The sequence below is a fragment of the Corvus kubaryi genome, unplaced genomic scaffold (assembly GCF_017639235.1).
Source record: "Corvus kubaryi isolate FWS band 111438036 unplaced genomic scaffold, C.kubaryi_AGA036_p1.0 37353, whole genome shotgun sequence".
Classification (NCBI taxonomy): domain Eukaryota; kingdom Metazoa; phylum Chordata; class Aves; order Passeriformes; family Corvidae; genus Corvus; species Corvus kubaryi.
In genome coordinates, this window is record NW_024581115.1 from 2616551 (window position 1) to 2758213 (window position 141663).

A 141663-nucleotide genomic window follows, 5' to 3' on the forward strand; every position below is an offset into this window, starting at 1 on the left:
GATGATTTGGCTGTGCTATTTTAGACCCTTGCCCTGGGAGGAGATGAATCTGCCTCTGTGCTGCATGTTTCCCCCCATGGACGTGAAGTGAGTCTTGGGTGACACAGGCCCAGACTTGGTAACATGGAGGTTTGAATTCAACTTAATTCACCTACAGACTCCCACAGGGAGCTTCCATGGGGTCAGCACAAAAACTGGTATAGCATAAACTGCTTCTCCCATGTGACTTTGACTTCCTCCTTTGAAATTGTCTCCTCTGCCTTCAAACTCTCATTGAAAGGCCCAAAGTGAGCAGCACAGATAAATTTAAATCTAAGTGAATATTGGGCTTGACTTTTAATTCCATCTTTATTCTCCACCAGCCCTTCCATTTCCCTGAGCCTTAATCCCATCACAGCTTTAAATTTGTGTGTGTGCATTAAGTATCATATTTAAGATTTGTGACTATCCCTAAATCTTATTTCTAACAAGTCCACAACTGCAGTATTGGTTTAAATTGCCAGAAACATTATTTTGGTGGGTTGGGTGGGGACTGAGTGTTTCAAATATGATTGTACAGCTGTCAGTATCACTGTGTAACTGGGAATTAAGCCTTTAAAAAGATGTTTAATCATAACTTTCAGTGACTGAGAAGTTGGTTTAATGGAGTTACTTGGGGAATGAAACCTGAAATGCAGAGGGAATAAAAAACTTCATAAGCCTTAAAAAAAACCAGGAGCAAATAGCAAACAGACAGACCATGGTTTCTCCAAAAAAGGAGAAAAGAACCAATCCAGAGGATCAGGCACAGTCAGAAGCTTGCATAAAGACATATTAACACTTAACCAACAAAATCTGGAAAACTTGCTGTGGGGACAAAGACTGGCCCAAGCCTCCCCTGTGGTTGCTCCAAAGCTGTGACAGCGAGGTGCTGGCTCTGCCAGCGATGCCATGGGCTCAGGGCTGTGCCCAGGGCTGGTGAACAGAGAGCACTGAGCACCTGTAAATCAAACAAAGAAAACAAAACATCACCAACCTGTGCTCCACACACACAGGCTCAGAACTCAGCGTGTTCCCACTGAAGGTCAAGGGCATTTAACATTTGGGAAGCAAAGTGGCTGCTCTAGCCATGAGCACCGTGTGCGATTCCCAGCAGCTTCCAAAGGCGACGGCCAGCGCTCAGCCGGCATCCAGATCCTGCAGGCCCTGCTGCTCTTGGCAGGGAGGCGTGTGCATGTGTGCCCTGCACAGGTACAGGCACAAACCCAGCTGCTGTGTGGGAAAGGAGCAGGGAAAGGACAAGTTCTTGGCTCTGCTGGGAGCTGGTGAGTGTGACACCAGTGCCAATAAAGGGGCAGGGGACACACGCGTGCGAGGGGGTCTGAGGCTCCACGCGGGGGCACGAGCAGGAGCGTCATGGCGGCGGTGTGGAGGTTTGAGCCAAGGGAAATTGCTGCTAATCCTCTTCCACACAGCCTTCCTTGCAGGAGGAGATCTCATGACTCCAGGGAGAAGTACATTGTGTAACTAAGCAATGGTGAACCCAAGCTCCATTTAACAGAGCTTGGCACAGGCGCAACAGAGTAGGATACTCATCCCAAGAGAGCGTGAGAGAGAGCATCTCAGTGCATCACCCGCCGGCTTCGAGTCCTTAAAAGCCCTGTGTGGCTTTGGGAGAGGAGCTCAAACAGAGGGGGGGGGAAATAAAAAAAAGCCCATTACCCCCCAGGCCGCAGCTTCCTGCACCAGCCTTCCCTGCGCTTGTGTGGAAATGTTGCATAATGTCCCTTTGCACCACACGAAGCTTGGAAATCTGCAGGATCAAAGCTGTATGGAGACACTACGGATGCGCCGAGACAAATTTCAAGGCATTTCACAATTATAACAAGAAGCACAAAGCCGCACTCCGGGCTCCTCTTGCTGTTCCACTGTGACATCTAGTGGCAGTGGCACTGGAGAACGAGGAATTGGTGTTCCTGGTTTTAGGCCTGTCCCTGCACTCACCTCCTGAGTAGCTTTTCCCCATCCCTCTGAGAGTTGTCTTGTATGATATTGGAAAAAGCTCTTTTGCCACTAATCCTATTGGATTTTTATAGATGTAAAAAATCGGGATTTAAAGATTTCACAGTGTGCAAGAGAGCATCCTGCTTCCTGGAATGTAGCACTAGGTCTCCACTTGTGTGTGCCTTGTCTTGTTTTACAGCTTTATGGCACAGACACTGAAAATAGCCAAAGGGATCGTGGGTTAAAGAGTGATCATTTAGGATGCTTTTACTGAAAAAGCAAACGAGTTAAAATGAAAATATTCAGGTCACAGCAGTGTGCAGTTGAAGGCTGGTCTTCCAGGTCTCTGAGGTTTGAATTTGCAGTTGTCACCAGGTAAATCTTATTTGCAAACCATTTTCCAAATCCAGTTGTTTCTCATACAGTTTGTTGAGTCTTTTGGTAGCAGCTGGGCAAAATTTTTGTTCAATCTGTTGCATGGGATCAAAAGCATGTGATTTGGTGTGAAAAACTTGCCACTGAGTCACCGTGTAACCTTTGCCATAGTAGTTAAAAATGTCACTTCTTGCTTGTCCCTCCTGCCTTCATGCATGTGGTTTGCAGGGCTGCTTCTCTCTTAGAGAAACATCTGGCCTGTGGGCCTCTGCCTCTCCTGACCCGATTAAAAGGAAGATGAGCGTTTGTGCTTTGAAGCTTCATTGGTATGGAGAGATATTTAGGAACTGTTTGGATGGTAATGCTGCAGGCATCGTCTTTACCTAATTGCCACAACCGCCAGAGAAGGAACAGCAGAGCACAGCAACAGCAACCCAAGTCCTAAATTAAATGGTAGGTTAAAAATAATGTCACTAATAAGAAAACTAAGCCATAAAAGAGAGGCAATGAAATAAAAATATAGCTTAGTGAAAATTTCTCCTTGGTGGCAGACACTGATGTCAAAACAGAAAGCCTGGAGTTAAATGAGCTCCCCAACACACGCCACAGTGATTTAATGAAGAGTGTGAGCAACACACTGGAGAGGGAAGGGCTGGGAACAGGGGGTGCCAGGGCTGGAAGTGTCTGGGGAAACCCGTGGTGGGTTTCACTCCCAACCCATGGATTTTACCCATCCTTGCAGTCCTTTCCCAGCCCATGGCAGCCTCACAGCTCGAGGGCAGGAAACAGGCTGCTGGTTAAAAACACCCCGAAAAGGGCAAGGCCACTGTGATGGATGAAGGGTTGGACTCAAAGACCTTGGAGGTCTTTTCCAACCTAAATAATTCTATGATGTGCCTTTGCCAGGCAGGCAGTTTTTACCTGCAGCTTTTCCCCTCTTCCCAGGAGCTGTGTCCCCTGAAACCCCCACAGAGGGCTCAGGATGTCAGGTGAGGGTGGGATGAACCCGTCAGAGGAAACACTCCAGTCTTGGATTTTCACCCTGCCCCCATCTCAGTGCCTGGGGTCGGGGGTGGCACAGAATCACAGAATCACTGGGGTTGGAAGGGACCTCTGGAGATCACCCAGTCCAACCCCCTGCAAGGCAGAGTCACCGGGAGCAGGTGACACAGGAACACATCCAGGTGGGTTTGGAACACCTCCAGAGACGGAGACTCCACAGCCTCCCTGGGCAGCTGTTCCAGAGCTCTATCGCCCTTAATGTAAAGGAGTTCTTCCTAGTGTTGAGGTGGAACTATTTGTGTTTTAGTTTATGGTCATTGCCCCTCGTCCTGTCGCTGGGCACCAATGAAAAGAGTGTGACACCATCCTCTGACACTCCTTGGATATATTTAAATGCACTGATGAGATCCCCTCTCAGTCTTCTCCAGACCAAACAGGCCCAGCTCTCGCAGTGTCTCTGCATCAGAGAGATGCTCCAGACCTCTCATCATCTTTGTGGCCTTGGCTGGACGCTCTCCAGCAGCTCCCTGTTTTTCCTGTGCTGAGGAGCCCAGAACCGGACAGAGAACTCCAGGTAAGGGCCGTACCCCGCCCGGGGCAGCGCCAGCGCCGTCCGCCCGCCCCAGGCTCAAGATGGCGGCGGACGTGAGGGCCGGAACGGGGCCCCCGGGCGGGCAGGGCCCGGCTCCGCCGCGCTGAGGCCGCCCGGCTCCTCCCGACGGGCTCCGGAGCGGCGGGGAGGGGCCGCAGCCGGGCCGAGGGGGGGTCCTGCCCGGCGACCGCGGCCCCGGCCATGAGCGGCGCGGCGGAGGCGCGGGAGCTGGAGGAGCGGCTGCGGGAGGCGGCGGCCCTGGGGGACGTGGCGGAGGTGCGGCGGCTGCTGGGCGCGGGGGCGGACATCGACTCCCGCAACGAGATCAACGGCTGGTGAGGGGCGGCGGCGCCGCGCGGGGTCCCGGCGCTGCGGGGGACGCGGGGCGGGCCGGGGTCGCTGCGGGGCCCGGCTCTTTCCGCCGCTGCCCTTCTCTGAGGCGGTGTTCGGGGTGGTTGGGCCCGGGGCTCCCCCCGACCCACCATCAGGCGCGGGGTTGAGGGAGCTGGTTCGGGGACGGAGCTCTTGTCTTTCTTAGTTTTCCCATTTACAAAAACGGAAAAGCTAATCTCGGGAGGCGCGGAGATTTACTGCTAAAGAGGATCACGATGAAAACAGGTCGCCCTCCTTCCACCTGTCACAGCGTGTTTGCTCAAGGTCCTCGTCCAGTCGCTCGTGTGGGACAGCAGTGAGAGCCACTCTGCAAAGCAAAGGAGGGCCCTGCCCTGCACAACTTACACATTCAGAACTTTTAAAAAGTGCCTCAGTGAAGGAAACTTTATTCCCAGTTATCACTTTATGCATAACTCGGGTGAAGCAGGACGGGGCTGGTGAGGAGGAGCCAGAACGAGGAATCCCAACCCTTCTGCTTCCTTCCCGCAGGACCTGCCTGCACTGGGCCTGTAAGCGGAACCATGCCCAAGTGGTGTCCTGCCTGCTGGAGGCTGGCGCAGACAAGCAAATCCTCACTGCTAAGGGAGAGCTGGCGGCACAGCTAACATCGAAACCAGACATCCGCAAGATTTTGGGAGGTACCCTTCTCATCTTCAAAGTTATCTAGAATTCTTGGTCTAAACACTAAAGTGGTTTTAGTGCTTTTATCTGAGGCAGTAATTGGCAAAACCTTGGCTAGGACCATTGTATCTCACTAGATAGCTCTGATTTATAACTGGAATTCATATTTGGGCAAATAGACGTGCAGATTTGGGGTAGAAAACCCTTGTGTTCTGAGCTGTGTCACCAAGAAGTGGAAGAGCTGTGTGGTTTGGGAAGTGTGCTGCTGCACTCTTGTTTGCTGTCATTAAGCTAAAGCTGGCATGCAGGCTGCAAATGAGGGCTTTCACAATTGTACAGTTTGCTGTGGTCTGACCATGATCAATATTACAAATCCCCTCAAAACAACTCTTATCACTCAGGAAGTTATGCCTTCTGAGCACCTTGTTATAGTGTGACTTGCCAGTATGATTAATTTTTGCCCTGTAATTCTGCCATCTTACACTTTTCATATGCACAGCAAACCCAGTTAGATGTTTGTGACACTCCTGAACACAGCAAGCGCCATCAGTATCTAGGTACTGTGCTCCAGATTAAAATTCTTAAGTGCTTTACCTTTGGAAATGTGCTGTCTTCTGCTAATTTGGGCAAGGTGCTCATCTCTTGGGCTTAGTTTCTGGCAAACGACTCACCTGTTTTTAACATGTAAACTGTCAAGCACGTGTGGATGAACTCTGCTCACAGCTCTCTTATTTTTCTGTCTGTTAAGCTTTCATGTGTTTCCTGGGGAATAAACACATCACTTACCTTCTTTCCTAGTTTTTATTCTGGGAGTGTGGTATCATTGAGCAAATCTTTCTGAACTGCTTTGACATCACTATTTATGTTCTGTAATATTCAGTCAGGCAGGAATGTCACTTACTGCAGTGCTTTTATGCAAGAGAAGAGCTTGTTTGGGTATTACAGCAAGTAGTCACTTGCCTGAAGAAGTATTGGGTTGAATTTGCTGGCCTGGGTCATAATAAACTCTTTACAGCAGTGCTATTAAAAGCATTTAAATATGAGATTGAGTAAAAGACTCCTGGTCATCCAATTTATTTGAAAGGGCTGGAATAAAACTGCTAGAAATGATGTGTCTTTCAAAGGTTATTTTTTTCCCCCCACTTTTGTTTTTAAAAAACAGAATATACTGAAGATGTTGATAGGTTTTTCTTTCACTTTACACCTACTGGCCTCCAAGTGTTACGTGCTTGTTGTGCTTAGCATCATTCTTTGATGACCTTGGAATGTGATGTAGTGTCAAGACACAATAGGAAAACGAACTATATTCAAAATGAGAAAGATCTATCCAATAACATGATGGTTTGTTTTCTCTCTCCATCCCCTACCCCTCATTTTTGAACATCATCAATAGAGGAAGAAACTGAATGTCAAGGAGTGAAGGATTTAAATTTGCCCATTGTTGCGAACTACTTGGCCAACCCACCATTCCCTTACGTTTACACCGAAGAAAGCATTCCAGGCAGCTTGGCAGAATCCCAGAATGAAAGTGCTTCCATCTCTTCTGCTTCCCAGAGTGAAACCAGCCCTTGTCCCTCAGCAACTCAGGCCGAAAGCATCTGCACGCCCACGTCGTGCAGCAGTGACGAGGCTTTCCCAGCACCGGATGCTGCGGCCGGGCCACCCCCCGTGCCCACTGTCACTGCAGCCTCAGCGTGTGCCACCCCAGGGGTGCCCAACGGCCCCGTGTGCCCCCCGGCCATGCCCCCCAGTCTGGGGCTCTGCTCCCCGGGACAGTCCAGCCAGGCCATGCCTTTGCAGCCCGACACCTCCCCCAGTGGCTCCGCACCTGCCTTCCAGCCCTTCTTCTTCACTGGAACATTCCCGTATAACATGCAAGGTAAAGAGGTGCCGTGTCTCATCCTTCTGTTACAGTTACTGGGTGAACAATGAAGTTAAGTAATAATTCCACTTCAGACTCTAGTAGGAGAGAGGCAGAGATGTTGAATTCTGTTGCCAAAAGTGCCCTGAACTTTCTCCTGCTCAGTTAAGTAAAATGTCTGTTATACTGTATTTTAACCATGGTAATACTTTGCAAAACAATGGGAAAGATCAGTCCATGTAACATGAAAAATTAGATTTTGCACTGGATTCACATCAAATGCAGATCTGGTAGTTTGGTAACAACTCGACTTTGTGACTGGATGGATCAGTTTCAACAGTGTTAACATGGTTCTCCTGTGTATTTTTGCTGGAAGCTTCTGTTAACTGCACAGTGTTTCTCAGTGAGATCACAGGGATTGTATTAGAAAACCTGAATTCAGAAGATAATGGTAAATACTGTAATGCTAGGTTTTGGTTGGTTGTCTTTTTTGTTGTTAACCTTTTGTTTCTCTGTCAGAACTTGTGCTCAAGGTCAGAGTCCAGAACCTGAGAGACAGTGACTTCATTGAGATTGAACTGGACAGACAAGAACTGACCTATCAAGATCTGCTCAGAGTGAGCTGCTGTGAACTGGGCGTTAATCCAGAGCAAGTAGAGAAGATCAGAAAGCTACCCAATACACTTGTAAGAAAGGTAAGAATAGAAACCAGAGATTAACTTGACTTTGCACTTTGCAGACATCAGAGAAGGTATTTTTGTAAAGATTGGCAAAATGCCACCTTTGTTAAATAAAATCTAACTTAAGATGACAGATTCAAAGGGATGTTGGACTTCTCTTAAAACTCATCGTAACTTTAAAAAAAATATTCTTGTCAAAATAAGCAGAGTATTTCTGCTCCTAAAACATATGGAATTATTACAGCTTGACTTTTTAAAACTGTATCAGAAACAGTGCATTAGGATGCTTTTAACATAATTGCCAAGTACTGCTTCACTGTTTGCCTAAAAAGAACGAACAGTAAGAGGAAAAGATCTCCACAAATTGGCATATGAATAATTTAAAGATATGCTGTTAACAGATGAACCTGCTCTTCTGTTCCAAAAATATACATTCTGGAGGTCTGTAAATGAAAGTGGTCACAACTCTTGGTTAAGTGACATGCACAAATACAGCCAAATGATAATGAGATTCAAGAAGAAGAAAAAGTTTGAGGGAAAAAACCAAACAAGCAAACCTGCTACACCTTTAATGAGTATATGCTGATAGAATTTCTTTTTTCATTATTTTTTGCTATTATTGGGTGTGATGTCCCTGGAATTTTAGTTTTTACTTCCTATAGTTATTTTATAAATAGTAACAACCAGCTATGTCAGGAGTAATGTGTTGTTCTGTCTGTTTCTTACAAGGACAAGGATGTTGCCAGACTCCAGGACTTCCAAGAGCTGGAGCTGGTCCTTGTGAGAAGTGACAGCTCTCCTTTCCGGAATGCTGGGGCCGCACTGACGGAGCGGCCGTGCTACAACAGCCGAGCATCCAAGCTGACCTACTGACCCTGGGAGCTGCCTCTGCAGTGGGAACACCCGGCAGCGACACGTGCTGCCTTTGGAAGGCAGAGAGTTAAGTGTGTGTAAAACCTTAAGTTATTGTTAGGGTTACTATTTTAACTAATAGTTTATATTTTATATTTAATACCTCGTTTGCTTTTATTTTTTTACTTGATACTGTATTCAGCCAAGGGATACCTCATTTGTCTAGTAAAATCACATACTTCCAATGTATTTCAAGGAAGTTTATTGGTTGTATTTGGCAGCAGGGGGCATTGAAAGACATAACTATGGATATGAAAATTATGTTAAGTACACCCACTCTGACCAAGTAAGACTCACGGGAAGGTTCAGGAAATTGTGTGTCTCTGTGTGTATATATGTATTTTAAACTTCCTCATTAAATTAAATGAAAGAGACACACAATGAATAGTTGCTCTCTAAAAATATAAATGTGCAAGTCCTTAAGCTCTTGCCCCTCACAAACACCAAGATGTGTTGTATAGAGATACTTAATGCTCACAAGCAGCAGGAAAAACCCTTTTACTGGGCTGAAAATAAGTGGAATAAGCATGTCCATATTTAAATATTTATTTCCCCTGTGAGAATACTGTACTTCCACCAAAAAATGCAAGTCTCTCTTAAATGTTCCTTAATTAAGTCCCAATCGAGTTAAAGTGCCCTTTCAAGAGAAAGCCCTTGTTTCAGGAGATGGGGGGGGGAATCCCCAGTCTGTGTCCGTGGTTTTATTTACTTTCTGACCGGTGAGAGCGTGTGCATTACTCACACCAGGTGTCAGTATTGTGAAGACAGGAAAGCTCTTTGTGGTACTCCCTCGTACACCAGTTCCAGGGGGGGTGGTGGTTGATGCTGTGTGAGGAGCAGCACAGCAGTGTCCTCACGGGAGATCACAGGGAAGGAACACAGCATGCGTTCATGAGCCACCAGATGGGAAACGCACCATGAGCGAGTAACGAACTCGGAACTTTTCATCGTGCACAGTCTACTGTCACTGTAGCATTGTTTTAGTCAGGTGAGTACTGAAAAGGGCTGAATGCCTCTTGGTGCTTTCAACTTTTTTTTTCCCCCTCTTCTTTGTGGGGAGTGAAAAAAACCCCAACTCTAGTTAAGCTACAGACTGTTTAACTTTCATTTAAGCAAGTCAGTAATGAAAAAAATGCACCTGTGGGTTGAAGTATTTAAGTCACAGCATTGCTGGAGTATAAACAGCCTGAAGCTCTTCCTGATAACATGGCAGCCTGCAAAGCTACACTTCTGGAGGCTGTTTTCTTTTTTACCAAAAAATATGATGCTGACCTTTGCACCAAAAACCTTAATTGGGTCTTGAGGCAGGTGGAGGAGTGAGGGACTTGCTTTTTCTGCATGAGCTGCTTTTTCTCCCCTCCCTTCCCCCCGCCCCAAATTGTATTGATTTTCCTTCCATCTCTGCTTTATGAAGCTGCTCTAGAGCAGTTTCTGCACAGCTGGTGCTGTGTTTGTTGATGATCTGGACTGTTGACAGTCGAACTATAAATAGTACAGCACCACCATGGCTGCCACCGTCCCTCTATCCTGCTTTACCTTGGAAGACTCCCTCAAGCTGCTGCATGCCAGAAGAACTCAGAAACACCTTTTCTGCCAGCAGAGGAGATGCTTGACTCTGGGCTCAGGATTTCACCAAGTTAATGTTAGGCTTAAAATTCTTGCCTACTGCAGTCAAAATAATTATCATCCTTTTGCCCCTGTTCCATACACATCACCTCAACCCAGCTAACTTCCCATTCTCAGTCCTGGTTTTTCTCCAGCCAGGAGCTGAGCTACTTTAATGCCAGATTCAACTCCTGGGAAGCTCAAGACTGTGACACAGTATGAAGTAAAACTTCTTAACTAAGGTTCCTGCTTTGTTTTTCTTGTAGGACAGGAAAGAAGGTTTTATTTTAACAATTGTGTATTTATCTTTACAGCACAGCTTGGAGGCTAGCTCAGATTATGTGCAATAACTGTCTGAAAAACAGTAGTGGTTAAATGGCTCAAAATTAATAAGTGTATCTAATTCTTTCCAGCTCCTTTATTATTTAGGAAATAAATTTAGGAAGTCAGTGTAAGGACCATCTCCACTAATACAGAACATTCTGCTATAGGGCAGCTGGTTTAAAAAGCTTTATTTGCTCTAGTTTCCACCAGTAATAACTGTTAATGTATTAATACAAACTCTACTTATAATCTGACTGTAATAACAGTAAATCTATGCATTCAGAGAAATATTTTTGTATGTTTTATGCAGTTTGATAAACTCTAAGGCACACTAGTTACATTAACTGGTTTTTGTTGGGCTTTTTCTTTGAACAATAAACTGATGGAATGACAACTGAGATTAAGTTTACAAAACTTACTGTTCTTCCAAGGACGACTTTTGTTTGCACTACAAACTTGTACTGAACTGACATTGCTACTCTTCACTTATATTAAAGTATCAGTTGTTTCAAGTACCTCTATCTCTTCCTTTTTCAGGGTGGGGAGTAGGAGGATGTGAGGGGCATCACTCTAGAGTGGACAAGACACTTAAAATTTTAATGCAACTTTGAAAAATCATAATAGGCCAGTACATTTTTAATACCTAATAAAAGACTGTCAGCTGCCAAAACCAGTATGGAGAAAGCATGTAAGAGATGCTTACTGACATCGACTACTTGCCTTTTGCCTAGCATTCCTAGAAAAATGTGGGATGGTGTTTATCCTGGGCTTGAGCTCTGAAGATAGTTCTCTCACACAGATGAATCTCTGTGGAGATGTTCGTACAGTCACAGCTGGAGGTAGTTGCTAGAAAGGCACCACGTTTCCTATGCTCTGCAAAACAGAATTTTCCTTCATCTTCAAAGCATTAAAGACTCCCCTATGAGACATGTCAGAATCTGAATCCCAGGCTAATCTACAAGGTACGTCATTTTATAATTTTTACTTTTGCAAAGTAACGGGAAATGCAATTCCTGTACCAAATACATGCAGTGGAAGGTGCAAGACAAACATTTTCACTGCTGAAAGAAGTGACATATCCAGGCAGAGGCTGAGTCCAATCTCACAAGTTTCAAAAGGAAGAGGTGTTCATCCAATGTCTGCAATTGGAACTTAGCTATAATTTCACTTGCTCCCACTTTATTTTTCCCTAAAAACACCACCACACGCACTCTCCATCCCCTGTGCCCCTGCACGTGTGTCTGCTTTAGAACAATAAAAGCCAGAAAAGGAACATGGCTGTAGTATCACCAGCCAGCACTACCGACCAGCGGGACCAAGGTGCAGATTCCTCCTGCGTGCACTTCCACACGCAGGCCACACAGATCAGCACAACAGTGTTCTGGCCATGTCTGACTTTGGCTGCATGTACAGTCAAAGCCTGAATCCTAATGGAAAAGATAATGTTCTTTTTAAAGAATGTAAATTCATTGCCTTACAGCCACAGCACTGACTAGTACACACTGCAGTTCTTTTCCAACAAGAACCACTCCTGCGTGCACTACAGCTTCACATGTGCATGAAGCACATCTCCCTGCCCACTTGTCTGTTCTGACCAACTGCACAGGGTCGTTAATCAATATCCCAAACCAATACTGCAATGCAAATATGAGGCAGTCTGAATGCCAGTCTCAGTACTGGCACCTCTCTGAACATGCTGTCCAAGTTGAACTGTTTTGTAAAGACTTAATACCTACATTTTTATTGGAAGATTTCTGTAATTTCTTAACCAAATGCAGCAAAGGCACTTTTTGGGGAGATGCTGAACCCAAGAGCATCTAACAGCTAGAAAAGTAAGCTTGAAATTAGATCCTGATGGCACCAAAAACAACCACAAATCCACAAACAGCACGGAATAACTAAGCATCCAAATTAATGAACTAAGCTTGAAGACATGAGTAATTTATTAGGAAAGAAACTTATTTAATATTAAATGTTCAATGACAGAGACAATCAAATTTGTAACAGAAATTCAAAGATACTTTATTTCCATTTCTTGTATATCAAGAAGCTAGGAATAGCTTAGTTGTAAAAATGGGATTCATTTTAGCTTGATTCACACAAATACTAAACATTTATTCTTGTGTTTTAAAGTCCAAGAATGAAAACTTGCAATTAAACACTGAGCAAGCCATGTGTTCAGGTTATGTTGGTTTCTTATCTTAAAAAGTCTTAAAGAAAAAAAAAAAAAGGATACAGGACTTATATTCTCAGTAGCATATGTGCTATTATCAACACATCTTTCTGAACTCTGGAAGGAAACACCAGTCCTGAATTAAATTTTATAAAAAAAATTCTAACTCAACTTTATATTTTTCTACGCCACTACAGCTTTCTTTCACCTCATTTTAAAGCAGATCTTCAGTTTAAGCTGTCTTCCAATGTCTTCGCAGACTCTTCATGTAGTAGTCCTATAATGCAAAATTTTGGGAGAACAGACGATTAGACAGCATTAGGAGCATTCTGTTTACCATTCCTATACACTGGCCCAGTTGTTAGCTGTCATCTTAACTCTACAAAAACATCACCATTGAACGTGACTGGCTTTAGAAGCAATGATGTAGCATTAATGGTTTAATATCAACATTAAGTGTTTAAGAGTTCCTAGCATACATAATGCCACTACAGTAACAAATTATGTTGCAAGAAGCTCATTTATCAGCTGTCCTCTCGACTGTTAGTTCCTTATTTCAGGAATACAACTAAAGACCTTCTGTAAGAAAGCTATGTCAAGAGTGGGGAAAAAACTTCAAGTTTTCCTTTCAATACAGTATTGTATTGCCTATTGTTTAGCTGCTTCATTTCCCACAAACAGTTTCCAGCATACATTCCTGCCATCAACACTGTCATCATTTGGTGGCATCTGTCTCTGCACATCTGCCTTACAAGCCTGTTAGCAGCCATTCCACTGTTCTGTGCTATGGCTGACTGCAAAGTCTCCTACACAGTAGGAAATATTAAGCACATACCTCTTAAAGACTTGAATTGCATTGAAAGTAACAAGGCGAATATTATGTAGTGTTTATTGCATTTTAAACTCTTTAAAGATATCTAATTCTGGGCAGCACTGCATCCCTACACACAGTTGAAAGAAAATTCCATTCTGTTAACATCAGATTTACAGTATTCACACAATACACAAAAAGTCCTTTTCACTAGCTTCAAAATCAAAAACACAACAGTAAGCTTAAAGATTACAGGCAACAGCATTCAAACATGGATGTGGGTAGAGAAAGGAGTACCTGGCATGAGTACCTGCTTAGTTTGACTGAATCCTTGATTTTTAATTTGGCTTTTCATGGGCCGCTCACAACACCAACGCTGTGTGAGGTATGGTAGTCAGCTGCAATAATTCATAAACCCTACACTTCCATCAATCCAATGCTACTGGCTCTCGAGTTACAGAACAAACTGCATTAGAATGCAAGGCAATAAAGCAAAAAAACTAGAAACATCCTTGACAAAGAAATACTAGCAGTTTATATGAAAACAAAGTAGTCCAACATGTGCCTCAAATATTAAGTATTTAAGCAAAAGTTTCTGCTGATGTACCAACACAATATGGACTTAAATACAAAAACAGTTCAACTTTTTTAAAAAAACGATAACAAAATTCCTAAAAATAAAAAAAGGATAATTAATTTTTCTATGGTGACTATATTACAAATATGTCCCAAAGAGGCACACTAATGGGGGCACGAGTCTGCTACAAAATAGCTGAGACAAAACGATGTACCTCAAAATGTTTTGCAGGACTACACTGTCATTTCCTTCAGAAGGTGCTTTAGTTTGTCTTCTTACTTGACTTAGTTCCATCTTCATCTGTGCATACTTACGCTGCACTGTTAAACAGTAACAAAAAGCCCTAATCAAAGTTTGAAATAATGCACTTACCTCTGTCTGATCTGAGGTCATATCAGATCAGTTTTAATTGGACTGAGTGTCACCTTCAGATTTAATGTCTTCATTGGTCCCATTGACCTCATTCTTAGTCTCACTCTCCTTCGAGTCTGTATTTGTGTCTTCACTCTGTTTTTCTCGACTACTGGACTTCATACTACTTTTTTTATCATCAGATCCCCTCTTTTCTGCCATGAAAGAAGACATTGACCATGGATTTCAAAGTAAAAACAAACATTGCACATGTGAGATACATATTGCATACAACATGGGACAATTACTTTCCATAGCAATAACAGTAATACTCAAAAAGTTACAGAAAAAGGCTTCAGACTACCATGCTGGAATGGAGAGGGGACAAAATAAAGGTAAAAGGGGACAGTACAGGGTGGGGGAAGAGGAGAAAGGTCAGACCTCCCAACAGAGGCAGTTACTCAGCTCTCTGTCAAAATACACAAATTGGGGGTAAAGAGGTTAGGCAAATGTGTAATTATGGTGCATGGCTTCCTTACTTATCATGGGACTCTTTTGGTCCCCAAGTTTTGATTTCTGATTGTTTATGGCCTGCTTTGGTTTACAGTTCTCATTAATTATGGTTCTTGGAAGAGAATCAGAAAAGAGTGGTGGGATAATGCTTGACTGCATGATCAAAGAAATTGATACTTGCCAATTAAAAACTAGCAATCCCAAACTATCAAATACTTGGGGAAACAATATTAAGTACTGACAGCTTTGAAGGTGGGGATCCCAGTGACAACCAAGATTAAATTTGAAGCCGCACATTTGTCAGCATTGTTAATTCTCAATTTTATAAAAACAGCAGTCATTTATAAACAACTCATTAAAAGGGCTTGGGGAGACAGCTTGGAGAATATATAAAAAGCACTTTTTTTCAAAGGCAAAGAAACAGCAAGATGTGGGGGAAGGAGCCCACAATTTCATCATGAATTGGGAAGCTCACTGAAGCATTTGCTACAGTAAGAACTCAATAATCTTCAAAGAAGGAAGGAAGCCAGAAGTAAAAACATTTCCATGGGAAGAAAAACATTCAGTATTAGAGCTGCGTGCCTCATCTGTAAATTCAGTATTTGCAAATTTAATAAAAATACCAATTCCTGCTGTATTATTTCACACCATAATATTCAACTCTTGATCAGTAAAGACACTTTGGAGAGAAAAAAAAAATCCAAAAAAACCAACCTCTCAGATGTCATCATACAGAACAACATTCACGCTCTTTTTTCTGATTATTCCCTGCTATCCGGGCAATCAAAATAAGTAATATAAATAGATAGATATATCCCCAACACAGGAGCACACAGATCGAACACTCTGAAAAAGCTATTTTAAATAATGTTATCACCTAGACTGGCATAACACACTTTTATATTCCAGGAAACAAAGCAAGAAATTAAGCTTTAAAAGAACAGCAACATCCCAACTTCTTTGTTTTATAACACACTACCAAAGCATAGGGTAAAGCCCTCACAGAGCAATGAGGGCAACTGCCTAATGACCACCAGTAGTGAGGATTCACCTGCAGCAGCACATCCAGTGCAGATGCAGAAAGCACACGGCAACGTCACCCAGCTCACTGAAGGACTAAGTCAGTTTGGCTCTGTCTGCCCTCGGTTTGGCAACTCCGCAGGTAGATTGCACTCTAACTAACCTTGTTAAAAAGTCTTCTTTTTGTGTCTTAAAGGTATCTCCGGTGCACACGTGGATCCACTGAGGAATAGTAGTCTTGTTTCCCCGCAGAGGACTAGTAGTCAGTCCAATAATCTTATCTTCTGTCCTATGTAGATATGGTAGATCTTAATAGCCCTATGGATGTGCAGTGTGCAGGGTTTTTTGTTCTGTCTTGTTTGTGTCTTGAATGTGGTCAGGAAGGATAATTGTGTTTAAGGTTAAAAAAACTATTAAACTGTGGTATGAAAGATCAAACTCTTCTAAAAATTTAAGTATTAAAACAGGTTTACCATAGCAAACCTCTGGTTTGCCAAGCAGAACTGAAAAAGTGTATTCAACAAATAGTCCAATTAACTGAACTTTTCAACCCCTAGAGCATCTGCAAGAAGGTAAGTTCCTCCAGTGTATTTTTAATCAGTAAGAGTTCTCTCTTTAAAAGCACATAAAATTAGTTTGCTGTTGAAACTGGGTGTATTATTTCAGCTGTGATCCATTAGGTATAATCACATAATATTGACTTTGCTTCATGATTAAACACATGAACATTTTTCTGATTGAGTTTGTGCAGGCAACTGAGAATGTGTTTTGTGAGAATTCTGATCACAACAAAGTGAATTGCTTTATTGTTCAGAAAATGCAAAATCAGTCAAACATAATATCCAGTATTACTGAGGTGTTCTAGCAGTATTTGCTGAGGTTTAATCACTAACATTAAAACATGATCGTAATTATTTTTATATAAGTATCAGAATCCAGATTAGGGAAGATAGAGAGCCAAGCCAAAGTGGTCTAGAGGCCCATTCCAGTATTAGCCCTTCATAAAATGAAGGTACTTGGAGAATAACTTTCCTTTTATTACAACCCCCAATTTATTCCATCTGCTCTGAAGTTTGTTTACTTGAACAGTAGCTGCATTCTACTGGCCCATATTAAGCTAATGCTCAGCTGGTGTTTATGGCTGGTGGCTCCTTCCTTTTAGCAAAGATATCCCTGACTCAAAATCTGAGTCACAAATCAAGTGCCCCCATTTTTACACATGCTTTTTTCTTGCAACCTTGGTTGCTTGTCTTCTACAGTATCTTAGTGAACAAGAAGCCAGGACTTCTGAATTTTCAAAGTGTGGCACTAATTTAATATGCAATTGTAGGCAAGTCTTGGGCAACTATGCCTTGGGGTTTTTTTGTGTTAATATTCATGTTTATAAAGCAGTCTGAGATTTCCAGATGAAAGGGCGCTACCCATGAGCAGTTACAGCCTTTGCTGCTTACTTTTACAACTGCAGATCAGTGGTGGCTATAAAGAGAAGTAGATTCTGAAGCTATTAGTATTAAGATTTAACTTTTAAGTTACTGTTGTGCAAAAGCCACACACGTCAAATATATGAATCTCTAAAGCTTTCTTCTTAACTACCTATCTACAGTGCCACACTGCAAATATGAGGATGCAATTGTGCTTACAGCTTCAGCACAGAAATTCAGTGTTTCCTTATTAAATACTATTGGGTTTGGTTTTTTCCTTCTTCCCCTCCTCTTTTTTATTTTTTCTGTGAAAAGATTTTCCCAACAAAGGGAAAACCACAAACTTCTTCAGCATTACAGTCCTGCTCTAAGGCCTATTTGTGTTTTTACAAATGTCAGGATGGCACAATCAAAAAAAGTAATTGATTTTCCCAGGTGGGATTTTCATCGCAGCTCATAGCATCACCTCACTGTTCTCATTTCTGGTGGAAGAAAGTAGCAAGCAGCAAATAAAACAGCCAGCAAGGAAATCAGTCAAGTCAAAACTAAAAATACTTGAGATGCTGAAGAAAGTTCACTAGCTCCTCTATTTATGGGAAGATTAAGAAAAGAACTGAAAAGCTCAAAACCAGACCAAATTTGAATAAATAAGAAAACAGTTATTTATATGCATAGATACACACATTCAGAAGAACAGGACATTCTTGACCAAGTACCAGAAATCTGTTCATAAAGCAGGCAAAAAAGGCACAGTATCAGGTAGGAATAGTAACAAATGGACAGATATAGGCTACAACACTGAATCTGAGTTTAAAGCCTACACATCATTTCCACTGCCAACAAGCAAGCAGCAAAACCCACTCTCTTACAGGGCAAAGGAAAATGAGAGAAGAATCAATACTTAAGGTGTCCCACAGTATAAACCAGAATAATTGAAACAGTCCAAGGAAGTCAGGGAAGAGAAATACATGAAGCATTACCAACATTTTGGCAACCAATCCACTGGATAAATATGGAGAAGGGTCAAGCAGACAGGCCTATGCAACCCAGAAACATGCACAGAGCACCTTTCATTCCAGAGAACCTCAAAAGTACCTTAGAAACACAATTGTTTCATCCATTACTGATGATCAGCCCATGAAGTGGGGTGGCTGTTTCGGACTGGCCATTAGTCAGCTCCCCACCAGAGCCAGAAGTATTACGTTCCTACAGAAGTTCCAAAAGACTTTTAAAGGGGGAAATTTAGCAATAACAGTGAATTAGTATCTTCTCACAAAATGTGAATCTGCAGTGTTCTCACTGTAGCTCTTTGTAATCCTACTTAAAGCTTCTGAGTTCCAGCCTCTGGTGAAGCAGTGAGCCACCATCAATGCTGTGGTACACGGCATGTACAGCTATAAAACCATTCCAAGGACTAACACAGCTTTCTGTTGAGACTCACCTGAATACTGACAAAGCAAAACTCACTTCGTTTAAACAACAAACAAAAAAAAAACCAAACCAAAAAACAAGGGAGAAAGGTCGGGGGAAGAGCAGAAGACGGGGGAGAAGGCATAAATTGTCATTTAGAGCATCAGAGATTCTGCAATATTTATCTTGGACTACATTTACAGATTGGGAAAAAAAACTTAAAAGCACTGTTAAAAGGGTAATAAAGGTAACATGATAGTGTTGAGAAGTAATAGATGGTACAGGTGAGAAGCCAGGTACCAATCTCCCACTAAACATGTACCTGCAAAGGGAAATTGCAAATATCCACTAAGAGTAGGAATATAAGACATTCACTCTTAGGAAATGATGATTACAGGCTTATGGTTTTATAAAGGTAAGCAGGTCTTAAAATATATAAAAATGCTTGCACACTTCATCTGCAGACAAAGTGCAACAGGTAGGAGAAGGACACTGGGGTGTAGGTATGCACACGTGCAGTAACCGTAACTGTAAAGAACAAAATACTTCGAATTGTTTACAGCAACACACAGAGCTTTCAGAACCACGTCTGATTTGGTACTAAGAACTTTCAGTCACTCACTGAGAGGCTAACAGCTTTTGAGACTCTAAGAAAATATTAGTTTCAGAACTTGCTAAGAACTCAGTCTTTATACAAACATACCTTTTTCTTTTGACTTCCTGTCTTGTTCTCTCTCTCTGCTTTTGCTTCTGTGCTTGTAGGATTTCCGATCCCGGCTTTTTGACCGTCTCCTGTCCCTGCTGCGAGACCTGTGTTTCCTTTCTGATCTATCATGGCTTCTGCTTCTTCTCCGGTCACGACTCCTTAACATTCAGAGAAAATTTTAAAAACGTAAATCTCAGCTGCTGTTTTCTAACTCGGAATATGAAACAAGAAAACAGTAGCATTTTCTAATACAGTGATTATCTGCAGAAACCAAATCTTAACATATTGTACGTAAATATTTCCCAGTACCTAAGAGCTGGCATCATTGCCCTCTTCATTTACTGAAACACTTAACTACACCGCTTAAAAGTATCTACCACCATGAAATAAAGACCAACTGAAGGAAGAAACAAGACCCTATTCTTTGGGAGCATTCTTTGTCTGCTGAAAGCTCCCTCATACAGCCACTTCCACCACAAAGGTGTCATCTTCCAAAAATGGAGAGGAGAGAGTGACACTCAGCAAAAACTTGCTTATCCTTAGAACCAATAAAGTGTGTCTTCACTTAAGAAGCAAGACCTAAGTGAAGCTAACACATCAGTGATGTGACCCAGGCTGACAGATCAAGTCCCCGTAAGACTTTTACCTTTTAGAAAGTTATGTGAAAATACTCAAGAGACACACAGACACACATGCACACACCTGCTTCGCCTTCTTTCTCTGCTTCTTGACCGTTTGTGGTCTCGTGAGCGGCTGCACCTCCTGTCAGATGTCCTGCTTGAATGCCTGCTTCGTGAGCGGCTCCTTTTACGTCTCTCTCTGTCACGAGCCCTCTCTTTTTCCTTTTCTTCCTCTTCACGTCGTCTCTTCCTTTCCCGCTCTTCTCTTTCTCGCTCCCTCTCTTTCTCTCTCTCTTCCCGTTCTAGCTTCTCCTTTTTCAACCTTTCATCACGGTCAGGCTCTTCTGTTCTTTTTCGTAACTTTTCCTTAAAAAACAAGTTCACAAGAAGAAATGAAGATTACTCAAGATACTTAAGCTTGTAAGTTCTGAGGATGTAAAAGCCTAAGCTTCTAAAAAATTTCAGTGTTATTTTCCAAACAAAGAACAGTGCTTCCTAAAATCCTTTGTCTTGCAGAACTTTTTTTTGTTTGTCACTCTCACAAGAATAGAGGCCACACTACATTTCTTTAAAAAGGCCATAAAAATTTCCACCTTAATCGACATCTTTGCTTATATCTAATGTCACAACAAATTACATCAGTGAAAGCTTAGTGCAGGATTCCATTCCTTGGGGTGTTTCACTCTCCTGAGAAAATCCACTGGGCAGCCTTTTATGTACGTTAAGAAGCCTCCAAGCATTTTTCATTTCAATAACTGGAGGAAATACTTACTTTTAAATCTTCTACAGTAGCTTTTATTTTGGCATAACCCATATGCTGCTTTCCCATCAAGTGGTCATCTACCCTGGACTGCGCATCTCCTACAATTAAAAAGGCTCCACAAACTTCGCAAACTTCCATTTGTTTTTCTTGGGCTGCAAAGCTCTCAATCGTCTGAAAAAAGAAAAATATTTGATTAGGCAAAAGAAAAGTTTTAGCCAGAAGTCAGTGAAGAGGTTTAGAACTCTGTTACCGCTGTCAAATCCCAGGCACTACTGAAAGCTGAAATCACATCTGCCAGCTTTATCTTTGGAGCACTGCACCCCAACACAGCAAACAGGGAGAAAAGAGGCCACCTATGCCCATTCTCACAAGGAAGGAACCCACAAGAAATCACAGAACCATTCCTCAGTGCATTAATATGGACACAGTCACACCTGCAGCCTCCTTGCAGTATCATAAAAATTAAAAGTTTTAACATTTTCTTTTAAAGCTTTCTTTTTCAGTTTTAAGAGTCCTTTGGCATCAACTGAAATGTCAGGAGCTGCAGAACTACCACAGAATATACCTCAAGGAATCAAAAGGCTAGAATACTCCATGAAGAAAAACAAAAAGAAATGCTGGCTTCTATTTAAAAGTAAGGTGGTTAAATTAAACCACTGTTTCAACAGACATATGAGAAATACACTGAAATTTCAACATAAACCCAGGTGATTATTGCTGTGCAGTGTTCATGAATCATACAGTATGGACATAAACACACTGCCTGCAACATTTAAGAGCTCTTAAAAAAATAAAACAAGAATCTCAATTTGAGCATTTCATTAAACACCAAAATAAAATCTTTTAGCTTAAGCTCCTTTTTATTGACAGGAACTTGCTACTTAACACATTCCCTCTGGCTTCTGCAGCTCTCAGAGTCAGACAGATGCCTCTCTCTAGTCACAGCCCTGCCACAAGGACTTTCTGTAACAGTCACATTGGTAGTTCAGTAAAATTATATTGCAGAGGCTACAGGGCAAAGTTTAACTGAGACCTGAACTAGAGTAAGGTGCAAGCTCTCCTCCAGGACTGCTGGGTGAATAATTCCATAATTTGTGCGCAGGAAGCCCACTCTCAAGGTAGAATGCTTAATCAACACAATGGATTAACACAGCCAAATGTCCCGTTACTAAGTAATAAATTCTGCACAGACCTTGCATGCCTTCAGTGGAAGGACAAGGTTATTCACAATGTACTGTGCATGAAATTTTGATATGTCTCACAGAACTATGAACACATTACTTACTGAAGTCGTAGACCTCAGCAGTTCTCTCTCTTCCTTCAACTGTTCAACGAGTTTCATCATTCCTTGTGCTTCTTCCACTTTTCCTTCTGACCCTAGTTCTTCAATCTAAAAGGCAATAAAAAAATTAGAAGTTTAATTTTTGATCGAGTAACAGAAGTAAGAGATCTCTCTTACGTGGGTTAAAAAACTCTCACCTGTTGAAGAAGTACATCAATTTTGTCAGTTAACACCTGAATCTTCTCTTCATTTTTACCAGTAGGTCCCGCTCCCTGCAAACAGTACAAGAGTGAGTTGGGGTTATTTTTCTTTCCTTGTTGGGTTTTTTTTTCTTTTGTTAAAACAGCTAAACACACAAATGTATGCCTTCTCATATTCCAGAGACACTTTGGGAATAACCTCCCCTGCCTCTTCTCCTACGAGAAGCTACTAATAATAGTCTAGTCTAACATAAAACACTCCTCAACACCATTTACTCCACCCTTGCTAAGTCTAGTCACACTAATTCCTCCCAAATCAACAAAAATGTTCAAGGTCCTGGCCCATAGAAGGTAAAAAAAGTGAATTCAAAGTCCTAATTTTAAGCTCTGACACTCCCATGCACCTATTACATATCTTTGCAGACATTCAAGTATGACTTAGAAGTTCTGTGGGCTTTGAAATTCAATTTCTGAGCGTAAAATGCAAAAAGAACCTTACTTCAAAGATGTATTTGTTAGCAGTGTCCTTTCTGCAGCCTGTCAGAATACTTACTGCCTCCCTCCCACCTTTGCTCTGCTCCCTAAGTGATATCTCTCAAGTGGATGCTGTCCACAGCTCCTTCTGAAGCAACTGGACTTTGCACAGAACAGTGAGGTGGGGCAGCAGAAAGGAGCAAGGCTGTCCTGGCAGTCACAAAATTCACAGAGCACAGGCCACAATCATTGCTCCAAATCCATCAGGGGACAAGATACAGCTTGCTAGTGCAGGGAGGGAGGAGTGTGCAACTAGTGGAGAGAAGGTAGACTGAGGTTGTCAGGATAAAGACAACACCTGACAGGTAGAGAACAGATACTTGTTCTGAGAAAACAAGAGATGGTGAGAACAGAGAGGGCTCTTCCTGACTGTGGAGCTGTTGGCTCATCCATTAGGGCCAGATGTGTGACCTGCTGGCTAACAGATGAAAAATCCTACTGATCAGGAATCTTCTGGATAACAGTAAGTTTTACGTGAATAGATAAGGTCAAGACACCCTGAAGATGCTATGTGCAGGAAAAGCTGCCTCAATGACTCTTGCAGACTCACCCCAGAAGACTGTTGGTTCTGTGACAGTGCCAAACGAGCATGGCCCCTCCGGATCCTGCGCTCCACCTCTGCAAGCAAGCTCTGCAAATAACGCAGGAAGTCTCTCTCATAGCCCACCTTCATAAACCGAGAGCTCTTCTCGTACCTGAGAGAAGATTTTTAAAATGAAAGCTCACATCAATCTGTAAAAGATGAGAACTAAGTAACAAGATACACAGTATTATAAATTCTTGCTCATAGTAGGAGAATATTATATATTTAAGGAAATAAATTTTTATTTAAACAGGAATTTAAATAAATTTACATAATAAAATAGCAATTAATTTGTAATGTTTGGGTTGCTATTAACAAATGCCAAAGATACCAGAAACTCTTATCTGCTTTAACATATCCAACAATAAACTTACTGTTTGCGTAGATTTTCATCATGAATTTTTTCACAAGGACCTAAGAAGACAACACAAAAAGCTTAAGTTTGCATTCCTAAATGTTGTATTCATATTCCACCAGCATTTGTTTGCGCACCACAACAGAACAGGACTATAAACATTTCACAAGGACTTTTATGCTTCTGCCTTTCTGCTTCCTTTGCTTGCAGCTTGAAAGATGTATCAAAGAATGGCAATATCATTTAGTAACTAGAAAACCAAAAGAGACTCTATATATGAAGTCTTCATAAAAATAGAATTTCCAGATCAAGTTTTACATCAGTCAATACAAACAAACAATGTAATATCCTAAACACCTGGGGCTTTAAAAAATAAAAAAGAACAACAAAAAAAATTGCATATGAAGGGTAATTTCATCAGGCACTTTCTAATTTCCAGTGTTCTTTGCAACACACTGGCTACCTAAAACATTGATCTTCAGAGTAAAATTAGGAGGTACGTGCCCTGAGTCCATGAAGGTGGCTGTGTTAAAACTCCCCACCTTCCCCAGACTCTCAAACTCTTCAACAGACTTAGAAATTAACACTAAGACAAAAAGTCTGGTTTTGTTAAGTTACCATCTCCAAACTACATGCTGTCCATGTACCATCACTTGAAAGCTGCCAGTAATTTAGAGCCAGTCTTCAGAAATAACTATTACAGAAAGTGAGTCTCTAAAGTAAAGCAGCTCAAAAAAGTATACTCACACAAAACCAGGTTAAAACCCTGCCCAGGTAGAATAACCTTAACTAGAAACTGAAACTTGAGCAGGAGAAAAGCACCCCATACCCAGTAATTTAGCTTACACAGTAAGAAAAAAATTTTAAGATGTTTTTTCACTTAGGCAAAGTAGGATGTGGAATAAATATTACTCTTAGCATACTGTATCACTGGCAACCCTTGAACTGAAAAAGTAAAAAAAATTGAAAGTGTTTGACAGAGCAATTAACAATAAAAACATAGTTCGCAAACAAAAGCTTAGCTGTAATTACTTTTAAGTGAATAAAAATCTCATGACTTATAAACTTACCTAAATCAGAACGGGTATTTGTAAATAATTCAGCTGGGCAAAAGCCACAAAGGTAGTATTTGCAAACCTGACAGAAAAGAAAGAAACAGGCATCATTTTTTGCCTCTTGAATAGGAAATTTTATGTAATCACTTCTATTTCTAAAATACAGTGATAAAGTTTCTTTTGGAGATAGTAGAATTTCTAAAAATTTTACACACCCTCTATATTTCTTGGCAGCAGTAAGTGCTACAAGGTGCATCTTGATGACAAAACACCAAAAATCTTACTTTTCCTTGCAATAGTAATATATCTTAACTTTACCACTAAATATTTAAGATTAGAGGAAAGGGTCATCAATTTATAGGTATCAATATTTAATATTTCCAAAGGAAAGGAATGAAATCAGATTGGACTATTTAATAAGTTTCAGAGAAATTCTCAACTGTGAAAAGCCACAAGGGGTGAGAACAGCTGCCATGGAAGCATGGAACAAGTTCCTCTGCTTGCCTGGGACAACTTCGCGTTGAGCCTTCACTTCCTCAGAGCTACTGGCATGGAAAACCAGAGCCATTTGCATTCAAACATCAGGTACTGCCCCAAGGACTTCGATGGCAATTAAAAGACTGAGAATCATTCAAAAGCTTTCCCACTCCAATGCTTTTACAATTCCCTACCTTAAGAAAGACAGGCAACAAGACATTATATAGCTCTTCAGGCAGAGAAGACACTCATTTAACCTGGTTTCCTGCCAACTAAAAAGGGTTCAGTTTGTTTCTGCACAGCCTGGTTTTACATTATCAAGTCAGGTTCTTTTTCTGATAACAGAAAAGTTTTGAACAGAAAGTTCAAAAAACCACAAACCTGTTACTCTAGTCAGAAAATACTTAGCATATGATGGGATAAAAACAGCTTTTGTTAAAAAGATTATTCAACCTCACCCATGAGCATGGGCTTAGCTAGTCAAGTTGGTCAGTTCCTGAAGTTCGTAACACAGAATTACCACCTGTCTATCCATCAGAACAGCCAAAAGGGCAGATTCAGAAATACTTGCACCCCTAACTTCATAAACAATCCTAAATAATTAACTTTTCACTAGACCCTTCCCACAGATTTGACTGCCATTAATTAAGGTGTAAATCCGAAACTAGCCTGGACATTCTTCCAGCACCTTCTTTATGTTACACAGTTTCTAATTTTTGGCAATCTAATAACTGTGACTGCATTACAGCCTAGTTCTAATCCTCTCACATATCCTGTGGACAAAGACATGCAGTATCTTATCTCCCAAAATACAGTCTGAAGTATTTTAAGAAATGGGGGTGAGGAGAGAGCCCCAACCACCACCACCTCACTGAAAAGCCTGTGATACCCATTGATCAAATTAGATTAGCCTGATTTATTTTTCCAAGCTAACTGCCAGACTGCAAATCAGGCTACGGAAGTTAAAACTCTACTGACTGCTTTACAGATTATTCAGAAAAACAATCAGGCTTTCTATTAACAAGCCATGGACAAGAAACACAAACAAACAAATCTCTTATTATGTAATTTGAATACGTCTCCCATGATCCAGGTTTGGATACTGGCACCTATCTGAAGCAATTTACCAAGAATAGTTAAGAAAACACGTGAAATGACTTTTTCTTTTTTTTTCTTCTCAGAAGCAAGGAGAAAGTTACTGGACAAAAATCTGGTTTCAGAACCTGCTCTTCTCTGAAAGCTGCAATATCCCTTGTTTTACTACAAAATTGCTTCAAATGAGCAGTTTCTGAGATGGACTCCTGTACTACTCCATAGAAACGTAATTTCTCTATACATTCTCTTCCATTTTCTCATATTCCCATTCAGGTATAAGGATCAGTGAAAAGGCACTTCCCAAAAAATTTCAGAGATGGACTAGACAATTTCCAAAGACACAGAGAGCACAATAATAACAGTCTGACCATACCATACTGTTAAAAGGGTCGTAGAATATCTTCCATCAACCAAAAAATTAAGCAAACTGGCCTGTAACAGTTTAGAAACTAGCAGCAACAAAACAAGCAAAGGAAAAGTAATTAGAAGTATGATGAACAAAACAAAATGAAACAAAACAAACTCACCCTCAATGAAAACCAGAAAGAATTACAATTATTATAAAACAGCACTACTAGGAAAATCCTCTTTTTATGAACTGATGGTTACAGCCAAAAGTTGCAGTAACCAATACCAAAATAAGATATTTAAACAGGCCACACACTGTATTAATTATTTATACATTAAAACCTCCAAACAAACACAAGCCATATCAAACAAACAAAAAAACTCAAACCCAAAATAACGACAAAACCCCCACACACCAATAAGCTGCCATAATTTTCTCCTACCAGCTCTAGATGCTGCCACTCTAGCACTAGGATGGCATCAAGTGAATTACCCGACATTTTCTCCTAGGAAGCAGCCTGCAGAGAAATACTCACTTCAGAGTGGTTCAGACCACTGTGGCTGAAGCAATTTTCTTCCCTTCTCATACCTATTTCATGATGCTCTTCAACTGAGTTTGCTTCAACAGGAAAACACAACTTGCTGGAATCCTGCAGAATCTTGCAGGTATCATTCCAGCTCAGCTTCACTGAGCGCAACATTTGTCTTTCCAGGCTGAACACCAACTGTACTTCCAAACAATTCTAAATAATCAATAGTGAGTGGGCCAAGGAATGGCTGAAGCATCACGGAGCCATTAAAGGACTGAAACAGAACTGAGGCTTATCAGTCACCTCATCCATGGTTTATCAGGCCGCTGCACTAATCGCAAGTAACATGGAAACACATTCCACACATGCAGCAACAGACCAACAGGCAGTTTGGTAGGGATAACTCCCTATGCAGGTAACGAGCATTTATTCCTTTTTGCAGAATTATTCTGACAACTCTGCTAGTGAGAAGGTGCAATAGAGAAGTGTCACTCTCAAACTGTTGCTGCAGGATAAGACACAGCTTGGGTCTCAAAGCCCTTGAGTTCTCACTTTTTGATAGGACACTACAACGAACAGAGGTGCTTGGAACTTTCCACTTCTTCACCACAAATTTGTTAATCCTTGAAATCTCTTGGAGATAGGAAAGTAGAATCTTTTACATCCAAGTCCACTAAGTTAACAGCAAGAATTGCAAATTCAGTTGGAGTCGGGGAAGAGTTCAAAGCTTTCCCACATAAAGAAGCTATTGACATGTCTATATTGTTAATACTTCTACATTACCATGCTTCTCTTCTGCAAGAACTGTATTTACTGATGGAGAAGTATCTCTCTAACAGTAACGAACAATTATGTAAGCAAATTCCTTTAGGCAGACAATTCCTAGTAAGATGGCTGAGAATAAAATCCGGCAGATTGTGGCTCACACAACAAAAACTAGTAAATTCTTCCTCACAGTCGAGTTCTTTGAATCCATTAAAGCTCACACGCAGCAGACATTTTAAGAGCAATGCCCGCCCACCCAAACCAACATCAGCCCTTCTCCCAAACCTACTCTTAAAGATAAATGTTATTTGAAGAGTATTAGTAATGGAAGGTTAAGTCCTCTCCCTCCATCCCCTGGAGGATTAAGTCCTTAAATTCTACCTAGATACAAAGCAATTTAGGTCGCTGGCACTATAAAAGTAAAAGCATAACACATTAAATAGCTAAAACTATCACATTATACTCTGAATACAAACCTACATTTTGAGAAACTGCATTATCAGAGACGATCGCTTACAGCCATTTGTCTCTACCAGGTCTTCACCCCTCTCCACTTTCCGAAAACCCTGAGTTTGCCTTGAAGAAGCAGCACAATTTCAAACCTTACAGCAGCACAGGCAGCCTATGCCGGGCTGTCTTGTGCTACAGAACAGCCTCAGAACTCTTATGCAATCGCTGTTTCCATAAGAACTTGCTTTGTGCAGGTGGCGTATTAAAGCAGGAAGGTGTGAATCAATAAAGAAATATACTTTGTCTACACTGTCTACATGACAGTAAGCAGAAAGACTAAAATACGTGATAGTAATAATTTCCTCCTGCACACAAAACAAAGACTTGTTGCCCAAACTAGGATTGATCACCTAAGGACATGCCATCATGCTGAAATATACCACAAGTGGGATTCCAATTTTTAAAGATTAAAGGCTTTAATCATGTCAAAGTTTTAAAGTAAGAACTTAAGCTCTACAAAAGCTCTTAAAATATAAGATCAACGTTTCATTGGCACTGCAAATACATCACACTGAGCTATCACACCCTCTGCTTCCACACCTTCCACTCCCATCTTGTATTTCACTGCACCTTCCAGTTTCTGATAGCCACATGGATGCAATCTCCAAATGATAAGCAAAATACAGATGAGCTTCTTGTGATAATCTTCCACGTTCAAAACTGATGAAATGTGACACAAAATTCTACACTTTGGGATCAATACAACATGCTGGCATTGAGCAGGTTGCATGATGATCTATGTCTAATCTCAGAAGAAATTACATTAGCACATGTATTTCACCTGAAAAGTAGCACAGCAGTCAGGCAGAGGAATGAAATGTTACTATTTGAAATTTACTATTTGAAATGCAGATGCATTTCCTGTCTTTTAAAACCTGTCAGCACTGCAAATTTAATCGTTAGGTGACAAAGAAAGTCAAACTGAAACACGTGTTTAACAGCAGTAATCGTTGGGTTTTATGAACTCATCAGTTGACTATAGGAACCTAGGAAAACACTCCTTGCAGAAAGGTTGTATTTAGTTAGTCTCAAATAAAAGCAGAAGCAGAGCAAACAGCAGTTCCTGCAGGACTGAAGGCTCAACCCTAAGCCTTTAACTTTCCCAGTGCTCTCACTTTCTGAACTGTCAGAAGACCGAGAAGGAGAGACAAGGCCCTGTTTCTAAAACAACAGCTTAGAGACAGAGTCCTTTGGTTATAGTCGAACTCTTCAGCCTGAAGTTGTAAGTGAAAAAAAAATTGAAAATATTCTGTGATTTGCTCATTTGAAGATGAAGACAGTAATCTGAATTTATTAAAAACGAATGATGGGGGAAAAAAAAAAAACAAACAGTGAAGAAAAAAAGTCTTTCTCACCTTAATGAATAAACCAAACCAATAATCCCCTTATCTGTTGTTCTACCTGGACCAACATGGCTCAAGCCATTCACCTCATATTTAATATATTTCATGTAACTCCTCCTTATTTCAAATTCACATTCAAAGGAAAATATCTAACTGAACACCTGTACTATTTTCTTAATAAAGTAAGTCTAGAAACACATAAGGTCATGAAAACTTCCTGAACGTGCACTGCTTACCTATAGAGCAGAATTTTTCAAGGGAGGGAATTGTTCCTCACACTTGAAAAATCTACTGTAAGATAGGCATTGGTCCTTATATCATGCAAATTCAACCAATTCAAACAAATTCAAACAAGTGTTATCCTCCTTTATAATGACCTAGATCCTATATAAAAACATGAAATCATGTATTTGATTAAGATGCAATTTCGAACAGCCAAACCCAAGCATTTCTCCCTCCTCCCAATTAAACATCATCCCAAGCAAATGCTAAGGGCGGGAGGAGCTAAATGCTCTGTGCAGCTTAAACCACAGAAATTCCTATCACTTACGTGATAAATTATTGTAACTGTGACACTTTCTTTTAACATATGCCATAACTAAATGTATCACGAACGGGGAGAAAATAAAATTTAAAAACTAATCAGTGTTCATCTCTCCCAAAGTAGCAGCTACGGGAACTTTGTAGCTACCACTGAGTTTTCCTGAAGTAACTTACAATTCAACTACGATGGCCAAAACTAAGTCATCATTCATTAAAGCTCAACCAGTGGAGAAACCTCAAATAATAATAACAACAACAATAACAACAACAACGTTCTCTTGTTTGGGCTACTTACTGCAGAAAATGAATGAACACCACGTTAGCAAAAGTACGTAAATACTGCTAAACAACAGTCTTGTCTAGGTTAGTGTCCTTCCCCCCCCCCCCCCCAAGGAGACTCCTCTGAGTGAGGAAATATGGAAAGAATCAAGCTTTTCTTAACCACATCCTCACTTTCCAAAGTCTTACGGTTTTTCCTTGTAGTAAAAACCGTAAAACATTTAAGTCCGTACGTGCGTGCCCTTCTGTTTCCTCACCACCCTCAGGAAAAGATCCAGACATTTATCTCCCAAACCAGAACATCTGTCTCATCCCCCTTCGCGCAAACCAACAGCTTCTACTCAGAAGTCCTGAATTCCTTTAACCGCCCCGCCTCCCCGCCTTATTTTTGTGTTTCCCTGCGGGAGATCTCCGCCGCCACCACCGGACCTCTGAAAATTCCCGTTCCCGTTAACGGCGGCCCCGGCGGGCACAGCCTTCCCCCGCCAACACCCGCACACCGGGGCTGTCCCTCCTGCAGCCCGGGATCTTCCCCCTCGCTGAAGGCTCGGCGCGGTTCCCGCGCACGGCCGGGCCCGGCCCGCCCCAGGCCGCCATGCAGGGCCCAGCGCGGAGAGCCCGACCCGCGCCTCCACAAACCACGCGGAACCCCCGCTCTGGCCAGCACCTCCCCCCTTCCCTTCTCCCCCCTCCACGCGGCTGTCCCCGGCCAAGAGAAGCCGCCCATGCCGCTCCGACAAACCCCCGGCCCCGCGCAGCGTGCGAGAGCAGGGAAGGAGGGAGGAGAGAAGCGGCCCCGCTGCACTCACGCTCTCGTGGTCCCACCGCACGTTACTGCGCTTTTCATCCGGGGCCAGGTTCCTGTCCCGGCCCATGAGCTCATCGAGGAGCTGGGCGGCCGATATCATCGTGAGCTGCAGGCCGAATCCCCCTCGCCAGACACCGGCTCGGCCACCTCGCCCCGACCGCCCGCGCCGCGCCTGACAGAGACAAAATGGCGGCGGCGACGGCTGGCCCTGCCCACAATGCACCGCGCGGGCCGAGCGCGCCGCGCTCCGTTCCCTCACGGCCCCTCCGTGCAGCCCGGCCCGGACAGCCGCGGGGCCCGCGGGCAGGAACGGCCGCAGCCGGCAAATACCGGCACGGGAAACGGCCGGAGCCGGCAAATACCCGCACGGGAAACGGCCAGTCCCGGCAAATACCCGCATAGGGAACGGCCACTGCCGCCTGTGGCTCCGCGTGAGGGGCAGCGGGTGCCATACAGACGGTGTCCAGCCCAGAGAGATGTCATGACAGATAATGCCCAGCTCCCTGTGGTGTCACTGCAGACGGTAAGCTGTCACGACAGACAGTGTCCAGCCCAGTGCGGGATCAGGGCGCAGGGACACAGCCCAGACCCACACAGTGCTGCTGGTCTTGCTGGTCATGGCTGGAGGCTGAGGACACGGGCCTGGGCACAGCTGAAGCAGTATCATGGTCCCCTCTGCACCCTGGCAGGAGAAAGTCACCCAAACCACTCCTGATGCACTGCTACTGAGTCCCGGTCCTGAGTGCCTCCAGCTGTGCATATTCCCTTAGGAATTCATGGAATTGTAGGATCGTTATGGTTGGAAAAGGCCTCTAAGATCATCCAGTCCAACCATCACCACAGACACCAATAAACCATGTCCTCAAGTGCCATATCCACACGTTTTTTGAACACTTCCAGGGTTGATGACTCCACCACTTCCCTGGGAAGCCTGTCTCCATGCTTGACAGATTGAGGGAGAATATAAGTCCTTCATATGTAGCATAACTCTTACTCTTTGACCTTGGAACCAGCCCATTTTGTTTTCCTTTTTAGATGTGACCTTGTACTCGATATATACTGAATTTCAAATAGCAATTGTCAACTATTTTCCAATTACTCAACATCATTTTGAATGTTCTAAGTACATATAAATAATTAAAATTTTAATTACATCATCTTTTTTGAAAAGCTTCAAGCCAATATTCATGCTGTAAAACCCACTTAGACTCATAGCAACTTTGTTCAGCATCACTGAGGGCTTCATGCAAGCACCAGTTGTTACCTGAGGAGTTTCTTTCTGGAAATCTCTCCCCAAAGCAGCACTGTGAGGCACCACGATCTTCTTTCAAGCTTTGCAATTTTGTAATGATTTAAGACCCCACTGGAACTGTTGGAAGAGTGTGATTGAAATCAACGTAACACAAGTTGTGGTGTGAATTTTCAGGCAATATCCTGCAGTCTGGGTTTGGGGATGGGAGGAAAGGCGGGGTGTTAATGCTGGGAACTGGGGCAGAACTGGGCTGTTTCAGCTTCTTTGTAATGCTCTGATTGCATTGTGGAAGCAAACAGGTATACTGGTGCCTGACTACTGCAGAATTCCTTGGCACACAGCCGTGGCTACACAGAGCAAGCTGGAATACAAAAGTGACTGGAGTTTGAAATTATTATTTTGACTTTTTGTAGTGGTAAAGTTTTTACTGATTGCTCTGTAACTTGGTTTAGGACAAATCCACAACGACATAAAACAGCTTTTCAAACCAAACCTATAATCTTTCCAATTGCTTTGCAGACAGATAGTGATCTTTATTTTTTTTAGGGATTAGTTGATTCTGCTGAGAACGCACAAAGATGATGAGAGTTTCCTAGGCAGAGTAAGAGGATGTCCCATCCCTGGAAGTGTTCAAGGCCAGGTTGGACAGGGCTTGGAGCAACCTGGTTTAGTGAAAGGTGTCCTTGCCCATGGCAGGGGGTTGGAACTGGATGATCTTTAAGTTCCTTCCCAATCATAATCTTAAAAATCTCTTCAGTACCTCCTCATGCAGCAGGCAAACCCAGTTTTTTTCTGAATCCCTCTATTTAGCCTCTTAAGCAGCAGGTTTTTGCAGAACAGTGGTTATCATAAAGTTCTTCTTTCCTTGAGTAAAACCACTGGATTAAATTAATTAAATTACCACAGACACTCAGTGAGCTAGAAATATGACCTGGAAGTGTCCAATGCCAGGTTGGGTGGGGCCTCTAAATAACCTGGTCTAGTGAAAAGTGTCCCTGCCCATGGCAGCGGAGTGGAACGAGATGATCTTTAAGGTCCCTCCCAATCATTACCACTCGATGATCCCATCATTCACTCTATGATAAATCGAGAGCCCGCAAAAAACAATCAGCAGAGCAAGAGACAGCGCGTACTATGCATTTCTATGCCCATTAAACAACGTCTACCCGGGCCTGCCCCGTCCCGCCCGTCCCCGGGCAGCGGCCGCGCCCCGGAACCGGCTGTCAGGGCCGGGTTGTCACCGGCAATAGCGTCCCCCGTGCCGGAGCCCCGCGGGGGTGGCGGCGGAGGCGCGGAGCGGCCGCGGGGGTGCGGGAGGCGATGCGGGAGGCGGTGCGGGAGGCGGGCGGCGGCTGCGGGGAGATGGCGGAGCGGGAGCGGCAGGAGCGGCTACGGGAGGCGGCGGCGCTCGGCGACGCGGAGGAGGTGCGGCGGCTCGTGGAGCTGGGGGTCGGCCTCAACTCCCAGAACGAAGTCAACGGATGGTAAGGGCCCCCCCTCCTAGCCCAGGGCTTCTCGGCGAGCTCGGCCCCGGCGGTCCCCGTGCGGAGGCTGCCGCCGATTCGCTTCGCACGTGAAAGGCGAGGTGGGGTGAGTTGAGGAGGAAGGAAAAGGTCGATCCGCCGCCGAATACTCCACTGTGGAGCTGTCGGTATTCCAGAGAGGATAACCGGGGTCACAAACACGCGTCCCCATCCCACCTCGTGCCCTGTTTGCCCCTTCTCCAGGTCACTGTGGACTTACTTTGTAGTGTTGGTTTTGATTTTTTTTTTCCCCCCCCCAGCCTGAGACGGTGCGGTCTGTCAGAACACAAACCTCAGCTTTACGTGCTCTTGCCTAGGCAGAAATATTTATTATTAACTCAAGTTTTAAAATTACTTTCTCTTTCAAGCAGGGAACTTGTTCCAGCGATGTATACAAACGTGGGATTTGGCATCTCGTTCAGATCCACCTGAGGACACTAAAGCCAAGGCTATTCTGTAGTAGACACTTGTACAAGTAACACTGAAGACATGAACATACACACATATTTTTAGTTGAAGGAGGATTTTACAGGGGATGCTCAGGCATTTTTGGAGACTGTTTTCCACAAGTTCAATTCAGCCTGTATTTACTGTGCTGGTTTGTGCTTGAAGTTATAAACTTATGAAAGAGAGGGAGAACAACTTTTTACCACAGGCACATAGTGATGAGACAAGGGGAACAGTTTTAAAATAAAAGAGGAGAGACTTAGATTAGATGTAAGGAAGAAATTCTTCCCTGTGAGGGAGGTGAGGCCCTGGCACAGGTTGCCCAGAGAAGCTGTGGGTGCCCCATCCAAGGCTGGGTTGGACAGGGTTTGGAGCAGCCTGGGATAGTGGAAAGTGTCCCTGCCCCTGGCAGGGGGTGGAGCGAGATGAACTTTAAGGTCCCTTACAACTCAAACCATTCTAGGATCTATGACATTATAATTAAAAATAGGAAAAATAAAATTAGGAAAGGAGCAAGACTTTTAAAGATGAAAGTTCAATTAGCAGTTTTGAGAAGCATGGAACACTTAACGACTTGAGCTTTAAATTGTGATTAAAATTAAAGCTTGTAAAAATTTAAAATGATGGATTCACAGGGTGCTGAATTATCTTAGTGAGTGAGCTAAAACGCAACCAGTCATCAGAATGAGTTTGTGTATAAACTAGAATTGATGAACTAAGTCTTGTCATAAAATATAATTATTTTAAAAAATAACGATCTGGTAATTTTTAACCATGGCAATAAATGGATCTTCACTGTTGTTTAAGTTTCTTTGTACAATTAAAATTTCTCCAGTGAGCTTCTTAGCATGTGTGATGCTTAGAGGTACTGCGTACTTACATTTTGGTGCGTATCAGGTCCATGGGTAGATGGTTCCTCTCTGCACAGGCCATGTGGAATGGCCAGGATGAATCCCAAAATGAGGCTGTGCTGTTGAGCCTTACTTATCTTCTCTATAAACTGAACCCAGCAAATTTTGTGCTCAAAGCAAATACCACCCTGTCTGTCTGACTTTGCAGTCTCTTTAAAAAAAGCCCCACCAAACCAAACCAAACCAAAAAACCCAAAGTGGAAAAAGCTTTTTGGAGCTGGACTTGAAACTGAAAGTTTATTCCCTTCTAAGTTTATTTATCTCTGCTTTATTTTATATAATTCTTAAATAGAAATAAACAAAGTTGGAGAAGGGTTAAGCATGTACATTTTTCTGAAGAGTTTCCTTAAGCTGGAGCTAGAGAATTAAAATATAACAGGTAGAGAAAGGTCAAACAGCACTAGAACCTAGGATAGGGAAGAATGGTACAACTCTATAGCAAGTTACATGTGTGAGTCTAAGTCCTTAATACACACACTGAATAAGATCTAAGCACTAAGCAGCTTTTAGGATGTTTCCTTAATATGTCTCACTAGTCAGCAACTGCAAATAATTTGAAAACACAGAAAAGTGATTAGTTCTGTGCATCACTTACAGACAGCAGAAAATTAGTTGTCTGCAGATCTGAGTAGTTACTGATGCAGCAAATGGCAACTGGGCAAAGAACTGTTCTTAGAAACTGTGTTTTACAATATTTCAAACATAATTTACTTGCCAAAAAGTGCAAGTACTTGTGCTGGCAGCATTAATTAAAGAGTACATATAGCATCCCAGGGAGATATTGGTAATAGATCACATATACACACAAACGCAAGTATTTTAAGTACAGCTGATTATTTCAAAGGTTAAAGTATCATACACAAACGTTATTTTCATATTTATTTTTCCAGAAACGACTGTAGCCTAAGAAATGATAAATTGAAAGGATCCTGAACTTGAAAAATACTACTGTAGTCAAGAGCATTGGAGCAAAGAGAAAATGACATCAGCAGGTACCACTGCAGGCTCCAAATTCAGAGTGAATTTCCAAGGAAGTTTGCAACTCAGACCTATTTTACATGTGCATAGAGTGTTCTCACAGGCAGCAAGAATGAGTGGAGATGACTCTGGCATACTTCAGGATTTGACACAGGGTTCATGTTTTCCATGTGCAGGACCTGTTTGCACTGGGCCTGCAAGCGGAACCACGTGGCGGTCGTGGCTTATCTGCTGCACGCTGGGGCTGACAAGGACATCCTGACCAAGAAAGGGGAGAGGCCAGCCCAGTTAACATCCAAGAGAGAGATCAGGAAGATGTTGGGAGGTAACCTATAGTGACTGTTCCATATGATCATCAAAGATTGGTAAAAGGATGTTCAAACATATGTGCTCCGGTCTTTGTTTTGCATGTGAAGATACGGTGTTTCGGTTTTGGTATTAGGACTTGATTTCTGGAGTGTTTACATGGTAAGAAAACAAAGTTCAAGTAAAGGGGATTACCAGTAAATTCCATACCACCCTAGCCAAACTGTTTTCTGAACACTGAAGATTTAGAAAAACTGTATTTTGAGGACAGCTATGTGCCAGGCAGATGCAGTTTCCAGTTTTCAGAAGGACAGGAGGATAGAAATCTCTCAAATTTATAGGAAGCTGTTGTATGAGCAACACCTAATTTTCCTCATGTTCTGCGTTGGATAAATAAAAATTAGCAGCCTAGATAAACAGCTAGTTAAAGGACATTGGTAGAGCATCTCTATCGTGTTTTGTAACTGCTGGAACAGAGCAGGCTTTGCTGCTGGAGGTGGTAAGTAATTTGAAATGCGGTCGATTAACAACCTCTTGCCTGTCCTTTGGACTCCGCTGTCTGGTTTTGTTTTCATTGTTGTCTCTCCCAGCTGTTGAATGGGTAATGCAGCAGCTCTCCCAGTACTGCATGTTCTCTTCCCTTTCTCCTCTGCCTTAGTATCAAACAACATACAACCCTTTGTTTTTCATTGCCTGATACATTATGAAGATGACAGCATTATTCCACCAGAGACCGTGTTACAATGTGCTGCTACAGATTAAAACAAGCCAAAATAGAAGTACTGCAGTGTTTAGAAGGAATTAGCACCCCCAGAATTAGCAGAATCAGACTCAGCTTTTGTGTTTGTATGGCAACACCTAAGCATTCTATTTATTGTAGGAAAAAAGACTGTGCTTCCTGATGCATCTTCTAACCCACAATGCTTTTAACACTCCATCCCCTCTGTGTAAAAATAGAAAAAAAAAAAAAAAAAAAGAAACCCAAAATCAGTCTTGGAGAATGTTGTTTTGTTTGTTTTACAGTGGAAGATGATCAACTCCCAGACTTAAAGCAAGATTCAGATCTGCCAATCATCCCCAATTACCTGGCTAACCCACCTTTCCCATATGTTTACAACACCTCGAGTACCAGTATTCCAGATCCCACCCTGAATGGGAATCTCTCACACTTGGAACCACAACACACCAACTCTCCATCTGTACCTGACTCTGTCGCCTACAGACAAGCACCGCTACAGCCCGGGAATGCTGCTCCTGAGGCGCCTCCCAACGGGGACATCCCACCCCTGCCCCGAGGGTCTGCTGGGCCCCTACACCCAAATCCTGTCCTCCAGAGAGCTCCTGTTTACCAGGGGTCAGTGTCTTGGGGCAGAAGCCCCTCTTTGCCAGCAGGATCCAACCAGTCCTTACCCCAGCAAGGGAATGGCTCCTGCGTGGGGCCCGTGCCAGCCTTTCAGCCTGTTTTCTTCACAGGAGCTTTTCCACTAAACGTGCAAGGTAACACCAGAAATCTCTTCTGCCTTTGTTTTGATCTTCTGTCACCTTGGGCAGTGCAGACTAATGATGTGTTTCCAGAGACTTTCAGGTTCCCATGCTTAGGCATTCAGGAAACATTTGAAGGGAATGAAGTAGGCAGATAGCCTGTTTCTGCTGGAACTGTTATTAAAACATTGATGTAAACATTTGCTGTCTCAATTGCTATAAAAGCATACAGACACCAGGGTAATCTATTTCTCCAAATAGCGTAGCCCAAGCTGCAAATACAGATCACGAGCAAGCAGTCAGTGAGCTCAAGAGAATCTCACATGGCTCAGTCTGCACTGAGCTGTTCTAGGATCTGCCAGTTCCACAGGGAAGCTTTGCCTACCCAGAGAGGAAAACCTGGAATTCTAGTTTCCATTCAGAATTTTGTTTTTCAAGTAAGAGGCATTCTAATACCATGGGGTAGCAATAAGAAGGGAACTGACAGTAAGAAATACCAATAAAAGCAATCTTGGATTGCTCAGGAAATTGATAACCAATATAAGCTGCTGTTAAATCAGCTTAAATCAATTAAAGTGAGTGGTTCAGACATGCACACATATACTGCATTAGATTTGCTATGATTTTTTCATATAGGTTGATGAAAATCAATCTTACAAAAACTGTGCTCATACGATTCCAGGTTTTGCTTTCTGAGGACTCAAGTATTGTTACCAGTGACACAAACGAGGTTAATTGAACATAGAAATACTTGGAAGTTGTTAGAGACATTGTTTCCAATTCCTTTATACCTCTGCCTATTACTGTGACTTTTTATTTCTAACAGAACTGGTGCTGAAAGTGAGAATACAAAACCCTAATCTTAGAGAAAATGACTTCATTGAAATTGAACTGGACAGACAAGAACTGACCTACAAAGAGCTGCTCCGAGTGAGTTGCCGTGAGCTGGGTGTGAACCCTGAGCACATCCAGAAGATCAGAAAATTACCAAATACAATGTTAAGAAAGGTAAGAGCTCTACATTTTGAAGTGCAGCAACTTATAAAAGGGATTTTTAGGTTACTGTTACAAAGGAATAAATGTTGGTCACCTGCATAGGCCCACATTGGAAAAAAAAAACAAACCAAAAATGCAAAACCTCTGCTCAACTTGCAACACTGAGCAGTTGTTTGGGATTTCTTAAGTAAAAAGGTCTCAAATTTCTTGATCACTGCCTTTCATAACCATTTGGTGCTGGACCCAGTTAATACCTGATTTTATGACTCCATTGTAAAATTCAGTGCAACACCACCACCACTGTGAGCTGCCAGCAGCATTTAAAAGGCCTGCAGAGCTCAACCAAGCTCTGTTGAGTTCTGCAAGGCCTGGCTGCAGTCCTTGCACAAACAGAGGTGTTTCAGGGTTACTACTCTGAGTGCAGGACTCTGAACATAACTGTCCTTCCTTCAGTGACATTTACCCTGCAGCCAACAGAGAAGGGACCTGCCGACCTGTTTTACCAGCTCACCACTGACCTTTCTTTCACTCTCAAATCCTTGTAGAGCATTGTTGGCATCACTTGTGGGGCAAATCTGATGAGGAATAAATTAACAGACTTCACTCTGCTGCATCTTCACTGACTGTGTGTGGCAGTTTGATGGTCTAAACCACCACACCGTGTTAGTCAAAAGTGGAGGAAAAAAGACACAACCAATTCTGTCACTTTCAAACTTTGGTTATTGTTGAAAGAACTTTTTATTTTCATTTCTAATCACTTCAGACTCTCTGGTAGGACTGCAGGACCCCTACTGTTCCTGCAGTGACACAAACCTGACTGTGTACTGCTGTTGGCAGCAGAGCACTGCTGCAGGGGCTCAGAGCTGGCCTTGCTGGGCTGCTCTGAAGGAAGCCAGCCACATGCAGGACAGGACCTCCTTGGGTAGATGATCAAGAATTAGCAAGGGGGAAAAACCAGAGGATTTGGGTGGCATGCAGTAGATCTTGACAAGTGTAATCCCACTAATCACTTGCACTCACCATCAGTGTTGCATTCCTTCTAAGAACAGACTTAAGGCAGTAGCTGAATAAGACCCCAGAGTAAATACAAGATGCAACAGGATATCTGTTTTCCAGTTCACTGTAAACAACTGCCATAGTTATGAATAAATACATACCTTGTGTTAGTATGAGCTTATTATTTTAACTTAGCTCTGCAAAATTAACAGACACTATCACCTAACTCCTTATTGTATTTGTTTAAAGGACAAGGATGTTGCAAGGCTACAGGATTTCCAAGAACTGGAGCTTGTTCTAACAGTAAGCGACAAAAACTTACTTTTCAGAGTCCCAACACTTTCTGAACAGAGTGGGTATAACAAGAAGGCATCAGAACTTACATACTAATTAAGGAACAAAACAAAAGATTTGTATCATTTGTTACACAATTGCATTTGAAATATGGTATCTCTAAGGGCTAATGACGTGAAAAAAATCTATTTTGTTAACCAGGAAATAAACTGAAGTGGTTATGCACATTTACAGCTTCTAGTTAATCTAAGAACAGTGAGTCTGGTATGAAAGTAGCTCAATGCACAGGAAATATTGGTAGAACTATCTGTTAATGCAACACTTCCTTACAAAAAGATAATCTTGAAATACTGCAGAGTTAGCAGCTCTCAGGGAAAGGCTTACCTTAAGCTGTTCTAATAATTTGTTTGCTATAAAATAGCAGAGGTACTCGAGCTAAAGAACCTGCCATGAAGCCCATTTAATATTTGTACTGAGTCCATTACTGTTAATGTTCTCTTTTTAGATCACATTTATTAAGTCCTATCTTACTTAGAAGGAAAAAAACAAGAAGGGTTTAAATCTGTGGAAGCACAAAATTATGTCAAGTTTCAATGCTATCAAGTGACTTATTACTTGTGATTTCTTAATCCCTGTTTACACTTTTCCCTATTTCTCAGGTTGAAAATAAAAGTGATAGTAATTATCCAAATAATAAATATGCTCTCAACCAAAATCCCTTTTAGTGTTGTCTGTCAATATATACATGTGCAATTGACATGTAATGACATGTGCAATTTAATATACTATTTTTGTTACTGTGTTGACATTTCTTCAATGCTGCTTTAATTTCCCCCTTTAAAAGCACAAAAAGTGTAATTTTATTTTCCTTTGACCTCTACATTCCCAAGAAAAATTGCATCTTGAACCTATAAAGTTACCTGTGTAAAAAGAAACTAGTGAAGTGTCCAGGGTTTTCTGGGCTGATATCCAATCTTGATGTTCCTATGCAATGTATTCTCTTTTTTGTGCTGTGACTTGTGTTAACCCATGTAGTTTACTGAAAACAAAATCACTTACTTAAAATTCAGGATTTGACTACTTTGCTGTGAAATTCTGGAATAAAGAAATTGAAAAGTATTTAAGAGCTGGATTTTATCTGATTTTTTTAGGATTTTAGTATTTAGTCACTTGCATTTGAGGAAGAATTCTGCTCTGGTAGCCCACATGAAAAGCAGGTGCTGTGGATACGATGAATAAAACTAAAGCCTGAGATGTAACAGGCAAACAGAATGTACCAAACTGGACTGAATTTTCCTGGTTTTTTGCCTTCCTTCTTCCCCCCAATTTCTTTGGAAACCGCAGCTGCCAAAAGAATTTATCTTTTGTCTTGTCTTAGAGTTCAGAGCCCGAGCAGGCTGTGCAGTGTCTGTGGGCTGCTGGGGCAGTCCTGGCCTGAGTCCCTGTGCCTCCACCTGTCCTGGGGCTGCGGCAGGTAAGGGACAGCAGCTGCCTGTGTCAGCGCCCGTGTCACCGCCAATCCAGCGGGAGCTGTCCCCAAAGCGCCCCGGGCTCGCTGATCTCAGCTTGGAAGCGCTTGGAGTGCAGGGACTGAGCACACCAGAGGGAGCTCCCAGCCTGCCGCCAGGCGCCAGCACAGATCCCTGCAAACACCCCAGTTCCCTCTGTGCCCAGCCACCACGCTGAAGCTCAGTCTCCCCAGGGGAATACAGAAGGTTTTGTCACACCAAAAGAGCCTCTTCTGCAAAGTGCCAGAGGTCAAACATAGTCCCAGTCATTGGCAATATCTGTTTTTATACCAGATTGCTGGTGGAGTATTAAGTTCTCTGTAATGGAATAATAAAATCATCATTCCTCATGTCACCCAGGCTGCTGCCTTCTCCCTGTCACAGGATGGTTCAGGCACTGGCTGAATCCAGGAGGATTCAGGGTTAACCAGCCAGACCCCCTAGAGAAAAGCTCAGCTGTTGGGCAGCAACCTTGCACAGACACTGATCCCTATCTATGCATTCCCAGGAAATTTTTATACCTTGTGTCATTTATACCAGGAAGATACTATTAACACTCCCCAGTCCCAGCAGTGTATAACCACTACATTCTGTCTGTGATAAATAATTCGTTACTTTGTGCTCTGCTACATTAAATGTTAATGTCTAATAAATGCTTGGCTGCAGATTCGTGTTTCTATTCAAGAAGTATAATGTGTAAGAATTAATAAATTATTATTTTTGTCTTCTCAAAGTTTTTCTGTGCTTTCCTTCTGGTAAAACATAGCAACTTTTTCTTGCTGGGTGGTTTTCTAGAGTGCTTAGTGTAAGATGCAAACAACTAAAGCAAAAGAGGTCCTATCAGATTCTAGCAGCAAGTGCTGTTTGAACACAGGCCTCCTTTTATCTGAGGAGGCCTGGTTATCAATAATAAAATAGATAATTATTTTTGCAAAACAAATCACCCATTATTTCAGGTGATTAAGTGTTGAACAAGATAAACTAAATACACACCTGCTTGGCATGCACATTCAGCTTAAGTGGAGACTTACTCATAGTGACTTCTGACCCAAAGACATACAGCAGAATTCTGATACTTCTGGTCCAATCGTGTCCCTGTTGGCTTCTGTGGGGTCTACTGAGTTGGAAAAACCTGTGTAGTTTATGTTTTGTATGAAGCCATTTGCAGGTTTAACTTTAAATACATGTTACTTCTTAGGCTGAAGAAGAATTTTATAATGCCGAAGTTGCCCTGGGTAGGGATCCCAAAGGTTCCTGGACTCCTTTGTCCTGGGGGAAATACTGAAAGGAACAGGCTGGAACCACTCAGAGATCACACAGCATTTCACTGTTATTCAGCTGAGTCACAGCTTAATTGGGCCTGTCTTTCCACTTCAAATCCTACGAATCCTTATGCAGAAAACACACAAATCAGGTGTATTTTGTACCATTGATATAATTTACTAATTACAAACCTGAATGCAGTACATAATTTCCCTGTGGTACATACGTTTTCTTGGCAGAATGCTTGTCATTCTTTGGGAAAAAAGCATGTAATAAAATACTTTATGTATATAGAAAATATTTAAAAATATAAAATTCACTTTCTGGTCCTTGTAATTGTAAAATACTTCGTTCACATATCACAAGCTGAGTCTACTACAAAAACTGTTTTGTAAATTACAGTACATTCACAAGACACTTTTGTGGCAAGTCAGTAATATTAAAAAAAATACCAAACCAAAACCCCAAGGGGTCTTCTCTTCATGCCAGTCCAGCATCTTTGGCCATACTGTAGAAAATACCCTTTGCTGCTATAAGGTTTGCAGGTGTGTCAAATTCAGCTATGGTCCCGTTGTCTAGAACAAGAACCCTGTACAAAACAAAAGATGATGTGGGGGGAAAGATGTGTCAGAAAATTCCTCACAAGGAATATGGTACCTGTTTGTGTCACAAAGCAAACTGCTCTAATCTTTGCCTTGCTTTTGTTTTCCTCAATTATTTTCACATGTTAAAACACACCAGATGATAAACATTCTCCCAGAGCTGCTGCCTGACTAAAAACCGTACAGGTAAAGTCACTGTCTCCCAGGGGCAAGAAGAAGGAAAAAAAAAAAGCATCTGGAATTGAAACAATAGTTCCAGAAAGCCAAGGAGATAAAAGCTCATGAAGAATACTAATGTATTTTCAAGTAATTAAAATGACATGCTGTTAGTGAAGAAGTTACAGCAGCTGCTGGTTTAACAAGGCTCCATAAGCTTCCTGACAGTGCCAGGAGTGCCCCTGGGCAGCTCTGGGTTCTGAATATAGAACCTGTTTCCTACGCTGGCAGAGGCAAAGTCAGGGCTGGAGCTTCTGGGATTATACAGCACATCATTGCTTCCATACTGCCCAACAAGAGAACCAGTGTTCATGTCCAGAGACAAGCCAGACCCATCCGAGTGCTGCTTCCGATCCCCAGCAAACCCACCAGCTCGCCACACACCACTCAGATTTTACCTGGTGTAATCCATGATTGTGTTCAGCCTGTGTGCAATGGTCAGCACCGTGCAGTCCTCAAACTGTGTCCGAATGGTCATCTGGATGAGGTCATCTGTCTCCAGGTCGATGGCGGCCGTGGCTTCATCCAGGATCAGGATCCTGGTCTTGCGCAGGAGAGCTCTGGCCAGGCACACGAGCTGCCTCTGGCCAACGCTGCAAGCACAGCCAGCCTTTCACTGCCCCCAGCTCCCCACTGCTCACAGCCACTCGTGCTCAGCAGGTCACTCATCGGGTCACCCAAAAATCCCCGGAATATTTTGCAAGCTGCCTGTTCTGTCAGCCCCGGAGCTCACGCGTGCAGGCTGCAGCATGCCAGCACTAACAGGGACAGGATCACTTACTGCCTGGCCCTGTGCTGGCAGAGCCACCAAATGTGCCTTTTATCGCTGTGACAAAAGCCATGGCAGCTTTCAGCAACACTCACAGTTCTGACAACAGTGAGCAGACACAAGTTTGGGGAAAAAAAAAAAAAAGAATAAAAAGGAAAATAAAATGTTATGAGGCTGCAAGCCCCTTCTACCATAAAAAAGTAAAATATATACATATATCTGAGCAACCTAGACTTCCTCCCCTGCCACAAACACAGCCCAGACTCAGTCTCTGAGTGTCTGCAGGATGAGGAAGGAGCCAAACATTCATCACGGACAATCTGGTGACACCACAGCCTCAGAAGCCAATGAAGCATATCAAAACATTTTATCATCCCCAGTCATGTCTTCATGGGCCTTCCAAATAATAATGGAAAATGAACACTGCTAAAGTGTCAGGCAAGAAACTCTTACTCAGCACAGCACTTAGGTTACCAGGGCATTTCCCTTCCTACCAAAACATGTTTAAGGGACTGCCTGTCCCTAATATCCTGTCATCCTGAAACTTCTTTCTGACAAGACAGGATTTGGGTTTGGGAAAAGAATCAAATCATTTGTGGCAGAGGCAGAAGAGGAGGCAAATGTATGGACCTTGGTGGCTTTCTTGGAACAGAAATAGGTGGCCAATACATTTCAGATATGACAGACCAGTGTTTGCCTGTGCTCAAGTGTCACCCACTGTCACAGCTGAATGACAGCTCAGTGAATGTTCTAGTGCAAGCATTCCTTACCTGAGGTTCTCTCCACCCTCTGAGCACTCATAGTCCAACATGGATGGCTGACTGCTGACAAGCCTCTTCAAATGAGACAGTTCAAGTGCTTTCCATATTTCTTCATCCGAATACTTATTAAATGGATCCAGGTTCATCCTCAGTGTTCCAGAAAAGAGAACAGGATCCTGGATATAAAACCAATTTTCATTAGACAAGTGCTTTAGCTGTTTTAAGTAGAGATACTATGAGCTGCTGCTTCGAGGTGTCCATTACATTGCAGGTAGGCCACCTCCCAATCCCATCCTCTCTGAAAATACATTACATTATACAGTTCAAACTCAACTTCCAGCTCTAAAGATGGTTCATCCTAAATCCTGTTTTATCACCTAGCTTGTAAGGTGGCAGGATGGGACCAACTAAAGTATAAATAGTCTGTTTTTTCTGAAACAATTTTCAGAGTGTAACAAAACATTTTCCTCTTTGGATAAACCATTATTTATGGTTTGTTAAGCTGCTAGAAAACGGTCCTTCATTGTGACACACAGAAACAGTACCTGAGGAATAATTGTTAGCCTTGATCGAAGGTCATGGAGACCAATTTCTGAAATTTTCACGCCATCAATTTTAATTTCCCCTTTTACAGCTTCCAGGATCCTAAAGAGACAGAGCGTCATGGAGGACTTCCCTGCTCCGGTTCTGCCAACAATTCCAATCTACAACAAATTGCAGGTTGAACAACAAAGCACACAGTTAAGAAGAAAACAACGCCCAACAAAAAACTCCCAAACAACCCTCCAAGATTCATCTAAGAGGTTTGACTGAAGATCTGGATCTAAGAAAGAATGTCCCATCCTTCCCTAGAAACCCTGGGTCATACAATGTAATGTACTTATGGCCATTCCTATAACTGGAATGATACTCCATATAAATCACACATGTCATAAATATAATAAATAACACAGGCCTAGAGCCATCCTACATAACTTTGGGTGATTTGGAACACTCATGGTAGGTCCAGTCACTCAAGGACAAGAAATAAAGGCTCTCTAAGGGCAATTCCTACTTCATGGTAAGCATGTGTATCTCCGTGCCAGAAGGATGCTGTCATCCTGTCTGCTTAGAATAAGGGTAATTCTCTTTTTTAGCAATAGCCTGTTCAGGGAAGGACTTTCCCATGCCAATTGTTCTGTCTCCAGCAGGCAAACCCCAGAACTTTCCATCAAAGCATGACGAAACAAATCTCCCAGAATAAAGACAATTTCCTGATTAGGGAAGCAAAGAATGTCATTTCCTTCCATGCCAAAAATTTCACAGGGAAAGTCAGAGAGCAGAAAAAGCTGGAATTCCTTCTCCTATCTGCACTGCTTCATAAAAGCATTCTTGTCACTGAATTTTTGTCACTTGTGCTGGTGCCTCCTACGTGGCGTACAGGAGCCTGTTGCCAAGTGAACTGGGAAAGTCCAGAAAGTCCCATGTAATTCATCCTACTGCTTCCAGCCAGGAGGATGCTGGCACATGGACAACACAGGTGTCACTGCTGGCTCCTGCACTGGGGTCAGTGTCCCTGTAGACCCTCTCCTCTACTCCACAGTTGTCACTAGAGGCCCAATGCAAAGTTCTAGCAGACATTCAGCTGGTAACTCACCTTTTCCCCACCATGCACTTGGAGGTTTAGACCCTTCAGCACCAGATCCAGGCCCTTCCTGTACCTCACCGAATAATTCACAAACTCCAGCTCTCCCTTGGATGGCCAGTCTTCCGGGGGACTCTTGCCCTCAATGATCCAGGGAGCCTGAGGAAAACAGAAGCCAGAAATGCCTCATATAGGTTTCAGAAAAAATAATTCAAACCCAGATAAAAGCATTTTATCTGATAAACCAAATCTCAGTGATCAAACAAATTTGTAACAATGGGGAAAAAACATGGGGTCCTAAGTATCCACCCATTTGTCTTTGTTGTGAAGTTCACAGGGAAAAAACTCTGAGCACAGAGGGATGAATCCTCAGTGGATATAAATATTTTCCCATCAACTTTAGCAGAACACTGCCAGATTTCTGCCAGCTCAAGCTCTGGTTTATAACATGTATCACACATCTTGTCTAGCTACCTTTTTCCTTCCAGGTTAAATATTTGATCTCCAGAACCGTTTACTGCAGCTCTCCTCCACTTCCTAATTCTTAGTATGTACACAGGGCTAACAAACCAGTGTGTCCAGAGAGCAGCTTTCCTGGCACAGCTCCATCTGCCACCTTCAAAAGTCTTTGGCAGCAAAGGTAGGTGATTGGATGATTTCCAGGATTAGCAGTACAGCGTTCCTAGAGATGTTCTCTCATGGGAGGTGAGGAGTGATTAAGGTGATTAAATAGAAATACTACTGAAAACATGTGCAAGGCCTGATAATTGTACTGCAGCTCTGCTCGTGAGCAAGACCATGGCATCAGCCACACAGGTAAGACTGTGCACCAAACACTCCAAACCCAGAGGGACCAATATTCTGATGTGAAACTCATCTCCTGTGCTACAGCCACTCACAGCAGCAGAAAATCAGATGCTAAGAACAGGCTGCATGATAGCAATAATAATTTGGAGCTGTGATAGCATAAATTACAGTTCAGAGCATGACATTTGTTCAGGTTAAATGATAGAGCAGCAACCATCTCTCAACAGCCTGAAAAAAGACCATGTAAATGTGTGTATTAAAATTTTCAGCTTGTTGCTGAGCATGCTGGACTAATGGCAGCTAACCTCTGTTTCAGTTTCTGAATACTCTTTTATTCTTTCCACAGCCACAATATTGGTTTCAAGTTCAGAAGTCATTCGGACCATCCAATTCAGAGACAAGGTCACCTTGGGGAAGACAAGGAACAAAATATCACCCCCAGAGGAACAACATATATAATAAAAAAAACACACAACCAAAACAAACAAAGCAAAACCTCAAAACAACCCTGCCCCCCCCCAAAAACCAAAACAACCAAAACAACCCCCCCAAAACAAACAAAAACCCAACAAGAAGAAAACACCAAAAACCCCACAAAAAAGTCACAAAAAAAAAACTAACCCCAAAAAAACCCCAACAATAGCAGACACTGCTATTAAGACATGGATTCACATTAATGTTACAAATGAGATAATTACCTTTGCATTAAAGTTAATACAGTTACTGGGACAAGAAGTCTACAGATTATTGGGTGCTTACATGAAGAAGTGTATGATGATGCCTCTTGCTGATTTAACACTCGGCCCTCTCAAAGAAAGTTGGATTGAAGTCATTCCCCAAATCATGCACTTCACTGGGAAACTGCTAACAGCAACTCTGCACATGCATGATCTAAAATGCTTCTGGCAAGAGTGAGGCCATTAAATCTGCTAAATTCTCCACACTGGGTCAGTACAGTTTGCCTTGTCTAATTATAAATCCTACTGATCTGCCTGTGATTACCTGGACACACCAGTGTGCTGCACAGCAGGATTGATGCACGACACATTAAGCCCATGCTGCTCAAATGGTCTGTTCTTGATGTTCTGATCTGACACTTCCCGAGTCTCCCATGTGCCACCCCTGAGGATACTGGGGTGCAGCACAGCCTTGATGCTCCCAAAGTGCCCTGAGATCCTCCTTCATGCAAGCTTGCTGATGATTTCAGCACTCAGTGTAAATCTCTATTGTCCAAACATCCCACGACTCATTTTAATTATTTCCTTATTAACTCCAGCTTTAGCAAGTACTTAAATTATTGCTAATAGATCCACATCATCTACAAAAATGCAAAGCCCCCAATAAAGCTGTAACACGTACCTGTAAGGCGTAGGACACTGACAGTCCCACCAGGCCAGCATTCAGGCTGGTCCTACCAACCACAGCGAAAAGGGCAGCAAAAAGGACAATGCAATTCCCCACAAACTCAACTCGGATGCCCAGCCACCTGGGAAGAAGGCAGGTGTAAGCAGAGTGGGAAAAGGTTGCCTGGGATCAGTTTTGCAAACTAAGTGGAAACAAGAAATGACGTTTTACCTGTTTGACACTATGCCAGGATAATAACTCTTCTGATTTTCATCGACCTTCATATCACTGATGTCCACAAAGGCCTTCACTCTCCTGTAGGCTCTGATGACACTGGCCCCTGACACAGTCTCTGAGAAGTGGGAGTAGATGGGGGATCTGCTCACAGACTCCAGGCGCTTCAGCTGGCGCGAGGTTGCGACGTAGAATCGCTGCCATTTTTCACAGGAAATTGAAAGGTTAATGAAATACTTTCGCTTTTAATTAACAGTGAAGAATTTCTTAGGTTAAGGATTTAAAGGAGATTGCTACTAATGCACTTCAACCCTCTGAAATATTGTCTATAATTAAGAAGAATATCAAGAAAGTTACCTTTACATCATTCCACAAAAGAGCACTGGGTAACTGCAATTTCTTTAGACTAAAGTTGAATTTATCTATGTCCCTTTAGATTTAGTTAATATAATCTAGCAGAATGAATCCATTTGTAGGAGCCTCATTTTCCAAGAAAACAAAATGTGCATTTGCACCTCCATTATCAGGTCTCTATTTAAAGTCTGTGAAATAAGCTTGATTGTTGCTCAGAAATCAATAAAATTCATGCTTTCTATTTTCATCATTTTAATTCCTCACTACCTTGAAAACTTACCAGTATGTCAAATATATCCACACTTTAATATATTGACATGCACTGTGGCTCCAGCAGTAGGCTTACTTTTTATTACTTAAAAGCTAAAACAGGTTATGTCTATCTATTTCACAGCCACATCTTGCAGGACATTTCTTTTCCTGAGAAAAGTAAATAATGTTTTGTTTATATAAACACATAGCTACTTCAGGTACTTCCATTTTCCCCCCAAGTCAATGTTTTTCCTAAAAAGAAAAGGAATGGAATAACTGCAATAGCAGTCACACCTGAACAAAGAAGTAGAGAATTGCCAGTGGGACTATAACCACGGTGAAGAGTGGGGTGCTGGCTATGATGACGATCATGGTGGACAAGGAGGTGAAGAATGTCCCCAGGAACATGAGGATGGTGGGCGGGATGACCTCGTCGATGACGTAGATGTCCTTGGAGAAGCGGTTGATGATGCGCCCGGTCGGGGTGGTGTCGTAGAAGGACTGTGGGGTGTGGAATTTGTTCTCCAGCAGCGCAGCGTGGAGGGTCCGGGCGGCGTTGATGCCCCCCATGGCCAGGGTGAAGGAGCAGATCAGCACTATGAGCCCTGGCAGGTGAGGAGCAGATGTGTTATCCCGTGATGTCCACGATTCACAGCTCCCTGACCCCTGGCAGTTCCTGCTGTACTCCAAGTTTGTTTTGCTTCACTTTATTCCCTGCCCACCCTTCTCGTCCTGTGCACATCAGCATCGCATCCACTGCTGCTTAAGGCACAGGAACATCTGTGGGATTCACCATCCTTTCTATGGAAAACAGACACACAACCATCTTCCTGCTGTTTTCCACAAGCCTCCATGAAGTCCTAATGCTACAGCTTCACCCCAACCCTTCATCCCCTTCTGCACTGAAGTTTTCATGTTGTCTTTCCAACTTGCCTCTCTCAAGATTCCACAGCACCCATTCAAGTCCCCCTGCCAGGGGCTTCACAACACAATTAAAAGCGTTGGGCTGAGATCAGACTTTGTAGCTCCAGGTTACAGGAGCTCCTTAGGATAGGAGTTGGAGGGCAATTTTTATAGAATCATAGAATCACAGAATGCCTTGGGTTGGAAGGGACCTTTAAGACTACCCAGTTCCCACCCCCCTGCCACTATCCCAGGTTGCTCAGAGCTCCATCCAACCTGGCCTTGGACACTTCCAGGGATGGGGCAACCACAGCTTCTCTGGGTACCCTGTGGCAGGGCCTCACCACCAGCACAGCAAATAATTTCTTCTTGACATGTAATCTAAACCTACCATCCTGCCACCACAGCTTTCTGATCTCTTACCTTCTTACCTCTTTCCTAAACATTGGGGCATGATGATTTTACCTGCCCTCACCTTGCAAGAGGCCCAGGGCAGCGTAGACCCCGATTCTCATGGCTGTGTTGTGCTGAGTCCCATTTACCACGGGCTCGTTGGTCCAGTCACTGAGCCACACATTGGCCCCGATGGCAGCAGCATTTTGACAGCAATACAGGAAACAGATCACCAAAGAAATGACAGGGCTGACAGCCTTCATGTACTGCCAGAACACCGTTAGCTTTACCTGCAAAATCACACACCAAAGCTGGTTTGTACAACCCACACAAGCTGGAGTTTAAAAGAGAATTAAGAGATAGAAAAATTCTTGGTGAGAGGAACTGCTGACAAAACTTTAACACCCTCTGACACCAATCTAACTCAAAACTGCCCAAACTCTTAAACACCACAGAGAAAGGTTCATCTGCCTGAGCTCCCTGTCAGGGTGATGGCTTTCAAAACAACTCAGAAACCTCTCTAAAATACTCTTCCCCTCCATGTTGAGGATCTGTCCTTCATTCATTTCATGGGGTTTTAGTTTTTAAGACTATGTCAGGGGGAGGGGGGGGTGGGAAGAAAGAAAGAAGGCTGATCAAATAGCAGCAACAAGAATGGGAGCCAATATTTTCAGGCAGAAGAAGCAACTTGGCAGAGTATCGTACTCAAGACTACTTTAAATAGCCTATTTAAGGAAAAGTGTTGAAAATGCCTCCATTCTGTGTCTTCACAGCAACTTAAATGAGGTACCAAATGCTAATGCACCCCAACAGGAACATAAACAGATGATGTTTATGGCAATAAGTAAAAGTGCTGTCCCTAAGGTAGTGCAAAAAGGCAGAAAAGCAAAAGGAGACAGAGACTCAGGACAAAACTCAGTCCTCAGAAAAAAGCATAAGAAGGGATAATTAAAAGAACAAGTGTTGTTGATTAGGAACTTTGAAGGCTAAAATAATCCACAGAAAAAGCTGATTGCATGTCTGTGCCATGGACCCCATACATCAGACTAAACAGAGCACACTGAGCCTTCTGAACTGAGGGAAGGGGCTTTTTTCGAATCAAACCTCCCTGCTCCTCTTCCATCTGCTGCTCCTTTCTGTCCCTTTCTTTTACTTTTGTGTTCCCACCTTCTCTTTTTTCTTGTTCCCATTTCTCTCCCTGGCCCTACTGAGGAGGAATACAGCCCCTTTGTACCTACAACCACAAAATACTCTGGAGTTGGGCTGGCAGGTATTTAGGCAGAACAGCCCCGCTGGCACGCAGAGGCAGCTGGCTCGTGTAACCCAGTGCTGCAGCTGGACTCAGCAGCAGCCAAACAGTTTAAAAACCAGCAGTGCTGAAAGCTCTGAGAGGCAAAGGCAGGGCTGATGGAGTGCAGAGCTCTGCAGTATCAGGTGACTGTGGAGGGAGCTGGAAGAGATTTTTTTTTTTCCCTTTTTTTTTTTCCCTTAAGTATATAGGGCTAGCTAGGTGTCAAAACCTCTGCCAAAATCCCTAATCTGAATGATCAGTGGCCACTAGATTAGTGCCTAAAGCATGCAGTTGTGATTTATACAACACATTTAACAGAACTGGATCAAATGTTAAAGTAAAAAGGATTTTTTTTTTTCAAACAGGGAAAAAAGGTAGAAAAGGGGAGGGGGGAATCAAACCATACCCTGCCTGTTTCAGTGGTTTCAGCCTGAATAAGTTTCTCGTTAGCATTTTTTCTTGGCAGAGGAGGCTCTGCTGGCTTCTTCTCACAGACTCTTCGTTTCGTTGACATTTTGTTGGGACATTCTCCTCCCTCAGAAGACACTACACTAAGTTGCCTAGTTAAAACAAAAGAGTCATTAGGAGAAAAAGGGCATATTGTGGCAGTGCTAAAGCAAGGCTGGGATGTGAATTGGATTTATTCCCAGCTCTTCTACGAAGTTCCCATGCCAGCCTCACTCACAGCTGTGGGTGCTTGCACCACCCCTCTGCATTTTCAGGGATGCCAGAAATACAGGATCTATGAAAGGCTGCAGCAGAGCCTGAGCTCCTTGGAAAAGGCCTTTAGAGGCTTCATGGCAAGGCAGACATTTCAAACTAAACCCTGAGCTTCTCTGTTTTCATACCAGCAGTAGAGCTGGACAGCACCTGTGGGTATGAGCAGAAAACCTTTAAAGATTTCCAAGGCTCCCAATGGAAAGGTGCAATTCAAGGGGTTTATTTATCACACATCTGGCAGCAGTTCAGTGTTGTGTGGGTAAATACACACAGTGGTGTTACCTGAGAACCAGAGAGTTGCTTTTAGAAATTGGTTCAGTCCAGGCTGAAAGAAGACTGAAGGAAGAGATGTCGGATCTTCACGTTTACTTTTAAAAGCGTTCACGTTTACTTTTAAAAGGATACTAAACCAATTTATTTACGAGAGGAAATTGAGGAAACTAAAGCCCAGGTGGAGGAGCAGCAAGTGACTGACATCTGAAAGATGTTTTTTTCCCCCAGACAGACTAGAAATGCAAGGATCTCGTGTTTACCTAAGAAACTGCTTGCGGACCTCATTTGTCACAGGCTCGTTATCAGCCAGGTCTGTGTGGATGCTGAGGGTGTCTTCAGCCAGCAGCACTTCCTCCTCCTCCAGCACTGCAAGACAAGATCACACCTCAGATTTTCTGCCACAGAAAAGCACAGGGAACCCAGAGAAAGGTGGCTATACAAAGGGAGAGTAATGAAAACCAAAACCCCACCACGAAAATCACAGTGCATAAGCTCCCCCCTAGCTCTGCTCATATCCCTTCTGTGCATCACTTCTCCTAACGAAACTGCAAAATCTTGTGAGGCAGGTTGGCTGCCAAATGCATTTATATCACATCCCTTTAAGCCATCAGAATGCCAGGCAATAGTGTTAGAGTTGCTTCTAGCTAAATTCACTCATAGGGCACGTTCTAGGCATGACCCTGGGCTGGGGGAGTCACATCAGGAGTCCTGCAAGCCTCTGCTGTGGCTGGAAGGTGCCGTGCACGTTCCTCTGCGTGGCTGGAGAGCAGCAGTGCTGCAATCACAGAGCGTGGGAACACTGTCACACAGGGGAAACATCCACCAGAATGCTTTCATCTTGCATCATTTTGTGAGAATCAAACCAAGCTGAAAAGCAACCCAAGATTAAATTGTCATTTGAACTTTGCTACACGAAAAAAAACCCCAACCACGTATAAACAGAAAACACAGCAGACTCTGGGTAGCCCGTTTGATAGCAAGCCCAGTTTGTTCTTGGCTATTCCGTCTTCCTGCTGAGCTTGACCTTGCTAGTTGTAAAATAAATTCCCAAGTTTAAAATAATTTCTAAGACAAGAATTTCTTTTTTCTAGGACAAACCACATGAAATTTTGAAAGAAATTTGTGAAAAGATTTCTCAGTCATACAGACCTGGCCACGGACAATAATTTTCACGGTAGTACAGAAAGGCAAAGGCCAGGTTGCCATGAAGAACCAGGGACACTTTACAGAGAAAATATCTGTAATCTTGTTGACAAAAAAAGACATGTTTTAAGAAAAAACAATACTGTACTTGTTGGTTCATCCTCTTCAATGTCTTCATCCAGTGCATAATTCCGCAGGAATTCTGCAAAGGCCTTGTTTTGTTTCAGAAGGTCTTGGTAAGATCCCATTTCAGAGATTTTGCCATCTACCAGGACAATTATATGGTCTACCTGAGGTAGGAAGCTAATGCCATGGGTCACCAGGATTCGGGTCTGGATAGGGAAAAGGAAAAAAAACCCACAAATCTCTCAGTTGCACTGAGGGGACTGACAGTACACAGCAAGCTAAATACTGCATTTTTGGGACAGGGAGTGAATTATTGTGTCAAGGTGAAATTCCCAGTGAAATAACACTGTCCATGTCAGGCAAATCAGCTTGGAAATACGTACATGAACTCACTATGCTCCTACTGCTGACAAAAACAGAGGAAAGTAAACACACTGAATTATCATTCCCTCCTTCCCTTATGCTGATTTTCTTTGCCCTTTTCTTTTGAGCTCCGAGATGACCTGAGAAGATGATAGCAGGAGTGGAAGGTGCAGCAAAGCCACTGGAGTTTGGGTTGTTATTGCCAAAGTCCTCTGTAACATCTGTATTTGGTGCAGCTTCCTGGCTGCCTCAGAGTAACAACAATTAACACCACCAGCCTGTGCAAGTTCCAGCACATACCTTGTTTTTTGGAGATCTCACACAGGAGGGATTTTAAAAGACAGGGCAGGTTTCTGCCTCTACACATTCTGACCAGACCACAGCGTTGCTGGGCCTGTGTGAGCAGCGTTTCACTGCAGCCTGGGCTGTGAGGAAAGGTGCCCACATTGCCAGCTACACACAGAAATTCAGGAATGAGCTGGCACTCAGGCCTGGGTGGTGAAACAGCTCCGGTGTTCCTGAGTTTGTGTGTGTTTCTAAGAGGATCTAAACCCCAGCTTACTTTTCCCTTCAGGACCCCATCCGGGCCAATGACTTTGTCGAAGATGTGCTTGGCCACGTGGGAGTCCACGGCGGACAGGGGATCGTCCAGCAGGAAAATGTCCGAGCTGCTGTACACGGCACGGGCCAGGCTCACCCGCTGCCGCTGCCCCCCCGACAGGTTGATGCCCTGGAGGGAGACAGGAGAGAACAAAACGTGTCACACAAAAGCTCTCACTTCTCATGGTTCTCACCCAGCCCAGCACTCGGGTGCTACACTGAAACATGAGACATTGGAGAGAACAACCCACCCAGAGACAGGCACAGAACGCCTCTAGATCTGCCTGTTCACTGCCAAGCTTTCCACTCACCCAGCAAGCTGGAGATGGAGTAAGTCTCTTTTTAATAAGCTCCTAAAGGGAGCTGTTAAAACACAAAGCTATAAAAAGCAAAACTGTCAATCAGGATGTAAAATGCAAATTTCAAAGCAAGGCTGTGGCACCTGGAACATCTTCCACATCTTGCATTTTACACACAAATCTACATCTCCACGCCACTTCATGAAATCTAGCTCAAACTTAGTGGCCTATGAAAAAAGAATATATTTGTTGGTAATCACAGGTGTAAAGGTTTCTCATTAAAATGTGTTAAGGGATAATCATATAATTTTTTTTTTTTCACTTGAAGCACAACCACATGTTCCCTCCCTCTCTATCCCTAAAGGAAAAGGAAGGCCTCCAGTGATTCTGGACAGATGCACCTTTACAATTCATGACAAATAGAGGGTACACTGATCTTCCAGGGCTGGATGTGCAATTCTGCATCACAATACACACACAAGCCTAAAGTTACAGAAAAATTTAAGTCCAAGTGCTTTCCAGAGAACTGCCCTGCATGTTTTGGTGTTGATTGTAGCACGGATGCCACTGTGAAGATCAAATCAAATCAAGTGCTGACTTTACAGTATTCTCTCTTTAGCTAGAGCGGATTCACCAGGCAGGTCTGACTTGAAAAAAAAACCCAAAAAACTACCTAAAAAAATTACCTTCTCTCCTATCTCAGTTTGATCTCCTCCTGGCAGCACTTCCAGGTCAGTTTTTAAAGCACAGGCCTCCAGGGCATTTTGGTATTTTTCCTCATTAGGAGCTTGGCCAAACAAAATGTTATCTTTCAGCGTGGCATTCTGGATCCAGGCTTGTTGAGGCACATAAGCAACAGAACCCTAGAAAAAGGGGAGAGAGAGAAAACCTCTGCCTTGTAACAAGCAAGAACTCATGCTTAGAGCTCTGGGTAAGATCTTCAGCACATATACAGCTCCTGGTTCCTATACATTCACATCATATGTATATGTGTGCTAACTGCTCATGTATCGTTGATCAAATCAGGAAAGTAATTTCATATAAAAGTGGGCAAAACTCAAACATGCAGACAAGCTGCCAGAGGAGCAACTAGAATTCCCTCTGCAGCCTCAGATGCATTCTAAGCAAGGGCAGGCAAAAGCAGCACATTTCCCTACCATCATTAAATGGTTTCATAAACAACACCAACCTTCACAGCCACTTCTCCTTTCAGCTTTTCCATCTCACCCAGGAGAGCAGACACCAGAGAAGACTTTCCACAGCCAACATGGCCAACAATGGCAACCAAAGAACCACTGGGGACCAACATATTTATACTGTGGAGGAAACAGGCTGGAAATTAATTAAACATTAGTTTACTATGGAAATCAGGGGTCTTTAAACCAGGGCTGAAATACACAGTCACAGCCTGACTGGATATAATAAGCAAAGCTTGGTCACTGGTTTTCTCCTCCCTTTCTTGCATACAATCAACTGCAACCAGAACTTGAGAAGCAAATGAAAACTCAGCATAATTTATCTTGCTGGTTGCTAAAGCAGTAGGATTGTTAATAAGCCTTCTAAGACTCTTTCCTGTGTTGTATCAATTCATCTGCAAGTCAAATTGGGTTAATAACCATTTTGAAAGCAGACAATCTTCCAGAAGTATTTTGGGGTTTGATTTTAAAACCAAAAGCAATTGTTCGAAAGTAGTGAGTGAATACATCCCATCTAAAAAATGTTCAAACCACTTTAGAACTGTATTTCCAGTGCTGGTAAATAGGGCTCACAGTGACACAAGAAAAACAGGACTTCCCCAATTAAAATCCTTTACTGTTTTCCCCACTATGTTCTTAAAGGTACTGCTTTAGGTCCTGAAGGTGAACCGATACAAAAATGACTGATGGACACAGTCTCTTTGCCATCAAAGTGCTTTTCACTAACAAAATCAAGCCAGACTTCTGTTTACACAGATCCTGATGCATAACAGAAGGAATATATGCTTCCAGGCAAATTTTGTGTTCATTCAAATAGGCAAATGCACAGAACATTCACCCCCACAGTCTGGAGATGGCCCTTCCACTGCCACAGGGATGAGTCTGCCACAAGACTCTTCAAGGAACAGACCACTGCTGGCACACCTAGGTCTAAACACAGACATTTCAACTGTCCTCAAAATCCATCAGATCAATTTGATTTGTCCAATGCTTCAGTTAAAAAAATGTCTGTTTAAGGAATTTATGTAGCCTGTCTTTCAATAGGTAACCATTTCATGCTGGTTGCTGTGGAGGTAAAGCCTTACAGCCTTGTTCTATAAAGCCCAAAGACCACGAGGCACGAGGGTTGGCTCCATGTTTTAAAGGCAGAAGAGATGCTGACATATGATGCATGGTTTTTACCAGAACCTTTCCAACAGACCTCCCAGGACCCAGGAACCAAGTAGATGCTGTATTGCAACTGCACAAAGAAATCTTACTCTTTCAGCGTTGGCTTAAGCTCCTTTCCCCAGCTGAACGTCGCATTTCTTACACTGATGGCATTGCCTGTGTGGCAAAAACGCAACAACAGAGGAGCAGGAAATGTGTTACACACAACAGCACAACTGAGAACAGGCTGACAGAGGGATCTTTATTTACACACATTGCATTTCCCTTTTCTGCTGGCACGGGAAGCACAGGCTCACGCCTGTGGGTCACAAGACAGGCTTGTTCAGAGTGAAAATAACTGACTGCAGCTTAAGCTATAGACTGTGACCCAACAGATCGAGGGAGCTGAAAAGATGCCCTGCTTCACCCTGCCCTGGTGGGGCTGCTCCCAACACATGCTGCTCAGCATCAGCACAACTTCAGAAACCCCTTTCAAGTCAGTAGGAGATCACTGCATGCTGTTGACTTTGACGTATCAGATTAACTTTGACATTCTGCAGCTTTTTGCTTGCCACACTTAACAAGTTATAGATCCACAGGTTTTCTTTGCTTCCTGGTGGGGTGGGGTAGAACAGTAACTGCATGGCAGCCACGTGGCCATCCCTCTTCCTCACACACAAGTTTCAAGCCACTGTTACTTGATAAAACACATTTTTTTGAGACCACCTGGCTTGCTCAATTGTTTTGGGATATTGTTTTGAACAGAAGTAACCAAACTGCTCACAAAGTTCCTGAGCATTTGTGCAGTGTGAAAGGTTTGAACAGGTCTTGCTGTCCATAGTCAGTGGATGCACTCCACGTTCAGCACAGGTAGCGTCCAGCACATTACAGATGCAAACTCAGGCCCAAAATCAGCTCAAAAATATGGCCAGAAACTTTTCTGATTTCCACATAGCCTGAACACTAAACACATACTTTTCAGAGTAGCAGTTTCTTCCCTTTTTTTTTAACCCAAGATTACCATTGTTATTTTCTTTTTGTCTTTCTTTATAGCTCAACCAGTCCAAAAGAGATATGCCTGCTGCACGAGCATAGCTTAGAAAAATATCAGCATCTTTACCTGGTGCAATCACTTCTGTTTCCACACAATTTGGATCAAGTTCATCATGACTCAGGAACTGCTGAATTCTCTTTAGGGAAACGCTTGTCTAAGAAAAGAATGTGGCGTTATTTCATCATCCTTTTAATGAGAACGTAGTGCTCTTACTACTGAAAAAGAAAGCATGCACAATGCCTTGAGCTTCCCCCCATGGGCTTTCTGAACAGTGAGTCATTCTTTCCCTGCAATGAATTTATGCTGAAATTCAAGCTTTTAACTGTGAAATTTCTCACACCAAGCTGAGTTTATCTGAGCAAAGCAAAATTCACACAGCCAGACTCACTGAGAAGATGTCAGGCTTTCCAATGCAAGGCAACAGGAAAGAAAGGGTATTAAAAGGAAAACCAGCTAACAGGCAGATCCAAGGGATCTCTGCATTCCAGAAATTAAGGATATGTTCTTTCTGTTCAAATTTTTCAGAACAACCCGTGCTCCAGGCCCTCCTTACCTGTGCAATGTTGCTAATGACTTGTGGAAGCATATTGAGGGGAAACTTCAAGATATTGAACAAGGACAGGGAGACAAAAGCCTTTTCTGCATCCAGGATATTCTTCTCATCCACAGAGACATACACAGCAAATGTTGTCAGTGCTACCTGAAAGCCAGAAAGGGAGTTTACTGCGAGATGTGTGGTATATTCTGACATTTTAAAAGCACTCAAGCCTGACAGGCATCTTGGAAATAAAAGTATCAACCACAAAACCAGGAAAATTCCTCATTTCTGACCTTTTCAATATGCTTTAAGAATGACAAGTCCTATGGACAAGGTGGTACAAAAAAAGGGCACGCAGAATAAAAGAACTTTCAGGTTTCTAATGGCTACATTCAGTTGAACTAAGAGTTTCAAGAGGTGAACCATGTCTTGGGCAAATAAAAAGGAAAAGCTGTTATCAGGTCGTGGCTTCTTCCAGCTCCACCCAAGCAAATTTTCCCATTGTAAACTGCAGGCTAAACAAACAAGATTCACTGCTCAGTAGAAAAGGGAGTGGAATCCAAGTTATTTGCTGGCTTGCTGTATGACAGGGGCCATCCACTGCGGAAGGACCATCCTGTGCAGCAGACTCACAGTGAGCAGGAACAGGAATGTGCACTGAAGGGAGTGCAGTGACTTTAAGGAACCATGAAAAAGGCAGGACCTCCAGGCTGTTCAGATCATTCCTGCAGGGCTGGGCCTTTGATCTCGAGAAAAGTTGGCTGGGAATAGTTTTGACCAAGGACTTACTTGAATGGTTTAATTCACCAAAACCCTTTCTGCAAAAGGGATCACAGTCCAGTGAAGTGGAAAATAGAGGAAAAGACAAAATTGAGGAAAAAGCATTTCAGAGTTGGCAATGTTATCATTTGGGCTTCAGTTTCCACATTAAATCAATCTCTTTCTTGGGTTGTAGAATAATTTAACAACTCCCTCTCTCACTAAAACAAGCAGAGCACTGTAACACGAAGGTAGAAATGAGAGCTAAAGACAGACGTTGTCCTGACTGACTCAATTAAAATTTCTTTTGCTATTCACAGATCTCTCTGAGGTTTCAAATTCTAGTTTCAATTTTTTATGGAAAGTACTTTGAAGTGGTTGGAAATTCTCCTGTGACAGCTATTCCCAGCTTCCACTGGCAGGCTTTATCACAAAATACTTTAATACCGATTAACAAAGGGGCTCTTGAGAACAGGGAACTCTGATTCAAAGCATGTGAGTAATTTCTTCAAAAAGTATTTACATTTTATTCCTATGTACATTAGCAAGCAGAAAGCCTCAGACTTATCCTTCAAGGGTGCACTTGTACAGCTCAGAGGGCCATGCAAATTCAATTTACCAGGAAGGGTGCACTGATCCAGGCAAAGGTGGACAGAGAGTTGAGGTAGGCAGATTTTTTCAAAACTCTCAGCTCATTCTTCCGGATCTCCAGGACCTTTTCTGAAAAGGATGGTTCCCAAGCATAGAGCTTCAGCACCTTGATGCCACCCAGGATCTCGTTCATTAATTTAATGCGGGAGTCTTTGTATCGCATTTGTTCCACCTGGGTTATAAACAGAGCAGACAGAGAGTCACAGCCAGGACTACAGAAGAGCTTTCAACACATGTCTCACAGCTGTGGTGGCCCTCGGGCTATTTCTGAAGAGGATGCAAAAGGTAATTACAATAATCGAGACTGTTGTCAGCTTATTGTGCAAGTCAGTATCTCCAAATACACCACAAATCAAAGGAAATGCCTGGAAAGCAGAGTACAAAAGCTTTCCACCCATCTTCACTCTTAAGGGCTACATTTTTAAACCATCTTAAAGAAAGATTCAGGCACTTCACAAAAATACTACCCTATCACTTCCTTTGATTTCTTCAGATTTTTTTTCTTCCTTGTTTGCTCAGTTGTATTTCTTATCCCTTGAAAATTGTGGCTACTCCGAGGGGTTTTTTTCCCTATGTATGAAAATACAGTGCTTCATTCAGTTATTGAAATAAAAACATCCCTGTTCAAATTTATAGACAAAATTCACACACACATGCACAGCAAGTTATGCAGCTCTGAGCATCTCCTAATGGGAAAGGGAGAAAAGGAATGTTACTATTGACATGTCAGCACCCAAGAGATTTTAAAAGCCTGTATGTGTCTTTAAGGCATATAATAATATCACTCTGTTACTAAGGCTGTGCTTAAATGTCATAATTGATATTCATTTTCCAACTCTTACCTTTTTTTACACCAACAGATTGACTTTTAATTTTTTTTTTAATCTTCCAAACAGTCTGATAGGCTGCATAGCACAAGCCAGTTACTAGATTTTTTCTAGCACAAAGCCAGAGGGCACTGTTATATTGGTGTTTTTTCAGCTTTCCCTCACTAGAGACAACTAAGAAAGGAATAAAGGATCATTTTACCTTAAGATAATAAATGAAATTTGGCCCAACTTAGTAGCAGTGAACATCACACCAGCTTTTAGCATAAAACTCAAACTGTCAGGATTTAGCTGCCACCTCTGAAAACATTAATTTGCAGCTTAAAGAACAGCATTTATTTACTCTTTCTCTAGATACTCCTAGAGGAAGATACCAGGTGAATGGATATGGAGACAAGAAACCTCTTGCTAATCCCAAAAGCTGCTCCAGGGGTATGAAGAAGCCACTGGCTCAGTGACACACCTTTCCCTTAAATTGCATTCAATTCACTATGGAAAAAGCATCTAAGAGGATACAGTTATTAAATATATCAGTACATTCTTACTCATAAGTAAATTGTTGCAAATGGCATCTTATTAACAACCTCTGATGTCTTCATTTCTCATAGCACAGCTGCCAATTTATATAACATTACCTCCTCTGCTGCTACCTTACCTGGAATGCTCTGGTTTTTATTGCTATTGCAGAGTTAAACGGGATAAGTAAGACCATCACAGCAACTCCAGCCAGCACAGAAGGCCCTAAAGTCTGGATTTAAAAAGAAAGAGTAAGTTGTTGTACCTGAGTGTTCCCTATGGTCAGCACTAAAACAAGAACAAGTGATAGGAACAGAAATCAATGTTGACAAGTTGAACTTATCCCAGTGAAGTGCTGTGATTCCACAGCACAACTGTGAAAAGGAGACAGAAAAATAGGACAGAAAAATAACCACTTTGAATTATTATTATTACTATTATTACTATGCTGGTATCGGTGATAGGAATTTTTCTCTTGATTTTTCTCTGATCAGGGGAACTGCCAGTACCCTCAGTGTGAGTACAAACATACAAACTGCTGACTACCAGAGCTCAGCTTCCAGCAGAGCAGTAACTCAAAGCTGCTGCAATTTAATGGCTTTTGAGTTGAAATCAATATGGTTAACTTGGTGCTACTGTTTTATGCAGTAAAAGACATTAACTGCACAGAAACATTTTAAACACTGAAAGCCAGTGCTCAAACTGAACCTGGAATAAACCTGGAACGAAACAAAGTCACTATGGCAAAGAAAAAATTATGGTTATTCCAGGTGAGACTTGTTTCACACTGACTCACACAAAACTTCTTTATGTAGCAGGATATAATCTCTCCATGTGACATTTCTTATGTCCAGGTTTTTGTTTGGTTTGGTTTCTAAACCATTTCCCTCAAGCTCTCATTTGTATCAACTGCTGGGAACAAGAGTCCAAGAGTCCAAGACTGAGCCCATCAACGTATAGTGAGGCCAGGGGAAAGATAAAGGCAACATTCTGCTTCAAATGCCCATCTGCCCTATCAGCTGAACAAAATAATTAAGACACTAAGTGAGGGTGTACAGCAGTAAAAGCTATTTTACTACAGGACAGAACACTTAAAGTTTGTAAAAAATGTAGTGAAGGGTCAAATTGACAAATAAAAAAAAAAGGAAAAAGAAAAAGCTTGCACATCATTTAGATGAATTGTGAATAAAATTGTGACAATGTCTGTACCTGCCAGAGGAAATACAAAGCTAGAAATATCTGGAGTGGTGCAGACCACACCATGTTCAGGAAAGTCATCAGGTCCATGAAACGTTGGGCATCCACTGACATCAGGTTGACAATTTCTCCAACAGTAGATGAGCGCTTTGCTGAGTTTGTGATGGCTAAGGACTGACAAGGGAGAGAGCTTCAGTGCATTCACAATCTCCACACACATGGAGAACAAATCCTCAACTATTAGCAAAATGACACTGAGAATGTGCTTCTCCAAAAAGAATAAAATAATTCACCTTACGCCTCCAAGGAACAAGAGCTCATGAAATGGTTTTGCTTATGAGCATCTCCAGCTCAAGCAGTATGTAGCACTCTGAAGAAAACCTCGTTTGGTCTAATGTGCTCATAGCATAAACATGCTCTTCTCCTGGATTCCTATTCCAAACCATGGAATGGCTTGGGTGGGAAGGGACCTTACAGAACATCCAGTTCCACCCCCCTGCCATGGGACACCTTCCACCATCCCAGGTTGCTCCAAGCCCCATCCAGCCTTGGCCTTGGACACTTCCAGGGATGGGGCAGCCACAGCTTCTCTGGGCAACCTGTGCCAGGGCCTCACCTCCCTCACAGGGAAGAATTTCTTCCTTACACCTAATCTAAGTCTCTCCTCTTTCAGCATTTAAAGTGAACCAGTATTGGTATGTCTAATAACCTACCAGAACACCCATATTACAGTACTGATCACTGGAAAATGCTGTAAAGTATGAAAGAGGTACTCCTAAAAACTCACCAAACCCCCAATCTTTTATATTCCAGGAGGCTCTCCAACATGGCTAATCTTCCCTAAATATGTGAGCACTGAGACCACTTGCCTGGCTGTACACTGGTGTTCCAGCCCACAAAATGCTTCCAGCCTTACCTTTCGGTATATGACCCCAGTGATCCCAGTCCTCAGCCTCATCCCAGTAACAAAGCAGTACTGGAAGTGCTGGTGAAGGATGAGTGTCTGCAGCACAGCACAGATAAACATCAGAGCTGCAATCAAAAATCCCCACCAGGCTGGGGCGTCTTTGTTCTTAATGAAGCCGATTAATACGCTGTTTGTCAGTAGATTAGGGAAGGAAAAGGAAAAAGAAACAAAAATTTAAAATCACACAGCAAATTTAACGGGACGTAACACAACTTCTCCCAACTACAGCATCCTGCCACATCCTCTGCCTAACCACAAAAAGCAAACAGCCCTCCAGGACATAGGCTGAGCTATGATTTCAGTCGAAGAACACTGCAAACATCCAACAGCAAAACCTTCAGCTCTGTAAGTGAGAAAGTCCATTTGTAAATGAGCCTGAAAATGAAATATGAAGAGAAACTCTTGGTTTCCCTTGGGATTCAGGGTTTAAACACACAGCTGACCGTCTGAGCTCTGTTAGGCAGCCCCCCAGGGCAGGAGGCGAATGACAGGACAGAGTAGGGCAGTGCAGCAGAGCAGGCAAAACCAGCTTCTTACCCAAATCCTCTTCAAGCAGCCTGAGTGCTTCTGCCTGGGGTGTTTTCCCACAAAAAAAGCGCTAAATTAAGACATCCTCCTGGATGGATGCATAAAGAGTTCTTCACTCCTATTTTTTTTTTGTAAAATGGTACCATTTAGCAGGCTACAGCATCTTTTGTTGATAAGCCCTTTCTTACTCCTCACAGCTGCTCTCGCTGCCAGAGCTGCACACTGACACACAGCAAACAAGCAGAGTGACACATGGCAGTGTCCAGTGCTCTCAAAGATCACATTTGTGATTTCAGCCTACTGACCAGAATACTGAACTGTCAAAATATAGGAGAAACAGATATTTGGCTTCATGGTTCAAACAACCAGCAGGAGAAAAATGCACCCGGAAACCACAAATCAGGCAACCAAAGCTTTGTGGTAGAAGCATGAGGTTGCTACATCTTTCTTCTTCCAGTCCAGAGAGATCTTATTTCTGCACTGCTCTAATCATTCATGCTGCAAAAGTGAACAGCTTCAGGAAAACCTCTTCCTGGTAGTCCCAGGGATTCACCAATCTTATTAGAAACACACGGCTATCTTACATGCAGCCTGCCAGACAGCCATGGCTTTTTCATCTTCCCTTACCATTAGAAGGGCATTTTCCCAGACTGCAGGAATTTAGACTTGAGAAGAAATTCCCCATAATACGCCTTGAGATATCACTGAAACATATTCAGGAATTTATGCAAATTTGAGAAATTCCCAGAATAGGTTATACTTAATGTGTTCTCAGGAGGCAGCCAGCAGCCTCCTCTTCACCAGGGGCTCTAGGAGAAGACAGACTGTCAGCTATTAAATGTCACCATGCTTGGTCAAACTCTCATTTTAGCAAGTTTCTGGGCATGTCACAAACCACCCACAGAACAACATGCTCTCAGAACACAGGTTATTTTAAGATACTCAAATAGGAGCAGAGCCTTCTCTTCTCCCTTTCCCTACATCCACCCGTGACCTCCATCCAAGCTCCATTCCTCTCTCATGCATTAACAGGACTATGTGCTTTTCCATTAATAATTGTTTGATAGAAATGCCGGTAATTCCACCATTGCTTTCCTCCTAGTTAATGATTATCTGGTGAATTCCTCACCTTAAGAATAATACTCATGGAGAAAAAAATGTGGGGGTTGTGCAAATTCCTTTATGGGTCAGGCTGAGCAACTGTCCCCCCTGGAGATGGGAGGTAGAGGTGTTCCTCATACAAAGAGAATTTGAGGACAGACCACTTCTCTCATGACCTCTTTCTCTGCTGGGGTTTGTTTTTTTTTTTTTTAATAGAACCATAATTTTCTTTCACATGGAAATTCACTGCAACTGTGCCTCTCACATTCTCATTGCTGAGCACAACTAAGAGCACATGAACTCATCTGAATGGTCCAAAACCTTTCCCAGATGACAGCAGCATGGGCAGAGCACCACATACTGGAGCATCACACATCATCTGCACATCAAGTTATGCCAGAGCTGCGACCACCATCCACACATGAGGGTATCAGATGTCCAGAGACCACTGGATCCAGCCAGCAGTGCTTCACTTTGATTTCACAGCTAATCCTTTAGAAATGGGGAGAAATTGCTTTGGACTGCAGCACAGAGCAACAGGTAATTTGTAATTCAAAGCTGCCCACCAGTGATGGGCGATTTGCAAATGGTGCATGTCAGTGAAGCTTGTCCAATTTACAGCTGAGTCCACAACAAAGAACTCCTGTCTCATGGCATTGCAGGGGGAAGGTGAGGGAGCACACACACGTGGCACTGTGAGGGAAACTAACTCTGCATTTCAAAAACAAACACCCTGTGCCAAAGCCAAGCCTCCACAGGGATTGCACATAGAAACTACCCACAGAGTAAACCAACCTTAACAGCTGAGGGTTGACGAAAGAGAGCAGGTCTTGTATCAGTTTGAAGAAGGAGCCAATTAAGAAGTATGGCCCAAAGGTCCTCAACAAAGCCTTAAGAAAGGAAGGTTTCCTATTGTGCTTTTTGTCTCTGATCAGGACTTCTGCTTCCTCTGGGCCATCACCAACATGATTGAGCACATGGTTCGATTTCTTCACATATGACACATCCTCTTTTCTAGGGAAACAAAACAGGAGACAATTAACAATGAGAATGGCACCGCCCTGTATGAACAGCACTGCAGGAACACCCCAAAGTCTGCACACTGCTCTGCTCCTGACCAACAGCAGGACTTCCAACACCATCAAGGTGTGCTCAGGATCAGCCACTCTTGTGCAATTGAGTCTTGTTTTCTTTTCTCTTTTCCTGCAGTACCTACGGGGTGCAATCCACAGGCCAGAAAATCAATCACCATGGGATGAGAATGTGGCCAAAAGGAGGAGCAGAGGAAGGCTGGACTTCCTTAGAGGACAGATTTCACCTTGGATCTCCAATTCTTTGTACAGGAATCCTCAAAGAGGAGCTGTGGACATCCCACACAAGGCACCTTCACCTATTCCTTCTGAGCCTGTGTTCGTTGTTCAGTCAGTAGCTGTGCTAAACCTTTAACCTTATCGATCACACAGCTGCTTCCACTGAAGCAGAATGAATCCCCTTGGGGAGACAGGCACTGCAGCAGGCACAGAGCTCTCAAAATACAAAGTTTTGCATTCGTGGAAACTTGAAATTGAGTACAAACCACAGCACCTCCAAAGCTGGGCCATCCCCAAGATCTGGACCACAGCTGTCCAGATTCTTCCAGGACAGAAACCTTGGGTTTAGGTGCCTAAATTTTACTCAGTTGACAATTTAAGCATTTAAACCCTGTTTGTCTGCATCCATTTTGTTAACCATTCAATAATCATAGGGGTTTTTTCCAACCTTAATGAGTCCAGGATTCTAGGATTCCTTCTGTACTTTTTGCCTCGCTCCCTCTGCCAAATAGCTAACAAAAGTGACTCTTCACATACTCTTCTAGACTGACTGATGAAAAATGGGCCCAACATGCCCAAACTGCTCTCCAGAGCTCCACGTGGGTTTCGTAGAAACCCCTTTGGGGTTTAGGTGCCTGACTTGTGTTGCCCATCAACAAAGGGTGTGCTCTGGGAAATTATTTCCTCTGTGAATTACTCTCAAACATCAGCCTGGCAACTTTTCTACCCGCAAATATCAAACTGCTGTTGTTTCCTGGGGGCTATGGGACTTGAGAACAATTTCCTGAATGTCAGACAGGAAAGCTAAGTCCAGGTGGAGCAGGGAGAAGGAAATTAGTCTGGGGCACATAAGCTTTACAAGAAAAAAACAGATGGAAAAGACACCCTAGAAACAGTGAAGACTTACCAGAAGGTATTTGAAAAATAACTTGTAAGTACTACCAAGTGAAGTTGAATTTATGATTTTTCATAAAGACTGTGCAGATTTTTTGGAGCTGGCTAGCTGCAGAATCAAATAATTCCAACAGCCTGCGAGCATTCATTGTGATCACTGTGGCTAACAGCCCACATGTATAAACTTGTCCACATCCTTTCAGAAAAAGCCATTTGCAAATCCCAATGTCTTTGCAATAAAGCTTGAGGGCACGGGGAGAAGCTAAACCAGACAATTTATTTTTCCCCCCCAGAGAACAAAAAACAGTGCTGTCTTTGTCTTTCAGATCAAACCTGGAGAGTTTATGAGCAAAGCCTTGTTTTTCTGGCAACCAGACTGTTAAACTCATTGAAGGATTTGAGGAAACAAGACTACTTGCCCCTGACTTTGTGCTGTTAAAAATGTTTATTACACTGAGCTAACAGCAAAGCAATGGTTCTCTTGCAGCTCAGAGTCCCAGAGGGAGAAAATGCACTTTTAGTGTTTACTACACGTAGTTAGGTGAGGTCAGGTTTTCAGCAGTGTGTGGGACTGCTCACACCCAGCTTTTTACCAAAGCAAAGACCGTGTGTCTGGTTGCCATTATTAATAGCAGGGCAGGTAATAGGTACTGATTTATCTCATGGGAAAACACAGAGCTTCTCAATGGTGCTGACAAGGCCCTGCATCTTCAGTATGTCTTCATAAGGACAGTCTCTAAAATCACAAGCTAACTAAAAATGAGGGGAAATGCATTCCAGCTCTCTCTTCTCCATCCAGCACAGCCCTAACTTTCTCAGAAGAAACTGCACTTATCAGTAAACTGAGTAGAAACTTCAGCAATACAAGTAAAAGAAAGGAAAAATACTTCTTGTGTGCTTTATTATCTACAGTCACATTTTAAATCCATGCTGGTCTCTCCTGTAACTCATTAGAAACAAATTTTAGCAATTATTTAACAGTAACTCACAAGACAGCTGTGAAGCAAAAAAGGTTTGGGAACAACAGAAATGTGATAATCATTACCACAAAACAAGTTGAAAGCTTTAGCTATGTCAGAGCTGCAACTGATTAAGTTTTTAAAAATAAATTACTACTATGTACACTGCAAATACTTTTCATCACACTTTCAACATGTGTACAAATTCACACAGCATTTTGAATGTCATAAAAGCTTGCTCAGAGCAGATTTAATAAGCGTTAAAAGGAAAAAAAAGTATTTACAATGGCTCACAAGCAACTACCACTAATGTTATTTGACATGAAGTAATAGAGAATACCTACTTATAACTGAAGAATAAGTAGAGCTTTTAGAGTTCTATGAAACCCAGAAATCTGGAGTACAGTGATTTGCTTTGTTTTTGCTCTTTCCCCCACCTTAGAATCATTAATACAGCTGCCACAAAATTTTACCTGAGCTAAATATGACTCATAATTTATGGCTAAATTCATTGCCAACTGGCCCCAGTTTGTACGAATAGTTTCCAAAATGCAATGAATCCCCTGACAAAACTCCAGGCACGGTTTCTGGTTTCCCAGCAAAAGTTTTCCTGGACCCCAGGCACTCCTGCATGAGGGCTGTGCTCTTACTGTGAAATAGCCTGGAGGAGTAATACTTATGTCTGTGCAAAAAGACCAGAGCCCAGACAATGCACATTATTCAACACCATAAAAATAGAGACATTAAGAAAATGAAAAAAACCCCCAAAAATAAACCTTGAAGTAGAACTAAAACACATCCACACAGAGCACTAGTGGACAGGTGCTGGTGTTAGTGCTGGAAATGTTTCAAATTTTAGCTGCAAAGTGGAACTCTCCACATCATATTTAGCCTTGCCAAGAAAATTACAACTCTCTCCTAATATTATCAAATAATAGGGTCTTTCCAATTTGGCAAGGACATGCACAGAAGAGAACAGAGGAAAGCCTCCACATGGAGAAGAAATCTCCACAATGAAAGGAAATGGAAGCACAGGCCTCCTCCTTATTGACATTTTTCATTTGAAACACACTACTATCGCATCTATTTGCTTGGAAACATTTTGGACACAAACCAGTGGGAGAAGGAAGTAGAGCTGCACAATAGATAATTTCTTAAGATTAGATCAGGACAGAACATGCAATAAGAAGGAAATCCTCTCGAGCAGGGGTATAACTGTATGCAAGTTCTGACCCTCATCCCATTTCCATCAGACACTAGGATAATTTTGCTGCTAATTTTCCAGGCAACAGCAGTAGGGTCTCAGCAATAAAGCAGGATCTCTCTTCCCCTCCTGCCTTTCACATGTTTTGAGTTTCCTATCTTTACTACTGGGAAGTGAAGACTTGCCCATTGCTGAGAGCCTTAAGGCTAAAAATACTGCCAGGCCAAAAAACTCACGATGGAGATGATGAGGAATCCCTTTTGGTTTATGTGCCCAGAAGCTGTGCTCCAACATGCCTGGGAGGGATGCAATTATGCAGTTAGACAACTACCAGCTCAGTGGTGAAAAGTTGTTCATTTTCTACAACCCAACCAACTCAACAGCTTCTCCTCACACATCTCCAGCCCTTCTCCACATGGGAAGTGGCACCACCTGCCCACGGGGATTTTAAGCACCTAAAAAGTGTGTTGGTGGCACACAAGCCCCACAGGGCTCCTGCTTGCCTCTGCCTAGACATATTAAAATAAGAAAGTTTGACTATTGATGAGTGAAGAGCAGAAAGGTCGAAGTGGTGGGTGCATTTTTAGTTGGCTCATTTTCATGGATGAGCAACTTACGAGTGTTGAAAGGACTCAGATCAAGCTCTCGAGTTTGCAGACTTGTTCGTGTACTCACTGTTTGCACTCTGCTTTTTCTCTGTCCCACTCTTTACTCAGTTGTTGCACGATAGTTTTTGAAGTGTCATCTTCGTTCAGCGACCACAGATCTTTGTCTTCGAGAGGCCTTTTGTACCCTTGAATTGCCATGCTGCACATACGGAGAAAAACAGCCCAATTCAGTTTGGAAAACAGTACTTAAAGCATTGCCAGTAACTCTAGGACTATTAAGCTAACAAAAGCAAGAAGATACTCCACAGAAAGGGAGATGAGAGAATAATTATCACCCTTTGTTCCTTTTATTGATGTTTGCAATTAAGGAAAGGACATGACGTATTTCTGATTACATGTATTTTATTGAAAATACCACTTCAGGAAAAAAAAGGACAATAAAAACCAGCTACGAGAAGCATTTGGATGAAATTGTGGCGTTAAATGGAAACAGTGAAGCTTTAGAAGTGAAAATAATAAAGTCTATCTGGAATAACTGTCAGAGGTGAACAAAATGCAAAAATGAAGCTTACTGGAGTTAAAGGAAAATCAGATTTTTCTGAAAACTACAGTTCCTCAACGGTAAGGGGAATTTTGTCAAAGGGATACAAACATCATAGCTGCCAAGAATCTCGCTGGGGAAGCTGAACACTCTGTAAGTTTAGAAAGATCTCATCCTCTCACTAAAAAGAAGTTTACAGGGCTGTTACCAGGACAATAAAAGTTACACGGATGGAAGAATGAAGATCTCAACCACTGTGGAAAAACTGGGTCTTAACACAACCTTTGACAGCTGTTCCACTTCTTTATCATGGAGTAGCAAGCCCAACCTCAAATTTGCATCTTTAACACACATACCTTTTGTCAGCAGCCTCGGTGGCAATCATTTGTATACATAACCCAGTTTACTTCCCCTTTTGCACAGAAAACATCCTTATAAAAAAGCATTCACCCACAAACCTCAAAGGAAACAAAATGCACCCTCAGCTGGGTGAAAGGCTGCCACAATTAATCTTGTGCAGCACAGAGCTACATCTTGGTTCGGGTTATATTCCAGCATGTGTTGAGCACAGCCAGGGCTGCACTATTTGTCCTGACACAGTCGCTGCCATACTTCACAGAGAAAAAGTTTGGGCTCTGTGTTTCTAAAAAGGCAAATGCTCCAAGTGCTGACACCACTGTGGATGAAAGAGCATCCAACATCAACGACTCACAGAGGGAGAATCTCTGTACTGCTCACTCTGTGCAACACAGATCACAAGTGGGTTTTGGGTTTGTCAGCTGTCCAACAGCTTGAAGAGAGAACTCACCTTGTAAACCACCAAAACGTCAATCTTGACAGGAAGCCTGAATTTAACTCCGGACATGGATTCTATAATGAATTTATCAGAGAAAAAAAACCCAAAATAAATAAAGCAAGACATTTACCATTACTTTAATACAACAGTCTATTTTGATCAGTTTTGGCGTATTATATATTACATGTACATACCTATGTCCTAATGAGACATAAATTGATTTCTTTCATTTCCCATGTCGCACTGAACTCCTTTCATATCTAAAAACTGCTTCATATACTGCCTTTAAATCACAGCTATAAAGTGAAATGTCATTCTACAGTTTCTGAGATGTTCATTTTAAGACATGAACTCAACTTCTCTCTCAGCTTGGTTCAAACAAAAATCCAATTATAGAGACTATTTTATGACTGGAGAAGAAATTTAACCTGTGACACCATTAATATCTTCTGTTATTAATGTTTTTCTATATCTATTCTCAACATGTATAGAACTCATTTATTAGGACAAACCTCATGGACTTTCACTAACTCAAGATGAATGTTAAGCAAGCAGACCACTATATCCTAAAAAAACCCTCTTGAAATAATTAATATTACACTTCAATGCTCATAAATGTAATTTACACTGCTGTGAAGCAGCAAGCAGGAGAGCTGCTTTCACCACACAGCTTCAAGCCATTTCTGATGGCACAGATAATGGAAAAAGACTCCAAACCCCAGTATTCCTCTCCATACCCAGTGTTTTGTAAGAGGGTTACTAAGTACTGCCATGTCCATGACAATCCAAAGCTGCTTTCAATAACAAGTACTCTCAGTGGAACTCTCAAAACACCATATAGTTTGTAAAATCCAAATAAAGCAAAGAGAAAAATACTTACAGCATCTTTATTAACAGGGGAAAAAAATGGAGGCTTCTCTTTAAAAAACGACAGTATCAACTCGATGATTATCAAAGCAAAGTAGATGTAAAATGTGGTAAACCTGAACCTTTCATTTACATGGCCCTAGAAGGAAAAGAAACACTGTAAATGATTGTTTTTACTGCACTTCCAAGCTCCCCAGTACTCTCTCTCTCCTTTTTCACAGTTTCTTTTGGCAATTCTTTTCTTCCTCTACAGTTGAATACTACAAAGAAGATCCTAGCAGGAATTATCTCACAAAAGTATGCTCGGACTCTGACAAGTGCCTAAGAACATGCTTATCTCCAAGCTTTTCATTAAATTATGTCAAGTTCAAAGTGCTTATACATCTTCACTGCATGCAGACACCCTCTGGAATCAGGACTACATAACATCCTTTTAAATTACCTCTGGGGATTCTTGCAAGATCACATCTTAAGCATAGGAATTGTCAACCCAGATCAGAGAACATCCTTTTACTTTAACATCTTATCACTGACAAGCAGTGAGTGTTAAATACCTTCAGAAGAAGCTGCAGGAAAACCACTGCATTGCATAATAAGAGTTCCATCTGCTCTGGAGATATTTCCTTTCCTAATCATGAGTCTGCAGTTTACCTAAAACTTCTTGCTGTGAGGGTATGTCCTTTATACAGCTCTTTCATGCCCTAATGTCATTCTGAACATTCTCATTGTTCACTTAAAATGTAAAAACCTTAAGTGCAAGAGAAGGAATATTTGGTTCTGGGCAGTCACAGGAGGAGAAGTGTTACCCAGACTTGTTCTAAGGCTCTGCACCCATAATTTCAAGATGATTATGTACTGAAACATTGATAGCCCAATATTTTTACTTATTAAAACTGCCTCTAAGTGGTGTTTGAAATGGTCTCACCAGATTGCAGCTATTATCTGACAAAGTTCTGCCCAGGCTCTCATTTAAGGTTTAATTCAATTGCCACTGGAATATTTATAACAGCCTGCTACAGGAAAATCCTTGCTAACAGGATAATGCTGCTAATATTACAAAGAAGCAAGAATAAAAACAAGGAATCACCAAACAGAATCAACACTGATTTCACTGAGGAGAAGCAATCACCTTAATGTTTTCCAAGCACTCTTTTTCTCTCCCAGCCTTTGATGATCTAATCACTGGAGCAATCTGCCTTGCCCTACTTAGTGAATTTGTTTCTGGGAAAAACTTAACAAGTTTCTTACTGTGGGAGAACCTGCTATGTTTTCAAACAGCAATCATAACAGCCCAGGTTTCTTTCCCTCCAACTTTCTGTTCTCTATTCCCAGCCCCAGTGGAGTCAGAACGCTGTCCTCAGCCCATCAGGCACTGACACCAGGAAGCCCATGGAGCTGCCTAATGTGGCCAAGCTGCCTAAGCAAAAAGGAACCATATATATTAAAATGTATCCTCTCTGATTACTACCCATCCACATTTAAGCAGGGGGGATGAGATTTAAAAAAAGACAGGAGTCTGTTCCCATATACACAGTGTTGGTATTGCTCTCTCATGTCTATCAGATTTCCAGTATAGCTCTGGGCTAAGCAAAATCTGCTTTTTGACACTGCCTGAGAAATCCAGTTCCCTTCTAGTTACGAAAGTCTGAGTCAAGGCAACAGAACCAAACTCCTTTTTCTCTCTGGCAAAACCTGGCTTCAGATCTGACTCCAGACTCGGGTGATTCATTCTTTTCACAGAGATGTGGATGGCTATATTTCCTGTTCTCCAAGTGCTAACAAAGATGGCTTGTTACCTGTGCTGTTGTAGTCATGATCTTTGACCGGAAAGGCCCCACTGCACAGAGCACAGACAAAAACCAGAAGATAATGAGCACTCCAGAGGACTGAATTCCTCTCAGCCTTTCGTACTGGATAAGCAGTGTAGCTAAGAGCTGTAAAAGTAAATACAGGAACACATGAACACAACCCCACCCCAGTACTCCCCCTCTTTGCACCCTCAGATGGCAGCTCCTAGAGCCACCATCGACTGGAAGGATACCAGAGCAGCAGGACCTCTCTGAAATGAGCCCCATCATGACTTCACAGAGGTCAATGGCAAAACCTCCATCATCTGAGAGCAGCAAATAACTGTGAAATAATTTGTTTTGCTGTTTTCAGAGCCTCATCTCCAGAATTCAATTTTTAAGCCTTTGCACGTAGGGCTAGGAACAATTAAATATTAGCTACATTTTAAACAAATGTAGGGACTGTCATTTCTCCAATCCAGATGGACCATCATGACTTGTCTAGAAAAAAAGACTAAAAAAAAAAAAAACTAACCAAGGGAATTAAAAAACTGAATGGGCAAATTTTACTGCTTTATTTTTCATACAACAGCCACAAGCCTGTTTGTCATCCTAGGCAAAGCCAACTTGTTTTGTTTAATGGAGGAACAGCCACCAGGTAATAGACACAGCTTTCCAAAGTCCGATACAGCACTGAACAATGCACAAGCCATGCTCCATCGTATCACTCTTTTGGCAAAGTCCTATTCAAATTCTCTCCAGAACTGGATCACAAGCCTGGAGAGATAGGTGAAAGCAGGCTGGAAGGCAGCATTATAAATACTTTAATTTACACAGCTGAAAATCTACTTGAGAGAGAGATTTGTGACTCTGGCCTTTTTGGTAGCAAAATTTGCTTCAGTAATACAAATACTAATAATACAGTTAAAAGAAGTCCAGATAAGGCAATGAATGCAAAGGGGCTCTTCATCCTTCATCTGTCTAAAAGAAAGTTATTCATACTGGTCATAGTGAACAGAAACAGCTACAAACCACGGTGATGCCAACGACCAGTGGAGTTACAAAATAGACTGGTGGAGGGGTTCTGTTTTGCAGGAGCTCATGGAAGGAGTAGAAGAGATCTGCCCAGCTCACACACCACAGCAGGACACCAAACAGCTGAGAGGAGGCAAACAGAAACAGCATTTGGTAAACTCCTCTCCAGGGGCGGTCAGAGAGCTAAAAAAAGCCCATTCTGATTCACAGATTCCCAGCAAAACAAAGCTGTGTAAACACAATCACAGCACTGATCAGCTGCAGTCTGATGAACTGTCCCACTGCACTCAAACCAAGCATCTCATCTCAACTGCTTTCTGAGGGATTCTGCAATCACAACCAGTAAAAAGACTAACGTATTTTGCCTGGATTTTCCCCCCTACTTAGTTTTGATTGGAAACACAGGCAGCACCCAGAGTAAAGGCAGACATGCCCTGAAGCAGAAGCCTGGTATTTTTCTCCAGGAATAACCTGAGTTATTTAATGGCCTATGGAAAGTGACTTCTTTGCTTTTCTTAGACCCAGCCACTTACAGACCTGAAGGGCTGCTGACACCAGGAACCTTTTAAGCACAAGGTGCAGATGAAATCACGTTGCTATTGCATGGGGAGAGAAGCTTGAAAAAACCCTTCTCAAGCTTACTTTCACAAAGAGGTAAAATTCCCACTAGATCTACCTTAAGGTCTTTGGTTTGCAGCTTTCAGTGGTTTAAACCTTAAGTAAGGCTGAAGCAGTGCAGTTTTGGCTCACAAAGGGGGATTGCTCATGGCAGAGCAATCAATTCTTCTCTCTACCCAGAAAGGTGGGCTCCCAGGATGGATTTCCTCCCTCAGATATCTGTATGCACACTGTTTGTTCCTATGAGCAAGCTCTTCAATACGATAAATCGGAGGGAAACTTGTTTAAACCCTACTTCCTTGGATGCTGAGCTAATAAAAATGAACTCTACATGGCTCATGGGGCTCTGCAAAGAGCTCTCACCGTCTTGAACCTGCTCAGCACAGACAGCACGATGTACCCTCGTTTGTTGCGCTTCAGGTAGAGAAGGTAAAAGGGTAAAGCACTCCACAGGTAAATGCTGGGGATCCACGCCAGGATGGTGTTCTGGAAACATGGTGTTAGGTCTGGGTTATCCGTGTGTATTGTAAGGTTTGAATCCTGGAAGGGGGACGAGACACATTCATTAACAGAGAGGCAGAAGCGCTGCCAACTGGAACATCTGCTTGAATGAAGTTGTATTCAGATCCTGATGGAGTTAGCACACGGCCTGAGTAAGAGCTTTCCCAAAATACTTACCCCAAGCACTTGTGGTTAATCTGCTATAGTGAAAGGGCTAAGTACAGCTGTAAATACTGGGCAAAACCTAAAAGAAAAAGATTTGTGCCCTCCTGTATTTCAGAGCTGGACATGCATTCTGTAGCAGACAAACCCCTTGTGTTTCTGCCTTTGCTGAGGCTTAGTTACAGGTACTGATAACACCATGTTCCTCAGGCATTCCCAGCCTGGAGTGCCTCTGCTAAACAAAGCTCCTGAGGAAAAATCCTCCACTTCAAAACTCATCCAGCAAGAATGTCCAGCACTGGAGAAAATGATCAGATTTAGACCAACCTTATGCTGACCTGGGAAAATCCCCTCCACTTATGACTAACACTTTGTCCTTCTTACTTATATGCTTCCAACTTTAATTACTTCCCTATTGTAAACCAAGGCAAAAGAAATGTACTGAACATGCAGGCAGGAATCAGATTTTCTTGGAAACATTTCAAGGAATGCTTTCCAGCTGTAACCCTGGACACCACAAACCACATATGCACTTGTACCTAAAGATTTCAATGCACCACATGCAAACACAGTTCCACAAGCTCAGACTAAAACAGAACTTTCAGTATGGTAAAGGGGAACTTGGTTTTAATCAAACCTCCTGGAAATTCACAACTTGGATTTTACCATCTGATGCGTCATCTTAAGTGTGGTAGATAAAAACTTGCGGGGAATGTAAAATGACTTTGTTGTACTGTCATTAACAAGATGATGATAAAACTAAGATACCCCTGGTTCAAATATACTTTATCTCTAGATAAAGAACAATTTACTTAATTATTTTTGGGTCTGAGCTCTCAGCAGAAGGGTTTCAGTTACATTGAGCCACTTCTCATCCCTACTAAGTGACAGACTACTCTGAAAATCAATTCCTCAAAGTATTTCCAGTCCTTCTTGTGTTTACCAACACAAAAGAGACTGAATGTTGATTTTAGGAGAACTGAAGAGCCACAATCTGCAGAGAATCTTTCCATTTCAGTGATGATCCATCAGAAGACACATGCATCACTGAACCTGTCCACAAACACAGGAATGAGCTCGTTAAGTGTAACGAGGCTACAAAGCCTTAGCTGGGTGCAGGATGGTTTGGCTGAACTGTGACACATTTGTCACTCGGTGCTTCAGCTTTGGCAGCGGTGCAGGTTGGCACAAATCCACCAGCTCCACATCGGAACTGCGCCCTTTGCGCAGCTGGTGCCTCTCTAGCCAAGAAATGGCTTTTTTTGGAGGCACTCAGGCACCCAGCATGGGCCAGCAGAATAAAAACAGCCCCAATTACCTCAACAGGTCTGTCCAGACCTCGGGCAAGCGTCAGCCACAAATCAACAACACAGGGGCAATTACACAGCAATTCAAACACAAGATCAAAACCAAACCAAACTCCAGCCCCACATTTCTTCCAGCGAGCAGGTCTCTGGCACCAGAATGGATGATAACATTCAAAAAGCACCCATTTTTTGGCTCATCATCAAAAGATTTCAGCATCTCTAACATAATAAGCTCCTCTAGCAGCTACCCTGCCTGGGGCAGGAGATGTCCTGTAGAAGTTTGAAGCTCCTTAGTTCCCAAGTAGGAGCTTATCTACTCTCATTTATTCAACAAAATACTAATTTCCTCTTTAAATTACATGTGGTTTAGCAATGTCTTGAGCATGTTTGCAATTGTGTTCCTTTTGCTTGTTGGAAAAAATCCTGGAAAAGGAAAGCAGAAGAAGAATAGCAATAACTGAAGCACAGAATAAAACAAAGACTCTGTTTAAGGGAAAAGTTATTGAGGGGAACCCCCCAGCCCCCCCACCTCCAGTTTTTAATTTAAACCTTTCCTATAAGACCAAAATGTCCAGGAATAGCTTTCTGTCTGACAGCAACCTAGAAACTGCCCCAGAAGTCCATTCACTTCTGAACTGAACACAAGCTGCCTATTGTATCCAAGACACAGACTGCAGGGCTGCCAAGCCATTGGAAGGTTTTCATTTACTCTTATTTAAACAAGGCAAAGGGTTTGCATTTCTGAACGTAAAAATGCAGCTGGCCAGAAAACAAAAATTCTGTCCTAAAAAAAAAAAAGTAAGATTTTGAGATTCAGTAGAATTATCCATGAGAATAAAAGTGGAACCTTTCCAAAATTATGTGAAACTACAGAAGCAGCACCCACGTGATGGCCAACAAGAGCCTACTACTTCCATGGCACATGGGAACAGGGATGTGGGCTGAAGGAGAAACCTATGGCCAAGGTAACAGGACTGACTACTGGCTTCTTGGTGATGTTTTTCCAGGTCCAATTCCAATCTGGAAGAGATAAATAAGCTTTCCTGGAAGAGATGTTTCTATAAGGATCTGCTTCTGCTCTGAGAGCAGACTGTTCCCATCCTGAATAGAAGAGGGGTCCCTGTTAGAAGACAGAGTGCCCAAAACACTTAAGTAGTTGAATTCCATACAAATAACTTGTTCTCCCTGAGGCCAGGCTGGAGTGCATTAATGTTGCTATGTGTCCTGGGATAGAGTTCTTAAGTATTTATTTTTCTAAATACACTTCTATTTATTTTCTCCCTAGTAGCTGATACAGTGCTCTGTCTCTCTCTTTTTTGTTGTCTCTCTTTGCATTACAATTATATTATTATTATAATTATATTTTATTTCAATTATTAAACTGTTCTTGTCTCAACCCATGGAATTTACCTTTTTTCCACATCTTCTCCCATCCCAGCAGGGAAGTGGAAGGGATTAGTGAGCAGCTGCTGGCTGGGGTTAAAACATATATGATGGTATGTGCCACGCAGCAGGGACTCTACAATGCATTATTATTATTACTTTTCAATCAGGGAGTCTGCAAGTTGGGTTTCTTACCATGCAGAATCAGTCTTCACGGAGCTGGAAGTTCCACTTTATGGCTTTATAAATCACCACACTGACAGTGTGTATTCCAACATCCACTCCAACCCTAAACAACTCATTTGGAGTCAGAATATGACACAAAGGCTCAATACAATCTCTCCTGACCAAGCCAACTTTGTTACCTGTTGCTACATACCCTTCAGTGCAGCAGTAAAGTTACAGAACTCCACCCTGGAGAACAAATACAAGAAGCAACAGCTGGAGGGACACATCAGCTCTTGGCCTCCTGTCTTTAAGGCTCCTGCTTCAATCTGGCTTTGCCTTTCTGAACTCTGTCCTGAGAAACGGAGCAAATTGAAATGTTTCTTGAGTCCTGTTCTGGTTGAGGATGAAAATACCCACCTTGGACTGTCTGGGCATAAAGATTTTCTTTGGACTTGCTGCTGAAAGAGACCTAACACACTGATGTTGGGGAGCACCCCTGTTCCTTGGCTTGTGGCTCTGTGCTCTCCTGAGAGCTACTCACCTTCCCCTGGACATCACAGCTCTGCCCTTCAGTGACAGCCCCCTGAAAAACACTCTGCAGGCAGCTCTGTGACCCAGGGCTGTGGTGACCCATCAACAGGCATCTCACAAGGGGAAGCACTCAGCAGCAAATGTTGGGAAACACAACTTTCTCCACAAAACTCATCCCAGAGAAACCACAAGAGCCAGCATGCCCATCCCAGCCAGCATTGCTGCCACCCCACTTACCCACAAGCAAGTGTTGAGGACAATAAGCTGTGACCTATTACTAATCCAGACTCCTCCGTGCTCTGTGGCTTCTCCTGACTGCCAAATGCAGCAGCATTCCCTTGGATGCAGGATCCTTGGATGCTGGAGGCTCTGCTGGTGAGATGGAGCACTGCAGAAATCACCAGCCCGCTATACTGAACTCCCTGGGCACACGATTTACTTAATCCTCTAGTACTAAAATACAATGCAAACAGCCATGGGAAGAGATTAGAAATGCTTGTTACAGCTTCACAGCAGAAAAGGGGTCTCTTGGAGTCTAAAACTTACAAGTTAGTGGGGTTTTCTACTGATCAGTTAAGGGTATCATTGACAGGGGCCCTAGCCACAGCTTTCACTCACACCCATCACGCCAGTCTGTCTTTGGATAAACACAATTCTTGCATTAAGGGCCATCTGCACAGCAGGACTTGCATTTAAATGACCAGGTTTAAATACATGATCTTCAATTAAGGGAAGGTATTCAACAGGGGAAGCTCTGAGCAGCATTAAACCTGCTCTAACACTTAGTACTTTCTATTATGTTCTCCCCTCTGGAAAAGAATGTTGCTATTGAAAAAGCCATCCTTAAAACTGATAATGCCTTTAAAAGAAATAGAAGTTCAGTGCCACGTATCTTGGGCTTCCTGCACATCATCCATTACAGCATTCAAAGAACAAACAGAAAGCCTAAACCTAGGCTGCAAAACAGGGACAGGGAAATTCCTGTCTGTCTGTTTCCCAAAATCCCCAGATGACATTATGGAGCCTGCTGAAAAAGACCAGCTGGAGTTTTGGTCTTGAGTTTAAGCCTAAATCAACTCCTACTCCACTACAGAAGCTTAAAATAAGGGTGCCTCACACTGGCTTTACCCAGCAGTAAAAATAATTGCTGATGCTGCAGTAATGTTCCTCAAACAGCAACAGAGAGCATCCCAACCCTAGAAAAGACTTACAGCATCTCTGCAGTGTCAAGCAGTTCTCTCCCTTAAAAGGATAACATTAATACACGCTTCTCTCTGAATTTCTACAGCTGCAGAAGAATGGTGAAAAGCACAGGAAACACAAACCCAACCTTTATCTGCTGGAAGGTGAAGGCCATTGGGCTGACGTCATTCACACCCTACCCAAGGCTAACACACACCCTATCAGTGATTCCGTGTCAGTTATCACTGGTTTGCATGTTATGTAAGATTAACAGTTACACTGGAAAGCTGGCCAGGAAGGCACACATCCAGTATGGAAGATAGGGAAGTGAATCAACATGGTACATAAACATGGCAATGGTTTTCTCGTGTAGAACAAATTGCTAGTGGGAATGGAAATGCAAAGCAGACTTTTCCTGCCCTTCTTTAGCCCTTAGGTCTGGTCAATACCCTGCCAGGGAGTTTCACTTGCACAGCCTGGGAAAAAAAAATAAATAAAAGGAAAAAAGTCTAAAGGAAAGGAAAGAAATAAAAAGGATCTTTCTCTTGGCTCTACCACACTGCCTCCTCCCAGGAATGAGAGTGGCTCTGAACTGCAACACTAAAAACTACCGAGGCTCAGTCTTAGCTACAGCACAGGCTTTACCTCAGCCTCTCCATGTCTCACCTCCCATTCCTACTTGTTGTCCATCTCCTCTGCTTGGTCCCTGTCAATAAACTCTTTGGGAGCAACTCTAATTGTCCTTTTAGAGCATAAATACCAGCAAGCACAGCTCCAGGCCTCCAGAAGAGCACCAGTTTCAAACGGGCTTTTCAGAGCACCATCACCCATTTACATTTCCAAAGGAACAGTGTCACCCTTACAGAAAGAGCTGGATGCTTCATTAAACCCCAGTGGCTGCTGCACCACTCAATTCTTCCTCATGTTTACAGAGCAACCTTTCCCCCACCTGGAAAGGGCAAGCAGAAACAACATTCTTCACTGCAGCAACACTGCTCAGAAAGAAGGCGGGGTTAAGGGACATAAGCATCTACAGTTCTGCATGAACCACACAGTTAATAACCAGAAATGGTGTTTTTCTGTTTTACAAAGCACACTGCACCAGTTCTCTACATAAGTGAAGGACACTGGGCAGGATGCTGAACTTTCTTTCCCAGCAGCAAAAGGATCTTTAGTGGCTTATTTTATGGGATGAAATAGGCGTGGCACAAGACCAGAGCCTATTGAATTATTTTATGATCGTGGAGTAACGTGTCAGAGGTTTTTGCTCGAGCTGAAGTTTCATGATACAAATGCTACCAACCATGCCTTGCACTTGAGAACTGCAACTAGATATCAGTACTAGACAGTAATTTCCTTTTTTATTCTCCTCTTAGGTTTTGAGTTTTAAGATGAAAAGTTCAGAGCTTCTTTGCTGTCAGATACAAAAATAAGACAGGATGAAAAAAAGGCAGATTCATATCCCCACAGCCACAGGAGCCCAGGTAATGGAGCTTTCAGAAAAGCACCTGTAGCCTCAGGGAGATAGTGAAGGAGACCACACACTATATATGGATCTAAGACAACATACACCTAAAGTAAAAGTAAAATCCATCTACTTCAGTTGTTTCAGTTATGCTCAGTCCTCTTGCTTGGACAGAGGGACATTTTTGACTTGTGGAGGAGAGGGCATGGTGCAAACATACAAGTAAAAATGCTCAAGAATCAAAAGCAGCATTGACAAGAAAATAAAACAGGATTGTTCCTACACAAGGAAGTTCCCAACTGTCTTGTAAAATTGACCAAAGCTATGCACTGTTGGGGAGAAAACTTCCTGTTAATGGCATCACTGAAGGCTTTTCCTATGGTCTTGTGCAAGCACCAATAAAAGAGTGGGGTGCCCTGTTGCAGACCAGTGTGATAATGGCTGTGGGGGGGAATATCCTTGATTTAAGCCATCCCATCTCCTTTCAGTTAAAGGAATTGGGTTAATTCAAGGATCATCACAAATGTAACTCAATTAAAGAGATAGGAACAGCTCAAACGGCTGCGAATGAGACAGTCCCACTGTAGCTCCATTTTAAGCCAGCCCATCCAGTTGGGCTGCTGTATACTAAAAATAAAAAGGACTGTCACAAAAAAATTGCCATCAGTCCTGCTCTGAGAGCAGTTGGAGGATATTCTGGAATAAAAATCATTCTAATGGGAGGAAGAGGAGAGAATTTTTCTTTTAATCGCACAAATGTCAAACGCATTATCAGAAAGCTTCAGAAAGAAAAAAGACATTATTATTTCTGAAACAACTCCCATGAAACAGTTTCTCTTCTCCATCTCCTTTATTCTGTTCTAATTCAGGGCTTTATGACACTGGCACATGACATTCCTGTAAATGACCTAAATTTTACTGCATTGACTTCACCACTCACACTGCCACAAGATTAGCACAGGGACAAGGTGCCAGCTCACACACGCCCAGCATGGAATCAGGGCTGTTGGTTGTACAAAAGCATGGGCACATTCCTGGGAATATCTCTGGCTGCTGGCCATTCTGCTCTCCTCCAGCTCAGCCAAGGAACTTGCAACTGGATAATGGCCCATCACAGCCACGGTGGGATCAGGAGACAAATCGAGCATGAGCTTACTGGGAAAAATCAAAGATATCATTTAATAGGTTTTTCAAAAGAATTTTTTTTAAATTAAATTTTAAACACTAATAGTCTCCTTATTTTAATACATTACAAATTTGCACATGTTGAAAGGATTATCTCTCCCGTGACACAGCAATTTGCCTACCAAGTAGGTGAAGCCCATCTCAAAACGCTTTATATTCCTAAGCACAGCGATTAAATTTTAGCTTCATTTTAAGGAACTTCTCATGTGACTTGGATTTAGTTCCAGTATAATTTCTTTTCAGGAGGCAAACTTTATAGCATTCCAAAGTCCCAGACACCACAGCTACCAGCTGTGTCACACAAGCTAAAATGGCCCAGGGAGGAACAGTTGTGTTGAAAGCTGAAGAGTTTCATTAATTGACACCATCACTAAAGGACTCACTTCCTACTAGCAGCTTTCACTGGTATCAAGTTTTGCTCACAGCTCTCAAATCCAGACTTTGTCTTTCCCAAAGGCTGCCAAATCCAGGCTATTTGACTATACAGTCTTGCCATTTACACACAGATGAATGGTATCAGACCCTGGCTAATACTCCAAATCCAATGCTAAGTATTTATATTTATACTGCTCCTGACATTGAGGATCTGTGGCCCAAATCCATCAGCAACAGCTTCCATTCAATTCATGTCAAGAATCTGAAAATCTTGGAGAATTTGAGCTTGAGTACTTAATTGCTTTTAAGTTCAGGATGTTGCCAACCCACCTACCCTTTGAGAGCACATAACTTCACAGATTTGATGTCTGAAGGGACTGTTACAGTCACCTAGTTTGATCTCCCACGTAATATGAGAAAGAACAGAGGTACCTGATGCAGTTATTTGTGAAGAGATTTATAGGAGTGGGACTCAGCTGAAGTTGGACACAGTTAACAAAGATTATGTGGAGATCTGCATCATGTTTAAATATCTAGAAACACTGAACATTCTGTGTTTAGCACAGGGTGGCAGAAGGGGAAGCTAAAATATAAACAACAGCCAGTCTGGACCATACCACCCCACTGCAGGATCCTTCCTTGGCAGTGATCTCCTACCACCTTCTGCTTCACTCATCCTCTGCTGGCACTGATTTAGCTGAAAATAATGGAATTGTTAAAATTGAATGTTTTATTATTAAACCACATAAGTTGTGGAGGGGTTTAAATAGACTTTGTACACATGCTACAAGCGGTACACTATTCGTCATCTTCCTTGGAAGAAATATTTCTGCCTTACTACAGCTATCCTGAGTCACTTCAACTACAAGAAATTTAAGCATGATACAGCAAAAGAGGAAGTTATGCAGACGGGAAACTTGTGGCACTTTGAACCAGCAGAGCAGGAGAATGCATTTCCAGAGAGCAGCGTGACTTTTAGTCCAAATCTACCAAAATTTGACAGAATGACTCAAGGTGAAGGAATACCCATAAACCTAAAGGTTAAAGGGGTGCTTTGTACGGGACTATCACCAAGCCAAGACTGAGGTATTGTTTACTCTTGAGAGTTGCTGCAACTTCCTGCTGGATTACTCAAGAGCCTCTGGATGAAGAAGGAGCCAGCACTCCACGTGGGATGGGGAAAAAACAAGACCTCTATCAGGATACCAAGACACAGGGCGGGCAAGGAAACCGAGCTGTCAGCTGAGCAGGATCAAAAGGAACTGAGAAATTGTGGCCTCCCCTTTGAAATGTTCTATCACTTGTTCTCTCATTCCCCATTTATGCTGCTAAAAAAACCACACTACCCAAAACAGAAGCTGCTGGTTAAGCCCAGGCACTGTGCCTGTCTGCAGACCAAGGCATTTATTTGCCCCTCATCCCAACATTACCCAACAGCAGTGCTGAGCACCCAGTGTTTTAATCTCACAGCAGCCCCTGAGCCATTTCTTACTCAGAGAGGTTGAGCTGCAGAAAGACAAGGTCTCTCTCCACTGGAACAGAATTTGGTTTTTCCCAAGTTTGTGCTCTTTAATCACTAGGCTGAAACACTTGTGCAGCAAACATTCCCCAGGAGATCACTTTGCTCTGGACTCAGAGGCCACTCACGTTTTACTACAGTGGAGAACACAAGCAACAAAAAAGTGATAATTCACCAGTATCTGCTTCTCTAAACAGAGACTGTGGGCCACGTTAATTGGCACACCTATTTAGCACTCATACTATCACACAGCAAATATGTGACACAATAAATAGGAGATCATTATGGGCACTGGTGAAGAACACACCTAAGGCCTGCCTTGTGTGGGCCTGTGCTGTCACATTCATCTCCTCCCCAAAGGCATTCAGCACTGCTAGGAGATACTAACAGCTGAAGAAGACAGTACGATTCCAAGTGTTCAGATGAAGAGATTGTTCATACTGCGTTATGAAAACATAATATTCTGGTTGTTCCTCTTTTATGTATAAATAACCTACATTTGCATTGGCAATTTGCTGATTCCACGTTCAACAGGTAAAGCAGTAGCTGGAAGCCAAAAGCTTTTACAGATTTCTAATGGGATCTACAGTGTTCCCTTTCATTTCTTATTTCTGAAATGGGTTGAATGGGAAATTATTTTGCCTCTTCAAAAAAACCACAAAAAATGCAACCAGCAAAATTTCCACCAAATTTCCCCACCCTGAATCAGAGTGAGGAGTTGAAACCTTAAAACTTTTGATAAGTCAAAAAAATCCAAGATAAATAAATTATCTGTTAAAGTTTATATATTTCAAGATAAACATTTTCATGAGCTAATTCTGAACTATTTTGGTTTTTTTCTGATTCCCTTTTAACAGAAGAGTATTGTAGTTGATTTAAACTCCAAAACAAAGAGCTGTTTAAATTGGACAGTATGTTTCCTTTCACTCTAAACAGTTTTAAAACTGACACCAATATGACATTCAGCTTCTAAAAATATCTAGATTTTGACAAAAAATGGGGAGTCTAAGTTCATCAGCTAATGAAAAAGTGAACATTAATATTGGTTCACATTTGATCGAGTTCTTGTTCTGAACTGCAAAGCTAGATGTCATTCATTAGTTTGGTGCACAGGCTGGGAACTGCCTTTCACCTGGTTCTCCCTTCTTCAAATGCAGCAAGAGAAACCCCAACTTTTGTGGGAAGATTTCAAACAGAAGCATCTACCTACATTTTCTTATGGAACAACACATTTGCAGAGCAAATAATTTCAAGGTGACTGTCATCTACCTGGTCATCACTTAAAATATCCCATAAAATCAGTGCACCGAGTACACTCCTGCTGACAAAAAATATTGCCAAAAATAGGGTGATCACTGAGTTCAACCTGCTGGTCACGGAATCACAGTGTTACATTTCACAGAGTTGTTGAGTACCATTATTTAAAACAATTAAACAGATGCAAAGTTTTTTCTGACCCTAAGCAACTGTGGAAGAAAGAAAACAGGTCCACAGAGAGCAGACACCACAGAGAGCAGCACAGAGAGCAGCACGCTGGTGCTGGAGTATAACACTACAGCATAAAGTACATAATGATGCACTTACTTCATACTTCAAACCAGGAAAACCGTCTGGATATTTACATTAACGTATCAATAAACTGCTACAAGAGTTGTTGCACTACCAGCCTTCCTTGAGAAGCTAAGACCTGTTTCTGGAGGCAGCCAATAGACCAGGGCCCGATGTCGATCTGTTCGTGCTTGCTCCTGTCCTACAAGTGTTTATGGTAGAAATAATACACAAAAATACTTGTTTGAGCAAGCTTATCTTCCAGCTGCTGTGGCAGAGAGAGTGCAGAGTGCTTGGAAATGAAATACAAACAAAGAAATGTAACCAAGGGGCTTGGGAGCCAAACTCCTCTTTTAAATAGTAATATTGGGAGAGATATTGAAAGATAATTGGTTATCTGAGGATGGAACTCAGCATAAAGTGCTCGGTGCCAACTGCTTGTGCTGTCCTGTAGCAGCTTTCCAGGAGTGATGCAACTTCAGACATTCCTTTTCATCCCGGCTCCTCATTTGAAAAAAAATCCCCTTTGAGCTAAAGCAGCGTAAAAGAAAGGGACACACAAAAACTGAGTCATTGGGGGGGCAGTTCCAGATTGACCATAGGTGCTCATATCCCCATGGCTTCGCATGGTCTGAGTGCCTGCCTACCCAGCAGAGAGGCAAACAGCACGCTGTACCTTGGGGGAACCCAGCAGCAGCATTTACACACTCTCACCATCGGAGCAGACCGCGGCAGCAATTTCCAAACTTTTGTGCTTACAAACCCAGTGCCCGGTGCGATCAGCTTTCCCAAAGGGCTGAGGGCTCCAAGTCCTAACAGAAGTCACCGCAATCCTTGCGGCTGGTGACTACCCCCGGCTGCCACGAACCCATCCCTCTTTTAGCAGTAACAAAGCACTGAACGGGGAACACTGTGCCAGCCATGGGAGTGACTCCGAAGAGCAGAACACGCGCTAAAACAGAAAGGAACGGCCTCGGGTTCATCAGTGTGAGGTCCAGAGGCGGACTGTGCTGGGAGAGCTGCATCCCCCGCGGGATGCTCTGTGGGGGCGGTCTTGGCTCTGGTGTGGAGATGCTGAAGGGCGAAGAGAGCGGCCCTTCTGCTGCTCTGCCCGAGCGGAGGCACCGCACCGCCGGCTCTGGGACGGCCCCGCGACCGAGGGACGGTGCCGCCCAGCCCCTCGGCAGCCGCAGGACCGGGCTGCCCGTGCCCGCTGCGGCCCGGCCCGGCCGACACACGGGAAGCCCCGGGCGGAGCGGGCACGGCGCTGCCCCGGCCCCTCCGCGGGGCGGGACGGGGAGGGAGAAGCTTACCCAGAAGCGGGACCCGCAGAAAGCCTCCATGGCGGCGGCAAGGGCGCAGAGCTCCGGCCGGCGCACCCCGGGCACCGGGCGGGGGCAGGAGCCGGTTCCTTCCCCGCTGGGCGGGCCGGGGGCGGGGGCGGCGGGGCCGGCGCGCCCCGTCCCACCCTCCCCGCAGGCGGCGGGAGGAGCCCGCACCGCCCCTGCCCACGCCCCTCGGGCCGGGGGAGCCCGACAGACGGGCCAAGGTCTGCCCTGGGCGGTGGCGGGGCTCGCTCTGAGGCGGGGCTGGCTTTCATCTGCTCCTGAGCCCGGGCACCTCACGCCGTGGGTGACATTCCGGGCCCCCAGCTCAGCGTGACCTGCTGAGACAGCCGCACCCCTGCTCGTGGAGGGGGGCTTTGGTGGTACCCACGCGTCAAGAAGAAGCCGTGGAAACCCCCATCCCTGGAAGTGTTCAAGGCGAGGTTGGACGGGGCCCTGAGCAGCTTGATCTATTGAGTGAAATCTCTGCCCGTGGCAGAGGGTTGGAGTGACATGATTTTAAGGTCCTTCCCAAGCAAAATCATTCTGTGATTCAAGTGAAGGTTGTGCTGAGGAGTGCGCAGAGCTGGGCTGCCTGCTGGCTTTGGGCTTAACGTGTCCATCCATCCAGACCACTCAGGATAATATTAACATCATGGAGAGGCTCCTTGTCTCCCCTTCAAAGTGCTGTGGAGTGTGATTTCCCCAGCAGGACTTAAGTGGGCATCATATCGCTTCTCCATCCACCTACAGCCTCTTTCTTGATTGCTTCTGCTGTAGACGTGTGATTAAACCCATGGCATAGATCCATTTTCAAAAGCCTTCAGTCAATATTTTTTTGTGATTATATGTAACTAATAGGTTTCATAGTGTAGCACGTTGGACACAATCTGGATTTCACCTCCCCGTGATGCAGAAGCACTGTTTGCTTTCCTCTTTATTAGGACTTCTATAGTATTACTGACCTTCCTACACCTGCTGTTTGTTCACCCACTTGCTGCAGCATCTGGTTCAATTAACGTTATCTCACGCAAAGTAACCCTGCTGCCACAAATCAGTACTTTAGGGGTCTGAGTTTCTTTCCTTCCTGTAACATGAGGAGCCCTCAGTTAGAAGGGTGTGGTCAAAAATGTTCACCAGAACAAAAAGGAGTAGAGTAGAATCATAAATCAGAGAATCACAGAAACATAAATCAGAGAATCAGAGAATCACAGAATGGTTTGAGTTGGAAGGGAACTTAAAGCTCATCTAGTTCCAACCCTCTGCCGTGGGCAGGGATGCCACCCAGCTGATCAGGTTGCTTAGGTCTCCTGGTCTTGAACACTTCCAGGGATGGGGCATACACAGCTTCTCTGGGCAACCTGTTCCAGTGCCTCAGGGAAGAGCAGTGCTGCTGTGTCCCAAAAATACGTAATCCCTAACAAAAGTATTCTGCTTTTACGGGGACAGTTTCCCACCCAAAGTACTATCAGAGAAAGCCACGAGTACTGCTGAGAATTTACCTCAGACATTTACTATAACCTGGCTAAAGGTGTGCTGTTCTCATTAGTGCGGGAAGATAAGCTCTTGCCCAAGATAAGGTTCTCGGGTGATTGCCTACAAGATCTGAAATGTCAGACTGAGCCAGGCTAATCAACACAATCACTTTGCAACCCTCTGGAGGAAACACCAGAGAAGCCCTTGCCAACTGGTGAAGGAGATCTTCTAAGGACACAGTGGGTTGGCATTGCAAGTCTTACAATAAAACTTTTGTTCAGTGGAAATTGCACTGCAATAAAAGTTTTAAGAAAACTCAGAAATAGCTGGGAGTTAGTCCTTTATGGCTCTTTAAATCTCCGGAAACAACCTGTAAGAGCAGCTGCTTCAAGAGAAGTGCTGAGAATTTGATGTCTCCTGACACATGGATGTGCTCCACTGGGTTTCTTGCACCAAGGAGCAAGATTTGGTGCAGTTTGAGAATGTGCTCAAAATTAAGACCAGCTCTGACATTATGAGATGTCACAGATACAGAGGCATGTCACAAACAGCTACTGTAGGCTGTGTGTACAGGAGGGGAGAGGTTTATTTTATCAGTGTGCTGCACAGTCCAACTGACATGTGAATTAATTCCTGATTAAATTATTGACTTTGGTGATTCTATTGAACCTCATGTATTTTCCACCATATCCATAGAGGAAGGTCCTGAATTAGGGTATTTGCCTTGGTCTCACAAGACTCTAAAGTAAGGAGCCCAAAATAATTCTGCCACTTCTTTCATGTTCCTAATTAATGGTGGACAGCTTCTGCTGTCAGTAGCAGTTCATGCCATTAAGGAGGGATGGTAGTGATGAGTGGGTGCCAGCTGGGGTGCTGGCTCCCCTTGCATCCCTCCTGAGCTTGAGGGTAGCCACTGGGCAGCCTGGACCTCACAGCAGACACTGTGACTTGCACTGGCTTTGCGCTGACTTCCATGTACTGTCTGGCAAAGCAGACAAGCGGAGAGGGAAAAATCAAAGGCAGGAATGAAGGAAGTAACTTCTCAGACAGACAAGATGGAGGAGGAAGCTTAAAAGCTCCTGGGAAGGGCCATGGTAAAGGATTCTACTGAAACTGGTGCAAAGCAGAGCCTGAAGCACTATCATGGGCAGCTCACTTTTGTCCTGCTTCCTTTTAATGATGGGAACAGAGATGGAGGTACCTAGAATGTGTCATTACTCCTGTGATGTTTCCTGCAGGCTGGCTCTGCAGGAAAATGAAATGGCACCTTTGGTGCAAATGTCAGGGAGTCATGAACTCCCCTTCTCTCACTGGACATTTATTCTTTACTCCGGGGAGTGGCAAGATCTGATCTGGATCCATTCAGCAATAAGGGACTTTTCACCTGCTAACACTTTGAGCGGGTCAAGCCACAGCAATCAGGAAGCACCTCCAGGCACAACAGGGCCATGCAGCAGAGCCTGGATATCAACTGGAACGATTGACTGGGGCAGGACAGGAGGTAACGTGAGGGAGAAGCTGTTTGTGTAAGCACGGTGCCAGGTATGAGGCAGGCCGCTTTCCATGTCACACCTCATGCTAATTCTCAAAGCATTAACAGCAGGATGAAGTGTGGCTGACTCCTGAAGAGATCTGTATAAAGAAGCACATTCAGAGCTGAGGGCTGGGGATGGCTTGCGCATGTGCAGCTCTGGAAGTTGCAGTTTTAGGGTTAGTTTACTATAAATATCATCTTCTTTCTCTGCTTGGAACAGCAGAGGCTCAGCTTCCTTTCCAAGACTCACAGAGGTGTCATATTTTACGGATGGTAAGAAGAGGAGCCTGCCAAAGAGGGTGCATTTACAGCAAGGCCCCATACATTTACTTCATAAAAAAAGGGGGACAGCTTGTTTTAACATGCATAAGATGGGAACTTGTAACAAACTCTGCTTAAAGTTAACACTGAATGAGGAGCAGCAGACTTGGGCTTTCTTCTCAATGCTGTTGCAAATACGTGCATCTCCCTTCTTGCAGGAAAGAGCTTACTTTCCTCATTTCTGGAACATGCAATGAGCAGTTCAGAAGTCCCATGATAAAACAGATGAGGGAGGGGGCTGGGAATTTGCAGCCCCAGGTTTTACTCACTGCAGTGCTTTTAGGCACATACCGGCTACATGGCTTTGTAGGAGTGGAAGGCAAGATTCCCTGACTGGAAGTAAAAAGGTGGGGCAGTTCCCTGGAAAGCCAGCACAGGGAACTTGGGTCCACACTGCATTTGGCCTGGAGCTGCACTGTAAGGCCAGTCATGCTGCAGGCTGAGGTGGGGGTCACATAGTTCATCAAGTCTCTATGAAAGGAGAAAATGGTGTTTGTATGACTCCTCCAGGACACCATGTGTAATACCAACCTCCCCTGCTCCATGAGTGCTCCTGCACTTCATACTGAGAGCAATGAGCAGGAGAAGAATCTAGACATGCTAAGAACTGCCAAGATCACCCCAAAGTGATCCTGGAGCTGCTACAGCTGTGAGCAGCTGAACTTTAAATGCAGTGGGTGTCTCTCTTACCTGTTAGATAATTCCACAGACATGCTCTCAGGTGCCTACAGAGGTTAGCAGAAGCCATGGCAGGTGTAACACAGCCTGGCTTGTGGGTGGCTTTGCTGCAGGTGGAGCTCAGAGGGATGGACAAACAGCCACAGACAAGCAGCACATGGCACTTGAGCCTTCTGGAGCTCAGATCCAAACTATCCTACTTCAGCCCCTGACACAATTGTCACAACTTATCCTCTCCCTCCCCCAACTCCTCGGCCACCGTGCAAACCCCTCCTACTTTTAATGGGCTCAAGCTGCTTGGGATATCACCACAAAATGGGCACAAAGTGGTTGCATCAATACAAACACCTGGTCCTGCTTTGTTTGAACAAAAGTGGAGTTGTCACCAGCCCTTGGCCACACTGGGCTTGTGGCACGTGGCAGAGCAGTTCTGTGCTGCCTTTGCAGGTGTCAGCATGGCACATGCTGTCCACTTCAGTGCATATTCTTTGTAGAATGACTCCTATGCTCACTTCTTCCTGGTTTCCCCCGAAACAGCTGGATTCTGCTTTATTTTTTCACAAAATAACTGTTAGCACAGTAAGTAATTAAGTGGTTTAGTCATTCTTTCCCAGCTGGAGCTGCCGGGGTCTTTGGCTGCCTTATTTATAGTATTAAATAGATATGGAAAGATAATCTATTCAGGACCTCTGAAAGCTTGCCAATTATGGCATCCAGGGACTCAAGCAATAATAGAAAACACTAGAGGATGCTGCAGGATTATAGTAGCGTGTTGTACACGTAACTAAGGCATTGAATACAACATGTAAAAACCAACTTAAGGTCCAATCACCCTCAATCGTGAAAATGCCAGCGAGGCTCTCGCTGGTGACCACACCAAAGCAAACAGGAACAGCAGGTTTCGGGGACCTCAGGTGCAGCCTAAGCTCGTGCTCACGGATCTCCTCCCAGCGGAACTTCCCACTTCGTGGCATTGCCATCTAGTGACAGGCACCCAGCCTGCGCCCGGCGAACCCGCAGCCGCTGCGCGATGGCACAGGATCGGGCTGATCCTCCTCCTCCTCCCTGCCCGCTGGGCCGAGCAGAGGCGAAACAACGCTCTGGAGCTCACAGGCTGTGCATGGACCGGAGCTGCTGTGAGCGCACAGCCCCGCAGGGGACCTGCGCCGTGCTGTACATGTGCTTAAAAGGATGTGCGGGGACAAGCACTCCTCTCGGGTGCTGCCACAGCCTCTGAGATGCCAGAGAGCCCCAGGATTGTCCCTGGATGGGTCGTTGTCTCCCTGGGTTTTGCACAAGCATGCAATGCCAGTGGGTGTGAGGGGCATGGTGGCTTTGAGCTGCTCCCACAGCTCTGCTGCAGGGGGAGAAATCCTTCCTTCTCCTCCTCCCATAATTGGGATTTTTATAAATTCAGTGATTGAAAATCCCCTCAGAATTAGAAACTATTTGGCCAAGAAGGTTAAATCTGGCTTGTGTGAGCAATAGTGTGGCCAGCAGGACCACGGCTGTGACCCTGTACTGAGTGCTGGCTACACCTCGAATTCTGGGGTCAGTTTTGGGCCCCTCACTATGTGAAAGATATTGAGGGGCGGGAGGGCGTCCAGAGTAGGGAACGGAGCTGGGGAAAGCTCTGGAGCACAGGTCTGATGAGGAGCAGCTGAGAGAGCTGTGGGAGCTCAGCCTGGAGAAAAGGAGGTTCAGGAGGAACATTTTCACTCTCTACAGCTCCCTGACAGGAGGGTGCAGCCAGGTGGGGGTTAGTCCCCTCTCCTGGTAACAAGCAAAAGAACGAGAGAAAATGGCCTCAACTTGTGCCAGGGAGGTTTAGACTGGATCTTAGCTAAGGCATCGTCACTGAAAGGGTGCTAAGGCATGGAACAGGAAAAGTGGTGGAGTCACCATCCCTGGAGGCATCTGAAAGACACGTAGATGTGGCACCTGGGGACATGGTTTAGTGGTGGGGTTGGCAGTGCCAGGTTAAGTTGGTGATGTTAGAGGGCTTTTCCAACCTGAAGGGTTCTGTGATGCCAAACACAGACACGCCGATCCTGCGCTGTGTCTGCAGCGTCGAGCCGGGAATACAACACCTGACGGGCGGCAGAAGGTCCTGCTGAGCCTTCTCCCGGGTAACAGGGGGTCCCAGCCCCGGGAAGGGGGGATCCCAGCCCCGGGAAGGGGGGCAGCTCACCCGACCCCTCGCCCCACGCCCACTAGGTGGGAGCAGAACTCCGCACTCGGAGCGCGCCCGGCGCTGCGGCCGTGCCCGTGGGACTCCGCCGGCATCGGACCCTCGCCCACCTCCGGGCAGTGGGGCTTGGTCCCCCCAAAACTTCCCTGGCCTTAACCCTTTAATCTGCAGGATCCTCACTGCTGTCAGCTGGTCACAGCGGGTCTTACACGGTGCTGGTGGTGATAAAGGGAGCCATCTCTTTAAATTGCCTTTTCCTACCTTATTTTTGGGGAATTCTAGTGCAGGTCGCCATCTGTTTCTGTGTCTCAGTTTGTATCTCTGGAACACCTGAAATACAGAAGGTAAAAACAGGCCTTTTCCTATTTATCATCTTGAAGGGCTTAGCAGAGCTCTGGCTGAGGGATGTGGTGTGGCCACAGTAGGACACTGCTCTGCTGAAGCAGGACATGGTCACCTGTCTGAACTAAGAAATAAATCAAATTCAAAGTGCTGCTTCCCTAGGCATGGCTACCACTACATAGACAGCAAGCCGGTTCCATGTGGCATCCCAGTTACTGAACAAATGGAACAACAACGTGCCATACCCACGCTCAGGAAATTGAGAGCACATCCACAAGCAGCCAGCCTGGGTTGGAGCCTTTGGAAAACCACAGCAAAACTCAGCAGGAGAGCTTAATACAGGAACACTCACAAAACAGAGAAGAGAAACAAGGCCTCTCCCAAGCGGCTCTGAAATCCACTGCTGGAAAGGGATTTGCTGTTGCCCGTAAGGAACTGAACTCACCTGAGAGCAGAGAGGTGTGAAGTGCTTGAGCCTGTGGGAAGCTCTGCTGCCTTGGCTCAGCCCAGCTTACCTTAATGCCCTGTGGATCCTCCAGCCTTGGAGGGCTGGGAAGGCATTTCAGTGGTTCCAGCTGGTGGGGTTGGCCCCACAGCCTGGACAACACAGACATGTCACAGAGCTCACCTGGGGTCCCATGGATTTGCACGGGATTTTGAACAGATCCACATTTCCCCTCTGTTTAAAGACTAGTATCCTTCCTGCTGTTTTCTACTGAGAGATGACTTTATCAAAACATCCTCTAGACAACAAAACTAGTATGAGTGTCAATTTAGAGTCCCTCCTGCTGCAGAGCAATCAGATCATTCCAGGAATGAGGAGCAGGGCTGCAGAGTGCCAGTGCCTGGTTCCTCCCTGCAGTGGCTGCTCCCCAGGGGAGAGGAGATTTCATGTTAGGAGCTACACAGGTCATTCACTAAAACCCCCTGAAGAGCCTTTTAACAAGGCCCTGCAGTGACAGGACGAAAGGGGGAACGGCTTCAAACAGAAGGAGGGCAGGTTTAGTTTAGACAGCAGGGAGAAATTCTTCCCTGTGAGGGTGGTGAGGCCCTGGCACAGGGTGCCCAGAGGAGCTGTGGCTGCCCCATCCCTGGAAGCGTCCAAGGCCAGGTTGGACGGGGCTTGGAGCAACCTGGGATAGTGGAAGGTGTCCCTGCCCATGGCAGGGGGGTGGAACTGGATGAACTTTAAGGTCTGTCCCAATCCAAACCATTCTATGATTCTATGAAATGTTTCTCGTGGTACTTAAGCAGTACCTGAGCTCCAAGCCCCTGCTGCCTTTCAGCCCCTAGGCAGTGCCATCCCCACCAGCTCCTGCTTTGCAAGGAGTTAAATGACAGCAGGAGTTGCTGCTGGATTTCACATCCCAAAGATGTGAATGAGTGGAAAAGTCCAGCATCTTCCTCTTCACAGACAGATCAGATCTGCCCCTTCTCCTCAGTCCTTTCTCCCTGTTGGCTGCAGCTCTCTCCGCTGCAGTCCTGACATCCTCAAGCCTTGCACAGAGCTGTTCTTGCCAGGGCAGAGGGATCCACAAGGGCACAGCCAATGGTCTCGCTGGTCACTCTGCACACCCTGGGTAGTGTCCAGGGCCAGCTTTGCTTGTGGTCACATCAAATTGCTCCACAAAGGGCTGGCATTTCCCAATCTTCCTTCCAGCCTCCTGGCTACCACTGCTATCTGATACCTTCTCCAACTGTTCGCAATTAAAACATGACCAAAGACTTGACTGCCTGGAGTGATATAGATTATCATCAGCAACAACAACAAAAAAAGGGAAATGCACCGTTGTTTTTCTTTTCAAAAGCTTTTAATAGGACACATTTGGTTTTGTCATTTGTAAAGATTTACACTCATTTTTTGTCTTCTTTTTTTTTTTTTTTTTTAAAAAGGAACATTTTAATTCAATTTTCCCCATGAGTACCACCTTTTGTTGCCCTGACCAAAAGACCTCGTTTTGGCCTATATACCTGATACAGTATAACAATATATTAACTATTAAATACAAAGTTCTATCATATATACTAGGTTGTTACGGACATTGCAATGGTACTGTGCCTACTCTAGTCACCTCGTGTAATAGTGTACATGGGTTATTATAGCCAAAGGGGCAGAAAAGGAGAGACTGGGGCATAGCCTCATTTACAGTGGTAATGCTTTTGTTTTCTTGGTTTTTTTCTTGTTTTTTTATTTTCTCCTTGAACACACCTAGTGCTGAGTGCGATCCACAGAAGTCAAAAGCAGTATTTTCTTTGCCCTCCTCCAAAATATCTACAGTACAAACCTGTAACCAAGTAATGAAAAATCACTTCTATGTGTGAGGGGCTGCAAGAATGGAATTTACATTTTTCCAGACACGTCTGCAATCTCTTTTCCCCCATTGTGTCAGACTGGCAATAACAAAATATCCTCCTCCCACCTGCGTACAGTAAATCCACAGTAGTAAAGTGCTGGTGTGCTTGAATGAGCTGGAGAGCCATGTGACTACTTCACCAAGGACAGGGGCTGAGCTCTGGGGGGAGGTGTTTGATGTGGGTACAGTTCTTGGACAGTAATAGCACTGCAATATCGTGGAACTTGAGCTTAGCTGCTGACTCCTGAACACAACCTGGATGCAGGCTATGAAACTACGCTCTACGTGTTGTAATACAGCAGGCCTGGCTCCAGGTTTATGAAAAGAAACTTGTAGATAAGAGCTGCTTCTGTTGCCAAGATGCTACGCAGACTTTTAACAATTTCTCTATAGATTTCTACAAAAATATAAAAAATTCTATCAACATAACCATTCTACAGAATTCCTGTGGATTTTGTACATTTTGTTTAAAAAAGTCAAATTCTATAAAACCCCCCCGAAGGTATTTAAAATGATTTGAGTATTATTGCACACGCTGCAGTACATTTGTATTTGTCTTTCAAAAGGGCATCTAGAAAAAACCTATCTGGTTTAGAAAACAATCTATTTTACATGGATTTCTTTTCCTGAATGCATCATCATAGAGTATCTTTTATTGGCTACTCTTTACTGAATATTCATGTATGATGTAAACTTTTTGTGACTTCCACAAACCTTGTCAGTAGGCAAAACCCCAAGCATTAAAATAGAACAGCCTTTAGGCTTTCTGTTACATTTGGAGTTGAGCATTTGGATTAACATCACATCACTGTTTTGTGCCATGATTTCAAGCTAAAATGTTCAGTGGGTTTTTTGTAAGGAAGGATCTATAGAGTAGTGTCATCATGTGAACACGATCCTAATCATTAAGGAACCAGGGATGGCAATTTTAGTGGCCTAGCTAGTTTCCCGAACTATTTAGCACATGTGAAAGGAAAAGCTAGGGATCATTATGAGTGTAAAACCAAAAAGGGATTAAGAATATTTCTCAGGCTTAATGCACTGTAATTTTATTATTTCCTTAAATATGATCTGGGGGAAGAACTGATGAAAGGTTTGTTTGAAATCATTGCTTTAGACAGGCTTAACTCTGGATTTGGGCTGGCATATCAAAGAGAGTGGGTTCTGTATGGGCCTGTGGTGAAGAGGGGAAAAATGTCCCAGCCAAGAATTAATCTAACTGCAGTAAATAGTACAGAATGTTAATCCTCCTACTTCAAATCCACTGATTGCCTGACTTCCTGCTGAAAGCCCTTACATTTCTCCTGGACATGTAAATCAGTAGGGATTGATTATGGAGTAAATGTCCTCAAGTGAAAATAAAGGGGCTTAGGACCTCACATAGGCTGTGGGGTGCGAACAGCATCTTCTCCTTGTGTGTACACTCCAAGCTAATGCAGATACACGTGGTGGAAGTAGCCTAATCTCTGAATGGATAAAAGGTTGTACATCAGCATGTTGTAGTGATTTGAAAAGATCAGTAATTCTCAAAAAGTTACAAACTCCCAACTGACAGAATTAGCACAAATCCTCCTCCTCCCTGTGCTGGTTCAGAGGCACCATTCGTGGACTTGCTTTTAAACCTGTGACTGTTGGCACACTTCAAAGCATGCCTGCAGTCTAATTTAGCCTACATCTTAATGTGATTTCATGGAAGTGGAGTGGAGTTAATGTCTGGCTTCCATCAGTCATGTGAGGAGGGGAGGTGTCGAATGGGGCCATCCTCTCATGGTTTTCAGGCTGTGCTGTCCAGTTTTACAGATTGCTTTTGGCAGTGGGCATTAGCACAGGAGTAAACAGGTAATTTCTGAGATGACTAATGTTACAAAGTAAGACATGAATTCTGGGTTTATCTACTTTATATCATCATGTTGCTGCTTAAGGCTATTGATAGATTGGAAATAAAATTGCAGTTGGGGTCATGTAAATTAACTCTAGCAGTGATAGCAAAATACCTGGCTGTTTTACTGAAAATCAGCAGTCATTTCAGTACCTGCAGACTTTCTTTCATGTAATCTGTAAAATAACTTGCAGAAGTGCCTTGATTCTGTAGAACATAAGCATATGATTTTAATTTTCAAGAATTATTTAAATATGATCAACCTCCAGGCATTTTAGGCAAGAGTTTAACTTAGGCATGTGCTTAAGCCCACGGCTGTGCCACGTCTGCCCCGAATTCACCCACTGCAAGTCCTAAACTTGACCTCACTCTCCTTTCCACAGAGTGCAGAGAGGAGGAGCTCCACTGCAAACAGAGGGATGAGGGAGGTGTAAAACTCGGCAAAATAAATAGTCCATCCTGGAGACACTGGAAAAACATCTTGGAAGTGACCACAGGCCTTTGTTGCCTGTTTCCTAGGCACATATGAAAATTAACCATGGACGTGACTTTGTGAGTTGCCAGTGGATGATCTACAACATCCTTTCATAATCCAGTATCTTGTACTGTTAAATGGCTCTGCCTTCACCGTCCTCAGACATCTATCAGCATGTTGGACCTTCCTGGGTCTGAGCACTTGCTTTCACACTCTGAATGTCAATTTTATGCAAGATTGGAATATTCTGTTAAAAAATTGCCACTGCGCTTCTGTACTACGCAAACAATCGTTTTCCCAGAATATCATTGAAGTCCAAGGGGAAAAATAAATTACATTAAATAATCCTTATTTACTGCTGACTGTGGGATACATTTCTTCTGTAATGCACTAATTGGCTACATTTTGTGCTTTGCAAAACAAAATGAAACCCAAACAAAACAAAACAAAAAAAAGAGAAGGGATTAAATATATATATTTTTTAGGTTAAAATATTCATAAAAACCAACTTTATCTCAGAAATATTCTGAGATACATAAAATAGAAGAAAATTAAATGAGTCTTTAGTCACAAAATGTACTACATCCCGCAATGCTAGATTCAATTAATTTAATAAAATATAATATACATATAGATTCTGCACATTGTATTGCTTTTACCTAAGCAGAACATATGCTTAAGTAAGCGTGATATAGGTTAACCACTCTTTTAACCAGCTGGTTCTTTAATCTTTCTTTGGAAATTTTTTACCCAGTGCCATTTTGGAGTACAGAGTTTTTTTAAATTTTTTTTCTCTATTACATGAAGGGAAGAAAACATTTGGCACCAACAGAAAAGTAACTCAGGGGTCCATTTCCGTTTGATCAAAGGAAAAGCTAGGAAGTGTCAACAAGTCTTTCTTTGGGGTAGGAGATGTTGACATACTGTCTGGAAGCAGAGAATCCCCTATATCCATTGAATCCTTGGACTCACAGGATGGAGCACGCCTCCTCAAGCAAACATCTCCACTGGCAGGTGAGATGCTGTGAGGTCCCCTAGGTACCAAACTCTGCCCGTCAGGTGGATCTATAGATATACAGGGAGGGCTCAGTTTCTTCTTCTGCCGCGTTCCTTGCAAGCCTTCCATTTCACTGACCACCTGACTTATAAAGCCAGAGGAGCTGGACGTGGAATGGTGCTGAGGGCTGTTTTCCATGGAACAAATCTCTATTGAATGTCTCCTTTGATCATCTAACCAAGAGGGCGGTTTTTTTAGCAGACCCTGGGTGTCTACACTGTGGTATTTCTTCAGGTCCTTCAGTGTCACGTTGCCGGTATTGCCCACGTTCCTCTTAGGAGTGAGAGGCTGACCCTCTGAACAGGCACTCGAGGCTGTGCAAGTTTCTGAAGTGAAAGGCTCCGAGGAGCTGTTTATTTCAGATACTTCTTGGTCCATTGAGTCTTCAGGGGTCTCCTGATATGAGTCTGCACAAGCACAGGATGCTGGTGCCTGCTTTGAAATATTATACTGATTGTGGGAATGCTGCTGCGTATGGACGCTCGCCCGACTCCAGGCAGCCAACTCATTCGCTTCTGAGGGCGTCAGAGCCACTGGTGACTCCTCCTTGGGCACAGTGGGGACATTTGGGTCAGAGAGCTCACTCACCTCGGTGTGGAGATTCTCCTTGCTATCCAGAGAGTCATTCCTTATAGCCATCTGTATTGGAGCGCAGAGGGGTTGGGGAGGAGAGGAGTTGCCAGGTGAGAGAGACAGACCAAACAAAGGTTAGTACAGGCAAGGCACAGCATTTACAGGACACTCAGCTCTGCTGAGATCCCTCAGCACAGACCCACTGACTCCTGTAACAACCTGTGTTGTGGGTTCTACCACTTCCCATTGTCAAGGACCTGTGGGCTTGTCCCTGTGTGGCACCCCTTCACTCTTCCTAAATGGTTGACCTTTAGCTTTCTCCTCTAAGTATGGAGAGCTGCAAAACCAGAATGCCCCCACCCAAACTTAGTCATGTTCTTGTTATGCAAAGGATGAAGGTCTACAGCAAAGCCTTCAATAATTTCGGCAGCCCAGGTGTGAGCAGGAAAGAAAGATGTGCAAGTGAGCCTGTGCATTCCCTTCTCCAGCTCAGGTGATGCTGAGGGCCTGGAACAGGATCCCCAGAGGCAGCAACACCAGAGCAACCCTGCTGTGTGCCAGTATCAAGGCGACAGCCTGTCCCTGGCTTTGGTCCCCTGGCTGGAGCCGCGACTCTGCACCATCTTACGGCAGGAGCTGGAAATGCTGGAGTCCAAAGCTGAACTAATAATAAACTGTAATTATTTCAATTCATTCTGATGCTTAAGTTCAGGCTTCCTAAGGCACATTTTGCCTTGGCTGTCTGGAGCCTTATGCAGTATCAGTGCCTGCTGGCAGAGGGAACGTTGGGCATGTTTTGAAGGCTTTGCCTTTTCACTGCACTGCGTTCCTTGTCAAAAGGCTTTATAAATCAGCCATGTTAACTGGCCCTTAAAGGCTGAGTCTCTGTTTGAGAAGACTCTTAAATGATCTTAAAGATAAAAATCTTCACAGGAAAATTTGGAGGAAATGCATACAGCTGGTCCCAGTCCTTTAGAAAAGTGTAAGGAGATGAAATGATGAAATTCCTCATGCTAAGGAATACTTTTGTGACAAATCACCCCAAAATGATCATACACTTTATATAAATATTGTCCCGCAAGGATCATTTGAGCCAAATGATCTCTATTCAGCAGAGCTCTCGTCAGCTGCAGTGAGTCCATGTGTGCACAGAAACACCAGAGTCTATTGCAGCATCTGCACATTGCTCTCCCGTTGTCAACGGGGACAGCTCAGAGAATATTTAATATGGCAAACAATTTAATCCAGTGCTGGTGAATCCTTTCTCGTTAAAATTTCACAGAATAACACTGGCAACTAATCAGTCAGGAGTGAAGTTATGCTGGTCTCCTCAGCACCAGTAGTTTTAGTGAGTGTTTGGGAGAAGAAATCATGTTCCTATCCTGAAAAGAGACACAGACCACACGGAAGTCGAATACAGAAGCAAAAAGTAATTGTTGTCATTACTTTTGCTTGCACACCAACCTGTGTTGCACACCACGACAGTATTAGTCACCACCAGCTCTTTCTTTGCCTATGATACAGGCATCTGTGGTTGTTGTTAGTAGTAACTGTACAAATGTTTTACTGGTTTGTTTGAAAATAAAAGCACCCTCTGCCATCCCAGAGGGGTGTACACCTGTAGCAGCCACAGCTTGGTGTGGGCTACACCTTGGATACACAGTCCTGGAACTACAGAATCAATATAGGTTTAATTTCAGGTAGAATTCCTCTGGAGAAAAGCCTTTGTGCCATGCACTGCCGAGGAGCCCAATCCTCAGCAGGAATGTTCTCCCAAAGCATCCGATCCACTCGTCTTCCTCTGCGAGTGCATTGCTAATTGTCAAACATTCCGGAGTCTAAACTGGACGTTACTGTGGGGGCTGTGCTCGCTCTCCAGCAGTCTGGAGGGAAAGGGAGGTTAAACACACATGTTTTAATGCTCAGGGAAAGTGCAAGGACCAGGTATGTGGTGGACAAGGTTTATCTATTATAGATTCAGGAGAGGAGAGGGAAGGGAAAGAACAGAAAAGAAAAAGAAAAGAAAACAAATCAGAATTGCATGCAGTATATGTAATGATAAGGAGAAATGGGTACTGGAAACAAAACTGCTTTGCCAGTTTGGGCTATTTGATGTGCTAGTGAGAAATTAGTGGTAGCAATAAAAAGGAGCAAAGCAGAAAGCACCTGAGCAAGCAGAAGTGCTGGGGCTGTAAAGGGAATTTTACCTCTTAAAGGACTAAGTTTCCCAGTGTCTGGCCATCTAGACTGCAATTAACAGTAACAGCGATATCACCAGAACAACCTCACTGCTCCCATTAGCCAGCCTGGGAGCTCCTTGTTGCTCAGGAGCCTGCCCAAGGCTGGGTTTGCCCACGGACTGTGTCTGCTCACTGCCACAAAGCTCTTTGCTCTCTGTCACTCCAAGAGCATGTTCATGTCACTGCATGAGCAGGGAGAGGGAGGGAGGGTAATAAATTGACTTAAACGTATGAAAGGGTCTAGAAAAAGAAGCCGTCAAAGATATGAACAAAATTAGACTGGAGAAGATGGCTAGCATGGTAATTTATTCTGGCTAGATTGCTTCAAAAGGATGGGTCTGTTACTCATTAGAAAGCAAGAGAGAGTGGCTATGAACTGGAATCATGACATCAATTAGTTTCCCCATTAGTGGTGATTGGGGTAGCTGGCCAGCCCTGTGTGAATGAATACATGCAAGGAATTTCTTATGTCAATTTAGTATTACAGACTAATGTAATTGTTAACCTTGGTACTTCACATCCATTTTTAGAGCTTAATGAGTCAACTGTCTAATTTGTCAATGTTGATTAAAAGATGAAAGAAATGGGAATACTTTCATTCAAAAGCAAAGAAATTGCTTTTGAAAAAATAGAACTGATCCCCTTTGTGTATGTAAAATCAGGCATGGAAATACTGAAGAAAGCAGAGTTTTTGAATCAGATGTGCTTCTGGTCCTGGTCCAGCTGCACAATCATTGAAATATGCTTAAAAATGTGAGAGTGAAGCACAAGTTTAAGTATTTTACTAAAAAAAGATAAGTCTAAACTTATGTTTCCAATCAACCAGACTGGAATCTTTGATTAAATCTCTTAGATCTTTGATTGAATCAGGATTTAAATCAATGCCAGTCAAAAACCAGAGATAAAACCAGTTTCAAAATAAAATGTGTTCTGCTTTGCATATACTAAAACTTTTTAGAGCTCAGAGCCGATGGAAAAAGATTTTAGTTTTCAATTCTCACTGTAAAACCAGTATGCTTCCCATGACGGTTTTGCATACGAGATAACCAATTTCTATGAAACACTTCTCCTCTTTTGGGAAACCAGAGGAGTCAGAGGAGGGGTGGCCTGGGATGGAGCCTGCAATCCCTGTGTCCTTTCAAGCACCGAAAAAATCACAGCAGTTAAGAATTAGTTCCTCAACCCCAACGAGCCCCTAGGGAGCATTTGGCTGCATTTATGAGGAGGATTAAAAAAAATAAAGTGCTAACAATGTGGAGAACATTTAGGCATGTTGCCAAAGGACATGATACTCATCACGCACATTCTTTGGAGACTCCTGGATGGCTTTCAGATCAAAAACCATCAACCTTTTTGTTATTTCTGTAGGAGAATTACAGTTCTCTGGAGGTTTCTCTGTGAATCCCTCCTTGAATTTAAAGCATGGTTAACCAGGAAATGCATCAATATAAAAGCTCAGCGGATTTATGATCATAACTCTGCTTACCTGTCTGCGGAGCAGCCTTTCAGCAGAAGGCGAGTGCACCTGCTGGGAGACCTGGGGCTTGCTCTCCCCCACCAAATGGTCGTGAGCTCTTACATGGTGGAAATGGTCCTTTGGGATTTGCAGGAGAGAGCTGGTGTCTGCTGGCTGCGACTGCACTGACGCCTTTGAACCTTGCGAGGGGGAGAAGAGGCAGAGATGGGACATGTTCATCCAAGAGTTGTGTCCCAACCTCAGTGACCTCCCAGGGAAAACTGCTGTGCTGCACCTTGGATCATACAGGCACAGCAAAACCACTAAATTCAGCAACTGGCTCTCCACAACTGGGAAAAAACTCCCATCTACTAATAAATTACTCCAGCATTGTCTATTATTTCATTTTTCTTGGCATTTTCCCCTGATACAACTGGGACTAGCTCCTGTTGAGAACAGAAGGCTAGGAACTACAAGTTCATCTGAACTGGCAATTCCTGCATCCCTGCTTTTGGGCCAATAACTTTGCAGGCAGCCTCACCTCTAAGCACCGCAAGCATCTGACTTTGAAAGGCTCTAGAAGGTGTCTCCATGCCTGAGCCTGCACAGAGACCAACTGCTGGGAGCTCCAAACCAGCAGGCACATGGAAATGGAAATGAAGCGAAAGGGAACAGCACCTGGCAGCTCTCAAGACTGGTTTTACAAAGCCTCCCAGGAGAAGGAAACACATACTCTCCAGCCTCTTCCTGACCCTTTGTGGTTGCTGGCTACTTCTTCTAAAAGGTTTGAAACTCTGCGTGCTCCCCACACACACAGGCTCAACGTTTTTCAAAACAATTCATTTAACCTGGACTGCATCCCAGAGAATCTCATTTGTCCTGGAATCTTTCCCAGAACAACAGCCCCATTACTAAGGAGTATTCAAACAAATACCTCCTGCAAGCGCCAGTGTTTCTGACAACAAAACCTTCTCAGCTTGAAATATTATGGCTTGGTTGTGGTGATTTATTAGAGGCGCCTGGCACCTCTTGCTGTCTTCACTGCACTCTTTAATATTACAAACTGTAAACAGGTGGGGTGACGTCCTCCACCCTGAAAAGCAGTGACATTGTAGATGGAAGAGGACAGTGATATGTCAGAATTTGGGCATCTTACCCACCTCCCAGCACTCTGGCCTGCTTAAGATGATTGGAATTTCACCAGCAGGAGAAAAACACAAGAGGTTTAATTGCCTAATGTGGTTATAAGACATCGGCTTTACCTCTCCAAAGTACTTCTGCTACACCTCAGTGGAACTGTTTTTCATGTGGATTTATGAAGGTGCAATGCCTGTCCCCAGAAAGCCAGGGCTGTCAGATAGGACTACTCAGCTTCTCCAAACGGAAACTGGGAAGTGAAGTCTTGAAAAAGAAGGGACTCAGAAATTACCCAGTCCCTTGCTGACATAGTTTTTGTTCAAGACAGTGCAAATACATCCCAATTAAGGGTCAACAATGAAGCACTGGAAATTCTCACTGTAGCAAACATGATTCTTTTGTGTCGTCAGGAATTTCTTGACTGTTACAGAGACCCATAAATTCTGGCTCAACTGAAGCTAATGGGAGATTTGCTATTGATTTCAATGGGATTTTAACTGCACCATTAGCATTATGTGCAAACAGGTTCTTCAAATCACCACTCTTGACCTTGAAAATTGTGTATTGTGGCAGAGATTTCTCACAACACCACATTCATCTTCCTCCCTTGTGCCCACATCTTTTTTTATTTGCTTCTGTTCAACAGTCACTATTCATCCCAATTCTTATTACTATGCAAATTTCAACATCTTATTTCTAATCTGTTCAAATCTCCTACCATTCTGAACCATGCTGAAATTATGTTCTGCTTAGAGGCTTTCAAATGGCAATGCTTGTAAAAACTTCCCTGTCTTATTGGTGACAAATGTCTAAAATGATGGCATGTACAGACAAATTAAAGGTGGCTCCATTCACTTCCCAGCCCCAGATAACCCCTGGCAGGCAGAGGAACTGGGGACACAGGGACAAGCCCTGGGAGGCAGCTGCAAGGGCAGGGACAGAGGTGCAGGCAGGGAGACCCCTCCCTGTACCTAAGAATATCTCTGAATTTAGCTCCAAGATATATATCCCAACCATGCACACTGGGAAGAACAATTCCACACTCTCTCATTCTCCTGTTCATCTCACACTGAGACGTCTCTCAATTCAGCACATTTATGTTCATTTTACAGGCATTTAGAGACACCATCTTCCCATCTTTCATAGATGTTCCCAGACAGAGCTTCTGAAACCTGCCAGAACAGGTACTGCTGCAAAAAACAGACAGGAGGAAATATTTCTCTACTGGGATTTCTCCCCTGGGGCCTGGTGGGACGGATAGAGCACAGGCTGTAGGGACTGTAACCTAAGGGAACCAGGCAGGGGGACAATCAGAGCTGAGCCAGGCCACTGTGACATTGCCAAAAGATTATGACGAAAGGAGTTATCTTAAACAGGGCTCTGTAAATTGTGGAGGGGCTTTTCACAGCCATTCCACAGGTCTAGACACACAGCTGGAAACCAGTGGCAATTTCCCCCCTCCTACTGAAGAGCTTGGTGTCCTGGGTTGCAGTGTATTCTATTCCCATCCTCATGAGCTGTTGAAATCAGGAGGGGCAGTGTTTCCTTGCCTCCTCCCCCCAGACTATCTTGCTGTTAATGGCCCATCATTGTCCTGCCCCATGACTCACAGATAACTCCCTCCGGACTATCTTCTGTTAATGAGCCCAATCAACACTCGGCCTCATGACTCATTACCCCATTGTGAGATGCTCCACCCAGAGGGAGGAACCAAGCATCCCATCCTGAATATAATCTGAGACTCTGAACACCAGAGACAGCCTTTCCACTGGATTTCCAGAGGACAGGAGCTACACAGCCACCACTGGAGACCTTCTGAGGAAGAGCAGAACCTTTTCTACAGGATCACAGCTTCAGAGGACTGCAGCCACCATTCTACCAGACTGCTACCACCACCCTGACTAACAGGTGCCACATTGTATCCTGACTCTGTCAGTTTAACCCAGTGTTATCCGCCTTTATTTTTTTTTTCCCCCCTCCTTTTATTTCCCTATTAAATTGTTACTCTGACTTGGTGTCTCCCACTAGTTTGTTTTCAAACTAGTACACTTGGAAAACCACAACTCTTTCTGTATTGGAAAATCCTACTCTTGTCCCAGCTGAGAGAGGTGTACCTGACTGGGACTTGTGATGTGCCGGCTTCCTGTCGCCCAGGGAGGCAGGGCAGGGGCTGGAGTAGGGAGGCTGGAACATGTAGCTGTCGTTTGGCAAGGAGTGCGTGCGTCCCACTGAGGGCTTCCTCACGCTCAGCAGGTCCTTGCTGGGGGACAGGGTCAGCGTGTCGTCCTTGGAGTGGAGATCAGCCTGAGGGGAAGAAAAATGTGAGGAAGGCAGGAGTGGAAGGATGGGAAAGAGGAGAAGTGCCCAGAAACGCGAGCGACAGCCATTGCAACCAGGATGGCACGATGGGCATGCACAGGGTGCACGAATGGATCTACCAGGGAGCCATCCCCCTCCGTCGGGGTTGTCAATAAACTCTCACACAATGGACCACAGAAACAGAGGAAGCCACACCGTAGGAATAAACCATGACTATTTCAGGGATATGCAAAGAAGGCATCATGCCTCAAGGCCAGCAAAGGTCACATGCTTGACAGAACTTTGACCCTCTGCTCCCTAGGTGCCCTCATCAGCAAGGCAGGCTTTTGCAAAGGTGAGTAGTTTCCTCCTCTGACAATGAAAGAAAGAAAACCAAACAAAAAACCCCAACCCAAATGCAAAAACTAGTTTATCAAAAATATTTTCTGTTCTGGCTCACAGCACAATTTTATTGGATTTTCTTCTCACAAAATGAATAGCTAAACCCACTTTATTGAAAAGGATATCTAAAGCTCTACTGCTTCGGGGTGAAAGTCACTCTGTAATTAGAAGGGATCTAATGCAAGTGAGGGCTATTGTATATAGGTTCACTGTGGAATTTTTACAGCCAAAGAGACTCTTGGAATGGGCAGCCCCAGAGGCAATATTGAGTGGATTCAGGTCTGATTTCATAAGAAAATATCTCCATCCCAGAAATGTTCTTGGGTGTTATTGTCTTGGAGAGTATTAGCAAAAACTGAAGCAAAGTCATCTTCCCACTGTATTTCTAATGAAACAATTATTTAATCATTAAAATGTCCCACGTGAAATACACAGGAATAAGTTTGTGCCACTGTAATCTAATACAGTATTTGGCTGATCATTTTTGGAAAACTTCAGGTCTTATTTTCTGACAAATTTTCCCTTCACTCAGTGCATTACAGGTTTTCTGGAATCAACCCAGATTTTTTTTTAATCCCAATTTTATCCTTCAATCGCAAAAACAAAATTTCACTATGGCATTCGTTTGCACAAGAAACATGATGAGATTAAAAGGAATTTGCAAAAATGAAAAAAAAATGAGGAAAAAAGAAAAGACAGGGAAGAGGAAAAAAAAAAAGAAGACCACTGTTGCAAATTTAATGAACAAAACAGGTCTGTACTGCCACGCAGCATTTGTTTCAGTCCTTGGGGAACTGCTGATTTGGATAGAGCTTAGATACAGCCTAGATAAGGGAGACTGCAGTCTCCTGATACAGCCTGGGGAAGCAGAGCAGAACCGGTGCTGGTAAAGCCGAGAGTTTGGATTTGGGAACCTCTCTGTCCTTCCCTGCCTTCCCCTTCTACCCAGTTCATGCTGTTTAGCCATCACACTTCTGAGCTTAAAGCAGAAAAGGTGCCCTGAAACCTGAGATCTCAAACTCAGACCCATTTGGATCTGAACACGAGAATTTGGATTCGAGATCCCATCCAAATCCAACCTTCAGTGAACCTTTCGGTTCATTGACAGGATCCAATACCACAGAGGGCTCGTTTCCACTTTTGGATCATCTTGGCGGAAATCTCATGAGTGAAATTCATGAAAACCATTGAAAATGGCTGCAAAATGATCTTCCCAGGCCAGCCCACAGAGCAGTGGGAGCACATGATTTTTTGGTTCAGTGGTACTTTTGAAAAACATGTTGTTTTGGCTTGACTGAAAATCAAATCCAAGTTTTCCTTGAACAACAACAACAACAAAAAAAAAAAGAAAAAAAAAAAAGAAAAAATCCCAATCCAAATCTATTTTGAGTCAAACAAAATATTGGGAGATATTTTTCAACTAAAGCCACATCTAAATGAAGTGTAAAAACATTGCATTTAGAAGAGATTTCAATGAAAACTTGCAGTTTTTCAGGAGTTTGGGCAACTGTTGTGACCAAACACTTTTTTGGTAGTGATAAAAATTCACAAAATCCTTTGTTCAACACAGTTTTGCTTTTTTTGGAGAGGGGAGACAAACCATCTTTCCTGGCTATACCCTTGAGACTTTGCAATGCTGTCAAACAAGGTTGTCTAATCTGATTCCAAACTAGGAGGGTTTCTCCTCTGTCCAACTCTCCATACTAATTTTGAAACAAAAGGCCTCATACAAGAAGTTAAATGGAGTTTACAAAATCTTTTGCACAGGATGCCATGAAGCATGATGGGAAATATTGTCACGGTTTAAGAGATGTTTCTCAAATAAGTGCTAATTAGGATGACAGTCAGCTAATATGGCAGAAAATTTATGAACAACACAAACATCCAAAGGCAGGTACATGAACAACAACAAAGAAAACAAGAATGATCTAAAAATGTTGGGGAAGGAGTTATGTCTGTTGTACAGCAGAATAAAAGCACTTGACTGCTACACAGCTAAAAATGTCTAATGTTTCAAAGAGGACATGGTTAAGGCAGGGTTCAAAATACTGGTTATGTCGGTCAAAATGACACTGAATAGTCAAAAAAATTTTTTTTCCAGCATGGTGACTGCTAGAAAGAATTTTGCAAAACAAGTATCATCTCAGAGAGATCCCCATTTGTTATTTGTAAAGTAAACAGTCTGGCACCAATCATGCAAAAAGCCTTGTGGTGCCTGTGTTCGTAATGACAAAAATCCACTCCAAACCGAGGGCTTGGGCCTGACCCCTCAGCAGAGGACACGAGCCATTAGCTCATGAGTGTCTCTTCACACAGCGTCACTGATTTGTTTCAGATGGGGAGGAAATGTCAACCTTGACACTTTCCAAAGCTTTTTTTTTACTACCTATTTCACTTGTAGAAAATACATTACTTTTATACATAAGACACCACAAGAAAAATTGAAATAACCACTCATTCCTCACAAGGAGCCAAGGTTGTGGACATGAGAGTGACAAAACCCAGAACCTAATGGCATTAAGGACAGCGTCCTGTTCAGGGAAGAGGTTGGTGCTATTTGGGAAGGGGCTAGAACTGGAAATGCCATTAGGCAGGTGCAGAGAGGTGGGAGCAGTATTTAGAACCCTGTAAACATCAGACTACACAGCGACCAGTGTATGTACATTGCTTTCCAGAGCACTAAGTAAGTGTGTGTTAATGTCATCAGGAAAAGAGTCATCCGTCAGAGCTAAGGACCAGGACTTTTCAGAGAGAATATCTGACGTCAGAGACAGAGCCTCCATCTCAGCTAGAGGGATCTAAAGGGAGAGATGATTAAACATAAGAAACCAGGACACAAATCTTTTGGAAAAGAAAATTAACAAAAGGAAAAAAAAAGTATCATAATCTAAATACTTCCAGACACTAAAGCAATATCACTGCAGTGGGAGAAGCTACATCATGCACATCATTACTGGGGACAGAACATTAAAGAAATTAAATATAACAAAGAAATTAAAAAAGGAGTGGGACATTCATACTTCAGTGCTTACCAGGGACCTGGGAGGGGGTTTAAAACCATACACTAATGCTAGCATTGTATTTTGCTGTTCTCCTGTCTACATGAAGAAGCAAAAGTAACACTACTTTCATACTAGAGAGATTTATCCTCTTGGCTGTGATCAAATACAAGAGGCTTCAAGATCTAATTTCTCTGAAGTTGTTCCCCCCCCAGTAACCATGCTGGTTTCTAAGCTAAACTTGTTGAGTCTGCAAAGATTCCCCAAAAACAAAACCATTTTTTCTGATGGGGTATGGAGTGTGCCTTTCCCTGTGCCCCAGGGAGGCTGCAGGGACGCCCTCCCTCAAGAGGCAGGTGGGACCATAATTCACTTCCTCATGTCTAAAAGGGCACAGGGAGAAACTTAAAGCTTGATTTTGGTCAGCAAACACCTTCTTAGTGCTTTCAGCTCATTTTGGCTGGCTAAAGAGCCTCCAGTGACACCAATATCTGCCCTACTAAAGCAGCCAACTGCATTTTTCAGCCCCCAAATGCCCCTCAGGCCTGGCCTCAGCCGCCTCCTCTGGCACTGAGAAATCCTGAGCTGGGAATCAGCTCTACACAGCCACACTCCTTCTGTTTTCATGCATCTTGCACAAATGGATCCCCACTGAAGGCATCCAAACAATCAATAAATGTCTTTATCAAATCATTGATAAAGCTCTCTCCCTAGATACAGAGGTCTTTTTATAAGAAATGTGAAAATGCCACTTCAGATTTTAGAGGAAAAAGAGGGGGGAAAGGGACTGTAGCATCTCCCCCAGAGCAACAGCTCTGCTGCCAGGCTCTGTAAGAGGGGGTGCCTGCTCTGCAGCAGGCCCAATTCTTCCCAAATCCCCTCCCTGGAAACAGTGCTCATGGCACCAGGAATGGCATTTCATCAGGCGACCTCCAGACCTGGCTCACACTCGCAGGGGCTGCCTGCTCTGGGCAAGTCCCAGGTGCTTCCTTTTCATTTCTCACTGTGCATTTCTTTTGCCGTCCTCTGTGCTTGAAAAGTCTTTCAGCAGCAATAAATCTTCCAAGAGAAAATACAGAGGCCCAGATCTCTTGCATTGAAGTTGTCAAAGGACTGGGTTTTCTCACTCTTAGAAATGGCAGCCGTGGGGTGGAACAAATCCAGCGATGAGTGAGCCTGGAGAGGCTCAAAATTCAGCTGAGATAAGTAAGAGGGTCAGGCTCCTCTCATCTAACCTTGGCTTTGATATCTCCTCTAGCACAGTCATCTGCTGGCAACAGATGAGAGAGATGATTTGGAGCCCCTGATTTCGTATAAGGCTCCCCAAAAAGGCATCACTGCAGAGGCTGCCAGCCTGAGGACAGGAATCCCTAAGAGGGACCCACCAACAGGAGCCAGGAAAAAGCTGTGCAGGGGCGTGGTGGACACCAGCAGCTCCTGCCCGCTGGAGCTGCCCTGCTGGGAGCTGCTATTAATCAGGTTGCTTTCAGGAAGTCCCAGCACTGCTCTAAATTCCTGACTTGCCTGAGAACATGACAAATGGTGTGAACAGAAAAGCCAAAATGTAAACAAAACATCCCCCCCCTTCAGCCTTCCCAAACCCGAAATTGAGTTTGAAGCCGTCAAAACATTTTGTTGGAAACATCCAACTGATTTAGACCAGTTTTAATTATAGAGAGGGGGGGAAAAAAAAAAAGCTTAAATTTTACAAGAAAAAGCCATTGCAAATTGGAATGCTATATTTTTTCATTACAGAAATGTCAAAACAAACCCATTTTTTTGCTGCAGCAGCACTTTCTGGTGAAAAATGTTGTGACAAAAAATTTTCAACCAGCTCTCGCTGAGTTTCCTACTGACCCTCTGCCTTCCCTGCCAAAGCTACTGTCTCTCTTCCTCTGGCAATTATTAGAGGCAACCACTTCCTATAGGTTAATAGACTCTGGGATGCAATATGGAGCAATCAGAGGGAGACATGTTATCCTGCTATATAAAGACCTGCAGTAGGATTTCATTTTACCTAAGCTTGTTCCTTTCCTCAAATGAACCATTGAAAGTTGGGTAATTCAGAGTGTCAGTGAGCTCATAAATAAGCACACTGATTTAACAAGAAAACTTCTGCTATTTTTAGCCAGAAAGGGGGGAAAAATAGATCAAGAAATACGGAATTTTCTCAATTCCAATTGCAGGAAAAAATAGGTGTGCTTGAATTATTATTATGGTCACTGCTGTGTTTTAGGGAAAATATTTGCTCTAAAGAATAATGCACTTTAAAAAGTAGGTATTTTATTCTAGGAAGTAAATGAGCTAATTTTAAACAAGCACTGCCTGCTTGAGAAAGCACTGGAGCACACAGTTACTTTTGTGCATCATTAAGGGCTGCCTCCCCTCCTAAATTCACTAGATCAGAGACGAGGATCTAGTTTACAGTGACCCATTTGCAAGAAGCCGCTTTAGGAAAACTCTTCAAAACTGGATTTTCATGCAGTACAAGTAGGTACAGAACACAAAGATCATTTGCTGATCCCCAGCAGCTCAGGCTCTGCTCTGGGAAAACCTCACACTGTGCTGCACGCTCTGCAGACATGCCCTGACACAGACTGCTGTGGAGCCCAGCTTAGGAGCAGGAAGCCAAATACAAGAACCCCACTGAAGGATGGAGACGGAATTTTGTGCCAACACCCATGAACTGTAAATCCCAATGAAAAACTCCTTACTGTGTTCATGAGGGAAACTCCGAGCCTGTTCTCTTCCTCTTGCATTGATACACAACATCATCAGCTCCCACAGAAAAAGCCAAACTGACTTATGCTTCAAAATCCCTGGGACTGCATTACATAAGGAACTTTAACTTGCTATTAAAGGTCTCAGTCAAATTGAGTTTGGATGGAGACTTTGCAGGAAATTAGGAATATTAACCTGGTTCTCAGAGTTGTAATATTCGGGAGCTGGGAGGGCATAATGATGGCACACAGAGCCTGACAGGTTGTCCATCAGCTTCAGCTCTCCTTCCAGAGATTCCTGGATCAGCAGTGATATGGTATCAAACAAGTGCCTTTCCTAGGAGGGATGGTGTGTAGCATGCAGAGAGAGAGAGCAAGCCAAAAAGAGAGGAGGAAAAACGTGAGGGACAGAGACAAAGAGAAAAAAAGGACAGCATATCAAACCCAATGAACAAAATGAGGGGAAAAAAAAAAATAGAAGGGGGGAAAAAGGTGGAAACGTTCAGGGAGAACAGCAGTATCAGGAACAATGGGACAGGAGAAGAGGAGAGAGAACAGTGCAGTAATATCACGGTGAGCAGAGACAGCTTTCCCAGACATTACGAGAGACGGGGCGACGGCGGCTGCCCTGGGACCGCGGCTGCTCCCACCCGGGGCCCTCCTCGGGGACAATCTCCCTCTCAGCAAACACGGCCGGTCACTCCTGGGGGCTGAGCAGCATCTTCCCATCGGTGCTGTCAACTTCTACAGGACACTACTCGCTGCAAGGCTTCTGCACACACGGTGCACGCTTTTGAGCTGCAGGACCTAATACTTGACACCTAAATCCATATCCAGAGGGCACAGAAATTAAAATAACCTGACTGGAGAGAAGCTGAGCATCCTGTCCATGGAAGCTGCAGCTGAATAGGATGGACATGTGTCAGGTCACTAATTCATGTGCCAGACATGGGCTGAGGTGCCCCCAGTGTTCTGGCCAATGTCAAACCAGCTGGCCACAGCACTGGGGTTGTACAGAGCAGGGTCTGGCTTTTGCAGGCAGCAGGGGAATGATTTCAGGGTGCACCTTCCATGTAGGGAATGCCCCGTGCATACAATGAGATGAGGACCGGCACTACAGTCAAACAGCACACGGTGCAGAAATCCCAGGAAAGAGGCAAGCAAAAGAGCATGCTGTCCTTGCAAGGTCGTGTCCTGGGAATTGTATTCCTCTGCTATCATGCTCAAGCATCAGATTTGTCCTGAAGATTTTGGCTGGGAAAATAAATAGTCAGAATAAGATCTCCTGGAGGTTTTTGAGGTTTCTGTTTGAGGGAAAGAGAAAGAAACACACTCTGGAGTTCACGACTGGAATAAACCCTTTCCCAGGCCACCTCCAGAGAGAGCAGGTTTAACAGACTGCAGAGTGAGGGTATCATTCCAACTGATTTGCAGTTTTGCCATTTCTCTTTTTTGCCAGTGTCAGTCCTGGTGCAGGACGACAGGGCTGACAACAGTTTGCCAGTACTCTGCTCAACACATACAACAACAGTTGGGATGTGGTGTTTCTTCCTACAGGACGTAGTAAATCTGGATTTCCCCATAGTACCCTGAACTCCTTTTTCCTGAGCCAAAGAGCAGCTTTGGACTCCATCTCAGACATCAGAGACTCTAATGGCACCAGAAATTTCCAGTAGCTTAGGAACTGAAACGAAGCTTAAGCAGGGATTTACTCTCTTTCACCCTTGGACTAAAGATCATAAATGAGTTTTTCATGCATTAGAATACTCATTAGTCCACCCCAGGCTGAGGCCAAGATATGCTGTTGTGAAATCATGATGTAATAAAAGTTAATGAGGTCTGTGTAGAGTTTAACCCAATTTGCAATCAGCTAAGACTAAAAAAGGCTGTATTTATTAAGTAATTTCAGTTCAGTGACCTCCCAAAGAACTTGTCTGGGGCTTGACCTCGCGTTTCATTCCTCAAACTGAATCTTCATCCAAAAGCTGTGCTTTAGGGAGACGCAGTGCAGCTCGTAGCAGCTCCCACATTACAGCCATGCTCCTGCTGGTGGGAGTTCTGCCACTAGCTCTGGTGAGCTCAGGTTTGAGTCTCCTCTGGATTATTCTATTGTTAAAAGAATCTTTTCTTACAAGCCTGACTGCGGGGATGGATTTTAAATTGAGGTTACATAAAACAAATTTAATACTGAAGCAAAGATTAGCCAAGTTTTATTCCTCTTTTATGTTGTGGTTCATGGTCTGTATTAGAAAAGCAAACACATTACACTCATGATTTTGCTATCACAAAGGTCCAGTCAAAACTCTGAATTAGAGTAAATTTGGAGCTAGCTCTGAACTCTGTGGCTTGAGTTGACCTCCAGAGTAAATTGCAAAATTCTCTACCTCCAAACAGATGCATCAAGGTGGTCTGGAGACCTGCCTGGGGTCTCTTCCCTGCAGCATTGGCTCCCAAACCATCCAACAGTCAGCAGCAGACAGCGGGGAATACAAGCCCAGGACACCTGGTACACGCCTCTTTCATTACCAACTCGTGCAAGTCTTCCCCCAACAAAAATGCAGGTCAAGCCCTCCTCACCCTCCAACCAAGATTCTCACCATATGATAAGCTAGTGAGAGCTGAGAATCCACCTTGATTTGCATGGGATTGGTAAATCTGCAGGGGCTCTCGGGTCTCTCTCCACCAGTGGTGCCTCTCCACGCAAAGATGTCCGAGGGGCTGTGCTGGCCAGGGCTGATGGTCTTCATCTCCATCTCTAGTTCTGCTTCGAGCTCTGCCTCCTCCTTTGCCTCCTTGTTGCTCTCCTCCAAGTGCTTCATGAGCACCGCGATCACCACGTTCACCAGGACAAACTGGGCTGTCAGCACAAAGGAGACGAAGTAGATGGGGGAGATGACGGTGTTGTAACACGTGGACTCCTGGTCACAGTCACGCAGCGTGTCCTGGAAACGGGGGAATGATCACAGAATCAACCAGGTTGGAAAAGACCTTGGAGATCCTCAAGTCCAACCTATGACCAACTTATCAACTGAACCATGGCACTAAGAATGGAGGGATGTGAAGAGATTCCAGCATGAACTTCAGTCTGCAACGGGTTCTCCTTTCATGAAGAAAACTGAGAAGATTTGGCAAATTTCACATCTAGAACAGCAATACACTTGCTGACAAAACCTTAACATTTACCTTCATTATCCCATTCCAGTTGTCTCCTGTGGATACTCGGAAGAGAGTCAGGAAGGCCATACCAAAGTTCCTGAACGTGGCATGCCGTCCCAGCCCCTCGCAGGGGTGTGTGTCATCACACTCTGCGGGACCAAGCACAGCTGTGAGACCCCCACTCCCACACCATTCCCACCCCTCCCACCGGCACAAGAAGACTCACCAAGGTCTCCAAACAGCTCCACTCCAAGAGCTGCAAATATGAAAAACAACAACATGAAGAGAAGACCCAGATTCCCCACCTGAAAAGAGAAAAAGAAATGGGGGGGAAAAAACACAACAAAAGAACATTCATTGATTTTTTTGTTCCAGACCTGTTCCTTGCTGCATTCTTTAATCCAAAACTTAAATGGCTTCGGGGCAAAAATGACCTCAATGTGAGGACTGTATCTCAGTGCTTCGGGAGGGAAATGTGATTCTCTAATGACAGCAAAGATAAAATGATTAGCATTCCTCTGCAACAGGAAATGAGCTGTGGGCCAGAGGAGCTCTGGTTCGATACGGCAGTGGGTTACCTGCGGCAGTGCTTGCATCACGGTGTCCAGGAGGGCCCTCATCCCCACAGCCATCTTCAGCAACTTCAGCACTGCAGAAGACATGTTTGCACTATGGTAACGGCAGCGTTAGCACAGAGGCACAAACTCAGTCCCTCTCCCAGGAGCACAGATTATAGGAAGAGAAATGTGAAATCATGTCAAGTGTTCTCCATTAGCTGCTACAGTCCCTGGCCTTTTTACATCGCTCCTCGTTGCCTGGATACTATCAAAATTCTGTGAATAGCAGCATCACCTACCCTGAGACTTGGAGAAAGTGTTATCACTCTGCCTGGCTCTTCCTTCCCCACTTTATCTGTGTTGGACTCATCTCCTTCCTCTGGTTATCATGAGAAGTTCCTTTCCCAGCCCTGGGGCTACTTTCCCACTTCCATAGGCTACCCACTTTCATACATGATTCACTGAGGAATGATTTACACATCTCTTCCAGACGGTTGCATTTCCAATTGGAAGCTGCATGTATTTTTAATTCTGAAAGGGATCCAATGCACAGAAAACCCACTTTTTCCCTCTCTTGAGACACAGCAGCATTTAATTTCTCCTCCTGCTCCTTCTCTGCTTAGATGAGGTCTGTAATCAAAACAATTATTCCTCAGAGCACAATACCCTTCAGGAGGGCCTGGCAGTACTTCATTAAGGGCCTGAGCACTCACATTTTACATCTTCATCATTTGGCCCTGACACCCCCCTGTTCTGAAAAATCAGGCCCCGAGGAAGCTGGCTCCCTGACTCGTCTGAGGGGACAGATGGATACAGAGTGACGAGGCATGCTTTGTCACCAAGTGGTGTGATGTAAAGCCTCATAGGAATTTAAATTTATTAGATGCTCATCTTTTAAAGCCAACATACTTGAGCTTGTGTTCTCTAATCCCTGTTAAGAGATGACTTTGATTTGACTGGAGCAATTTTCCCAGGTGCATCTGTGGGAGTTACTGCCATAGCTACTTCTCCTTGATTTCTAAGCTCTCAGCCTTCAAGTCCTCTTAAGGCAGAAACACACGGTCAGTTGGCTCAGCTTTTTGGCTCCTTGCAAGTATTTTCCCCATTGTTCTTTTATTTGTTTACAGCCTGTTGATGCCAGAACTATGCACATCATGATGGGGATGTGCCCCAGGACTGTTTCCCAATGCTTAACTCTCCTGGTGCAGACAGTGTGCCTCAAACGTGAGTCAATTCTGCTTTATCCCTCTCACCTCGAGCGATTCTGAGAACCCTCATGATCCGGATAATCGTGGGGTTAATTGGTAGTGAAGCGTTCACCTCGATCTCTTCCAAAGTGATGCCCATGATAGACAGCAGCACGATTGCCAGATCTAATTGGTTCCATCTGGAGACAACACAAAGTGAAGTTCAGCATCTCCTAAGAAGCTGGCAAGGGGAGGCAGCTTGTTTCACACGAATTCCAGTCATTTCAATGGTTTGAGCACTCAAATGAATCTGCAGTATTTTTCTGAGCAGTGATGTTATGAAATCATTATAACTAATGCATCTCATTAGAAAATCAGCCAATTCCAAAGATATCCTTGACTGAGGGGAAAGAGGAACAAAAGCTGGGCAGTTTTCTACCCAAAGGCTGCAAACCTCAGGAGAGACACTGTGATGTCTGTCCAGCCACTTCTAGACATGACACTCATGGACCTCAATGTGAGATCTGCCCCAGAGAGAACAGGACCCCATGTCCAGTCCTTGCAAAAAAATTGTGTTGGGTGAAGGAAAGACCCCAAGGATTTGTACCAGGCTGTAGAGAGAGTGGTAACTCCAGCATGGACACACAAAATATGGGGACAGGGATGGAACCATCCACTGGAAGCTGAAGGGCTCATGTGAAGGCCTGCTTAGTGCCCTGTTCTTGGTATTAACATTGAAGAATGCAAAAATGGGAGAAAGAACCACTAAGGACATAAAATTTGTGTTTGTGAGGTAAGAGAGTGAAAATCTAGATAAAGACACAATGTCATCCACTGCTCCTCATCTGCATAAAAGAGAGATCCCTTCTTTCTTTCATGTTCACTCAGGGCTAGATTCTTTCTCTTGACATAAATTTGGTCACTTCAGCAGGTTCTCTTCATTATGTGGACATGCAACTGGTGTGAGAAGAGAACTGGCTGCTTGGTGTGAGATCTGTCCCTGTTTCATCTGTTCCCAAGGGCCAAAACGGTGCGATCCCATTCCTTGGCATGCACAATCCATTCTCCAGCTCACATCCCAAGCCTCCACCTACCCAGCCTTCAACCAGTCACACCAAAAAGCCTTCATATATATCAGACTCACAGCATGGAGGCAGAGCATGGGCATTCAGGACATGGAATGTGGGCAGCTCTCTGCAGAGCCTGCTGCTGGCCCCTTGGCCACAACAGAGCTTTTGTTACCTGTCTTGGAAGAAGCGGCGAAACCCGAAGGCAATAAGCTTGAAAACAGATTCCAGGACAAAGATAACAGTGAAGATGTAATTGCAAATCTTCAGGGCTTCGTCAAGAACCTGGGATGTGGACACAGGATGGGGGTTAGATGTTAGCACTGCAGAGGGGCTTTGCTGCCTCCAAACCTGACTCTTGTGTCATCACTTACCCGTTACAGTTAAAAGTCTTAAAACATGGGCTCTCTCTGATGAAAAATGTCCCAGGGAGTCAGGGAGTGCACTTGCTGCCTGGTGATAAAATCCCAGGAGGGGCTGACACAGGCCCAAGGCACAACTCACCCCCCTAGCAGCAGCACAGCCCCAGCTGGGATTGCTGGGGTGAGCAGAAAGAACTGCTGCATTTGCTGGTCTCAGCAGCACAAGACCTCTTGTGCTTTCATCAGAGAGCTGAATTTCATCCCACTTGTTCGTTTGTGCAAGTGCTGGCCAAATGGCTCCTTGCTGACAGCCTCCCATTACTCCTCACCTTGAGTTTTTGGCAAGGAGCAGGACAGAGGGATGGCGTGCCAGGAGAAGCAAGTGCCTTGCATTTTTCTCTGCCCCCCTTCCCTCTGCAGAAGTCTGGTATTTAATCCAAGTGCATCCTGGCTGGGACAACTCTTGCACAGTCAGGCATTGAGCTACATCAGAGGTGATTTCATCCCCAAAAGCTGATGAAGGAACACCGTGGCAACAGCATCCTTCCTGGCCTCTTAAGTAATGTGGATTGAATTTCTCCCTGCTGGCGTATAGGATGGTAATAACAATGTCCAGGGCACTGTTAGGGAACAGGGGAGATGTTCCCACAGACCAAAACCAACATTTGCTGATCCCTGAGGGGGAGAAATCATAGCAGAAGGAGTTTAACTCATGCACTCATGCCTTTGTGCTACAGTTTAACTTCAAGCATCCATGGACAAAAATCACCTCATCTGACTGAGAAGCACAAGCCCAGCTGCCAAAGGAAGCCAAAGCTTTGAGCAAGCCTCCCTGCCATACTGCAGGGCACTGGGGCTCTGCAGCAAATGAGCACATTTAGCTGGCTGAAGCAGCTCTTTACTCAAACCACCTCTCTGCACACTGCAGCATTCCCGCCTCTCCAGGAGCTGCAGCATCTCCATCTGGGGTCTCATCGCCAGTGCGTCCTGGTATATCCCACAACCAACCCCTTTCAGCACCAAGAAATCACCAGTTTGGATATAAATCTCTTTGGTACATTTAGTCTTCAAATATCTTCAGGATCTCAGCCATCCATCACCCAGACCAGAGGGATTTCCAGGCCCTGATTCAGCAGGACTCAAGCATGTGTACGGCTCTGACCGTGCTGTCATCCCAGCACAGCCCAAGCTTGGACTTACTACCCAGATGCTGCATACCAGCGCCTTAGAGACAAAATGTTATTTTCCTAAAGAGAATGAAAAACAAAAGCCTGCCCAACATTCTTATAATGCAAGAGAAAATGCAGCTGCAAAGCGACTGCGGTAAGACGCACACTCTAGAGCGACTCCAGCCCAGGCTCCTTCGCCAGCAGCCTTTTTCATCACCAAATGACTGAATCATGCAATCAGCCTTCCAGGGTATTTAAAGGTGACCTGGACAGAAAAAATAAATTGGGCTTGTTCCCTTTCAATTTTGGCTTATGACAGACTGGAGAATATCCCCCCTCGCCTCCACCCCCTGTTGTTTGCATGTTTTAGTTGTTTGGGTGGTTTTTTATATTAAGTATTCAAGTCCTGTCTAATTTTAAAGAGTATTTCCTCCTATTGTGTGTTGTATTTATTCATTCTGAAAGTGGCTAATAAAAATAAGTACAAGTTATATGGCAAAGGCAGCTATTTCCATTTCATTCTTATGCACAAAAGACTTGACATCCCAGGACAGGCTGTTTTCATTTTCACAGTATGAAAAAGACCCAGGAGGTTAAGCACAACATATTAAAATGCACTTTAAAGACCAGCATGGAATCCAATTCCTGTGAAAATTGGGTCCTATGGGGATTTAGAAGAAACTTCACAAAAAGACCCCAATTCACAAAATCTTCTTTTTCCTTTTTCTCTCTTTTTTTTTTTTTTTTTTTTTTGGGGGGGGTGTGGGGTGGGTGTGAAACATAAGTAAAATGGAAGATATCAACGATGACCTAATCAAGCAAAGCAAGCAAACCTGCTCCCAGTCTCATTTTCAAAGCAGTGAGTTTGCACTTAACTAGAAGGAAGAGGTGCAATGGGATCCATGTACCAAAAGCCCTGGATTGAGCTGGGAGCCAGTTGTAGGATGGCTACACTCCACCGGCAGAGGTGGAGGTCTGACAGCAAACCTGGCCTTAACCCTGCCCAGCACAGCTCTGCCTGTCCCCCTGCCTGTCCCCTGCAGCTGTCCCAGTACCTTTGGCTGCTGGTAGTGCTCCATGGCCATGGTGATGACGTTGAGGCCGATGACGCCGGTGATGAACAGATCCAGGTAGTGGCTGGTGCACATCTGGTGAATCAGCAGGCGGAAACGGGAGTAATCCGAGTAGTAGGGCTTACACTGAGCTTCTGCAGCGGGGAGGAGGAGAGCGAGAGGCAAATCAAGGGATTTCTCTGTGTCTTTCTCAAGCCAACGCACCCTCACTCTCCAACTCCAGGGATGATAAATTCTAGACCAATCACAGCAACATGCTGTCTTTTTTATTTCCTTTTTTCCTTGCTGGCATGTTACCATTTTTAATACACAGCAGGGCTCCCGTCATCTTACATCCATTAAACATCTTCAGTGGGACATGCTCTATACTCAGCCTTGTGGCATCAGGGATGAGGTGAGCTGGGACTAGTGTGCTGCTAAAGATAATTTTTCTCTGTAGGGAAATTTAAGTTGAATTTAAATTAAAACAACAAGTTTTGTTTCTGCTGATCTTAAAAGTCCCCAAAGCATCTGAAAACCCAATTAATGGTCAGATGCTGGGGACAGATTTTACTAACAATTGCCTAAAAACACAGGCCATTGAGTTTGTGGTAGTCTTTGAAAGAGAAAGAGTTCAGGCATATTAGGTTCTTTGCAATAAACTGGAGGGAGAACAGAATTCAACACTTTGGCTGTCAGAAAAATGGTCCATAAAAATACCAAGGAAAACTGATCAATGAGCCTTAGTGATCAGAAAATAATGATCCTCCATTTAGACAAGATTATCAAAGCCTAGATTTCACTGTCCAACTCAGTCCCATGTTCAGCTGCCTCAGGGATGACACGTGGCCTTTAGACCCTGAATGTTCCTAGAGATAAACTCATTTACTCACCTAATCTCTAATGAGGAAATGCCAAGGCTGAGTATATAATTCAGTACAATTTTCCAGGAGGCATTATAATGCAGATTGAAGTGGAAAGGGCTGTCTTGAAGATGTCAGAGTATAATATTACCCTCATAATTAGATGATCAACTGGTTATGAAAATTATTGAGCTGTAAGAATTGCATGGTTGATATTTAGTGCTCCAGAGCAAATGTACAGTTTGACACATTAGTCCAAGAAAAAGTTGGGCAAGAATGATGCCAGGAAGCACAGGTTTGGGTTGCTCTAGGGGAAAACTAATTTTAGAAGATTATATTTTGCCTGGAAATAGAGTTCACTTTGTCAATAGCCAATGACATTGCAATCAAACCCATAGATTTGATGGTTTCATGTGCTCCCTGCTTCATAACAGGATCCTGAAAAATCAGTTTTGTTTTTTTCCATGGAGACAGACTTTTCCCTTCCAGCTCAGGGACCAAAGGGAAAAAACAGTCAGCAGTTTTATTCTGTAGGGGTTTGGAAGGCCCAAAATTCTGCTTCAATGTCATCAAATGAAAGGCGGTATTAATATTCACTTTCTGATCAGCAGTGGGCTTTAGGTGATCTGCACCTGAGTGCTAAAGCACAGTATTGATGAAAAGGTCTATACAATTAATTTTCATGCTGAATCTATTGAGTGCTTATGAAAAAAAGCAGACTAGTAGTTGCTGACTCACTCAGAAGACATTGTCAGATATCTCAGAATCTGCATAAATCTCCATAAAGTCAAGATATCTCGATCACATTATGCTAAATTATGAGTAGCAAATTAACTAAAATGTTTGAATACAATTAGGTTAGGAATAGGACCTATTTTTATGAACCAACTTATCATCTCGGAAAGAAACACCATCCTAATTGGATCACTTACTTCTTCTACAGTTATGTATAATTCACATTCAAAAAGAAAAATGTCAACGTTTCTACCTTTTCCTGCAATGGATTTACTTATGAATAATTACACTGGCATTCAATTTTTTTTCTCAGCTTTGACTGACAGGTAATTCCAAATCCTACAGAATAGCACCGATGCTGTTAGAACAGAGAGAGGATTTAGAGAGAGGTTGTAAATGTTCCCTGTGCAGGGCTCCTGCACCTGGATTAGCCAGTGCATGACCTTATAAGCAGGGTTGCTAATTGTTCAGATATCTGCAAAGGCTTTTCCCCTCTGCACCTGCCTCTCCCAAACCTCCTGGTCACCCTTCCCAGCACCCAGGTTTCCACAGCCAAACCTCTCTGGATGCTGCTCTCACAGATGCCCTTGCAGCCTTCGAAAATTCCCAGTGATAAATGTTCCATCCTTCCCCATTAACTTTTTTAAGAGGGGATTTGGCAACCCATGCTTACAAATCATGCCATCACTCACTTCCCCAGTGTCCCCATGCCGGCCATGCATCTTGGTGCCATACGGATGCTCCCGTGGGATGACTCCACACAGGCTAACGTGCTGCCTGAGGGCTAGGGATAAATCCCCACTGTGTCTAGGTGGGCAGGGAACTTTCTGAACAGATAAACTGGTTTTTACCATTGTGACAATACCATTTCTTTAACTCGACCCCGCAGAGTTCTGCAGAGAATTTGGGGATAGCTCCGGTATAATTCCCCCTGTGCAAAGCCCGTGCCCCCTACGACACAGTGCCATTTGTAATTATTGCAATAAAGAGCTTAACAATACCAACATCTTGGGAAATACAGACATCTGTTAAACTCCGGGTGGTGAACTTCACAACTAACACAACACCACATTACTGTACTGTTACAATACACTGTGTCAAGAACAACAAGAGCTCTGGGTTAGTCTTGGTTATTACTGGAAAGGTTAATGTGGCTTCCAGGCGCACATGGTGTTAAAGAAAGGAGGAGGAGAGCAAACCAACAAAGAAGAATTGGCAGAATGGGAAAAGATGAGGAAATACAGCAAAAGCCCGCTACGAGACATCAGGCTGGTAAACAGGGTGTAAATCAAGCTGCTTCACCTGGGCTGGAGGCCAAGACAGAGGGAGAAGTGGATCAAATCTAGAGATCATTACACAGGATAAACATGGCTCAGACAGTGGATCCTGAGAAATCTCCTCCTAACCCAGGTAAGAAAGGGATGTTGCAGCCAGCTGGGAGGTGGTGTGACCAAGGCCCACCTGCCCCTTCATCCTGGGTGATGGTGGTCCAAGAGGACTGACTGTGCTGGCAAGGGAAGCAGTGCCTGGACCGGGGTGCACTTGGCTTTAGCTCATCATTTCTATGGGCTCTCAACTCAGGTTGTATCCCAAGCTTGACTACTCAACTCTAGGCATTAAACTGTAGGATTATACCTGATCCCCTTGACAAGGGCTGGGAACTTGCCACTGTTCTCTCCTGTTTGATTGGAAGGAAATGACCATTGCTGTTGCAGGATAAACATTTCCCATTCCTAATCCCTGTCTACCTTTTCCCAGGCCAGATGCCCTTGGGGTTCAGTGATCCCAGACTGGGTTTGGGGCACTAAACCCTGTACTGCATTTGTCTGATGGCTGTGGGATGTCACCTGTGAAACAACACCAATGCCCAGCAGAGCAGCACTGGGGCACCCCTGGTTTTGCTGGGCAGTGCCACTCCCAGCTCCCAGAGTCTCCCAGGGCTCAGCCAGCCTCTGCCAGCACAGCAGGGAGTGGGACTGGGGCCACATTCTTCCCATTAACTGCATTTTTTGGGGGGGGGAATCAGGTTGGGCATGCAGCCCAAATATCTCTGAGGAGCATCTGCCTCTGAATATAGCCCTGTCAAGAGAGAAATTGCCACTTTCCCCGAGGTGACTTCAAGCTGGAGGTGCGTGGGCATGGGAAATTGGAATTCACAAGAGTGGGACAATTCCATTACTGTCTCCTTCCGCTTCTCCCTTCTCCTATAATAAGGGAATTAACTCCTTTGCAGGTTTGAGTATATCAGGAGGATAGCAGCAAACTCAGTGAGCAATGAGCCCATGACGCAGCTGGATTTACAAACTGTATCAAGAATATTATTAGGTTAAAAAGTAGTTTGCACTGAAGGAACCTGTTTTATTTAAACACAGAGTTTTACTTGGCTTTTATTGTACTGAATGGATTTATTAAAAAAAAAAAAATAAAGTGAAATGGAAAATGATAAATTATTTCCACTGCGAAGATTCCAGTTGTGATAGAATGTAGACTTGGAGAAGAAAAAAAAAAGGAAAAAAATAAAATAATAAAATATCTCACTAAGCACCAGGCAGCAGCACACGCACACACACCCACACACCCACACACAATTCTACCTTGTCTTCATAGAAAGAGAAAAGAAGCCCTCTGAAAGTGCAGGGATGTGGGCGAGCTTTGGGTCACAACTCCAGATTCCTCACTGAACCACAGAAGGTTCGTCTACAGCACCCGGGACTGATTCCCTAAATTCCCAACAGTCAGGTTCAGAAATAAAACCTTTCTATTTCCTCATGTTGGTGCCTGAAGAGCAGCATGGCACATTCACTACCACTGGATCCAAAGAAAAGACAACAAAAGGGAACACAAAGCACAGACCTGACAATTGTACACGTTTTAAGGGCAAACGCTAAGAGACTTTCTGAGCCTGCACGGGATAACGGAGGGGTTTGGAATGACTTCAGTGCCTCAAAAATAACATAAAATAAGACAGCCTTGATGCAACTCTGTAGGACCAGGAGAGGAGTCACAATCAAGCAAAAAGAAGAAAAAATAACCAGATCACCAAACCCAGTGAGAGCCCCTCCCTCACGCTGCCCTCATTTCACAGGAAAGGCCAGGAGGCCCAGCAAGAGCAGCAAGGAAGACAGCAAAGAAATATAAATATCAGGAATGGCAATGGGAAGGAGATTCAGGATTTATTAAAGCATGTTGTGATAACTTCCAACAAGGCCTTAGAAATATAAGGTAGAACCTCTGTCTCCTTGAGTTATCTCTGCAGTGAAAGCCAATTTTTATTTAATCAAAACTCCCTGCAATCTAAGAGAGATGGATGGAGCCCTGCTCCCACTCAAGCAGTGGGGGCCTGTGCACAGGTGAGAGTTTTAATGGCACAATTTTCGTACTGTATTATTTTTGTCAAAAAATTACAGCTCTATTTGTTTCTATGTTGGTGCCTCTTTAATTATTCAGGCTAATAACCTTAAGTTATGAATTAAACAAAATGCTTGCCAGATCAAAGCTTCTCCTAAAAATAAAAAGAGCAAGGGACAGATTTGCATCCCTGAGCTTCATCCTGAGAAAGCGGGCTGGGAAAGGGAGGTGTGAGCAAGCTGTGGGTTGAAAGGGACAGCTCAGACCCCATTTATGTTGAGTCCAGCTGGTCCATGCCCACCAGGACCTGGAAAGGCTTTGAGGTGGTATTTTTATTTCTTTTAATTTACAAGATGCTTCATGGATTGAGCAACTCTTAATCAAATCAATTGAGCAGCTCTTAATTCAAACAGAATTTACATGCTGGGCAGCACAATGACTAAACCCCATGTCCACAGCGGGGGTTGGCGTGGGGTTGAGCTCCCTGTTGAAGCACTGAGGCTGTGCCCTATACTGGATTTTACCCTGCTGAAAAAATTACTCCCTGGAGCACAGTGTTTGTGGAGCAATAATAAAGGGCTGAAGAAATAATGAAATATCCTCCCTAAGCCTTCCAAAGACACACCTGCAAATTATTCAGACCCCTAAGCTGGTGGTTGGAAAGCTAAAGTCAACAGTACAGGACCTATTTCACAGTCCAGTCATAATTCTCTTAAGAAAAAAAAGCTAAAACAACCAAAAAAAAGGAGAAAAAAAAAGCCATGAAAAGTCTGACAGTGTCTTAATGAAAACCAGAGGGGAAAAAAAAAATACTGAAAAACGTAAGATGATCGAGGAGTAAATTAAGGGTTTGCAAGTGTCAGTGCTGAGGCAGGTCTGCAGACCTGCAGCTCAGGATGAGATGCGTGTGCCATGAAGGAAGCAAACGAGCTTTGCACCACACACACGGTTTAGTGGGATGCCTCAGGCGCGGTGGCCAGCCGTTAGTGACACAGCACTGCCATTCAGGGGGACGAGACGTGCCAGCTTCCCAGTACCTTGCTCTGCACTGGCTGAGCTCTCCATTAATACATCATCCAGCATTAGATCTAAAAGAACGAAACGGCATTAATCACCCGGCAGGACACATGGCAAGACTCCCCAGCCCCTTCGCAGGTCCCTGTGGCTCTCAGGCTCTCCGTGGCCTCTATCAGGAGTGTTTCCTTGTGGGATCCTGGTGCCTCCTGGAGGGTGGGCTCAGGAACGCGTGAAAAAGGAAGGGCTCTTGTGCTTCTCCCACAGGCACAGGTGAAAGCCCAAGAGATCTCCAAGAACCCCCTCAGTTGATGATGAAGAAGACGACGCTGCTGAAGGACAACCTGGGACAGCGACACCTCGCAACGACCACTCCTGCACCTGCCCACAGCTTGGATCTCACACGCTTCCCTGGTTTTCAGACACCTGACTGGATAAATGCATTGGAAGAGTCTACAACCAAAAACGACCGTGCCACCAGTCAGATTTCCATGTCTGTCTGTATCTGACATCCCTAAGTCGGTTTGGGCATCTGGGGTCAGTCAGGAAGCCCAGCTGAAAGGAACCCCCATGCAGTTGCTGGCACAATCCCAGCCTTAGTCTTGGTTTCATCTGCAAGTTCCCACTGTGCAGAACAAAGTTAAGCAATGACATCTGTTGCCTCCGAGGGCAAAGCTGGACATGGTCAATTAAAACCAATGTTTCGCTGAGCGTGGATTGGGAAAACTGCTCTGAAGCAATTTGGAGGACTTCATACTTTGCTCTTGAAAGGTTTTTATGGCGATTGAATACTCAGCAATATTTGATCCTCAGTAAAATAGCTGTTTATTGCCTCTTTAATTAGGCATTTCATAGCACTGAATGAATAACTGTATCTCCAAGGATGGTTTGTGATTCCTTCCCGCTGGGAAATTGCCCAGACTTACATCTTTTCTTCATCTAGTTCCTCTAGCATTATAAATAAGGTAATTAATAATAACTAAACAACTATTTTTCTTCTATAGAAATGTCTGCATTCCAAAACTGCAACTTTAAATAGCGATCTTTCTATCCAGCCTTTAAAATCCTTTTCTAACTCATCAGCCTGAAACTGTGCTTGGGAACTTGGACTAAGCAAAAGAGCTTTCTAGGCATTTTCTTGAGGGGGAAAAAATACCCAAAAAAACCCAACAACCAAAAAAGACTCTTTCCATCTGTATCCCACTTAACTGAGAACAGTCTAACGTGTCCTCCAGCGCTCTTGAGGGAAGCCTCCATCTTTCCACTGGCCAGTGAGGGAGCCAGGCTCTCGGCATAAACCCAAGTTTGATGTCCAGAGGCTGGTGTGACACATCCTAGTGGTTACAAAACCTGTGAAGCTCATGGGACTGAAAGATGTGACCAAAGGAAATGGTTGGGTAAGTGCTGAACTGAGAGAGGCCGAGGCAGTGCTGTGGTAACGTGGTTCCGTGATTAAGCCTGTCACAGCTATTAAACACCTCTTAGGCTATTAAAAAATAAAACAGACTTAATATCACCAGCTTTGGAAACAAGCATCTGATCAGACAGCCTTTTAAACAGTCCTGAAGTCTGTCAAAGAGAGAAGTGAAAGAGGACAGGGAGAGAGCAGCAGGCGGACTGACCAGGGAGGGAAAGTGCGAGGCCATGGACAGGAAGGGCAATGGAGAATGTTCAGTCAGAAGAGAGAGCATGCAAGAAGAAGAGCACCTCCGACCTGTGGCCTCTGGCTAACTTATTTCTGACTTATTCAACTACATTAAAACGAAAAGAGACTAAGAGACAAACATCAGGTTGGAGACTTTTGGCAGAGGGGGTCTTTCTTCGTTTCACCTGTAGGGCCTCCTCTAGGCAGGGCTGCATGCTTGCACATCCATTTGGGAGCTGGGTTCAATTTACACCAGCACTATTTTGTCTAGTTAGTTACTCTCCTTGTCTGGTTTTCTTTTTTTCCTTCTAATCTGTATTTCTCAAGCAAATGCATTGATATGTTTCTCTAAGGAGTTTTAAAGCGTTACTACAATGAGATGGCTCCATTATTTTATTACATTCTTGAATGGCCGTGGTGCTACTGTGCCAATAAATAAACCTGCTTGATAAATGGGACAGGTAACATCACTGTGGCATTACAAGACTGTAATAAACCAAATAGTGAATCTGGTTATCAGCAGCAGTGCTCATGACTCAGATTTATGATGCCATCCAGCACTGCTGATCTTTGCAATTGTCACTATTTGTGTAACATTGAGCTCTGCTATCCAAGAAGCTCCAGGTCTGATTATTATTATTTTTTAATTTAAATAACCTCCAATGGAAAGGTCATTGCAAATCACGCAGCCATTAAAAAGGCTTCCTTGGCTCCTTGCTCAGCCTAAAATGACACTATTTCCTTCATGCAAATTTTATAGCTGGACATGCTTTTGGGAGAAGAATTATCACCAGACACGAGGCAGGGAGGGGAGGGAGGAGGGGATTGTGTGGAAGGTCAAGCAGGACTCAGAAAGATGTGGAAAGACTACCGACCAGCCATCTGTTTCTCCTTACTCCTTCTCTTTTTCTCCAGCCTGCGGAGCCTCTTCTCCTCCCGCCTCTTGGCTTCTTCCTCCTCCTGGTGCTGCCGACACTTGTGGAAATTCTCCACCACCACCCCCACAAACATGTTGAGGACGAAGAAGGCCACGATCAGCAAGAAGGAAATGAAGTAGAGGAGCATCCATGGGTTGTAGTTCATGACTGGCTGCAAAGTGGAGGAAGGCAAATTTCAACTGAACCTCAAAAAAAAAGAATGGGAGCAAACTGATACATCTGTGCCATTCACAGAACTCATGGCCCTTTCAGGGAGCTCAGGCTGCCCTGCTCTTCCTGAAAATTAGAGCGTTCTGAGACATTTTAACTGAATGCTCCTAAAATGTGTGTTGAGGACAGAAGCACCACCTCTTTTGTGCCAAAATGACAGCAGCATCCTTTGCAGCTACTGTAAGTCCCTCACTGAAAACCTCCACCTACACAAAGCACTTCTTTTCTCCTGAAATGACCAAACTGCTCAAAAAGTCAAACCATCCTTTGAGAGGTGCACTTCTCCTAATGCAAGTTACACCAGTCATGTTGCAAAATCTGTAGGGAAAATTTTGAGTACAAATCCAGACTTTTTGCTGAACTCCTCATCACATCCCACGACTTGGATTAAATGCCACCCTGGATCCTAACCCCATAACGCCATTTCACTGTGGAAGCCCACAGTACTTTGCAAAACAAGAGCTAAAATGTGTTGACCTTTGACAAGTCATTTGTTACAGCTCTGCTGCAGCTTGTACCTGCTGGTCGACTCCCACAGCATCCAAGCCATCATACATGATATCCACCCACCCGTCCTTGGAGGCCAGGACAAAGAGAGACATCAGGGCCTAGAAATGCATGGAAAAAAAGTTAGGCACAGTTGCACTAAAGCTCTTTTACTTGTAACATCTTACTCCTCTGCGCCCTTTCCTGCCTGAGGAATGTCATTACCTGTCTGATAACGGGACACTTTGATGATCAAGATTTCTCTTGGCAGCAAAACTTATCAATGCCAATGCCCGGCTCAGCAATGAGCAGTAATTCGGAAACCACAGTGCTGAAGACAAAAGTGGCTTCATTTCCTCCCTCCGGGTCTCTACTGCTCCCAACTAATTAGTTCTTACCACACAGCTAAAATAAGTCTGCGTTGCAGAGATGGCTGAAAATGTCCGGCTCTATTAGACAAGCCCTTCTGCAAGATATATTTGGTTTGTTATGTAGCAGTGAAGCAATTAAGTGCTCCACGAAGCCACATGTGCTTGTTCTGTTCCAAAAAGAAGTGTATGCCTGGTTGGAAACACTGCCTTTGGGATTTACAGAGACAGAATGCTGTGTATGTGAACTGAATATTTACTGCGGCTGGCAGTGCCCTGTAAGAAAATCCCGTGGGATAATAATGCACAGGTTTTAAGTCAAGGAGGTAAAGGAGCAAAGAAGCAGATTACTGTTCTATTAATACCTGGCCGAGATTATCAAAATTATACTTGTGCCGGACCCATTTGTAGCTTGCTTCTGTACAATCCGATTTATTTGTGATGTTTCTGGTGTCCTCCCCCTGACAGACAAAAAACTTGCCTTTGAAAAGCTGCAAAACACGCAAAGAAGAGAGGAAGTGTCAGGGTTCAGTCTACACAGGTGATGGGCATTTCTCCAGGGTTCTCTGCACAGCCCACACCAAGCAGAGCTGTTGAGGGAACTGACCTCATTCATGAAGGTTATTAAGAGTGAGCAACCTGTATAGTATGCACCTAATGAGCAAATGCATGATTTCACATCGTTTAGGGCATCCACCTCATGCAATACGCTGTCTGGTTCAGTGATCTGAGATTTGTCTAAAGGCCTTTGCTCCTGGGTTGTCAGCTCAAGTGTAGCCCCAGCCAATAGCCCAGACCAGCTAATGGCTTCTTACCACACGTGGAACAACTCTGGTGACTCTCAGCCCAGTTAACCACAAATGAAGTGTAACAGGGGCCCTCTGTCAGCAGAGAAAAGGCAGCAGCAAAGAGGCCCAGTGATGGAATAATCTCTGCTCATAGAGGTCACAAGGGGACACTTCAGAGGGGAGATGAGCCCCTGGGAGTGACGTTCGTGTTGAATCAAGACTGCTGTCAGTCCTGCTTTGTTCTCTGATCCTGGGTGCTGTGCCCCAGCAGTCTGTGCAGGGTCACTGAAAATATTCCCTGTGCACAGCTTAAGGAGCCAAGCCCAGCTGGCGCTAGGTACCTGATCCTGAGCTTATTTTCTTTGTTTTAAGTCAGGGGAGATGCAACTCCTGGAGAGTCAGCTCCTGATTTATACTTGCATGAGGAACAGGAGCCTCCACGTGCTTAATTCTAGACCTGGTGCTTCCCACACATGGAACAGAGAGTGTCAGGGGATGATTACTGCTTCAGACAGGGTGATTGATGCTAGCAGGATGGATGGTATCAAAGCCCAGGAGACAGCCAACAAATCTAGCTTTATTGGCTGACAGAAGCTATTGACATTACTGCTGGGAAGGGGGGGAAATGGCAACCTGCTCTCCAGGCTCCTTAAAACACCACCTGGGTATACAGAGAAGAGACACCGATGGGGTTTGATCTGTTGTTCTAGACAAATATCAGTAGAAATAATAGCGAACAAGATAAACCCACACATTACTCCATGGGTTTCCTTCAGAAATCAACAGCAGGAAGATGGTCTCTAGGCATGCAAAATTAATCACTGCTCAACACAATCATAGAATTTTTGGATGCAAGAAGTATTCCCTGATCTTACCGTGGAGAAACACTATCTGTGGTAAGGCAGACTGGGGAGATACAGTCTTCACAGAGAAAAGTTTTAATTAAGCAGGAAGGTAAATAACTGGGTTTAGTACACTGTCTGTAAATATAACTTGTCCGGGAGCTGGACCGTAATGCCACACATGTGGTAGCAGTAACAGGGCTCTTGACAGGGCTTGGAAATACAAAGCCCAATTTGCAAAAACACTGATCCCTGTCAGTGCTTCATGGTTTGGCACTTGTGAAAGGAAAAGACCCAGTGTTTCCTACAAGACTTGCTTTATCCACCTCTTTCTTGTATCATATTAATGACTATTCACACGTGGGCAGCTCTACAACCAAAACAGTTTTGCTAAGAGGACACGCTGTTAGAAACTTCAATGTCTGGATTTTAACAGCATTAAAAACCTCTAGTTTGATCCCCAGCTTATATTTAAATGGAAAAATTAACTGTAACTTTGAGAGATCATCTTTTTATAGAAAATAGCTCCAGCCTCATCTTACACCTAATTAGACGTAAATATTAACTGAGAATTTTGCATCCTAAATACAGGATCAGTCTTGCTTGTATCTACCACTGAACCACATCAATAGTCATGACAATTTAACGTAAGGCTGCAAGTCACCAGGGAAAGTATTGCAATTAGCAGGGATGAAATTCAAAGAGCATACTGCAAGTTTTGTTGTCTGGCATAAATTTTCCCATGTCTGAGTGTTAGATTGTTTTATGGGATATGCTTAGTTTTATGAATCCGTTTAATATAATGGATGGATGCTGTTATGCTGTAATGCTAAACCAATCTAGCTTCTGAGGTGGTTATGGATGGCATGATTTTCTTTCCTGTTTATTTTCAATGCTGTATTTATTATTTAAGCAGTATGTTAGAGTAAAATATTATATAAGACACCTTTCCAAAACAAAGCCAAATAGAGTTGCTTTCCAAAAGATGGCTGTGACAGATCAGATAAACTTCAGAAAGAAGTAAGTGTTATGTCAGAATATTAATATGAAGCAATCTCTTCTTCCCAGGTAATGAGAAACCAAGTGCATTGGAAATTGCCACTTTTCCCCTGGGTTCCTGCACTCCTGGGACTGAGGATATTGCCAGCAGAGCCAGCAGGAAACAGACTCAGAAATCTTTGTTTCTGCAAGCTCTCAGTTACACAAACTGTCAGAATCTGAACAAATCTCCAGGTCAAGGTCTCTCTGGAGTTTACGAGCCAATGATTTCAGCTTTGAGTTTCTATTTCCCCATCAGTTTGTAACTAGAAAAAAGGCGGAGGGGAGATCATAGACTCACAGAATGGGTTGGATTGAAAGGGACCTTTATAGGCCACCTAGTCCAACTCCCTGCAGTGAGCAGGGACACCCCATCCATCCTGACATCAGTTCAAGTTCAGAAAGGCTTACACTGTGCCATGCGTACAGATACCCAGACATGGGGGAAATCTGGGGCTTGTTACACTTTCAGGTTAAGTGCTGAGGCTTACGAGGACTCACCTGAACTCCCAAGATCCCAAAGATTATGAAAAAGGCACAGCAGATGACCACAATGTTCCCAATGGGCTTCAAGGATGACATGAGAGTCTCCACCACCAGCTTCAGTCCTTGGGCTCGACTAATGACTCTGCAGGGGTAAGTAAGCACAAAAGCTGTTAGTCCGGTTCCTGCCCGGTTTTGCCTCCTATCAAGATAGAGGACATGAAGAACATAGCATTAGAAAATTTTTTGGATTGAAAAGTGACTCAAAAATCATGATGGAAAAAGCACTTCTGGAAGACTGACCTGTGAAGTTATGGAGGTCTTGGAGGGAAGGGTCTCTGCCTAATACACACAACTTTGCATAAATGAAGAGGAGGAAGAGAAAACATACAAGGAGCCAGGCCAGAAAAATCAGCTGCTTTGCTTGGGCCATCCTCAGACACAGACTTTCACGCCTGTAGCCTGTTCAGGACTGCAAAGAGAGGGCCTCCCACTGTCCCTTCCTATACAGATTTAGGCAAGACACCTGATGAAACGGAGCTGCCACTCTTACACATCTGCCTGCACATCATGCCAGCAATTACAGAATCATAGAATGGTTTGGGTTGGAAGGGACCTTTAAAGGTCATCTAATCCAACCCCCTGCAATGAGCAGGAACATCTACTAGATCAGGCTGCTCAGAGCCCCTGATATTTCCAGGGATGGGGCATCTATCACATCTCTGGGCAACCTGTGCCAGTTTTCACCACTCCTTATCTTTAAAAATAATCTGTAGTGTCCTTATAGTGCTGCTATATACAGAGACCTGAGCTACCCCTCAGACCATCACAATTTCTGTTTTATACCCACTGTACAGCCTCAGTTCTAAACCAGTGCTGTCCTCCAGGTGGAACTTCACTGGCAGGACCAGAAGCATCTAACCTAATTTCTGTAGCTCCTGTCTGTCTGGTATCACACAGAATTTCATAACAGAAGATTAGATCATATCAGAAAGTTGAAGAAGAATAATGTGGACTTCATGACTGAAGAAAAAAAAGAAAATAAGTAGAAACTATACTATACTCTCAAGGTTAATGTTGCAAGGAAAGGACAAGTCTTGTGTGATTTAGAGAAGCCATCTCACCATGCTGGGAAAGATGAACGAGGTATTCAGCCTCACTGACCTGAAGGTAGGGACCAAGAAAGGCATCTGAAGAGGTTACATGCCTCCCTCCTCCTGATGCCAACTGGAATTAAGCATTTCACTAGCACTGTAAATCAGTTTGTACTGATGCCATAGAAACTGTGCTTGCACAAGTCAGAAGCAGTTAAATGCTGTGAAAGTCAGAGGAGGGGAGTGCCTGTGCCTTTCTGGGTGCTGCTGGTGACTCCTTTGAACACTTGGCTCTTGAATGTGCCCCAAACTTCCCCACCTTCTAGTTTCTGCCTGGGTCTCTCACCACGGGAGTGCTCTCACCACCTCTCCCATTTCTCCCCAAGTCTGCCTCCACCACCTGAAGCACTGCTGCAGCTTTGCTGCCTGGACAGGCTCCAAGTTCTCCTACTCTCCCTCTCCCGGGCATGGTGCTCCCAGCAGAGGTCCCCATGGACACATCCACACTCCCACCATGCATGGCCTCAGCTGGGACCACAGCCAACCTTCCACCCTCCCTCTCCTGCCCCAGAGCCTGCAGGTTGAGTGACCTGCAGTGCTCAACGCACGGCCAGCAGCTCTTACCAAAACTGTTGGCTTTAAACCATATCCTGAGAAGCTAAAGCTGATTTCCTTTTTTTTCCTGGTTAAATATTTACTCAAAATGTCAAGGGTAACTCATCAGTTATCACTTTCAGAAAGAAACAGATGGTGGTATTTTTATCCACTCTCTTACCAGTGAAACACAAAGAGCAGATGCTGCTATTCCTCACGCTGGACATTTCTGCCAGGTAGGTGCTGTGGCTCCCTATTTCAGACACCACAGCTTTCCTGATGCTCAGATCTGGGTGTTTTAGGGAAGGAGCTGGAGGGTGAGATGGCTGAGGGAGCAGAAGGCTGCATGCCCCATGAGCAGTGTGGGGACTGGTCAGCGTGGGCTGCCAAAGCTGCCCAGAGGGATTAGCCCAGGCTGGAGACCTCACTGCTGCTGTCACGGGGCTGAGAGCTGAGCCCAAGCCAGCAAACAGGGGCTGGAGAGCAGCTCAGTGTGCCTGACTCAATGAGCCAGGTAATGCAGCCTAACAGGCTGTGTCTGAGTGCACAAAGCGAGCCTTGGGCTGGACAGACTGAGGCTGAACATCTCATCCAGCTCCTCAGATGGACTAAAGAGCTCCTCACCCCTCACATCCCTCACACAGTCCTGGGTGAAATGCTACACCTGCCAAACTACAGGTGGGAGACTGAGGCACGGAAGGAGGGCAAGCCACGTTCTCAGAAGTAGGAAGGCAACCCAATTCCAATTATTTCAATGTAAGTTAGGTCCTTCGGTGCCTTTAGGGGTCCTGCCTTTAAGGATCCTGCCTTTAGGGATCCTGCCTTTAGGGGTCATGGACTTCTGTCCATTGTCATGCAGGATGGAACCAAAGTCAAGTCTTCTAAAATGAAGTCTATGGTCTGAACTTCTGGAGCATCCTTAAATTTTGGGGAACAAGGAAGGAATTTAGTCTCCAGAGTTTAAAGTTGATAATTTTCTCCAACAGTTATTAAGAAATGCTGTTCTAGAAATAATAAAGTGATTTCCCCTGTAAGGTACTATTTGGTATCCAGCTGAGAGGGAAAATAGGAGGTTACTTGTCTGACTTTGCAAAGTCGTGTGTGTTGAGAAAAAAAGGGCTGAAAAACTGCAGTGTTTGGCTCCTTCAAGTGTTTTGATCAACCAGGGAATTCCTCAAATTAGAATGCATTAGGGTAAAAGCTGCCACAGTTTAGCTCCATGCCAGTGCTGTTTTCAGCACTACAGGGAGAAAAGACTTTGAAAAAATTGTGAAAAATAATAGTTCTTACTAATGGAAACCTTCAGACCTTGGAGCTGCCTCAGACTAAGGGCCTGATCCAACACTGAGGCAAGTCTGTGCGAAGATTCTTGATATTCTCCAGAGTCTGACAATTCTCTTAAGGTGTCAATGAAATTCTCAGCTTTTCCAGATTATTAGTATCACCTCCAATATGTCAACATACAGCATCCCCACACCTCATCAGTATTGCCAAGGTCCTGCTGCTACCAGGCTTGTAAAATCTTATTATCTGACCCACACCCCTGCAATTTATGGCTGAAGGATGTGGCTGATTTGGAGCCCTGCAGTTGTGCAAGAACAGGAGACCTGACGAGCTTCCATTCAGCACAATTCCAGTCTGCATTAGACATATAATAAACAGGGAAATTTAAATGAGACATTCTTTCTTCTTTTTTTCAGTGTGAAGAAATGTTAATCCCTCTAATTCCACCTGGTTCTTCTGGTCTGAGCATTCCCAACGCTGTTAAACCTATGGTGTGAGATGCTCCAAACCCACTGCCAACCTCATCCCAGTTGGATTCATTACCAACATTAAGCCTTCCTGATGAGAGCTCTCAGAAGAAGTATTAGTACTTAGATGAAGCAACAGATCAACATTAATGAAGATCTTCCTCCACAGATTTAAAAAAAATTAGCAAAGGTGATGATAGATATGATAGATAGAAGAGAGTTATGAAATTACTATTAGACCATGATAGTATAAAAGTGAATAATTTGTGTGCTTTAGAAGTCAAAGCCCGGGCTCTGCAGAGAGTAAAACAGCCCTGAAGTCCACCCACATTAAATACATTTTCAATTTTGATTTCTGTTGTATCTGACTCTACAACACTTGATCCCAACAACAGCAGGTTGAATGCATTAGGAAGGAATGTTACTTTATAAGCAATCCCTTTACTGGCTGAAACATCAGAGGATCATGGAAGCATCTTTAAATGTCACTCCTTTGTGGATTTATTTTTGGAATTCTGGTCATAAAGCTGGGCTTGAATCTTCATGGACTCAATTTGGAGGCTGATAATCAATCACGCAAT

The 141663-nt window shown here is 43.7% G+C and overlaps 5 protein-coding genes across 42 annotated transcripts in view; 2 read left to right on the top strand and 3 right to left on the bottom strand.

The window, feature by feature from the left end:
* The first annotated feature begins 3997 nt into the window (after positions 1–3997).
* LOC121666636 (ankyrin repeat domain-containing protein 40-like) lies at positions 3998–10863 on the top strand. The gene is made up of 5 exons (XM_042032414.1): positions 3998–4287; positions 4835–4983; positions 6360–6845; positions 7347–7522; positions 8237–10863. The coding sequence occupies exons 1-5, from the start codon at positions 4154–4156 to the stop codon at positions 8378–8380; spliced, it is 1089 nt and encodes a 362-aa protein (XP_041888348.1). The 5' UTR covers positions 3998–4153; the 3' UTR covers positions 8381–10863.
* A 1405-nt stretch (positions 10864–12268) lies between these two features.
* Positions 12269–31636, bottom strand: LUC7L3 (LUC7 like 3 pre-mRNA splicing factor). 5 transcript variants are annotated; one of them, XM_042032409.1, is made up of 12 exons: positions 31422–31634; positions 24738–24804; positions 23687–23726; positions 23280–23424; positions 22193–22267; positions 21999–22103; positions 20723–20884; positions 20033–20316; positions 19328–19488; positions 14335–14475; positions 14124–14229; positions 12269–12798 (listed from the first exon to the last, which is right to left on the bottom strand). In XM_042032409.1, exons 1-12 carry the CDS (start codon positions 31518–31520, stop codon positions 12786–12788), a joined length of 1398 nt encoding a protein of 465 aa, XP_041888343.1. In that variant the 5' UTR covers positions 31521–31634; the 3' UTR covers positions 12269–12785. The 5 variants fall into 5 exon arrangements, with proteins under 5 accessions (XP_041888343.1, XP_041888342.1, XP_041888346.1 ...); XM_042032408.1 differs by having other exon boundaries at positions 12269–14229; XM_042032412.1 differs by having other exon boundaries at positions 12269–14475; positions 31422–31636.
* A 174-nt stretch (positions 31637–31810) lies between these two features.
* ANKRD40 (ankyrin repeat domain 40) lies at positions 31811–42846 on the top strand. 6 transcript variants are annotated; one of them, XM_042032416.1, is made up of 6 exons: positions 34033–34156; positions 36708–36856; positions 37861–38334; positions 39146–39327; positions 40561–40614; positions 41984–42846. In XM_042032416.1, exons 1-6 carry the CDS (start codon positions 34035–34037, stop codon positions 42041–42043), a joined length of 1041 nt encoding a protein of 346 aa, XP_041888350.1. In that variant the 5' UTR covers positions 34033–34034; the 3' UTR covers positions 42044–42846. The 6 variants fall into 6 exon arrangements, with proteins under 6 accessions (XP_041888352.1, XP_041888349.1, XP_041888350.1 ...); XM_042032417.1 differs by lacking the exon at positions 41984–42846 and adding an exon at positions 41757–41886; XM_042032418.1 differs by lacking the exons at positions 34033–34156; positions 41984–42846 and adding an exon at positions 31811–31943 and having other exon boundaries at positions 40561–41724.
* Positions 42847–43530: 684 nt separating this feature from the next.
* ABCC3 (ATP binding cassette subfamily C member 3) lies at positions 43531–90304 on the bottom strand. 3 transcript variants are annotated; one of them, XM_042032405.1, is made up of 30 exons: positions 90192–90300; positions 77916–78092; positions 76932–77057; positions 75909–76046; positions 74126–74251; positions 73258–73319; positions 71976–72107; positions 67729–67947; positions 65254–65431; positions 64350–64511; positions 63280–63372; positions 61766–61969; positions 60403–60549; positions 59916–60003; positions 58906–58972; positions 57640–57766; positions 57137–57313; positions 56114–56281; positions 55211–55394; positions 54180–54285; positions 53333–53486; positions 51718–51925; positions 50634–50944; positions 49731–49930; positions 49515–49641; positions 48461–48562; positions 47361–47507; positions 46270–46428; positions 45734–45900; positions 44794–45062 (listed from the first exon to the last, which is right to left on the bottom strand). In XM_042032405.1, the coding sequence occupies exons 1-30, from the start codon at positions 90219–90221 to the stop codon at positions 44972–44974; spliced, it is 4377 nt and encodes a 1458-aa protein (XP_041888339.1). In that variant the 5' UTR covers positions 90222–90300; the 3' UTR covers positions 44794–44971. The 3 variants fall into 3 exon arrangements, with proteins under 3 accessions (XP_041888340.1, XP_041888339.1, XP_041888341.1); XM_042032406.1 differs by lacking the exons at positions 44794–45062; positions 76932–77057; positions 77916–78092 and adding exons at positions 43531–43965; positions 44593–44787 and having other exon boundaries at positions 90192–90299; XM_042032407.1 differs by lacking the exons at positions 44794–45062; positions 45734–45900; positions 46270–46428; ... (8 more) ...; positions 55211–55394; positions 56114–56281 and having other exon boundaries at positions 57222–57313; positions 57640–57782; positions 90192–90304.
* An 8310-nt stretch (positions 90305–98614) lies between these two features.
* CACNA1G (calcium voltage-gated channel subunit alpha1 G) overlaps positions 98615–141663 on the bottom strand; it is a 146504-nt gene continuing 103455 nt past the window's right edge. For 7 of the 27 annotated variants that reach the window (XM_042032427.1, XM_042032424.1, XM_042032422.1 and 4 more), the window contains 17 exons: positions 137662–137788; positions 134858–134983; positions 134157–134246; positions 133366–133579; positions 130869–130919; positions 124889–125040; positions 122478–122587; positions 121302–121435; positions 120070–120140; positions 119718–119796; positions 119519–119640; positions 118933–119277; positions 116532–116672; positions 113280–113414; positions 110031–110220; positions 106810–106979; positions 98615–103149 (listed from right to left, as the gene is read on the bottom strand). In XM_042032427.1, the coding sequence (XP_041888361.1) occupies positions 102295–103149; positions 106810–106979; positions 110031–110220; positions 113280–113414; positions 116532–116672; positions 118933–119277; positions 119519–119640; positions 119718–119796; positions 120070–120140; positions 121302–121435; positions 122478–122587; positions 124889–125040; positions 130869–130919; positions 133366–133579; positions 134157–134246; positions 134858–134983; positions 137662–137788 (3112 nt within the window). In that variant the 3' untranslated portion in view covers positions 98615–102294. Of the gene's footprint in view, positions 105050–106809; positions 106980–110030; positions 110221–113279; positions 113415–116531; positions 116673–118932; positions 119278–119518; positions 119641–119717; positions 119797–120069; positions 120141–121301; positions 121436–122477; positions 122588–124888; positions 125041–130868; positions 130920–133365; positions 133580–134156; positions 134247–134857; positions 134984–137661; positions 137789–141663 lie in introns of all 27 variants that reach the window. The other 20 variants (XM_042032426.1, XM_042032438.1, XM_042032437.1 and 17 more) reach the window with 13 other exon arrangements.

Bases quoted from the DNA above. Each gene is read 5' to 3' on its own strand.
- LOC121666636 (XM_042032414.1), top strand. From the start codon at position 4,154: ATGAGCGGCGCGGCGGAGGCGCGGGAGCTGGAGGAGCGGCTGCGGGAG. The intron at 4,984-6,359 runs GTACCCTTCTCA...CATCATCAATAG, and splicing joins CATCCGCAAGATTTTGGGAG to AGGAAGAAACTGAATGTCAA. The intron at 6,846-7,346 runs GTAAAGAGGTGC...TTTCTCTGTCAG, and splicing joins ATTCCCGTATAACATGCAAG to AACTTGTGCTCAAGGTCAGA.
- ANKRD40 (XM_042032415.1), top strand. From the start codon at position 34,035: ATGGCGGAGCGGGAGCGGCAGGAGCGGCTACGGGAGGCGGCGGCGCTC. The intron at 34,157-36,707 runs GTAAGGGCCCCC...TTCCATGTGCAG, and splicing joins CAGAACGAAGTCAACGGATG to GACCTGTTTGCACTGGGCCT. The intron at 36,857-37,860 runs GTAACCTATAGT...TTTGTTTTACAG, and splicing joins GATCAGGAAGATGTTGGGAG to TGGAAGATGATCAACTCCCA.
- ABCC3 (XM_042032405.1), bottom strand. From the start codon at position 90,221: ATGGAGGCTTTCTGCGGGTCCCGCTTCTGG. The intron at 76,047-76,931 runs GTTTGTAGCTGT...TTACTTTTACAG, and splicing joins TGGTCGTTGGCATCACCGTG to CTCTTAGCTACACTGCTTAT. The intron at 45,063-45,733 runs GTAAGGAATGCT...CACTGTTGTCAG, and splicing joins GAGGGTGGAGAGAACCTCAG to AACTGTGAGTGTTGCTGAAA.
- LUC7L3 (XM_042032408.1), bottom strand. From the start codon at position 31,520: ATGATATCGGCCGCCCAGCTCCTCGATGAGCTCATGGGCCGGGACAGG. The intron at 20,885-21,998 runs GTAAGTAATGTG...TTCTTTTTTCAG, and splicing joins TGCTGAGGTCTACGACTTCA to ACGATTGAGAGCTTTGCAGC. The intron at 19,489-20,032 runs GTGTGTGCATGT...CTGAATGTTAAG, and splicing joins AGAGAAAGAAGGCGAAGCAG to GAGTCGTGACCGGAGAAGAA.